Raw genomic sequence first — 118,672 nt, 5'->3', positions numbered from 1 at the left:
TGTTGGTGGCATTCAACTGACAGGGTACAGTTGCACAAAATGTTTGGGCATTCTTTGAAAGGCATGTGTTGTTATAAGTTGTTTCCATAATGCTTACCCCATAGCACCAGAAAATGGCACTTTTTATGAACAGCAGAGGGCTTTAAGAGACTGATTCTGCTCAGAAGTGCCTGCACTCCTCCCTGCTGACCTTGTGAGTGCCTCACCAGCCCTTCTCTCCTCCCACCCATCTGGGTCCTTTGTGTTAGCCCCACCCTGGCTATTCAGGCTATCTTTGTTCTCCTGCAATACCTCCCAGGCATCCAGCTCTCAGAACCAACCTAGGTAAGTGAACTAACCTGTGTCCTTCCAGTTCGAACTGAAATTGTGGTTTTGAAACTCCCTTCAAAAATTCCCCCTTTCCTCTAAATGTAGTGTTTTTTTTTTTCTTCAACACTTTACAAAATATTATTCAAAGCCAGTAGGCAGTACATTTTGAATAATCCCATGGATTCATCTGTCCTTTTCTGCTCACCAAATTTGATTCTCTGTTTTTTAGTCTCATCTGTCAAGTGTAAAAAGGAACCAACTTCTATAAAAGATAAGGCCTCAGAGGGGTTATGCTGTGAACATTTCAATTAAGCTTCTTTGGCAGATGTACTTTTCTTTTATCTTGAACAATTAATGTGTCACTCTAGTCCCTGACAATGTAGTCACAGTTCATAAATGAATTCTTAAATGTTGTACTTGGGTGTGTTCATCCTGTGTGACCTACACAGAACTTTTGGGAGGCTTAACATGCTGTATTTTGTGAGTCTGTGATATATATGAACTCTTTATTTTATAAAATTAATATGCTGTACCTTGTTTGGGTAAACTTTTACTGTTTATTGGCTTCTTTCTGTAGCATTTGTAACAAAAGTCCCCCCAGTACATTTTTTTTTGCCACCATCTTTATAAATTTGAAATCAATATTCTTTTTTTTTAATGGAAATTTCCCACCTCCTTCAATGTTTCTTCATTTTGAAAATCAAGTTTAGGGTCCATCAGTAAAATTGAGTTCTAGGATATGTTTATTTTGATTCCCATGTTAAAACACCCTTTAGATAAATGTATATTTTGTAGGTGATATTTTTGTATTGACCTATCAAATAATTTTTAGGAAAAAAGGCTATTCTTGAAATACTGAATTACCATGCACAGATCTCAGGAGTTTTAGCACTCTCCTCACCATGGGTTTTGTAGACACATGTCTCCCTACTATTTTGTGATCAGACTCCATGAACTCTGCTGCGGTGCATTCCGCCCGCACTCTCAGCCTCATAGCTCTTCATGGCTGTCAGAAAGAGATTTCTGTTCACTTTCCTTTGTCCAGTTGCAGAGTTCTCAATGTGCCAAAGTATAGCCACAGGAGGCACTTACTTTTCCAGGGTCTGCAAACCCCATTGTGAGACCAGGTCTCTTAGAGAAATATAAGCAGGTGCCTACATTATGTGATTTTGGGGCATTGTAGGTCCCACTCAACTACCACACCATTTATTCCCTCTTCAGTAGTGTCCTGGGCTGTTCTTTCCATGTGGCAGTAAATATTCCACTGTGTTTTTCGGGTCCCTTCTCCAGAGTGGTTGTGTGAACTGTCTAGGGCACCCATTCTCTCTCAATAAGACATTCTGCTGCAGGTTCCCTCCCTCTTCCCGGGAGGCAGCTTGCTAAAGCAGAGTCCTGGAATTGGCAGCAAGGATACAACATTTCTCTTGTACCCTTTCAAGCTGGAATTACATCCTGATTCTCAACAAATCCTGATTTTCTTCTAAGACTCTCATTTATTTCAGATAGGGTACTTTTATGAGGCATAGCACAAGGCACGAAGGAAGACATAAGGATAACCATTACATGGAGCCTACCACACTATGGACCTGGATCATGCATATACAATTTACCCACAGTAGGAAACACAAAGCAGAATGAAATATAATTATGACAAAATGGAAAAAGAGAAGAGCAATTGAGGGATCTAGAGAGCCTCATGAAAATGGCATTTGACCTGAACCTTGAAATCACACGGTTTCAATACCATAGAAAAGGACACTCTAGGCTGAGACCAAAATGGACAAAGTCCTGAAGTATGACAGAGGGGATATTGGTAGAAGAGCATAGTCCAGGGTAGAGGTGAGGGTTCAGGGTCAAGGGGTCAGAAAGGACACATGAAGCCCATCAAGGGAGACCATGGAAGGCCTTGAAACCAACTATTTTGTTGGCAGAATGTTGGTTCTTTATCATCACTGTGATCCTAGAGATTCAGACTCAGTCAGTAGGACTAGGAATCTGCATTTCCATCAGACAATGGAAATTTTGATTCAGAGGTCCCAGGACCAAAAGACTTTAGACAACATATAGCAGCAGGGAGGTACATTAATAGTTTTGGAGCAGGAAGTGTCACAACCCAACTCAAGTTTCAGACACACAACTTTGCAGTGGGTACAGCATGGATTGCAGGTACAAGAGCATGCAGGTGGAAGGTCTAGGTATTTCTGGGTCTGGGGCACACCCTGGGGACCAAAAAGGTCACAGAGAAGGAGGCACTGGAGCAGTCATGACTCTGAGGTGTGGCAAGAGAGGGAGACACCAGACATACTGAGAACGAGGAACAGGAAATGATGACAAAGGAGTGATATTTAGGTTGGAGGATGTTAATTCTGTCTTGGGAATTTGGGCTTGAGGCACCAGAACGATGTTTGGGCTGATTGTGCTATAAAAAGTGGTTGGAATTCAACTTTGGAAGCTGGTTAGGTAGGGGATAAGGCATATATGGCCTACTGGCAGACAGGGAGATAGCGGAGGACTCGTTAACTATCTTAAACATAGTGGATATTTCAGTTAAGAGCAGGCTTCTCTATTTGCCTGCCCCAAACTTGTAAGGTTGGGGGCAGTGGGAGGTCAGGAGGAACTAGGTTTCCTCTGACCATGGATGCTGATCACTTCCCTCCAAGGAGGTTTCATTCAGTGTGGCTGTGGAGTGGCTCTGGGTGGGAACGACCCAAGGTAACTTCCTTTAAAGGCTGCTGTAGGCTCCTTTGTCCTGGAAGGTAATGCTGCTCTATGCCATGTGTAGTCAGAGCAGACTTGTTGGGAGTTGTGAGGGAAAGAAGGAAAACAGGTGCCAAGTGTGAGCAGGCAAAGGAGGGAAGATGAGGGAGCTTCCTATGATTACTGTGACTTTTAGGAGGATTCTTCTCTCAAACTGTTTTTGAAACATGAAACTTTTCTGCCGTGCCCTGGAATGAGGGTGTCTGGGAGCCAAGCATTTAGTCAGGGACCTGTTTGCATGGTCTAGGTGGACTGTGGGGATCAGTGTTCTGTGATAAACTACAAAGAAGCCGACCTAACACCTGGTCTACAGCTTACTACGTGTAGTTTTTTGTTTTTTATTTTTTTATTTATTTTCCACCGATTCCTCAATCATGCTTCACTACAACCTGATGGAGAAGTGAAGCAGACATTATGATCCCATTTTTAGAGATGGACACATTGAGATATATGTGGTTATTAGAGGTGTCTGATGTCAACAGAAAGAACTGAACAGTGAGGACAGCCCTCAGCCACATTCCTCATTATGAAATGAGCTCAAAATAATTAATATTGAAACAAATGTTCAGCTTCATTAATAACCTCTCTGTCTGGAAAGTTCTTTGCACTTATCTGTGTCTGCTCTCTGCTTTTCATCAGGTGTTTATTCAAAGACCACCAGGCAGGGGAACTCTCCAAGCCAACACTTGCCTAATCCTGCCTAATCTTCCCACGTGGCTCTTCACAATCTACTTCTGTAACTTGACTTTTTAAAAAAAAATTTTTTATTTTAGATTTAACAGAAGAGTTGCAAAAAATAGTACAGAGAGTTCCCATACACCTTTCATCCAGCTTCCCCTTAGGTTAACATTTTATTTATGTATTTATTTACTTGCTTACTAACTTAGTTACTTACCTATTTATATTATGTCAGTTAGCCACTGTATAGTACGCTGTTAGTTTTTGATGTAGCGTTCAATGATTCATCAGCTGCGTATAACAGCTAGTGCTCATCACAACACGTGCCCTTTTGATAACCATCACCTGCCTACCCCATCTCCCCACCTGAAACCCTCTGAAACCCTCAATTTGTTTCCCAGAGTCCAGAGTCTCTTATGGTTCATCTCCCTCTCTGATTTCTCATCCTTCCGTTTTCCCTCCCTTCCCCTATGGTCCTCTGTGCTATTCCTTATGTCCCACATATGAGTGAAAACATATGATTAATGTCTTTCTCTGCTTAACTTATTTCACTTAGCACAATCCTCTCCAGTTCCATCCATGTTGATGCAAATGGTGGGTAGTTATCCTTTCTGATGGTTAAGTTCTATTCCATTATATATATGAACCACATCCTCTTTATCCATTCATCTGTTGAAGAGCATCTTGGTTCCCTTCATAGTTTGGCTATTGTGGACACTGCTTCTATGAACAAGGGGGTAAAGGTGCCCCCTCCCTTGTTTACTACATCTGTACCTTTGGAGTAAACACCTAGTAGTGCAATTGCTGAGTCATAGGGTAGCTATATATATATTTTTTAAATATTTTATTTATTTATTTGACAGAAAGAAATCACAAGTAGATGGAGAGGCAGGCAGAGAGAGAGAGGGAAGCAGGCTCCCTGCTGAGCAGAGAGCCCGATGCAGGCCTCGATCCCAGGACGCTGAGATCATGACCTGCGCCGAAGGCAGCGGCTTAACCCACTGAGCCACCCAGGCGCCCAGGGTAGCTATATTTTTAACATCTTGAGGAAACTCCATACTGTTTTCTTGAGTAGCTCTACCAGCTTCCATTCCCATCAACAGTAAGAGGGTTCCCCTTTCTCTACATCCTCGCCAACATTTGTTGACATTGTTGATGGCTTATCTGAGCTTACTAAAGCGTGAGCCCCATGAAGATAAGGACTTTGATGCCCTTGCTGATTGGCATAGCCAGTGCATAGAACAATTTCCACCCATATTAGGTACTCAATCAGTGTTTTCTGAATAAATAAGCAAATGATCATTAAAAAGAGAAAATTCATACCCATTTAAATGAGATCAAAGACAAACCATATGAGACCCTTGACTCTGAGAAATAAACTGAGGGTTGCAGAAAAGGAGGTGGGTGGGGGAATGGGGTAACTGGGTGATGGGAATTAAAGAGGGCATGAGATATGATGAACATTGTGGTGTTATATTCAACTAATGAATCACTGAATATTATATAAAAGCTAATGATGTACTATACCTTGGTTAATTGAATTTTAAATAATAAATAATAAATGATACTTTATGAAAAAACATCTGTATGGCTGAAATAAACAGTCTTTCTAAAAAGCAACTGAATATTCTTAAAAAATGTTTATCTCAGCAACACATATTAAGATTCACTGACCATGTTGATTTATGTCAAATGCTGTGACAGTATCTCTTGACCTCCACTTTTACTCAATCCCTCAATCTATGCCAGCCCTCCATTTTCTTCCTTCTTACTACTAAGTTCATTTCTTAAACACATCTTTGATGCAAATTACTCCTATTTTCACATATATGTTTTTTTCTGGGTTGCTTGCAATCTGGTTTGAGTTGAAGCTCTTGGCAGGGAAATATAGAACTTCATTGTCAAAATTCGAAGATGATATTCTGAGTTAGGTATTTTGGGGAAATACAAAGATATATTAGAGCATGGTTCCTTTCCTTAATAGATTTTCAGTTGGGAGCTCTAGTTCTTTGGTCTTTGCCTTGGAGAAACTACTTTTATTAAACCACCAATGATATTCTTTGGCAAAATCCAAAGGCCTCATCCCTTTTCTGAGCCTCTGGGCTTCTGAGTTTTGTTGCTTAAACTGACCAGCCCCTATTCTGTGACATCCCACCTAGTTTGGTCTTCAGCAGGAGTCTGCACCCTTAATCATAGCTTTCATAATACTTTGGGCTCTAAGAGAACTTCTTTCCTGCTTCTCAGAATCTCTAGGGCTCATAGCACTCTTGAATCAACCCTGATTATCTGACCAAATACTTCAAAGATGTTTATTGTCATGACACCAATTACTCTCATAACCTTGGGCCCAGTGGCCTATGCTGCCCTCTTCGACCAAAAAAAAGTTATCCTCAAAGTTTGCCTCTAACCTCTACCATACTCCTGTCTCCTATTGATTCAAATACTCTGTCTTTAGCAGGAAAAGGCAGGTTTCTCTGCATCTGGAAATATTTTCTTCACAGCCATAATTCAACAATTCAACCACAGCTTTCTACTTCCTCTTCCTGGAGTAATCCTGTCTGTTCTACTCCCCTTGATAGGCTGTCCCTTTTCTTTACACAAAGTCATATCTTAGAATATGTGTAATACCTATGGACTTTTTTTTTTTTTTTTAAGGTACAGTGATACGTAACTTTTAAAAAAAAATTTATTTTTTATTTTTTCAGTGTTCCAAGATTTTTTTTTTTTTAAGATTTTACTTATTTATTTGACAGACAGAGATCACAAGTAGGCAGAGAGAGGGGGAAGCAGGCTTCCCGCTGAGCAGAGAGCCCGATGCAGGGCTCGATCCCAGAACCCTGGGAACATGACCTGAGCTGAAGGCAGAGGCTTTAACCCACTGAGCCACCCAGGCGCCCATGGTTTTTTTTTTTTTTTTTTTTTTTTTTAAGATTTTATTTTTTTATTTGAGAGAAAGAGACTTGTGGAGACAGAAAGAGACAGAGAGAACAAGAGCAAGGGGAGGGGCAGAAGGAGAGGCAGGCTGTCTGATGAGCAGGGAGCAGGACACAGGGCTCAATCCAGGACTCCAGGATAATGAACTGAACTGAGGGCCGACACTTAACTGACTGAGCTACACAGGTGTGTGGGCATGGTTTTTTAAATTGATTTTTATTTATTTAATTTAAAAACCACTTTATTGAGATATGATCGACATGTAAAAAGCTATACACATTTGATGTATATGACTTGAGTTTGGGGGTAGGTAATACATCTGTGAAAATCATCATCAAGATCAAGGATGTAAATACATGCATCACCTCCCAAAGTTTCCTCTCATTCATTACTATTGTTATTGTTGTTGTTGTTATTGTTATAATTTTGTGATAAGAGCACTTAACATATCGGATGCCTGGGTGGCTCAGTTGGTTAAGTGTCTGCCTTTGGCTAAGTTCATGATCTCGGGGTCCTGGGATCCAGTTCCACATCAGGCTCCTTGCTCAGTGGGCGCCTGCTTCTCTCTCTGCCTGCCCCTCCCTCTGCTTGTGCTCTCTCTGTCTCTCTTACTAATAAATAAAATCTTTTTTAAAAATAGAACATTTGATATAAGATCATCCTCTTGGCAAAGTTTGAGTATGCAGTACAGTACTATTCGCTATAGGCACTATGCTATATAGTGGAACTCTAGAACTTACTCATCCTTCAGGAAACTTTGTATCATTTGACCACCACCTTCTTCTATCCCCCTCCTCCTGGCTCCTGGCAATTTCCATTCTACTTGCTGCTTTTCTCAGTTTGACTATTTAGATTCTAATTATTATTGAGATCATACAGTATTTGTCTTTCTGCATCTGGCCTATCTCAGTCTAATGTCCTCCAGACCCATCCATGCTGTCACAAATGGCAGAATTTCCTTCTTTTTAAAGGCTGAATAATATCCCATTGTATGTATATACCACATTTTCTTTATCCATTCAATATAGGCATGTTTTTAATCTTTGTTTTGTGTATTTCTCTTATAATATCCTTCTTCCATCTAATAAGTTCTAAGGGCAAAAGTTGTGTTTCCTATGTCTTTATTATTTTCCATAGGACTTAAAATAGCACTCTGTACAAAGTGAGCTGCCTGACAGAAAAAATGAGAATTTGGGGAATTTTTCAAATAAATGTTACTTTTTCAACCTGCTATTGAGACAAATAAGATATTTGCATTTGCACTATCTTTTTTTTTTTTAAAAAAGGTTTTATTTATTTATTTGACAGAGAGAGAGAGAGACAGAGATCACAAGCAGGCAGAGAGGCAGGCAGAGGCAGAGAGAGAAGCAGGCTCCCCACTGAGCAAGGAGCCTGATGCGGGGCTTGATCCCAGGACCCTGATCATGACCTGAGCTGAAGGCAGCGGCTTAACCCACTGAGCCACCCAGGCGCCCCATGTTTGCACTATCTTAATGGTCCATCTACACAGGCCAAATTCAGATGCTTTTTCTCTTATACTTCATTTTATCTCCATAGAAACCTCAGAGATACATTTTACTTGACTCTCAACCTTGTCAGATGATAATCCAACTCCACCAGAATAAGATTAAGCATCTCTGTATCCAGCTCTCTTCCCCTTTTGTTTTTCGGACAGCAGATCACCAGAGATGTTTTTTTGATGTTTCCTCAGCCTTTCCTTGTTTTTCATGGCTTTGACACTTTGATGGTGCAAGTGAGTTTGTAGAATTTCTAAAAATTTGGATTTGTCTGAAGTTTTCTCATTATTGATTCTATAGTGATGTGTTTTTGGCAGGGAACCCATGGAAATGCTGCATTCTCCTATGTACATCTTATCAGGGGTTCACCAGCTAACAGATCTCCTTGGTGATGTTTTCTTAAGCACTTCGTTAAGGTGGTTGCAGAGTTTCTTCACTGCAAAGTTACTATTTTTCTCTAACTGATCAATCTCTTTGGGGAAATAGGTTAAGACTGAAAATATCCTGATTCTTCTTAAGCTTAGCCCAGTGATTTTTGTATGCATCGGAGAATCTTGCTTGCAATTATTATTAGGATATTTGTCTATTGGTGATTTTATATTTCCCTTATTTCTTCCATATTTATTAACTTGAATTCTTATGTAAGGAAGAGTTGCTCCTTCTCTGTCATTTATCTATCTACATCACTATAAACCCATGAATATTTATTTTTTCTGTGGATTAGGATACATTATCTCTAATTTATGGATTAGAATCCATTATTTATTGTGAGATTATCCGGTAAACTCAAATTATTCTAACCTTTGCCAATGGGAGATCATTCAAATTGTCTCTTGTTCCTTCCCTTTCTTTTTCAAACACTTCCTATTTTCTGGCCCTGCAAGTCTCAGGTTTATCTGGCACTTTCCTTACTCCAAACCTGGAATCAACCACTTCTTTTATTTAAATTTAATTCCAGTATAGTTAATAGTACAGTGTCATATTAGTTTCAGTAGTACTATATAGTGGTTCAACAATTCCAAACATCACCTGGTAGTCATCACAACAAGGGCACTCCTTAATCCCCAAAACCTACTTAACTTTCCCTCACCTCCTCCCCTCTGGTAACCATCAATTTGTTCTCTACAATTGAGTCTATTTGTTGCTTTGTCTCTTTCTCTTTGTTCCCCTTTGTTGGTTTGTTTTGTTTCTTAAATTCCACCTGTGAGTGAAACCATATGGTATTAGTCTTTCTCTGATTGACTTATTTCACTTAGCGTTATACTCCCTAGCTCCACCCATGTTTTTGCAAATAGTAAGATTTTATTCTTTTTTAATGGCTGAATTATATTCCATTATATATGAGAGTCAACCACTTCTCCACAAAATCCATCTTTACATTTTAAAATCTCTGCTTCCCCATCATAGTTGCATTCTAGTCACCAACTTCTCTTGGAGACTTTGGCCCCAGGAGAGTGGGGACCTTGCTTGTCTGGTCATAGCTATTTTCATACCACCCAAAGCAGCCCCTGACACAGTTTAGGAGCCCACTCTTATCTCCTTTGGGGACTTCTCTTTACTCAGTAGAGAGATCTGGTGGATGGCCATTAAAGAAATCATGGCTTTGAAGCAATTCCAGCTTTTGCTAGCCTGGGGAGCTTGAAACTAGGAATCAAATCTCTATACTCATTTCTCTAAAACCAGTTTTTAATGCAACTGAATTTAGGAGAGCATGTCACTCCATATACTTCAATGCTCTTCTAAGCAGTCAGGAAATAGGAATTTGTTGTTTAAGCAGTCAGGAAATAGGAATATGTTGTAGGACATCTCAGTAACTATTTACTCATTATGCCTGGTATATAATATGCAGTATTGACACAAATTCCAAATAATTCATTGGCATACACTCACCAAATTTATAAGCCAACAGTTGAGAACCAGGCAATGAGCTGCTCATTCAGGTTGTCAAAGATGTACAAGAGTATTTGGAGTAAGGATGACTCCAAATAACAAGGTATGAAGCATTATAGCTGCTTATTGTTGTTAAACTCATCGAAAATAAAGTACTTTAAAATTTATCTCATTGACAAAACATTCTAAATAAATGAATGTTTCAAAAATAAATCGTGAATGTCATAAGATAGGTCAGAACAATCTCTCCATTTGCTATTATTGCATTGTTAAACCAAGGAGTTTCACTGCTTGGATTCATGAAGATTGATGAATTGTGGCATATGACAATGTAAATAATAGTTCTATACACCTTACAATAAGGAGCCAAAGGTTTTGCTATCTTACAGAATTGGTAATTGTCAGTCCTGGCTCCCAACTCACATTGCAATATTGCAAGATAACAACTAGGAAGCTATTTGAGTTTTTGGACTCACCTTTGGGAGCTAAAAGTGAAAAAAAAGGGCAGAGTTGAAAGAGACACCCTTATGTTCAAATCCCAGCTCTGCCCCTTACTAACTGCACTTCCTCAGGCAATCTTTTAACTTTTCAGTCATCTGTGAGATGGTGATAATATCACAGTTCCTTTCTTTAAGTCTTATTCATTAGGCACCTACTATATGTCATGTATGTTAGACCCTAGAGAGATAGAATAATGAGTAGTAGGCAAGAGAGGTGAATTCCTCCTCTCATGGGTCCATATAGAACCATGGACATTTACTTTACTCTATGGATTAGAATCCAATATTATGATTATAATTATTTTTCTTCTCTCAACTCTTGCTGCTTTTGCCACTGGCTTCATCAGGTTGAGTTTTGAGCCCTTTCGGTTTGTCCCCATCCTTTTTTGAGTGCTTTGCTCTTTTCTGACTCCATAGGAGGAGATAAAATGTTAAAAGAGCAATTACAGGGACACCTGGGTGGCTCATTTGGTTAAGCAGCTGCCTTCGGCTCAGGTCATGATCCCAGCGTCCTGGGATCAAGTCCCACATCGGGCTCCTTGCTCGGCAGGGAGCCTGCTTCTCCCTCTGTCTCTGCCTGCCACTCTGTCTGCCTGTGCTCGCTCTCGCTCCCTCTCTCTCTCTGACAAATAAATAAAATCTAAAAAAAAAAAAAAAGAGCAATTACAACAAGACAGCACTACCATGCTTGAGGTGCTTTCACCTAATAGGACTGACTATACTCTAAGCCTGTGGGATAAAGGAAGGGCTAGGGAGCTGGGAATAGTAAGACTGGTGCCTATTCCTGTGTACCATGCACAGGGGAGTGGACAGAGTGTGCAGGGGAACTGAAAGAAAGATGCAGACTGAGTGCTAGTGTGGCATGTGGCAAAAAGACAGCCAAGTGGGGCTAGATGCTGCAAAGGGTGTTGGAAGTCAAGTTAAGGAGCTCAGACATCATTTTAAGGGCAACTGAAGCTTCTAAGCATTTTAAACATGGAAATTTTTAGGATTAAACTAGATTATACCTAAGATAATGTTTTGCATATAAGAAGCATTCAATAAAGGGTGACTATAGCTGCCATCCTGCCGCCATATCCACTGATACTGTTGCTACTATAATTACTGTTGCTGCTACTACTATTACCACTACCACCACCACTGCTACTTCTACTGCTACCACCTCTACTGCTGCTATTCTGCTACAACTATCCCTGCTACTACCACCACCACTGCTACTGCTTTTACTGCTACTACTACTACCACTGGCATTGTTGTTACTATTATTGCTACTTCTGCTTCTGCTGCTGCTGCTATGATATTATTACTTTTATGCCTTTATCCCCATTTGGGAAACTATAACCAAAGGGTTTTTTTTTTTTTAGGATTTATTTTATTTATTTGAGAGAGAGAGAGAGAACAAGCAGGGAGAGGGGCAGAGAAAGAGGTAGGGAATACTCAAGCAAACTCTCACTGAACATGGAGCCTGATGCAGGGCTTGATCCCACAACTCTGAGATTGTGATTTGAGACAAACTTAAGAGTTGGATGCTTAACTCACTGAGCACCCCAGGAGCTCCCAAATTTTTGCTTTTAGTGAAATGTTTGCATATCTGAGAGCCTCCAAATTGGATACTAGCCACTCCATTACCTCCTCTGTTAATTTATAGGAAACTTGTTCAGACTCAATGGATGTAGTATATGAGAGTCTGGGGATTTGAAGGAGCTCCAGTCTGGAGAAAACTGGTCTACACATGAAGTTAGGGCTCCACCTGAATCTTTATTACCTGCTACCATGTTTGTCTTTGGTTCATAAAAAGGTTATTTCAATCCAAATACATTTGCTCCTTTAGTAAGCATGTGTTGAGTATCTACCACATGCCAAGTACTATTCTAGGGGCTGGTATACAGTTAGTACAGGGTAAATCCTGGCACCCTCAGAGCTTACATTGTTAGTGAGCAGAGCATGAAAGGGGTGTCAAAATAATATAATAGAATATCTCTTTTTTAAAATTTATTTTTTATTTATTTTCAGCATAATAGTATTCATTGTTTTTGTACCACACCCAGTGCTCCATGCAATCCGTGCCCTCTCTAATACCCAACACCTGGTTTCCCTAACCTCCCACCCCCCCACCACTTAAAACCCCTCAGATTGTTTTTCAGAGTCCATAGTCTCTCATGGTTCACTTCCCCTTCCAATTTCCCCCAACTCCCTTCTCCTCTCTAACTCCCCATGTCCATCATGCTATTTGTTATGCTCCACAAATAAGTGAAACCATATGATAATTGACTCTCTCTGCTTGACTTATTTCACTCAGCATAATCTCCTCCAGTCCCGTCCATGTTGCTACAAAAGTTGGGTATTCGTCCTTTCTGATGGAGGCATAATACTCCATAGTGTATATCTCTTTTGATTTGTTTTAATGTTGAACTCATCCTTAGCCTAGTGACAATGGTCCCATTTTGGCCACCCAGGTGGACACAATGCTCTCTGTGTCATAACAGGAGGTGGGCCTTCTTGAGGCAAACACTGGTAATGGTAACTTCCTTGGTGATCATCTCAGTGCACTGCAGGGACCTCCTTAAGAGGATTTACAGGTAAAATCTTCTGGTGTTAAGTAGACAGCCCCAGAAAGAACTGTTTGCTAAGAAACTATGAACAAAAGGCAGTAGTAAAAAAGAGCAAGCAAATAGAAGGAGGCAGAGCCAGTTTTCCGAAGTAAAAGCTCTTTGTCAGCTGTCTTTTCAGATTAAAAACATTAGGTACTAAGATGACAAGATCTGACAAGAAATCAACCTGCCACATTTAAGAGTCTCATGAATGGGATTAGTATCTCACAAAAGACTCTAGCACCTTGTATCATGTGAAGACACAATAAAGCCAGGAAGAAGGTTCTCACCAGATATGAAATCTACTGGTGCCTTGATCTTAGGTTTCCTAAATTCCAGAAACATGAGAAATAAATGTTTATTGTTTAAGCCACCAAGTCTGTGGTAGTTGGTTACAGAAACTCAAGTAAATGAATACAATATATTTCCATCCTTTGTCATTAACATTGAACTTCATACTAGATATATATTTTACTCTAAGATATTAGCTAGTGATTTCAATCCTATCCCAGGGGATGAGGAGTGTGAGCTCAAGCTTTTTCTCCCTCGACAGAGATGCATTATGTAAAAGTTTGAAGTACACTGGCTTAGAATCACCCCAGTCTTACACTCATCAAATGTATGATTCATTTGAGAACACTTATGCCAGGCAACATGTTGGAAGCTGGGGGTGCTGAGATGAGTAAGACACCAACCCCAGCCTCAAGGGGCTTTCACACATGCACACACACTGCATAATACAGTGTGACATGTGAAATGCCAGTAAGTTCCTGAAGGATGAAGTTCTGTGGGTGCAACAAAGGATGTGGTGGGGAAGCAGGGAGGGTTCAGGGGATAAGGAGTTAAGTCCTAGAGGAGATGGGGCTTAGATGCCATTCTCTGAGACAGGCTTCTCCGATGAAAATGAAGCAGGCCACCCTGAGGCATGAGTTCACTCAGAATCAAGGAAGATCTAGGATGTACAGCATACTTCAGGGACAGCAACATGTCCCAGGAGGGAAGCTGGCAACCTGCAAGCTATTGACAAGGGCACATGTTTATGGCCACCAGACTCTGTCAAATTGTTCCACACACATCCCATTGCCCAGGGGCCACACAGCCTCTCCTAGGCAGCTGAAGGACTGTAACAAATGCCAGATGAACTTCCCAGAAATTACCTACAGACCTTGTGGTTTCCAAGTGAATCTCACTGTCCTGGGAAGGAGAGTGCCACACATCTCTATGAACATACTGGCTTCATGGGGAGCCACCTAAATTGCAGTTTCTTTCACCTCAGTCCTACCCCTAGACCCTCCCCAGGAGGCCACTACAACTGTGATCTGGACCCCTCCTTCTCTTAACTATTTCTAGCCTTTATGTGTCCATGTGTGAAGAAAAGATTAAAATTTTTGCTTGTTTTTAAAGGTTATAAAAATTATATTCATAACATTTTCTTTTATAGTAAAAAGTAAATATGACAAAATAGTAAATTACCAATTCTTATAGTAAGAACCTGGCTATTTGCTAGATTGTACTTTGTATATTTTACATTTTAAAAATATTTTTATATTTTTATTTATTTTGTAGTTCTTGTAGATCATCTTATTAGATGGCTTAGGATTTTCCAGTAAAGCTCGGGGACCCCAAGTGGCTGACAGCCCTGCTCCTTAGCTCCATTCCATTAAAAGTTCAGAATCCAGACTTTCTTAGCAACTCCTCTGAGACTTTTACATGAGAGCTTAGCAAGGGTGGGGCAAGTGCTCCCTCTGAAGCTGTCAGTATGGTCCTGCCCACAGAGCGCATGTCACAGGGGGCCATGCGGACCTGTACACTACACTGATCTCTTTGGATTCCTGTTGGCCTTTTCCTGGCTCCAGAACAAGGCATGAAATCATGGGGCATTTTTGCCTCACACTTTATAGCACCTTGGCTCCTATGCACTATGTGGCAGGGTCAAAAACATGCCGACGGGGCTGCCACATTCAGTTTGAGTCCTGGCTACACAATTTCTAATTATGTGAGCCTGACCAAATTTCCCAATAGACTGAGAATGGAAATATCAGTGCTAATATGACCCTGAATGACATGAGGCTTATAAAACCCTTGACAAGTTGGTGATACGATCTTCCTCTAGCCGTCATCCTGCTCTCTGTGATGGAGTAAAAAATGAAATAGACCTACTCTCCCTTCAGGACTAATAAAAGTACTTCTTCTTCCTAATGATAGTATTGTATGGGTTAAAAAAAACCCTTGTCAAAATGTTTGTGCTTTTTCAGTGGAGGAGATAGTATATAAATACAAAAGAGCATGTTCTCTCATTTTGAGGTGCAGGAAGCCAGTCTGCCAAGCATTGGATGACTTGACAATATTGCACCATCTACAATTGACGTCACTTTTCCCTCCTGGTTGCACTTCAGGTCATGGTATGTCTCCAAAGTTGGGATAAACATTTCTGGAACACCATTTAAAAAATAATAGTAATTTATAGGGTGCCTGGGTGGCTCAGTTGGTTAAGTGTCTGCCTTCAGTTTGGGTCATGATCCCAGGGTCCTGGGATCCCTCCCTGCATCAGCTCCCTGCTGAACTGGGAGCCCACTTCTCCCTCTCCAGCTCCCTCTGCTTGTGCTTCCTCTCTCTCTCTCTCTCTGTGTGTGTCAAACAAATAAATAAATAAATCTACCTTAAAAATTACAAAAATAAAAATAATAGTAATTGAAATTCTCTTATTTAAAAAATGAGTGTCTCCAAAGAGGACCTAAGAATGAGAAAGATATCACAGAAGTCAGGCTTAAAAAGAGGAGGGAGGTACTGAGGAAAGGGGAACTACTGTCAACATAGAGCTGGGGAAGATGTTTAGGAGTAAAGTTCTAAAAAGCAACCATTTCCTGCTGAACTGAGATTTTCTGGCTCCTAGAGATTTTTTTAGTTTTCCTGGGGGCACAGAGTAGCCCCCAATGGAAGAGCAGTCACATTCTTTTTTTTTTTTTTTTTTTTAAAGATTTTGTTTATTTATTTGACAGACAGATTACATGTAGGCAGAGAGGCAGGCAGAGAGAGAGGAGGAAGCAGGCTCCCTGCTGAGCAGAGAGCCTGATGCGGGGCTCGATCCCAGGGCCCTGAGATCATGACCTGAGCCGAAGGCAGAGGCTTAACCCACTGAGCCACCCAGGCGCCCCAAGCAGTCACATTCTTAAGGGGAATAGTAAGAACAACAAACAACAACTGCTCCTCTCTGAGATTCTGAGAGCTGCATCCATTAATCAGTTCTGGAGAGAGATGAACATAAATAATTCTAAGAACACTTCCCTTCTCCCATCATTGGAAATTAAAATACTTATCTCTAGAATAGCTTTTTTTTTTTTTTTTAAGTTAAATTGGGGGAAGAGGACTTCACTTACATTTCCTATCCTTGAGACAGAGAGAGAGAGAGAGAAGTTAAAGGGAAAGCCACAATCTAGTATTCTACTCTACTGTGTGAAATACAATTTGATCTGGTATTTCTGAAGAGTGTTTAAATACGCAGATCCATGACCCCAGATAACACTTCTGAAAAATAATCTTAAGGAGAAAATCACTCGACTTGTAAAACTATTGTGTGAGGGTGTACAGGCTGTACATACCAGCCCCCTACACTCCCTAACTTCCTTTTGTGGAGATTGACTTTCTTTTTTAAAGATTTTATTTTATTTATTTGAGAGAGAGAAAATCTCTAGGAGACTCTACACTGAGCCGGGAGCCCAACTTGGAGCTTAATCTCATGACCCTGAGATTAGAACTGAGCCAAAACAAAGAGTTGGACTCTTAACCGACTCTACCACCTAGGCCCCGGAAATTGACCTTTCACCTCTCACGAGCAATCATGTTTGTCTTGTTTGCTGAGGTATCCCTGACCTAGAAGACTGAATGATATATAGTAGGTGTTCAGTTAATACTTGTTGAGTAAAATGAAAAACACTGAAAAAATTGGCTGCAATCTCAATGACCAAAAAAAGAGAATCTGTCTTCCTAGATTTAGCACAGTGTAGAAACACATTGATGCAAGCAAGGAGGTCAAACATAAGATCTTGGAATCCTTTCTAGAATGAAGGAGAGCAGCTCAGAGAAATGACTGAGTCTCCAGCTGAGGCAAGAGTCTTTCTGAGCTTCTCTGTAGAATGGAAAACATGCTCATGGGATAGCATGGACTCTTAAGTTCCTAAGTATTCACTGTATTAGTTTTGGTGTCAAACGTTTGCATTAGTGCAAATCTAGTTGTTAGCAGGTTTACCCAGGCTTAAAGAGTTTAGGCTGAAGGAAGCTCTACAAATTTGAGTAATAAGAAATCAAGAGGTTTTGACTTGGCAAAGGTTTGTTTCATGCAGATGGTGCTGGCTTGATTCCTTTCTCAAAAGCATCCTTTGCCCCCTTGTTGGCCACTTGAGATCTTTCTGTCTTGCTCCAACTTCACAATAGGGCTTAAAAAAGAGAGAATATAAATCAAGTAGATTATAGTTATCAATCAGTGTGGGTTTTGTAATGACGATATAGAATTAGACATATTAACAAGAACTGTCACCCTATACTTTTGGGGGTAAAAACATCTGCTGTAAAAAAATATCTCTACTATATCATTTATATAAAACTCTACCATCTATTTATCTATGCATGTACATATCTGTGTACCTGTCTCTCTACCTACCCAGAGAAAGAGAAAGAGAAATGTGCAAGAGATGTTAAGATTGCTTATCTCTAGGTGAAGAAATGAAGAAAATTTTTTACTTTTTTCTTTTATTTCATATACATATATACTATTCAGTAATTAGCATATGTCATTTTTATCTTTAGGAAAAAACTCTACTTGTTTCATTTTCTCCTTTCTTCCATTATGATCCTCTGCCTTGTTTCTCAAATTCCACATTATCATTGAGATCAGATGATAATTTTCTTATTTCGCTTAGCAAACCTCTAGTTTTATTTTAAGAAACACACATTCATGTGCACACACACACACAGACTAAGGTTTATCATATTCTTGAACTTCAAATCCAGGTAGGTCATTTGATCACTCAGTTGAATCATCTGTCTTGGAATGACTGAGCTGGAACACTGCCATGAGAAGTTATATCTTTTTTTTTTTTAACAAACTGTACTTTTTTAGAGCAATTTTAAATCCACAGCAAAATCAAAAGGAAGGTATAGACATTTCCCATATGAAAAAACTTGCTTTCAATCCTGGCTCTACTACCAGCTGTGTGGCTCTAAGCAAATTACTAAACCTCTCACAGGGTAAGTGTCCTTTACTATAATATAACACAGATACATAAAATCTATCTGGCAGTGATGAATAAATGTGTACAGAGTGCTTATGGTAATTCTGAGTAATATGTGTATGTGTGCACACATGTGTGTATGTATGTATTGTATGTTTTATATGTTAACACATATATGCATACATTTGTGCATGTCTCTACAGGCACGTTGTGTGTGCAGCTGTGTGTATACATGTGTGTGCATGTATTATGTGTGCATGTTTTATGTATGTACATGTGTTTGTATATGGATGTATATTGCCTCAGTTTACTTCCACCACATATTTCTGATGTGATTTACTATTAGTGTAAACAGAAGGTGCTAATGAGACTCAGATATTAAAGGGCATTAAAATGTAGAGGAGCTACCAGAAGACTCCCTTCTGCTTCCTCTCTCCTCTCAGCCAGCATACCTACTCCCAGTCGTCCACCTCCTTGCCCTTCCCTGTCCCTGCCTGCATCTGGCAGGACTGAGGTGGAACTGCTCACTGGAACAAAAGAGGGGTCAGTGAGGAGAAGTTGCCCAGGGAAGCTAAGACTCCACTGTTTATTTGTTTAATTCCCAAAGGTACTCTCTGCCAAGTATGGTTTACTGACTCATGTCACATCAGTCTCCTTTTATGTTGTCAAGCTCCAAACAGAGTACTTTGTTTCTAATTCATCATCATACAAAACTCAAAAGACCTAAGAGATAGAATTCCTCCTCTTGGCATCTCAACTACCCTAGAGAAAAAAAAAATCAAGCAGTCAGTGAGTCCCTGGTCTCAGATGAAACAAAATATTTTTATTCTGGCTAATTTCTTCTTATTCCCAAGAGGGGGTTTATGCACCAAATGCTCGTGATAAAAACCCTTTATTTTTGTTTTTTCAGATCTGTTTTCTTTTTATCTCTGCCCCTATGAATCAAGATTAAGAATAACACAGTAGATTCAAAATTCTGGAGCTGAACTGACAAAATATAACTTGAGAGCGTAACATTGGTGGTGATGTCACAAAAATGATGGTGCAATTTGTTGTTAAGTAGACAATGTACTTTATTAAATGCCTTTTAATAATTTAATTATTAATTATTAATTATTAACCTTCCAATAGTTCTTGCAGCTTCATGGGAATTTATGTCGTATAAGCCATCACCACTTGCTTATTTTTTGTTGTTAAATTATCACAAACAGATTGTATTGAGATCTCAACCAGGAAACAAGAATTGTGTACTCTTCTTTTCTTGTTCAGTGCAACCTACCAAATAAGACTTTAGAAGGTTTTAGAGTTTTCCCTAAATGGTAAAATAATAATAATAATAATAATAATAATAATAATCTGTTTCACAAATGAGTTAATATTTTAAACATACATAAAAATTAGACAAACAGAACCCTAATACAAAGACATGTAGTGTACATCAAAGGGAGGGCTTCCATCATGCAACATTTCGTTGTAAACATGTAACCTGATGATAAATGAAAATTCAGTGACGTTTAACTCTAGGATTCTCAATCTCGGCACCACTGACACTGTGGTAATTCTGTGTCATGGGGGCTGCCCTGTGCACTGCAGGCTGCCTAGCAGCATCACTGACCTCTTTCTATCAGGTGCCAGTATCAGCCCCCATTTCAATGGATGACAATCAGAAATGCCTCCAGATAACCCCCAGTTAGCCCAGTGTCAAACCACTGGTCCAATCTACCAATGATTAGCCCTCAACTCCAATAAAGGACAAACCAGGTTATTCAATAAACATGAAAGAAACACTAATACTTGCTATGCCAAAACTGTACGCTAGGTGAAGGAAGCCAGACAAAGAAGACTACATTGTATGATCCCATTTATGTGAAATATATTGCAAAGGCAAATCTACAGAGACAGACCGTAGCTTAGAAGCTGTCATTGTTGTGGGTGAGAATGAGTTAACTGCAAATGGTCATGAAGGATCTTCCTGGGATAACAAAAATGTTCTGAATCTGGATTATGTCTGCACAACTTGGTAGGTGTACTAAAAATCACTGAATTGCATATTTCAGATGGATGAATTTATGGCTTGTAAACTTGATCTCAATAAAGTTGTTCTTTTTTAAATGGAAAAATAGGAGGATAAAATATATTGCAGAAGAAGAGAAAACATGAGGAAAACCCAATTCCATAAATTTCCTTTAACTATGGGAAGTAGTCACCTAAAAACAGAGAGATCAGATTCCCCACATTCTATTAACCTAAATGACCGTTAGAGCAAGCCACAATATTTTGCTGGCCAGACAGCTGCAAAGTCTGTTAGCACCTGATGCAACTCAACGGGCTGTTTAATTAGTTCTGGTGTGTATCTTTCTATGGAAAATAAAGTGTATGCATGGTCACCCATGTTCAACATGGCAAGAAAGAAGACAGGGTGATTATTAGGGGTTTGTCTTACAAGACATTCTATGTTTTCTGTTAGCATATAAAATAATTCACATTCATGATGAAACATGCCTAGTGTGACACGATATATGAAGTGTAGAAAGGTCTGAAATCACCCAGAATCTCCCTGTTGCCCATTCAAATCTCTGCCACAGTAAAACAAACAAACAACCCTCTTCTTTGGTATGCATTAAATGACAGCTGTCGTTGCTATTCAAAGAAATTCTGGGGACTCACTTATTGTAAAAGGACAGCACATGTCTTCTTGGAGAATGTCCAGTTGCTGTTTAAATTATTTACTGTATAAAATATGCATTCTTTGCTTAGAGGTCTAGTCATTTTTAGGGGGTTCATGACTTGTCTGGGGTGTTAGCAAAGGGGGTGGGGGAACCTTCCCTGTCAAGTTAAAAATATTAACTTGGCCAAATATACAACTTTAAGAGAGGCAGCACTTGAAATTTCTAGAATCTTCAGCTTTGATGGAGCTAAGAAAAGAGAGAAATGGGTTAGAATTGGGCCTTCTGGATGGTTATCCCAAGACTTTAATCTGGCAAATTTTTTGCATAAAGGAAGGTATTGACAATAAATTAATCCTCCCCACCCACCCCCCCATTCAGCTAGAAACTATGGGATCATGAAAGGGAAGAGATAATTTCAATAATTTAAATTTCCCCCAAAGGCCACACCACAAAAGATACTTTCTTCTTTTAACAACTCTATGTATGCTATGTTACAGAACATTACAATTCTGAGAAATTCTGTCCCTATGATTCAGGGCTAGTAATAAACTTTGCCCCTATGATTCAGGGCTAGTAAACCAGAGACATCATATTCAACCTGAGCAAGAAGGCAGCCAGGAAGGCCATATGTCCAACCATGATGCTTGCCAACATTTCAAGAAAGGTATTTGAAACAATAAATAATTCTAATTAGGCTAAATTTACAAACTGGAGTCTGAGAGCAGGAAGGATGCTGATCTACCTTACTAAATCCCACCAATTTCCTAGAAAATGTCATGTAGAACATTCTCTTTGATTTTTGCTGATCAGCTATGATAACAGGCACTGAAATATTATCAGGAGAACAGTACTTGCCCCACACATAGTCTGTGAAATGTACAAACAATTTTGCTAAGCAGGATTCAGGTAACAAACACATTTTAAAATTAAGCATCTCCTAAAATATGGAACTAAGGAAAAAGTGAAATTGCTAGAGAAGAACCAAACATTTTTTTTTCACCTGAAATATTACTTTTTTTGTTAATAAATAAATATAAGCATCAAGTAATTTTGAAAAATTTTCTTTCCATGTATTGACAGTTGCCATGCTCCATAATCAGGTAAAAAAACATATTGTTTGGACAAAATAGAATCTTAGTTACCTAAGTGGTATGAGTTAGGTTATTTTCTGAAATATGAAGTTGTCTTTTACTTCCAAAGAACATAATAGTATTCTGCTTTTCAACCTTAGAGTTTTAAACTTATAGAAACCGAAGTGTAGGGGTATTATTTCAATATCTTGACTATGTTTACCTTAGCTAAGAGAGTCAGAGATATATTCACCATTATACTTAATCATTGTTGTTTAAAATATTTACTCATTGTCTCTCAAAATGGTTGCCATAACCACTTTTCAGTTACCCCATTGCTTCTTCTCCTACTCAAACTTTTCTTTGGAAAAAGTTGACTCTTTTCTGTGGAACTCAGAAGTTTTTGGGGGTGTTTCGTTTTTGTTTAGGAAAAGTTTTAGGGCAAGACAATTTTTACCTCTGGACAAGAGGACATTGACTCTATGGTCTTTTTTTTTTTTTAATTAATTTATTTATTTGAGAAGGAGAGAGAGAGAGAGAGAGAGCGAGTGCATGAGTTTGGGGAGGGACAGCGGGAGGAGTGACATTGCTAGAGAAGAACCAAACATTTTTTTGGAGGAGGAGAGAATCCTCAAGCAGACTCTCTGCTGAGCATGGATTCCTAATGTGGGGCTGGATCCCTGGACCCAGATATTGTGACCTGCGCTGAAACCAAGAGTTAGATGCTTAATCGACTGAGCCACCCAGGTGCCCCAACTCTGTGGTCTTAATGGTATATTAATTATAGCTGATGATTTGATATTAAACTGAATAGCTGTCAGTGGTCCAGAATTATATTTCTTAAAAAGTGTAACTACACATTTGATGTCTAACTATAGATGGTGACCAACCCTTCACTCCCCCGCACAGAGTCCCAGGAGTACATGGGTACTCCTTCTGTGTGAGCACCTGCTTCTGACCTGGATCAAATTCCCTGCTGTTTGCTCAGTTCTTGGGCCACACTCCCTCACTCCCACTCCTGTACAGCTTTGGCTTTGCTCCTTGCTTCTTTCCCACACTTTTGTCTTTCTCAGTTCTTCTAGCTTGGTTTTTCTTTGCTTTTCCAGCAGTGCTCCCAGACAGACCCCATCTCTATCTGCTGCCCCTCCTAATCTAGATGTCACCCACTGGCTTGTCCAGACTTCTTCAGTGGATCCTAAAAAACCAGTTCAAATCCATACACCTCAAAGATAAGATCAGATTAAAGTCCTTGAGAAAAGGAATTTTCTTGCATAAATGTATCATGTAGAGACAACATTCCCTCATAGTCTAGTTAACTGTGGCCTCTTTTACTATTCGTTTCTGCTTCGTTAATTCATAAATCAATCCATTGAGAACCAACTATGTCATATGATAAAGTTGCCTCAATCTTTGTTTCTAAATTATTTTGGCAGGTTATCTTTGTGTTTTGCTCAGATGAAGAGCTCGTTGTCCATTGGTTCCAACATGGTGTAGTGCAAAGAGCACTGGACTAAGAGTCAGAACTGAGTTCCATCTAGATCAGGATCTGCTAGTTAGCCCCTAAATATGGATGCTGGTAATCCCATAGGTTTGTTGGGAAAATGAATTAATATACGTGAAGTACTTCCTAGGTGGAAAATACAAAGCATTATAAGATTGACTGAATAAAAGTAATTTTTCTTTTATTTGGGTGGGGGGGGCAAATTTTCATAATCTCAGAAAGAAGCTATTGGACAGAAAATTGAGAGTCTAAACTTTTGCTCAAGAAACCTGAAGAAAAGATGTTGTAAACTGAAACAGACATATATACCTGGATAGTGTTCATGCATAGCACTGTATGAAAGACACTTCAGATCTGAATCTGAAGTCTCCCTGGGGACCCTGCTCATCAATTGCGTTGTTTGATTTTAGCGATGTTACCTCACATCTTTTCTAGAGAGGTGGGATTCCAGTAATAGACACTGTGTATCTCTAAAAAGTTGCTTTAAACAGCCATTTCAACTGGTACCGTGAACTTTGTTCAGAGCTAGTTTCACAGCAAACAATCAGCATCAAACTCTTCTGAGAAATGAGTGTAAATTGTGAGAAAGGCAGTGAATGAAGAAATCCAGGAAACAGAATAAGACTATCAGATAGTAACTGCCTGGATTTGAGTGAAAGGTGACAAGGTCAATGATACTCTAAGAAATATATAGTAATTTAAAAATCAAAGCCACAAGAAGATATGTGAAGCCAGCAAAGTATGGATGGGCTCTGGTTGAGGCTGCAGAAGCAATTCATACAAGGAGACCCTTTCATCTGCACCCAAAGGCAGTCTTCAACACTCTTGAGTAGACATGTAGGCTCAGCTGGGCAGGAGTCTGACCCATTGCTGCACGCACGGTGGGGCTGTCAAAAATTTGGATTCATTGACTTAAACACACAAAAAAGGAAATGAATATGCTAGCTTATTTGTTTAAAATGCAAAATAGCAATAGATTAGGAGGCTGGGTGCGAAGGCCTTGATAATAAGAAATTTTAAGAGACTAAGACTGAATTCTCAAACATTTGAATTTATTATTATTTATTTTTTTTAAGAAAGGCTCAGAAACAAATGATGTCAACATGTAGGGAAAATTTTGAAGCTCCAGGTGCTAAACCAGGTCCTGTCCATTCCACAGAGTGCTCGTATTTCTGCAATTCCCAAAGAGGCAAAGAAGGTCCCAAGTACATTTCTTAAAAATTGGGTTGGTGAGCAGGAAGGACTCAGTGAACAGAGGCGCTTTTTATTCACAGATTGCTGGTCCAGAACATAAGAGATAGCAAGCATGTGGCTCCAAGGAGGCACATTGGCAAGGAAACAGGAGAAAAGTTGCAGGAGTGAAAGCACAGATTTTGGTGCTCTGGAGGTCTGGAGCTGAGAGGGGAGTCAGGGGACTCTTGGCTGCAGCGGAGTCAGGGGATCAGGGGCTGAAGCCATGCTTGCTGGCCCAAAGAGTGTAGCAACCACCTAAATAAAGCAAGGCTACAAAAGGCTCTGACAACAGGCAAGGCTGGGAGGAGCAGAGAAAACTACAGGATCAGTGATTTGAACAAGAGTTCATGGTAGAACAGAACATAAGCACCTACTATGCACCAGGCCCTGTCTTCAAGAAGCTGAAGGTCCATTGGCAGAGGCCTATACTTTATGTTAGAGAAATGGACTTAATGATTTTCAGCACAGGGGAAGGACAAATTTTATGACTCGGGGTCATCAAAACTTGACAAATATTTAAATTAGGTCCCATCAGCAAACATGGGGGTGAGGTGCCTGGGTGGCTCCGGCGGTTAAGTGTCTGCCTTTAGCTCAGGTCATGATCTCAGGGTCCTGGGATAGAGCCCCATCTCAGGCTCCCTGCTTGGCGGGGTGCTAGCTTCTCCTACTGACTCATCCCTCCCTGGGAGGGATGTGCTCATTGTCTTTCAAATAAATCTTTTTTAAAAGATGTGTACTGTGATTTTTGCAATAGAAGAAGTAATCTTAATAAATTATATGTACATGGGATTATTTTATATCTGACTCTATGAAACATATTAAGGGAAGTGGCAATTTAAAGACACACAAATGGGCATTCTTTGACAAAGAGAAAAGGGGAAACTTTAGCCTCCATTAACCTCTTGTGAAATGTAGAATTTCTTATAATGAGCCTCTTAATGGAAGGAATACCCACAGGAGAATAGCACAGGGAAAATAAGACAGCTTTCTCACCCAGTGTCCTCAAAAATAACCACAGTAATCTTTAATTATCTTTGAAGACAGAACACAGAAAAAATCAAAGAAACATGTGAAAAGCTGGAGAATTTTCATTATCTTTTCACTGCTGTCTCTACAAGGAAAATAAAATGGAAACAGTTAGCCAAATCTTAGGTGGTAGGAAATGTGTTAAAAGTAAATTAGAATAAGGAACAGGCTCTGAAAAACAATCTGAGGGTTTTGAAGGGGTGGGGAGTGGGAGGTCGGGGTACCAGGTGGTGGGTATTATAGAGGACACAGATTGCATGGAGCACTGGGTGTGGTGAAAAAATAATGAATACTGTTATGCTGAAAATAAATAAATAAATAAATAAATATGGAAAAAAAAAAAAAAAAGAATAGGGAGCAGGGCACCCACTGACACAGGCTCTTTTGAAATCATACAGATTTTCAGGGCCTCCATTATTGCTTAAGGAGAGAGGACTGATACAGAATGAAGAAAAGTGAAGCACATAAAAATGTGTATTGTTTTTCAAGAAGGACCTTGTGAACTTAGAAGCATACTTGTACATTTGACACCCGATACTCTGTTATAAGTAGTGATCATGGAATGAAAAAAGAATAATAAGGGACATTTTATGCATGCTGTAAAAATGTTCTTTTATTGAATTTTATATTGGTTATCATGTCAATAAATAAAAACAGAAATATCACAGTAAAATGAAAAAGCCATGTATGAATACTTTTTAATTACAATAATGTATATGTTGAAAAATGGGGGAAACATATATACCTAGATGTTGGTCTGTGACATTAATGAGTAATTACAATTTGTTTTTGAGCCTCCTCAAATTTATCGATGACTTCGTCAAAACAGAACTTCTCCTTATGTTAGATTTGTCAATTGATCTTCACTCTTCATGGATCATAGAATACTTGCTTTATTTTAATTTTGAAAAATTGCTTTCGGTGGAGCAACATACATACAAGTAGTTAAGAAAGGTGTTAAACAAAAGGATAAGATTGGGAGAGATGCAAAAAAAGAAGACATTTCACATCAAATTCCATAAATAGCACATCTGTATTTCTTTGGGGCCAATTCTGGTGGTCTTCTAATATGTCTGCAATCAAAAAATTGTAAGGACAAGCAAAAATCCAAGTGGCCACTCAGAATGCCAGACTGAAGGGACTGCATGTAACATCCTTGGGTATGTCAAATCTACTCTGCAAGTGCAGAAATGCAATTATCACAGTTTGGATTCCAGATCTTTCTGAATTTATTGGAAAAGAAAAAACAAACAGAAAACCCCCAAAATAATAGACAAGCTGATTCCCTATATCTCAGTCCCGCCCATTAACTGGGAGTTCTCCACATTTACTTCCATGCAGAACATGCTGTTAATAAAGGATTAATAAAAACATGGACATTTTAAGCTTATGCATACATTGTTTAGACTTGGAACTTAGATCAACAGGGGACCTGGGTGGCTCAGTCAGTTAAGGCTTGGACTCCCAGTTTTGGCTCAGGTCATGATCTCGGGGGTCATAGGATCAAGTCCCAAATCAGGCTCTGTGGTCAGTGGAGAGTCTGCTTGTCCCTTTCCCTCTGCTCCTCCCCCTGTTCTCTCTCTGTCTAAAATAAATAAATAAGATCTTTACAAAAAAGAACTTAGACCAATAAAATAATTTTTTGTGGGGGGGTAGATATATTTTATCACTGGAATGGTTTAAGACTGCTGGATCTGGCTGGTAATAAAAGACAGATTATCTTTTAGTTACTTGTTACTAAAATTTGTTTTTTTCAGGGGTGCCTGGGTGGCTCAGTGGGTTCAAGCCTCTGCCTTCAGCTCAGGTCATGATCTCAGGGTCCTGGGATTGAGCCCTAGATAGGGCTCTCTGCTCAGCAGGGAGCCTGCTTCCCCCTCTTTCTTTGCCTGGCTCTCTGCCTACTTGTGATCTCCGTCTGTCAAATAAACAAATAAATCCTTTAAAAAAATTTGTTTTTTTCAATAAATCTCTGGTGGCTACTGAGGCTGCAATCATTGTGAGGAGGGACATTTGGAATCCCTTAACTCCTGGTGTTGCTTTCATGCTTCCTCGACACCCAGCTCTAATCTGAGAACTGAGGAGAGAGGAATGAGAGAGGAGTGAGAATGGGACAGGAGGACAGAGAGGAGGACAAGGGGAGAAAGGGAGAGGAGGCATGGGGAGGAAACAAGGGGAGAGGGCTTCTAGTTGCCAGAGACACCCAATTGACCAAGCGACATTGGAGGCTCTAACACTGGAGTTTGGGTGTATTCTGGGTAGCCCTGCTGTGTGAGACACTGGGGAGAAGTATCTCTGCAAGGCTGCACTTTAGCACCAGGTGTCCCTGGAGAGTGTCAGGCTGTCTTTCCCTGCAAGCATGGTAAGTGTCGCTGAGCTCTGGCCTCTCAGGGCTCCCTTGCTTGGCAGCTCAGGCCATTCTTCTGGGGCAATCAGTCATGCCTGCCCTTAGGCTCCTCTGGTGGAGAGAAGGTGGGACTATCTTACAGCCTGACAGCCCCACTGGCCCATAAGCCTCCTGCCCTCCTGTCACCAATAATCTTTTGTAACCCTAACTCTGTTTCTGCTTCTGGAGAAAGCAAACCAGCACTGTCTGTCACTACTTCAAGATGGTCATTATCTATGTTGTCTCACTTGGTAGATTCATCTTTGGAGAGGTCCCATGGGGCATCTGGTCCACATGAGCCTGTTTCCCTCCTAACTGCTCTACCTTCCTGCTTCCAGCCCATTCTGATGGGCCCAAATCTATCCAAGGCCCACCCATATCTGCCCACAGTTTACAGTTCAGGACAAGATTAATCATTTTACTTTCCAACCGTCACCTCCCTCATAGTCATCTTCTCTAAGACAGGTCCTGGACTCCAAGTACACTCTGTTCACTCCTGTTTGTGCCTTTGCTTGCATGTCACCCTCTGCCCAGGATGTCCTTCACTCTTCTTCCAAGTTTTCCATCCCCAGCAGGACACTTTCCATGGCCTGCATTCATGATTCTGTGCTCCACATTTGTTCACAGAATATTTGTGAATATACACAAGGCTCTCTCCAGCTCAAAATCTGAAGGCAAGGCTGCCCTGCCTAATTTGTCCTTTCCCTCATGGCACATAGTGCTAACTCTGTAAGCATCTCATGACATAGTTTTCCCAGTGAGCCGCAGGCAATATGGCATGATTGAGGCACTGCAAACTCTCCTCCCTCCTCTTCATGGGCTTCAGGACAGGGGGTAGGGACCTCTCACATGGGCACAATTTGTAGCAGAGGCTCAAATGTCATGGCTGATGGCCTTAATGTTGAGGGTGTCATTTCTCCAGAGAGGCCATAGGAAAGCACAGATCAGCAGGGGCATACTGGCAGACATGGATGCTTCTAAAAGCTTTCTAAAGATGAAAGCAGTGAGTCACAGGCCAAGCTCCAGATAGCATACTTCAGGACAAAGTGTGTAGGAGAACCCAGGCTCCCCACTCAGACCCACTTTTAGTATCAGCTTGTTGACACTTAGATACTTCTTGGAAGCTTGCGGCACTTCCTCCATCCTATCACTGTGTCTCCGCCCTACCCACGGCTGAGCACCAGGGCTGCCTACTGTATGGTAATCACACTGTTCTGTCCCCCATGGACGCAGCATGCAAAATCCTCTGCTGGCCAGCTTCCCATTAGGTACAGGGAGATAGGACAAGAGGATAATAGATGGGAAACTTCTACTCTGCTTCCTCCAAGTCTCCCTTACTTCTTAAAGACCTGCCCTCCTCAGGCACCCCTGCATGGCTCACTTTTTACTTGACTCTAGTAACTCCATTTCTCAGCCCTGGCCCTCAGCCCCAGGGGTTGGAAGGAGGTCCTGTCAGTCTCTGGTTGCTTTGACATCTGCTGTTGCTTTCCACGTCTCTGTCCTTGATGAATGTTTCCATGTGAGTTATTTGACTTAGGTGGCAGCAAATCCCTGAGCTTCTTGAAAAAACTTCACTGAGGTTCCTCTATTTGTATAATGATGGCACATCAAGGACAGAATACCATCTGCTTAAAGTACCAGCACTCTCTTTCCTTTCCCTGTACACACATGGGCCATTCTATGTTCTTGCAAAGGGCCTCCTGGAGCCCTAGGATATCTCAGTACTCTGCCTGCTACTCTAGGCTAAATCAGAAATACTTAGTCAGAGGTATGTGTGGCAGCAATAGTGTACACACAATGGCCAGGCTTTGATGGAAAGAAAAAAGAAATGCCTTTCTCATGTGCCTATTTAACTATACTTACCTATCTTCCACCTTAATCTTCCCACTAGGCCTCTAATCTAACATAAACCCACCTTCAGAAAAAAACTTGAACATGAGTACACATGACTGTTAGCATTTTATTAGCTTAGCCTCCCAGGGGTAGTGACATTTAGGGACACCTGAGCCAGATTCCTTGGATTACAATCCTCACGTGGTCACTTTCTGGCCCTGAGACTGGGTAATGCTCAAGTTCTCTAGAACTTAGTTTCTCCCATAGTAAAATCTATCCCATAAGATTGTTGTCAGAAGAGATTTCAAGAAAAAGTCTCAATGCCAGCTTCTCTCCCACATTAAGTGCTGAATAACTGTTGACCATCAAGAGGCTGATTGTCTTGTAACCTACATGGGAGCTCTTCACAATTAGAAAGGCCTTTCTAGACACATAAAATGCTACCCAGGAAGGCTATGAGGCTGTCTCTGGGCATATCACTGTGCCAAGACACATGGTGTCCTCTAGCTCTGCTCATCTCTTCGACAGAGCTTCTTTACTCTAGTCTTAGAAGAAGTTCCCCACATGAGTGGATTGCCTCCTCTGGGACTTCCCCAAGGTATTCCAGAGAATGGGGATTAAAATGGACCTTAGTCAGGCCTGTCTGGCCTGTGACTATGTTGGCTGCCTGGTCACCAGAGAGACCTTGGCCTCTCATCTCCTCCAACCTACTCTATCAGGACCTGTGCCTTTCTGCTCTTGGAAGGTGGAAGATGATGGGAAGGGGTTCTGGCAAAGCAGAAAATAGGCCTGTCTGCTGTAGGATAGTGAATTATCAAGGCATGAAATGGGCTTTAGCCCACATCTTCAGTACACCTCTGGGATGCACCTGATTTTGGGAGATTCATGAAGGCTTCTGCAAACAGTTGAGAAATGGTCTTCTCCTTTCACACCTTCCTGCCTTTCTCTCTGCCACCACATCAGTGTGGCTTAACACAAACCAAGGAGAATCCAAACATCTGACCCCTGGCACATGACAAACTTCTCTAGGGACTCCCATTCTGAGGAAGCTCGGTGCTACTTGGGTCTCTTGCCTTGAAGGGCACACCCTTTGCAAAGCAGAAGGTGACATTTCTTTAGTGCACATGTAAGGGTTTTTGATTTTTATTTTCCAAAAAGGCTCCATATCAATGCCTTGGGGAAACCCATAGCCAACGAACAAAAGGCAAACCTGCTTACCAGAAAGTATGGTTCCTGTTTGTGCTGGTTTGGCCACTTCTGGTGAAGGGCACAAGAGGCTGAGGGCAAAGCACTTGGTGATCGATCAACAGACTTGAAGGGGAGAGAGGAACCAACACCATGTTGATGGCAATGTTCCATTCATGACATATTTGCTTGTCACTGATATGTATCCTGGAAGACTGAGAAGCTAAACGGAAAGGCCACTGTAATGAGGCCTCCTTGGGTCAAGTTGGGCAAATAGACAAATGGTGTGATCAGCATAAACTACATTATTTCTAGAAGAAATTGTTAACCCCACAAAAATCAAAGTTTTATTTTATTTTTTTACCTCTGGCTCCTATCTAGTTTTCTTAAGTAGGTCTTTGAATAAAGGATGTGCTCAGGTACAATCCCATTCAATATATCTCCTAACCCCACCTCTAACTAGTCAACATCACACTCAGAATGTTGAACTGCCTAGTAATTTCAGTCACCTGCTAAAATAGATCTTTTGACACCAGACTCTAATAAGTGAACTGGAAACTTCAGGAAAATTAACTGCAAATTACTAACTCCTGATCAACAGTTTGCATAGATATCCAGAGCCAAAATAAACCTAAACTTGCAGATGTTCAAATACGGACTGGCAGTTCTTTCCCCTGATGGAAAGAGACACAGGCACAGCACTTGCAACATTTAGTCGGATGCTTATTAGGTGGTTAAGCCTTAGCTGCAAAATAGATACTAATTTTGATTACTAATTTTGGTACTGGATGAACTAATTATGTCCTGTTACTGCAGTGACAGGTCTCAAGATCTAGAGTGGGGATAGGAAAACAAGAGCAAAGTGTCAAGATCTGTCTGCATGATGAAATGTGGCCAGTGCATTACATGCATTCAAGTCCATGACAGTCTCAATGAGCCCAAGGCCTCAGGAGACCCTACTAAATTCTAAGAAGTGAATGATTGATATGCTCAAGCCTCCAGTGACAAGTCAAATGCAGCTTTTTTCCCCCCTCCTTCTTTGCAGTTTCTCTCTTTCTCTGGGCAATAAAAAGGAAAGGGAAGAAGAACTTCCCTCTGAAGTCTTGGTGATTTCTTGTTAAGTACATATATAAGTGTAAGCATGTTGAAAGCACATTCTTAATAAAATTATTAATAACTTAGGGTCAGGATGGGAGGAGTCATCTAGTGTGGGATCACAGGGTTTTGATTTTTAGTGTGTTCCCTATTTTTATGACTAGATACTGGTGTGCAGAGCAGCCCTTCGTGACTAGCTCTAGTTGTGCAATATGGGCTCTGACATTTCCTTGGGTGCCCCAAGTACCTGCCATTTAAGGTACCCGAGCTCAAGTTACCCTTGATGTTGCACACATGACTCCCCTGAAAGCTAAGGATTTCTCTAAAACTAATAAAAACATAAGACACAGGTGTATGTGCACACACACGCAGACACACACACACACACACACACACACACACACGCACACAAATCACCAGATTTTATAAGCTGTCTCTATGCAAGAGGAACACAAAACAGACCCAGAAGTTGGAAGTGAGGTTCCCTGCTGAGGCAGAAACTAGAAAGAATAGGCATCCAATAAATAAGAAAAAAAGCCACTAGTGGGAACCTATCCCCACAGAAAAGCATAAATGCTATTGAAGACACATAAGGATACCCAAGGTTAATGAAGGTGCTCTAGTATTGCAAGGAGCACTGGAACTGTTCCTTGGAACACTGAAAAAAAACAAAATAAAATTTTTTAAAAAATGAAGGTGCTCTCGGGGCGCCTGGGTAGCTCAGTGGGTTGAGCCGCTGCCTTTGGCTCGGGTCATGATCTCAGGGTCCTGGGATCGAGTCCCGCGTCAGGCTCTCCGCTCAGCAGGGAGCCTGCTTCCCTTCCTCTCTCTCTGCCTGCCTCTCCGCCTACTTGTGATTTCTGTCAAATAAATAAATAAAAAATCTTTAAAAAAAAAAAATGAAGGTGCTCTAAAAACGTGATTTAAGTCCAAGATAACCTTGGGCAGAGAGAGTACATAAACTTGATGGTCCACTAGACCCTGGAAAGGTAACCTCAGGGAGCAAAACAGGAGCCTGGTAGAAATACCACTTAAGTATGTTATGGGAATATCAATCTGATTATGGGGCACACCAGATCAGGATTATCCCCCACCTCCTGCCAAGGCTCTTAGCTCCATGTCCATCTCATAAGACAATGCCTAATGATTAATTTGGCTTCCTCCAAAATTCCTGACAATGAAAGAGAGATAGCCTAGTGAATAAAATTGGTTTTCATAAAGCTACTTTTTTTTTTTTATCTTTCACAATAAATTATAAAATTAGACATTTGAGTTCCACATTGTTATGAATCTAGTTCCTGGGAGTCTGTCCTGGGTGCATGGATAAATTTGACCTAATCTGCAAAGCTGGGATGATTGTCCTTGGAGGCCCCATGTCTGGCAGTCCCCTTAAATCTAACCTTGACATTTCAGAGCCCACACACTGACATCAAAGGAAAGGAGGATGTTGACACAAAGGACCATTGTGTTGGAAGCAAGATTCCAGAGTGTAAAGGCCACAAAACCCATAGTCCCCCACATTCAATCCAGTACTGAGCGCATTGGCTTCTCTCTTCCCAAACTCCCTCAAGCCCAAATCTATTTGCCTTTTTTTTTAAAGATTTTATTTATTCGACAGAGAGAAATCACAAGTAGGCAGAGAGACAGAGAGAGAGAGAGAGAGAGAGAGAGAGAGAGAGGAGGAAGCAGGCTCCACGCGGAGCAGAGAGCCTGATGCGGGGCTCGATCCCAGGACCCTGGGATCATGACCCAAGCCAAAGGCAGAGGCTTTAACCCACTGAGCCACCCAGGCACCCCTCTATTTGCCTTCTTGGTCCCTCTTCATCTCCATCACCATGACCCTGTTCAGGGCATCATCTTCCATCACCTGGATGACCATAACAGCTGTCCCGACTGGCCTCCAATATGGACCCTCCATTCTCCACCTACACACCAACCAACCATGGTACTTGCTTGCTCTAGCAAGTTCAGCCAGCCCCCACCTCTACTCATTACATCTGCATAATGGAATGCATGCTTCTTGTGAGGCTCTAAGCTCAGAAATCAGCCCTGTGGGAAGCTGGCAGGGCATGACCTCTGAGCTTGATTAGCTCCAAGGGCTAGTATAAGAAGTAAACCAGTTACTGAATACTAATATATATACAGATACTAAGCAATGGTATCAACCTGGCTGACAGGGCCCTTGCTTGTGTGTACAGTTTTGTCTGTATCACTTACTAACAGTGCCCACTCCTTGGTTCTTGCTTTAGTCACACAGAGTGTCTTAGGGTCATCCCAGTGCACTGTGCTCCCTTATGCCACCATGTTAACACACATGCTGGGTCTCTGCCTGGACTCCCCTTCCTCCCACTATGCCCAACTAATTTTAGCTCTTAAGCTTGAAGTCTCAAATTAGGTATTACTTTTTCCAAGATGCCTTCCCTGAACACTGCCTTCCTCACCCTGAAACTGGAATGGTTTTTCTCTTCCCTTCCCCTGCCACATAGCACCAGGAGCACCTATACTAGTCCTTATGACCCACTCTGTAATTGTCAATTTTCCTAACTGCCAACTCCACTGATGGGGCCACAATCAAACTCCCCAGGGAGAAAGGGGTGTGTGGGGGGTTGGAAGCAACCAAAGAGAGGTTCTGGCTTCACTAGCCATTGTGCTTTGCTGCAGGGGTGCTGGTTCTCCCTTGACCCTCATTAGAGCCTTATAAACTTCTATGTTCAAAGTGCAGGGGCAGCTCAGCTCCTCCCTCTCACTTAACCCACTGATTTTTTTTTTTAAAGATTATTTATTTATTAATTTGAGAGGCAGAGATTACAAGTAGGCAGAGAGGCAGGCAGAGAGAGAGAGGAAGAAGCAGGCTCTCCGCCGAGCAGAGAGCCCGATGCGGGGCTCGATCCCAGGACCCTGGGATCATGACCTGAGCCGAAGGCAGAGGCTTTAACCCACTAAGCCACCCAGGCACCCCTAACCCACTGATTCTTAATCAAAAGATCAAAATTCAAGCAAAGCAGAACTAACATTTTCAGTTTTGGTTGTATTTTTTGGCCTCTTTGAGACGCGAATAAATAAAATAATACCCTCTGTGAGTTTATAAAGCTTTGCAGTGATAGTTTGTAACCCACAGCACACCAGACAATTATTAGAGGATTATTGTTGGTGCCAGATCTGGTCCTATGGCAAGAAGAGGGGGACAGGAAAGGATGTCAGGCTGTGAGGGGGTGGGTGACCCTACTGGACTGAGTCAGAATAAGCATTTTAATGACTGACACTGATCAGTGAATATCATCCCACACCGGCAGGGGCTGCTGCCAGTACAGAGGGTCATCTCCATTCCAGCCCCTTTCCTGTGCCCTTCTCAGGAGCTTCCAGGCATTCAGATACAGAATACAGGTGAAGCCTGCCACCTACAGTTAAAGGGTCCGTGTATATTAGCTGCTGTATCCACCTGCCCTTAGTTCAGGCCCAAATTATCCCTGGAGTCAGAAGTTAAATCTCCTTCTTCTTCCCCTGGATTTAGACAAGGACAATTTAGGAAATGGACTTAAATCGCTCTTCAAGCCAGTCTGTGTTTCTTCAAATTAAAAGCTAAATATGGAATCAGAGTAAACTTCATTCAACAATGTGCAGCCAGTGTTCATGGAGCACCAGGGCTACGCAGCCTTGTGGCAAATGCAGTAATTCCATTAGTGCCACATATTCAGTGCTCATGTGTGGGCAAGAGAAATATGAGTCCAATTTCTGGATTTCTTTCTGTTCACATTGAGGATCAATTTTTCTCTCATGATGAAATTAATTCACTTTTCCTAAGTGCTCTCTGTACTACCTTCTGGAGGAAACTGTGGCCTCTGCCATTAAACCAGCATTACTGCTACAGGAGCAGATTCTGATCCTGCTTCACAACCGTCACTGGCAGAAACACATATAACATCCACACCTCAGCCAAGGAAAAGTGCATTGCACATGAAGTTAAATGCTCGGTTGCCCTTTGTTAACAAAAATGTGTAGCTTTTGGTAAAGTCCACCAAGGAGAACACAAACCATGGGTAGAGCACACACCAAGAAATATTTCCCAAGCTGGGGAATTTAAGAGCACATGAGCAGAGTTTACACAGCACAATTATCATGAGAAGCAATCATGATTACTAAACAGTTACCAAAACAGTGCAGCAGGGCTCTTGAGATTGCTTTATAAACCCCAAAGTTAAGGTTAAAGAAGTTGCTGTAGCAGTGGCTTTAAGGTAAAAAATATTTTCTCTTGCTGAAGAGTATCTTTAGTTCTCAACATATATCATTACACATATATTCAGTTTAAAATGAAAAACAAGTTACATATCACTTCTGGATACTTAAAAATAAACTCTAGGTTGCTTTTCTTTTTGGCAGCACCAGCCTAAACTCTGTGGCTTTGCACTATTTCAGAAACTTCAGATACATTACAGTCTTCTGAGAAAGGCCCAGTACTTCAGAATTCCTGCAGTAGCTGTGGAGAAAGAACATTACTGGCAACAAAAATTAAAACAACATTTCAAGACCTATAGGAATATATTTAGATGTTCATAAATGTACACACATATTTAAGCATTTCAGCTGATATCCTAAATACTTTTTCTGTGACCACAGTTGCATTTCTTTTTGGTTCAAGAAAAAAAAAAAGTACTTAATAGACAAATTGTTTCAGCTGTAGGTAGAAAATTCCATGGCCATGCTTCACTTTCCTGGTATATATCTGGGGCCTTTGTGGGTGAGTAGAATTTCCCTGGTCCCCAAAGCAGCTCATCTGTGACATATGCTTTATATGCATGGGGAAAGCTGCTCTTCTTAGTCAGAGGCTCTGTTGTTGGTGGGATTCAGAGAAAGTGGGCTGCAACATCTTTTTAGGGAGAAGGCAAGTAAACTTTTTCATTCTTGTAATTTTGTGTGCTTAAACAATTTGAGACTGGACCACAAAATTGCTCACAGAATTCCAGGATCCTGTTGCTCCATGCTGCAAACTACAGACGCTCTCCAGCGTCATGTTGGGCTTGGCCTGAATGTAGAATTTTACCCACCAGAAAGCATTACTGGAGCTCAAGTAGAAATTTGAAAAAGCTCAATGATACTGATGCTTTTGCCCTTTGGATTCAAAAGCAATCATGACGCAACATTTCCAACCATGAGCTGGTTATACTAACAAAAATACTTTTTCAAAAAAACATTTAATGAGGTAGCTGAGATCAAATATCAAATCCACAGCATATACGACGGTGCTTAATAAGTGCTTAATAAGTACGCAGGCATTTTAAAATGTATTTTTAAATGCAAACTTGCTATAGTGCCTAATAAATGCTCTTTCTTTCCAATTCCTGAAGATGCATGCAGATGTTGCAAAGACACCCTTGCAGAATTACAACAGCAAGAAAACAAAGAGGTTGAGAGTAAGTGAAGCTGGACAAGAGGAGAATGGAAGAGAGCTCTGGGCATATAGCTTGGGCTGATGTGGTGTGGTTCCCATGGAACTGAAATATAGTCAGTGCCACTGAGAACATACACCGAGAACTCAGGGACAATATGGGCCGAGATGAGGGTCTTGAGGTGGTAGGAATCACAGCCTAGAGCACTTTCATTAAGATTGAGGCAATGTTCAGAGCACAGCCCCACACATCTTTCAGGGCCCCTAGAACTACCCTCAGGAGGGAGTCTGGCCTCCTGCTGCCCTCACCGTGACCACTCTGGGTTCGGTCTGCTCCCAGCCACAGGCTGGTTTAGGCTGAACAGCTTTTAAGATGCTAACCTCAAATGATTTCCATGTGGAGTCTTGGACAAAAGGAAAGGTGGTGACACCAAGCCTGGCAGCATGGATTCTGTGACTGTTCCAGCAATATGAACATTTGGAGTTCACACGTCCACCCACATGGGCACACACGCTCATTTGCCTGCACACAGGCGCATGCATGAGATGGTGCAGGGCAGTCAAGCAGACTCTCCAAACTCAGGCAGGGCAGGAGTAGGCAGGATGAAGGGGCCTGGGGCAGGGCTGGTGGATTCATGGAGAGGAAACCTGGATCCACCTTTGCCACCCTCCCTTTCCTGTCCTCCATGCGGGCAGCCAGCACACCAGGGCACCCAGCAGAAATGCACTGAAGACAAGGGATGGAAAGGTAGGCACCAGATCACTCAGTTACTAGGTCTCCGTCGTATAGTTGCTGTAGGCCAAAGGAGGCAGGGTCTGAAAGCTGCTCCACCGCCTTGTACCAGGCTGGGACTCCACACGCCCTTGCTCTTTATATTTACCCAGAATGTTTTTGGCTTCTTCTGCATCCCGCAAAGGGCTCTCTCCATATTCTTCCTTCAGCCATTGCCGGTACTGGAGAAGTTGAAAACATAACCAAAATGTCACACACACACCCCCCTGCATCTACACAGATTATACCTGTTACTTAATGGTACAGATTTTGTCACATGTAAACAAGGAATACATGGGTATTGGGCAATCATAGGTCTGTGGTTGGCCAGCCAGTGTCAAGCCAGAGAAATAACTGCTTCTTCTAGGTTTTAGCCTGCGGACACGAAAGCAAGCCAAACCAAGAAAATGGCACTTCGCCCAAAGAGAAATAAACAGACGTTAAATATGGGGTCTGAAGATGGTAAAAGACAACATCCCACAGCTGCAGCTGGTGAACAAGGGGCCAGTGATGACTTTAATTGGGGTGCAGGTGGGGCACTCTTGTCCTCTCTGGGCCTTTCAAACTCCAACCTCCATGATCCTAGGTGTGTGCAGAAAGACTGAGGCATCTTCCCAGAGGATGCTGCTCACATCACCGAAGTCCCCTGAGCATGGTTACCTGGTGGACTTCATGCTTCTCGAACTCCTGGAGCTGTCTCTGGAAGCCCAGGTTGGGGTTGGCACAGGATCTCCCCGCACGCACAGTGTGCAGGGCATCCTCCCAGCCAAAGTCGGTGACGGTCATGATGTATGCGATCACCAGAGTCACACTCCTGGAGACGCCGGCCAGGCTGCAAGGGCCAAAAGAACCCACAGGGGCAAGGGGTTTTAGTCCATGAGTCTATCTCTTGATTCATCAAGATCAGGGGATTCTGTGGATCTCATTTTAGAAAGTCTTCCTGCCTCGGACTATGAGTGGACAGCAAGCCAGTATGAAATTACTCAGAAACATAGGCATCAGTGTCTGTGTTAGCCTCGTTTTTTTTTTTTTTTTTTTTTTTTAATTTTTTACAGATTTTTCTACTATCGCTTCTGGCACCAGTTTTATGATTCTCTATGCTCCTGAGCCCTTCTTCAGATAGTCCCCATTTCCTTGGGCAGAAAAAATAACTAACTAAAGCACGTTGAGGGAACTTGAAGGGTCTGGGATCTATGCAATAAATCTATTTACAACCTGCAGCACTTTAGAAGGTTTCATTTTTTTTTTTTTTAGGTCTGGTTTTCTTAGATAAATGAAGGCTAGATCTATAACTGAAAGCCCATTAAATACAGAAGCTCTTATAAAACAGTTTGTATTCTTCTTTAAATAACTGAGCAGAGCACAAGAGTGGGCACATTCCACGTGCTCTGGGATGTGGGGGGTCAATAATGGTTAATTATATCTAGCCGGCTGAGTAAGGGGACCAATTTTAAATGCATATGCAAATTAAGGTGGTCACAGAAGGCTGTGCTGTGTCAGATTTAGAGTGTTCTAGCAACGGTTTAAGATGGGGAAGTTTAGCAAAATTCTCATTTTTAGAAAGGCCTATCTTAGCTTTATATAACCATATGAAGTACAAATTCCTAGAATATCAGGGCTACACATATTCAAATAATGATAATAATAATAATATAACCATTCTTACATAGTGTCTCTTCCTTAAGCTTTTATATCAGAAATACTGAGAGAGCTTTTAAAAAATACATCCTCTTTGGCGGCAAACCTGGAGATTCTAATCACCAGGAGCCACAGAAGCCCAGGGACAGCATTATAGAACTCCCCTCATATGGCTCTAACTGTATCCCCTCAAATTCCTTAAAGCAAATGTAGATGAACATTATAAAATCTACAATTTGTTACATGTCCTACTCTTTTTTAAAGTAAAAAAAAAAAAAAAGTAAATCACACAATCTTAAGAACTGCATAAAACCAGCAAACATTATTTCCCTGCTTTCCTAATACAGATTACAGACCCTTAGAACAGATTAGTTTTCATGAACGGCTCCTCTGGATATCATGCATTGGATCTCTTCTGTCATAACAGAACTGTCACCAACTTCAGCAGCAACCCAGCCCATGAGACATCACTTTACATTTCCAAAGAGCTTTCACTAAAATAGCAACTTCTCTGGGGAAACTCAAAAGACTGTTAAGCTTTTTTTTTTTTTTTTTAAAGATTTTATTTATTTATCAGAGAGAGAGGTGGGGAGAGAGTAAGCACAGGCAGACGGAGTGGCAGGCAGAGGCAGAGGGAGAGGCAGGCTCCCTGCTGAGCAAGGAGCCCGACGTGGGACTCGATCCCAGGACGCTGGGATCATGACCTGAGCCGAAGGCAGCTGCTTAACCAACTGAGCCACCCAGGCGTCCCTAGCTTTTTTTTTTTTTTTCTTTTTTAAATCTATTTCACAACAGAATATTGTCTTTTAAAATATCTGAGTATAATTGACATATGTTACATACTTTCAGGTGTACAACATAGTGATTCTATAAGTTTACATTATGTCGTGCTCACCATAATTGTAGCTGCCATCCAACCCTGTTAGACCATTTACTGTATTCCCTACTCCTTTATTCCTATGACTTGTTCATTCCATAACTGGAAGCCTACATCTCCCACTACCCTTCACCCATTTTGCCCATCCTCTTTCCCCTTCCCCTCTGGCAACTATCAGTTTGTTCCCTGTACTTTTAGGTCTGGTTCTGCCTTTTGATTTTTTTTTATGTGTTTTGTTTTTTAGATTCCACATATAAGTGAAATCACATGGTATTTGCTTTCTCTGATGTATTTCACTTAGCATAATACCTCTCAGTCTAGCCATGTTGCTGTGTTGCTGTAAATGGCAAGATCTCTCTCTTTTTCTTTAATGGCTGAGCAATATTCAATATGGAGTCTGACTCAATATAGAGAGGAAACATGCTCAGCCTGCACTTTGATAAACAGCAGAGTTCTGGCTCCAGAATATTGGCTCCTGGTTCCTTTGACATAACAGTTATGTGATGTGTATGAGTACTAGCAGTAATGAATATTTCATAATGCATATTTTCAATTCATTAAATTGTACACCTGAAAGTAATGCCAACTATATTTCACTTAAAAATAAAACAAATAGGGGCACCTGGGTGGCTCAGTGGGTTAAGCCACTGCCTTCAGCTCAGGTCATGATCTCAGGGTCCTGGGATCAAGCCCCGCATCGGGCTCTCTGCTCAGCGGAGGGCCTGCTTCCCCCTCTCTCTCTGCCTGCCTCTCTGCTTACTTGTGATCTCTCTCTCTCAAATAAATAAATGAAATCTTAAAAAAAAAATTAAAAAATAAAAATTAAAAAAAAAAGTAAAATATGAGAGCTAACATCCACTGAGAGCCTACCACATGCCAGGCACAGTGCTAAGAACTTTGTGTGCATTGTCCTTGGGTTGTGTGTATTATAACATTTTCTTTGCAATGTGTATGTACTCATTTATATGTATTTGTATCTATACAAAGTGTAGCTGAATGCAGGTGGAGAGCTGTATATAAACTGTTTGATTCTAAGAGTCTATTCAGATCTTTTCAAAGCAAAGTACGAAGCTAAACACATATAAAAGCCCCCATCTGTAAAAGGAAAAGAAATGGTCATTCTGGTATTACACTCATGCAGTGCTAAACACGTGCTAAATACGTGATCAAAACTCTCCAGAAAGAAACAGTGTTTTGAAAGAGCACTGAGGGATGATCCCACAAAATCTGTACCCTCCATAGGAGGCTATTCCAAGGGAATAATGGACATGGGCTAGAAAAGAGGTTCCTGTCCAGTAGCCTTGACAGACCCAACAGAAATCCTAACTGTGGAAATGAAAATCCTAAGTGAAAATGAAAAAAAAAAATTATAGCGTTCTCTTTCATCAAAAACAAATGAAGACTAACAGATGACCCCTGATGGCAGGGGTCAGATAGAGTGTGTATTTAAGATTCAGAGAGCAGACAGAACTATTAGGAGATGAAATAACTAATCTAAACACACAGAAAAACCACTGAGAGAAATCAGGCTGAGCAGAAACAACAAGCTATGATTAGGCAGAGGCATACATACCAGTGTACAAGACAGCCCTCACCCCTGAGGCGGCACTCATGAATGAATTTAATACTTTCTTTGAAATGTCTTGTCCTGTGGGGGGAGAAAAAAGAGAGAAGTGACATCTCTCTACTTTACTCAACATATGATGAAAAGAAAAATCCACCTGAGGTTTCTTGAAAAGGTCTCAGAGTCCCATAGCTTCAAAACCATGGTCACACTGTCTGGGGCTGGAGCTGCCTCAGCTTTAGAATCTGTCACACACAATGCTGGGACCTGGGGAGGGCTGCCCATCTTCTGGGATTTTCAGAATTTCTTTGCAAGGAATCCCTGAAACACAGAGTTGCCACTGACTGGTATGTGTGGGGGGTGGTTTCTGCCTAGCCCAGGGGTTGGTTGGAGCCACTGAATGTTCAAGAGCATACTAGTGACCCCACACTGATGATCTACACACCAGCTGTGCACATTCAATAACATCCAGGTGAAGAAGGTGCCTGTATGCTGCAGGCTCCCCAGTGCTAAGAGGTAGTTTACTTTTGATGATCTGAAAAACCTAATAATACCCTCCCATATTGGTCTCCCTTGACTTTGTTACATCCTGTCAGCATGTTGTCAGAGGGCTGTAGGAAAAGGGAAAATAGAGCTCCAATCCCTGCTCCGCCACTTACTGGCTGTGTGACCTTGGGAGAGTCACTTAGTTTCCCTTAACTTCAGTTATAAAGTGGAAATAATGTCTTACAGTGTTGAACAAGGTGATATATGTCAATATACTTTGCAAACTCTGAAGTCCTTTATGACAATGAAACCATGATCCTTACTTCTTCTGACCCTTAGCTTTTTTAACACCCTTTCTCCTGAATGCATGTACCAGCATCATTTAGAGCATGTTCTGGACTGACTGGTGGGTTAATTATAAACACTCCAAAGCACCTACAGAGTACATGCTTTTGGAGGTCTTCTACCTTTGATTAACTTACAGAGCAGCAAAAGACCTAAAGTTGCTCATGGAATAAATCCATCCTCTTTTTAAACACCAACTGAGTACTATTTACTGGACACTGCAAAGCTGCAGGAGGTTCATGGAAGACTGAAAATTAGTTTCCAACCACACAAGCTAGGTCTATTGTTTCATGAAGGATAATAGGACAAATGAATGTAATAATGAGAAATTCAGGTATGGCATAACAAACTCAGCCAGGTATTAAATACAGAAGAAACTTAGCAACCTAAGTAGAGGTGTCCAGCTAGATTAAGATGGAGGGCCAAAGCAGGAAACTATAAATGTGCATGCATACACATACATATTCCATAACCAGCCATAAGGCATGATCAAAAGTCCTAGGGAATCGAACCCAAGGACTCCAGACTCTTACTTAAAATCTTTAACTATGAGAACATTGCAAGACACACTTCCGCTAACTTTCCCAGGCACAAATGCTCCCAGACATACACTTATAAAATGACTCCAGGCATTGCAACTATACTCACACATGCTGGCTTGCTCTAAAACAGGCAAGAAAAGATTCCTGCTGTAATTCCTGAAAACTGAAATGTCAGTACTGAAAGAGATCTCAGAAAGGATTGTAAGGCAGAAGGCTGGAAGCCGGGCAGTGAAGCTGAATGCACCAGAGGGGTGAAGGGATGGGGCTACTGTGATGTGACTGGAAGAAGCCTGGCCCACTGGAGGCAGGAGAGAAGGCTCAGTGCTGTTAGAGCTTGTCTCTCAAGCAAAAATAGTCTGCAGTGAAGCCTTCCAATTTTTAAGTATTGAAACTGTGGCAGACATCTTGAGTTGTGCTGATTTCGTTTGGGGCAGCAAAGTTTGTCAGGATAGTCCCCCTTCCCTCTGATTCCAGCCACGGAGAAGAAAAGAAAAGGTTGTGGGCTGGGGACTTCTGGAAAAGTTTTCTCTTCCTAATGAAAGTTATCTATCTCTGCCTCAGTTTTCCTGCTAGGAAACTGGAAGTAAGCGTCATGCTTATAGCTGTATCAGCTGCCCTGTAACCACAGATGATAAGCCGCTGGGGTGGAGAGGCAGCAGGATGCAAAGGGAGACCTCAGGGTACTGATGCCCAGGCCTGGGAGCACCCACCACCAGGTTTCTTAGTCAAGGCTTAAAGTAAATTTCTCTGTAACTTAAAACATCATCACCCTGCTCCTTTAGTCAAAGACAATCTACCTGATAATAACAACCAATTCAACAGTTTTAAAAACACTGAGCTAGGTGGCAGCTGAGTGGCCCAGTTGGTTAAGCTTCCGACTCTTGATCTCAGCTCAGGTGTTGATCTCAGGGTTGTGAGTTCAGTTCCCACATTGGACTTCACATCTCAGTGTGGAGCCTACTAACAAAATAAAAAAATAAATAAATAAAAGAAAGTAAAAACATTGAGCCAACTCATCTGGCCTAGGGGTGGCTACAGGCTGCCCATCTGCCATCTGCTTCATGGTTTACACAATGCAGCCTGTCCTCCTCTGTTGGTCACTGTACACAGCAGACATGCCAGAGGGTAGGGTGGGTCTGACTGCAGATCCCAGTACCAGGACAGGCTGCCCAGAAATCAGAGCTCATCCCTGACTTCAGTCTAGCAGTGGCCTAGAGGGTATACATTTGTCCACAAGGTTGGCCATGCTCGGGGAGCCAAAGGTTCTGAGAGTCCTCTCCATGCCTGCTTATACTCATGCCTGTCCTTTATGGGTCTCTTTCTAGTTGAGCAGAGCTGCATCTGAGACAAGACGGGTAGGGAAGAACACAGCAAAGAGAAGAGGAAAAACAAATCTCGAAATGAATGACAACTGCCTGAGTAGTGAGCAAACCACAGACTGCTCCAGAACACAGTGCAAAGGCCCGAGTGACGTGAAAGTTACCAGGGCCCTTGAAGTGAGTAGGACTTCGTGTTTTAGGGGAACATGGTCAGTGCTGTGGAGCTCACCAAGATCGTGCAAAGTGATAACAAACGAATCCCTTTACTGAAACCTGAGAGTGGTAACAACTACTTCTATCTGGATTTTATTCCTGCATGTACCAAACCACATGCACGATGAAACCCAGGTCTTAAATACTGTGGGGTGTATCTGGGTTCAAAAGTCAGTCTTTCCTGTCCTTTCTCAGGATAAGACCGTGGGGTGGGAGTGGGGTCAGTAGGGCAACATGCAAACCTGCCAGAGCCTAGAGAGTGTGTGTGAAAGAGCTAAAGGGCCAAGGAAGTCATGAGGAGGTGCCCCCACCTCCTTTCCAGCCCTTTCTTCTTTCAGTTCTAACCGTACCAACCTTAAGTCTAGGACAAACCTACAGATGGCTCCTGCCCACCACCATGTTGGGGCAAGGGCTGTGGAACCCCAGGGCAGACATCTGTGAGAGGACAGGTCACAGCCCAGCTCAGGAGTGTAAATTATGCCACTGAAGAGATGGCTCAAAGCCCCACCACAAAACTTGACTCATAAACACAGTTGGGCATGAGGCCACACCAAGCAGACATTCCTAGAAGTGCTTTTTCCAAGTAAAGCCAGGAGGCAGCACATTTACTACTGCTTTGGTGTGTTGCAGGGAGTGGGGGTTATTTCCAGGGAAGCTGATGACATAAACTCTAGCGCTGGTCACTAAACTCCCTCCTCCACACAGGAAATACCCGCGACTCTGGCTCTTGTTGCCCAATTCTCTGATGTGAAGCAGAAGCACACATCTTAAGCACCATCCCACCACAGGCTGTTACAATGAACATAGGTTCCCTATTCTTGCTCTTCATTTTGTTTCTCTTCATTTTGTACCCTCACTTCCATAAAAAGACATGTGTATAAGTTCTGTTGGAGGAAAGCCAGTGGGGCTCATCCACCTATATATGTCACAAACTTACCTCATAGTGCTTGCTGCTGCCAGCAATCTGAAAAGAACACCTTGGGTAGGGCAGAGGGCACTTCAGAGGAGAACCATCCTCTGTGGGGGCTCAGCAAACTCAGCCCTGCAGTTGCCACTGTCCCTCTTTCTCAGTTTTTTCTGGCTGTCCTCCTCTTGAAGAGCCTCCTCCCTCTCTCTGTCTGGAGGCCAAGAGACAGGACCAGCCAGGTTTCCCTGACCTTCGGAGATGCACAAAACAGATGGTGGATGGAATCTAGCAAAACTACACCCCATGATGCTCATTTTTTGAGGCTGACAACTAGTTCTTATTCCAAGACTACGAGATACAGAGGCTGTGAGATCACAGACAGCCTGTGACAGCCCACAGGCAGACTATGGGATCAGAGACAGACTTCTCCTGCTGAGGACTCTGCTTATCTGAGCAGTAGCCCAAGGGATCTGGTCATGTATCTTGAATGGTAGCTGGGCTTACTCCAAAGCCAGCAGTATCAGAGCAGGCTGTACTGAGAGCGAAAGCCATGGAGACTCAGGACACTTCTCCTTCCCACATACATACACATGTGTGTATTTATGTGTACACAGAAGCATATATGTGCATGTATGTTGTATATGAAAGCAAAGGAGGAGAAAACAAGAAAGATAAGCACTCTTTATTTTTTTCCTCCTGAAAAAAGAATGCTTAAAAAAAAAAGCAAAAAAGCAAAAAACAAGCGGGTAGAAAGTTCTGAGTGAGTGAGCCTGTGCTCTGGAAGGTGGGCTCAGATCAGAAAGCTGTTTCTCCTAGGGCAGGATCAGCGCAGGCCCCCAGGCTCTGTGTGGGCCCAGCTGGAACACAGTAAAGCTTTCACGCCACCCAGAAGAAAGCAGGAAGGAACATTCTACAGTAGTACATGGCAGAGCTGCTCTATCGGCACACAGCTTTGAACACACACAAACTACTCATATTTATATCAATGATTTCCCAAATTTCATATTAAACACTGTTTTTAATTGGGGGAATTAAAACACACATGTGGTATGATCATGCTTTTCATTTTGTCACATAAAGTCATTTTGAAAACAAAACAAAACCCTCTTTACCACCTATTATAATGTCATTTCACAAAGAGTAGTTGAACACTAGAAAAACAAGGAGGATATAGTTTAAGACTAAAAAATAGTTGGGGCACCTGGGTGGCTCAGTGGGTTATGAGCCACTGTCTTCAGCTCGGGTCATGATCTCAGGGTCCTGGGATCAAGCCCCATCGGGCTCTCTGCTCAGCGGGGAGCCTGCTTCCTCCTCTCTCTCTGCCTGCCTCTCTGTCTACTTGTGATCTCTATCTGTCAAATAAATAAACAAAATCTTTAATAAAAAAAAGGAAGACTAAAAAATAGTTAAATTCAAAAAGTCAAGTCTTATGGAAAACTCAATATGACTTTTCTGAGCATTTCTCATTTCTATGGGCTGTAAAGTCCTCAGGAGTCACGGATGAGCATGTGTGTGTGTGCACACGGATGCTCAGGTAAGTATGAATCTATCTGGAAATAGGACCACCACAGCACTCCAAGGGCCCACATCACTTTGATCTTTCAAAGTTGCTTTTTAATAATTAAAACAAAAACAACTGTAAATGAGTGAAAGAGAGAACTGGATGTACAGAAGACATCAGCTAAACTAAACACATACACAAAAAGATAAGGAGGTAGAATAAGGCAAGGAAGTTTTACTGATACTTTAAATATAAGCTTACTGTATTGCTAATACCTCTTCTCCCCACAAAAACCTCAAAAAATTTAGAGACCTGCTCAATACTCAAACCACTGAATGTCACAAAGTCTCTATTGTAATGATGCAATGCTACCAACTCCACAGCACAGATCAAACTTTCCTGGACTTCAAGAAGATTAAAAAAGATTTTAAAAAAAGTAATTATTCCCTTAACAATGTCTAAATACAAAATACCAATTTAATAAATATTAATATAAGAATGAGTAGTTCTTTATCCATTCATAAATTAGTTATTTATTCATTAATTAAAGAAGTATTAATGTATTTTGAGAGTGAATTACAGTAATTCCCTCTCAAGTAGTTCACTCTCAAGTAGTTCACTCTCAAAATACATTAATAGTTCAGTAATTCACTCTCAAAATACATTAATACTTCTTTCTTGGATAGACAGCAAATATAATCATATTTTTAGAAATGCTTAGAGTTCATAAAAAACACTTTCACTTATCTACCTTATACTACAAAAATTGTGTTAGATAGGTATTTTACAGATGAGAGAAATGAGGCTAAAAATGACCTGCATAAGAAACTACAGAGAGAAAGCAAAAGCAACTATTTCTCAAAGTCTGAGAAATTCTAGCCACATGGGCCAGAGAACATGTGGCCTGTGCATTTGATATAAACTCAAGGATGCCTCTAATTGTGACAAATCATGCAAAACACACCAACCTGGGTCTGTGGGGTTATAATGACTATGAGAACTTGAACTTTCACATTTCCTGACTTTGAAAGGCAAGGTGGTTGGGGGAACTGGGCTAAGATTTTAATGTGCTAATGTTATCTCTACCAGGTTTCTGCGTTTTTAAGTTCCTGGAAGATCAGAGGGGGAGTTTATGAGGATTAAAGCCATGACAGAAAAATGACCTTTCTGGGCAGTTTACAGCCACTGAATGCCAAGTGAAGCAGTTAGTTTCAAAAGGTCACAAACCTCTTACTAAGCATAATTGGCAAGAAGAATTCCTGTTGGTATAAGCATCTATGGGGAGAGACTTAGGATATTATATTAAATATATATTATATATATTAATTTATATCCGAAGTGAGAAATAATTTTATAAATTTGTAAGTACAGGGATACAGTTTTTTAAAATTTATTTTGTCATTAAATATAAGAATTCTCAGGTATTTGTAATTGAAAATGGCTAGACTAATGAACTACTAGTTCTACTCATCTGAGTTACCCAGGACATATTTTCCAAATGACAGACATGATTTCTCCTGTTTTTGTTAACCAGAGCATTAATATTATTTATCTCCTGACCACCTACATTGGTTAATGGTACAGAAAATAAAGGTTCACATTAGCCTATATGTTCCTAATATTTGCGGAGTAATTACTTCAGGCTACCTGCAGTGAGGTGGGTCATATAAACAGAATCAAGTGTTCCGCTGGCCATGGTCTAATTATATCATGAAAGCATGCTCACTGATAAAAGGCACATTATGCTTTCAATAAAATATTTGTAACAAGAAAAGAGAAACTCAAGCTATTTCATAGGCTGTCTCTTAACATACAAAATATACTCATATTCCAAACTTAACTCCACAATTTCCATGTAACTTCAGTAGAGCAAGAAGTATTTATAGAATCATGGACATCAATGTGCCCAAATCCTTATTTAATGCATAGGATTTGCTATTACTAATGGATTAAAACTAAAAGTTTCCCCAAAGAATCACATGAGTGCTTATGAACATAACTCCCAACAAGAGAGTGCCAGCTTTTCTGCCTTTCGATGAGTTATGGTCTGGACTTTATTTTCCAACTGAAACAGAGGTTGTACTGCTATAGGACTTCACTCATAATAGCAGCAGTGGCACATTCTCCTCAAGTTCTCTCTGTCATTAGCTTTACACTTGGGTGCTATAATAACTACCTATTGGAATCCTACACTACACTTTCACCAAGATGTGAGGAAAGGGCTAAAAAGGGAAATCATTCATCTTAACAAGACCTCTGCACATATTTAGGATGGGAGAGAACAAATTCAAATCTTACGGGCTAGTCCTCTGGACCCAAGGTGATGGTGTTTGGGCTGGTTTTGCCAGATCTGAAGTGACCCATGAGACACTGCAACTCAGAGAAATATTTTCTGTCACTCTGGCCTTTCCATGTAAAGAAATCTTTCAAATATTCCACTGAAGTGGGCCTCCTGAGCACCAAAGCTTGTTATTTCAACTATCTTCTTTTGTAACTCTCAAGATATATTTATACACCCTGAAGACAGTAAAAGTATACTCTGATTTTCAAAAGTGCTTAGAGTTCATAGATATGTGATCTGTCTTCAAAAATCCTGAAGGCAGGAATTTTTCAAATGAGGGAACTGAAGCTCAGATGGGTTTAAATGACTTGTCAAGGTAGATGCAACTAGTTTTAAAGTTAAGATATCTAACATCAAGGTCTACTGCTTACTTGTTTATATAATGTAGGGCTGCTCAATGCTCAATTTTCATTTCATACATCAGCCATTGTCCTGGACATCAAGCACAGTGCTTGGCTCCTAGCAAAGCTGAAAAGTCCTGGGGGCAATCGAGTACAGGTGGCTACCTTCTCTGACAACAAATGCCCAGAATGTGTTACAATCTGGTTCCTCCGAAGAGTCATTGCCAATCAGGTATTGATAAGTTCACAGTACGTTAGAATCTCAGTTTGAGATAAGAGCAAAGCAACTGTTCTAAAAATAGCCACCAAAACATGGGCAGAAGATTGCTGTGGTCTCCAAAGAAAGGCAGTGGCTCACTTCCTTCCGTATACACCATGCCCTTCCAACCACTTCTGTTTCTTGACACGACTAGTAACCAAGGAAGTTCTCTGGTGCTGCTTCTCCTAGACATAGGTTGCTACAGTTTTCCTAGTGATCCTAGTAAAATCTTTCCTCCATCATCCTCGATTTTAAAGATTGGCTTTTTCTGTGAAATACAGAGTTAGTGTGAATACAAGTCTTGCATAGAATGTTATCTGTGCCTGTTTTCCAATCTACCTTTCCTGGTCTAACTATATACCACCTGTCTCCTATCCTACCCACCTGCTTTCCCACATCTTTCCCCACAGCAATCGATCTGACTCTGGCAACGTTTTTTGTTTTTTCTTCCCCCCAAACAGGTAGATCTCTCAAAATTATTGTATAATCTGTGAAAAATCTGCTGTCCAGCAATAAAAATCAAGATTGGCTGATGTTTCAGTGTTCAATAGCTTTTAGAGATGTGAGACAATTGAGATACTAAACAGAAGATTATGTGGTATGTAATTCCATTGTGCAGGATTTGTAAGCAATAGAGTTTATGAATCATGAAGGATGAATCCTGATTGGTCTGCAGACTCCCAAATTTACAAACACCACCTTAGTTTACAACTTTCCTAATAAAATGCGGTAATGTATATTACTAGCAGGGTTGTTGTATGTGACATGCAATGTAAGCATGAGGCCAGCCTGAGAAGCAGAGGCTGGTGTCTACCAGATACACTGAATGGCTCAGTACTTCAATTCTGCTCCAGTCCCTCAGCCTGCAAGGTTCAAATCCATGCTTCAGTAAAACTTAACTCCATATCGTGGTCTTTCTAGGTCACTTTTAGACACCCAAACAGCGTGAATGTTTAAAGCTGTGATTGCTGTGGGTCTCCAAAGACCTGTCCCCCATTCTGCTGAAGCCTAACCACAACCTAATTATTGTCACCTTTCCTTTTTTACTCTTTAATTTGGCTCCTAGAAAATTTAAAATTACCTGCATGGCTTACATTTGTGGTTCATAGTCTATTTCTACTGGATGGTGCTGTCTTAGGCAAAACCCATTAGCTTCTTTAAACCTTTGCTTCTAGAGAGAGGATAAACATGCTAAAAGTTGGTTTGAGGCATCGTTTCTAAAAATGAGCCTCTTCTTGTAGACATCCCATCAGTCAGTGTTGTATAGTTGAAGGACTGGCAAACAGTGTACCTCCTGCTACAGCTCTAACTTCATAGCACAGACCTCTATGCTTGGCATCAAGAGTCCCATGGCTCTGATGACGTCACGGCACTTAACTTACTTGACTTTACTGGTCTTTATTCATTTTTAATATCTCCAAAAATATAGGAAAAAACCACTTACAGGTTCTGAGATGGTGAATCCGCTGCTGGAATGCACAGGTATTTAACCCCCTGTAGAATAATAAAAATATAATAAAAAGATGATACTTAGTGTAGAATACTAGTTAAAGGAACTGTTTACTCAGATCAAAAAATAAAAAGTAAAAAGGAGAAGTTTTCCCCTCATCCTTTGTTGCCAAGGAACCAGAGGAAACTTTTTAATTAAGGTTCCTGGTTATTTCCTTGACCGTGCATACGAATATTCATGCTCTGGCTTGCAAACAGTTTGTAGGCTTAGATAAGGTTTATCAAAAAAGTGAAATAATTGAGTGCTTTCCAGTAAGTGTCAACATTTCAAAACTATCATTTCAGATGCTTGTTTATATATCCAACATTTAAAAAAAATCTATTTAAGATCCCAAGTGACCAAAAAGGAAGCACTTTAAGTAAAATCCTTAACATGATGACTAAATTATAATGTTACATTACAGAGTATTCTACATCAAATTTTAGTAATTGGAAAATTATAGTTTCCCTGATGCATTGCTGGGAATTTACACATTCAAAATATCTTGATTTATTTTTTTAATAAATTTTTAAATTTATTTTTTATTTATTTATTTGTTAGAGAGAGAGAGAGAGACAAATCACAGCAGGGGGAGTGGCAGGCAGAGCAGGCAGAGGAAGAAGCAGGCTCCTTGCAAGGAATGCAGTGTGGGACTTGATCCCAGGACCTTGGGGTCATGACCTGAACTGATGGCATATGCTTAATGATTGAGCCACCGAGGCATCTCTATTTTTTTTTTTTTTTAAGATTTTATTTATTTATTTGACAGAGAGAGATCACAGTAGGAGAGAGGAAGGGAAGAGATCACAGAGAGAGAGGAAGGGAAGCAGGCCCCCTGCTGAGCAGAGAGCCCAATGTGGGACTCGATCCCAGGACCCTGAGATCATGACCTGAGCCCAAGGCAGCGGCTTAACCCACTGAGCCACCCAGGCACCCCAGAGGCATCTCTATTTTGATTTTGCTTGTTTTTCAAAAGAGTAAAAGTTTGTGTACCAAACTTTTAGAATGGTCTAATTTGAAAACCAAAAAATGAACTTCATATAGGTCTCCATAAAAATCTATAAAAAATGTCCGTGTAAATTCATGCTATAAAAAGCCATGCTAAATTTTTTTTAAAGATTTTTATTTATTTATTTGACAGAGATCACAAGTAGACAGAGAGGCAGGCAGAGAGAGAGGAAGGGAAGCAGGCTCCCCGCCGAGCAGAGAGCCTGATGTGGGACTCGATCCCAGAACCCTGAGATCATGACCTGAGCCGAAGGCAGCGGCTTAATCCACTGAGCCACCCAGGCGCCCCAGCCATGCTAAATTTAAGTTTTATTAAAAACCTGGCTGGTTGGAGCACCTGAATGGCTCAGTCAGTTAAGTGTCTGACTTCTCAGGTCATGGTCTCAGGGTCCTCAGATTGAACCCCACATTGGGCTCCCTGGTCTGCAGGGAGGAGTCTAGCTGTCTCTCTGCCCCTCCCCCTGCTCATGCTCTATCTCAAATAAATACATTAACTAATTAATTAGATAATTAATTAAATATATTTTTTAAAAACCTGGTTGTTTCTTCTTCAGAGGGATTTATAGTTCCAGAGGTCTTCAATGTCATGTAAAAAACAAAATCTAGAAATCTCAGCAATCTTTGCCAAACAATATGGTTCTGTGAGAACTTAGAGGAACCATTTTTAAACCCTTCCTCCTTTGATAGCCTAATCTCATAGGATCTTGCCACCATGTCATGAAAAATAAGTAGGGGAAGAAACACATCAAACACTAAAAAAGTAACTAAGCTAAGAGAGTTAATGAAGGAGAAACATATAGAAATATATAGACTACCACAAGTACCTCAGCAAATAAAGTCATAAAATAACTTGTCTTTTAGAATTATTTGAATTTTTTGCAGTTGATTATTAAAATTTTATTGCTAATTCATATGAGGCATTTCTGTGGTATATTTACTAATGTAGTCTAGTAAGGAACATCCAAATTTGTGGCTGCCCCAAACTCTTCTAGACCTCCACACGTTGATACTTCAAGACATTGTGAATTCTATTTTCCAATACAGAATCCATGTAAGCTACATTTCTCAATCTCCTTTGCTATTAGGGTGTAGACTCAGGACCTGGTTTCATCATATGACACACCTACTTGAGGTGGATTTGGAAACAGGACATGGGACAAGTCAGATGGGTAAAGAGCACCTGCTTGGCAGGTGCAGGTGGCAGTAGAAGCAGGTGGTTCTGGGGGCAGACGTGGCAGCAGATCTCACCAGTTGTGTGATGTGGTCTGAGTGTTGTTCCTTTAACTTCAGCTGAAAGTCTGTTTCTCCAGCTCTTCTGAGAACACAAGATCTCAACTATCTCTTAAAAAACACCTTCCTGCTTAAACCAGTTCAGCGTGCAATCAGCTGTCTCTCACTAAGACCTAACAGATAAAATTCCCCTCTGGGTCTCCTAGTATTAGGAGAGGTCAGAAAAAAATTTTTTTTCCTGCTTAATTCATATACACATACATTTTTTTTTTTTTTAGCTCTGAGTCAATCATTATATCTTCCAACAAACTCTTGAAGATGAGTTTTACTATTGCTTCTCCATGTGAGAATACTTTACATGAGACCTAACAGGTTTGAACATGTCGAGGGTAAAGTTTAAGGATAAGCTGCTGGACTATGTTCTTCCCACATTCAACCTTCACTTTGTCATCCCTAATTGCCTCCTTCTGTCTGTCCTCATTTATTCCTGGACACTGGGCTCTGTTGGAAATAACAAAGCAGTTGTCTGAAGTTCTAAAGCACCTCCAAACCCAGAGAGATATTAAAGCAGTGATTTAAAAGGAAAGAAAATGGAAAAGGAAATGATACTGTAAAAAAAAAAAAAAGTAATTTCACTACTTCCCTTCATCAGGGCCAAGCATGCTTATTGGTATAGATACACATACTGATCATTTCATAAATCTGTCACTGGAATGACTCATTTACTTTTTTTCTTTTACTTTTAAGTGAGAGTTGGCCATGGATCAGGTCCAGAAGCTTATGAAATTCTTTCCTCCCACACACTTCCTCTAATTCAGACCAGAACTTCCAGAGGGATGGGAAGGAGTCTCAGGTTTCCACCCTCCTTACCACTGTGACTGTCACCTGGGTAACTTCAATCAATCAAAAATGCTGAGGTGGATCCCCTCCAACATAGGATAAAAATGCTTGCCTGTCACACATGCTGATGGACAGCCACTTAATCCTAACAGAATCTAAAATCACCCCAGGCTATACAATGAGAGGAAAGAAAAAAAAAAAGAAGGAAAGGAAGATAATGGGCCAGAAGAGGAGGCTAAATAGCTCTCAGCTTATTAAGAGCATTCACCATAAATTCCAATGGCAGTGTGATTGGAAAGCACCTCACTTCCTTCAGGTGTTCCCTGAGTGGGGTCCCATTCCCCTTTTTGGTGCCTGATGAGAAAAAGAAAAGGCTGCTGGCCCCATATGGCAGGAGTAAAATGCAGGAAGATAGCAAAGGGTATCCCTCCCTTCATGCCCACAGATTGATGAGGAGGCAACTTTCAGCCATGCTGGGCCCCTCACCCTCACTAGCTGGGATGGGCATGTGGCAGCTACAGCTTCCCATCTGTGAAGCTTTTAAGGAGGAACAAAGTAGCTCTCAGCCACAAGTTTGGGGATCCCCTACTGTTAAGGAAGGACAGAGAAAATAGAAAACATAAGATCATGTTCTCTCAAAAGCAGAACAACAAGAACCTTCCTTGCCACATGGTAAACACTAAATATCTGTTGAACAAGGTGAAAACCAATTAACATGAAGATCACACTACAGGAATAGTACACAGGAAGAAAACTATCATAAAGTGCCCATGCCTGGGGACCATAAAAATAAGAGAGCTGAACTTTCAGCCATGACATAGGAAGGGCACACTGCAGGCACATGCTCCAGACACCAGCCTCCTGCCTGTCCATACCACCAGAACTTGGTTAAGAATCAGCTCACCGTGATCTACAATAAGAAGGGAACAAACTATGCAAATACAGTAAAGAAAGGAGTCAAAACTGTCAAAGAGGTTCAGCTGCTCACAGCCCAAGAACATCTATTTATCTTGGCTTAGTCATTAACAAAGCACGAAAAGTATCTTTCTTGCAGGCCACAGACTGCAGAACATACAGTACCTGAAAAAAGTCTTCAGATGCCTGCACATGTTTACAATTCATGGCAGTTAATTACTAATTCAGAAAGCAGCAAGAGTGCTGACAGCATTAAGGAACTCAATGCTACAAGGTGGAGAGACTTAAAATTGTCCTAGTATTAATGGAATCCCCCCAAAAAATCATTCTCTCATATTGAGGTTTGTAGAGACAGAGATATGGGGCAGGATGTGTTTAGCTAAATTATGGAAAACATGACAAATGAAGCAAAAAAGTAACAGATCTTATTCTAAAATAAAATTCTAGAACAATCTGAAAAACTCATAAGTAATAAAAATAACAGAGGGGAGGTGAATGTGGGGATGAGTGAAATAGGTAAAGGGGATTAAGAGCACATTTATCATGATAAGCACTGAGTAATGTACAGAATCCTTGAATCACTATATTGTAAGGCTGAAACTAATACAACACTGTACGTTAACTATACGGAAATAAAAAAAAATAACAGCAATGTTTCCATTCCTACAGGATTTGCTATGTGATATTTGCTCCTACATATTACCTCTTAAACTAATACAACAATAACAACAACAACAACATTAAAACTAAAATTATCTTCTTTGAAAGAAAATTATTAAATAGATAAGAATTTAGTACTTTTCATGATGTTCCAAAACAGTGATTGGTGGAAAGCCAATTAATATTAAACTTCATGGAGCTAGTAAGTGTCAAGTTACAGATTTTCAATTTAGGCAGCTAGCCGAAGAATACAAAAACCAGTTTAGCTAAGGGAAAGGGCTCAGTCTATGCTTTAAGACTGTCTTGATTTCTAGGAGGGACAAAGAATGAGCAGATAATTTCTTCTGACTACATGGCATTTTGAATGGCCTATAACATCCTGAGAATGCTATTAATACTGATAAGGTGAGGACCAGAAGGAAGAAAAGACAAAGAATTAAGAAAAAGCCTCATATTTACACTGAACACATATACACTGAATATTCATAATAACAGGGAACACATCAGTTAGTATTACATAGTGTGGAAAGACATTAGGAAAATACCAGAAAGAAGTTAGATTTCAATGGGATCATCCAAAGAAAGTTTTGGGGGTGAAGTTTTTAGGTTAGGTTTTGAAAGAGACAACAAATATCAATTGATTGAAAAGAAAGAAAGTATTTCAGAGATTGTTCTTGCACAAAGTTTAAGGCTTTCTAAGTCCTTATTCTCAAAAGTTCTAATATTTTTCTGTTTTCTGTTTCAACAAGCATAGTAACCACCAAAAGTAAGGTTTTTGCCTTTCTTTGGGGCTGAAACTAAAGATTACACTTAAAACGATACATCGTCAAGTACTTGAGAAACAGGGGCAAGATTCTGATTTCAGGACTAGTAAAAAGATCAAACTCTCGCTTGTTTCAAGTACAATTTCTAAAATTCACTGTTCTTTTCTTTCTGAAACATAAGTAAGAGGCTTCTGGAGAAGCTATCTGACATTCTACTTTTCTAAAGAAAAGAAAGATCAAGGCCTTCAGAATCGGTTTTCTCTCTCTCAGGAAAACTAATAAAATTAGTTTCTGCAAGGACTTATTCACAACCTAAGAGGAAACAGGAGTAGGAGATAGAGTTACTAAGAGGCCAGAATCAAGAAATCCATGTGATGGAAAAATTATTTTAGCTGCTAATAAAAGTGACTTGATCTTGGATCTTGGTTTCTCATCTTATCCCATCCAAATACCAATAGCAATATGGGTGTACAAAGGAGGAGTCTTCTGAAAGAGATGACATTTTTTTCTTTGACAGTCACATTTATGAGTTAACAGAGTGGCACGCTGAAGTGGGCTCTGCAATTCCTACACATGGAAATCTATTAACACTGATAATCTAATGCCCATTAATGAAGTAAGCAAAGTAAGCTGGGGACTCCACTTAGACCTAATTCCCAAATTATCCAAAAATCTGACTCCAAAAAAGAAACAAAATTAAAAAAGAATTAAGTTTGATCAGAAGCAAGACCACAGTTTATACACCACTATAAAAAACAAAAGTCTCTCCCACTTGAGACAATCACTCTGTACTTTTTATCGTAGTAAAATATACATCACATAAAATTTACCATTTTAACCATTATTAAATACACAGCTCAGTGGCATCATGTATATTCACATCCTAATCACCACCACTCATCTCTAGAACTTTTTCATCTTCCCAGATGGAAACTCCGAGCCCATTAAACACTAAATCCCATTAACCCTTCTCCCCATCCCCTGTAACCCCCAATTCTACTTTCTATCTCTATGAATTTGACTACTTCTATACTTTTTTTTTGACAGAGATCACAAGTAGGCAGAGAGGCAGGCAGAGAGAGATAGGGGGGAAAGGAGGCTCCCTGCTGAGCAGAGAGCCCAATGCTGGGCTCGATCCCAGGACCCTGGGATCATGACCTGAACTGAAGGCAGAAGCTTTAATCCACTGAGCCACCCAGACACCCCACTTCTGCATTTTTATATAAACCTAAAGGCAGGTAATCTGAAAAAATTAGTCTAGCCACACTCCTGAAGGTCATAGACCAAGAGATGGCAACTGCTGACTTGAAACTGCTCAGATGTACCTGTAAGGTTTGACAGCCTTACATTTCATGGGGTATCTTACTCCAGACAAAGCACAGAAAGATCTCCACCTAGGCTATGTATATGGATGCCATGTACATGGATGCCAAAGCTGGTACCTGGCCCATGGAGTTTGATCATTATTTCTCCTCAATTTAAGAACTTTCACATAGCCAGTAACATTCTTTAAAGGGAAAAAGTAGAATATAGAATTATATCTGTAGAAAGAATACCTCTGGAAAAACTTTGTATGTCTGTGGACTAAGAACTGGAAGCAGGCATAAAAGCAAAAAACAAAATACAAAAACAGGGCGCCTGGGTGGCTCAGTTGTTAAGCATCTGCTTTCAGCTGAGGTCATGATCCTGAGGTCCTGGGGTTGCGTCCTGGGTCAGGCTCCCTCTCCAAGGGAAATCTGCTTCTTCTGTCCCTCATCCCACCCATTCTCTCAAACTCTCTCTCTCTCTCAAATAAATAAGATCTAAACAAAACAAAACAAAACAAAACCAGGTAAGGTCTAGGGGGTAAGACTCTTGATAATCTCCCTTTTTGTTTGTACCATAATAGAAATCTCATAGGAATTATTGTAGAAAATCACCACAGAAGATAAATACAGTCCTTGAATTGTGCTACATAACACATGTTCTGAGTCTAGGCTCTAAATTGAAGATGCATTTTCTTCAGGCACCCATTTGCCACTGATTCTTCCTGCACCAGCTAAATTTAGGAAACACTACTACAAATAACAACTTCCAAGAACTCTGTGGTACTTGATGGGGTGGGGAGGGGTGGGAAGGTCAGAGTGGAGAGACAAGATTTAGCCTTTGGTTTGATTTTGTGAGAAAAAATGCAAATGAGAAACCTCCAACACCTGTTGGCTTCTTTCAGGTTAGTCAAAAAAGGACATACATTTGACTTGTCAGATCAACAGATGAGGACCCAAATGCTTATTTTTGCTCAAGTTATTTCAATGAAAGGTTAAAGTAGGCATGGTCCGCACACTGAATTTCCTTGAGCCAGCATGGGTGGGTTATGGGAAGGAGGTGAGGGAGATTCACGTCAGCTCCAACCTACCACTGCAAGCCCTCTTCTGTGATTTCAGTTGTGTCTGGCACCGCTGATGTATTCAGTGTGACTCATGAAAACAGGGCCAGTTTCAGCAGTCTCTCCAAACCAAGTAATTCTACAACATTACTTAATGAATGTTAATGATAAATGACCATACCAAAAAAATCACCATGATTGAAAACTGATGCTTGGAAATCAGGAGAAATCAGCAGTAGCTACTTCAGAATCACAAGCTACCACTTGTTAAAGATATAAAGGTAAATTTGCCTCAGCTGCTAAAACATATCAGTGGATCCATCCTGTCTGCAAAGTAAAGATTCTCTTCAAAATCCTTCAGCACTTGTCTACAACTCACCTCCCAAGCTCACCTCCACCAGCTCACCAAACTCCAGGTACCTGGCTGCCTGAGAATCTCTTCAAATGTTCTGTACTTTCCTGCCCAAGCCTCCCCAGGGTCCCTTCTTCTCCTCCGTGTTTGTTTCCTCTGGAATACCCTTCTCTTTCAGGACTCCTCCCAGGGGCACTCCCTTAGTGGAACCACACCTGATGTAACCCACCAGCCCTACCCACAGAGTTTTCCCTGACATCATCTCCCTCCATCTCAGGCTGGCTCCGGCTCCCTGTTCTAAATGCCCTGACACCACCCCACATAGCTGGCACACAGACTCTTGGAAGATGCCAGCATGGTTGGCAAAAAGCCCATGTTTACTGGGACACAGTCACACCTGTTCATCTATGTATTGTCTAGCGTTCCTTTCATGTACAGGAGAGAGCAGTGTACTGTCACAGGAAACTTAGGATCCACAAAGCTCAAAATATTTACTATCTGTCCCTTGATTTAAAAAAAAAAAGGGCGCTTGGGTCGCTCAGTGGATTAAAGCCTCTGCCTTCAGCTCAGGTCATGATCCCAGGGTCCTGGGATTGAGACCCACATTGGGCTCTCTGTTCAATGGGGAGCCTGCTTCTCCCTCTGTCTGCCTGCCTCTATGCTTATTTTTGTCTATTTCCCAAACATAATGAGGGGGGGCATCTTCCTCTCTCTGTTTTAAGGATTGGCTGGTCAACATTCCACAGACTTCCTTTGGGGGCTTTCATTCCTTTGCTTTCATTCCACTGCTTTCATTGCTTTGAAAGGGCAGCACTTCACCAAATCTTCCCTCCCCCACTGCTGCCATTGAAAGCAATCTTACGGTCTATTTTTATTTTGACAGCTGCATCCTCTTGCACTGGGCATAGAAGGAAGTCCCAGGCCACCTTCATTAGAGCCTGAGTAGGACTCACAAGGAATGAGTGAGCACTGACTACCAAGGAGGCCAGAGATCCTTCCCTCACTGGGGTCTTTAGGACCTCAAGATGACTGGTTGAGGCTCTTCAACCACAATTCCACCACACATGCAGGAGCAGCAGCAGCAGCAAGAGAGGTTTCCATGAGAAAAGGTGGCTAGCCTCAGTTTAAAGGAACACTTAAAAAACCCAAATACTTGGAAATGTTATTTTGACTTTGTTAGCTACAAGATCATTTTTGTTCTTTAGGGCATAGTATCAAAGCATTCTATAATGCAGTTTAAATTAATCATTTACAGTAGATTTGGAATTGCTGTCTGCTTGGGTGCAGTGGGGCTGGTCTCCTTGACAAGGTATTTCATTAATTTAACATAAGGTAAAGTCATTTTGGACCAGTTCCACCATTGTTAAGCCCCAACTGCTTTAAAAACCAGTACACTCTGAAACGATCTCTGTACTATTGTGCTTAGGAATAGTTTCCATGACCAGAAGGCTCACTTCAAGGTCTGGCCTCAGCTATGTTTGTCTGAGATGCCTTCTCCATGATCACACAATATCAGAAAAACTATCTCTTTGCAACCATTTAAAGGATAAAAGGACAATCCAAAGGCAGCTTTCCCACATGTTCTCTTCCTTCTTTGGCAGCTGGCTGTGCTTTTCACCAAGGGAATCTTATGAATTATCTCCCTTTAATTGGGGAAAAATCTGAGAAGCAAACAAGCATGTCCATATTGGTCCTCAAGAGAAGGAGGCTCTAATTCAGATTTTAGGTGCATCTACTTCTTTTCCCTCACTAGTGCTATATGCAGATATGGCTCGACTAGCTCAAACTTTGACCATGCATTTCGTTTGTTTTCCATTAGAAAAGCAGATTAGAGGGCACCTGGGTGGCTCAGTGGGTTAAGCCGCTGCCTTGGGCTCAGGTCATGATCTCAGGGTCCTGGGATTGAGTCCCGCATCGGGCTCTCTGCTCAGCAGGGAGCCTGCTTCCTCCTCTCTCTCTCTCTCTGCCTGCCTCTCTGCCTTCTTGTAATCTCTGTCTGTCAAATAAATAAATAAAATCTTAAAAAAAAAAAAAGAAAAGCAGATTAGAGCTAGTTGAAAATGCCACCGCTCAGTACTGAATGTTGAAACTCAACATCTGTACTAATTGTGGTGATAACTGAAAGGAGAAATAATTTCTCAATTCAAACCCAGGGCTTGACAGCATCCTCTGCCCCAGGACACACACAAAGGTCTGCAAAACATGTCAGGAGTCAGACCACAGAGAGGGGGAAACACTTCAAAGAGCAGTACAGGCACGACGTGTCCACTTAGCCTGTGCTGAGATGATGACACTAGCTACGTGCCACTGCTTTAGTCTCGGGCTTTTAAAGTCAGTTTGGATCACTTCCCTTGCAGCTGTGGCAGGCACAAGGTCCACCTGCAATGCCTACCAGCAATGAAGTATTAGGAGCACCTGAAAATGGCAAATTTGCTTAAACCAGTCTTCAGTAAACCAAGCTACATTTAAATCATTCTTTTTCTTTTTTTAAATCTTTTTTTTTTTTAAGTTTTTTTTTTTTTTTAATTTATTTGACAGACAGATCACAAGTAGGCAGAGAGGCAGGCAGAGAGAGGAGGAGGAGGCAGGCTCCCTGCCGAGCTGAGCTGAAGGCAGAGGCCTCAACCACTGAGCCACCCAGGCGCCCCAAATCATTCTTTTTCTTATGGCTAAAAACAACAGCACCTACAGAGCCATTGTACCCTGCTTTAGGTCTTAACCAACCAACTAACCAACCACATATAACTTATTCCAACTCTGACTGCAGACTCAAAGGCCCTTCACCTAAGAAGCCTGAAACTGTTCAGTCCTCTTGGGCTACATGTCCTCTGCCACTACCATCATGATGCTCAGATTTCCCATGGTCTGCCAGCCACAGGCTGTGCTGTCCTAACCTGCAACTACAAACATATTTCCCTTGGGATACTGACTTTGGTTGTTTCTTCCAAACTAAACTGGTCTTTACTTTTAAACTCCTTAGCAAAACTAGGCCCCTATTAAAGCTGTCCAGATTTTGCTGCTATGTCACTCTCCCCCTTCCAGTGCTCGTGGCACTGGAAGGGTGCCATGTTAAGGGTCGACGGCCAAAGAATGGCCAAACTGCATTGTATCTGCACCAGAGCTCCTTCTCTCCAGCCCTTCTGGTGCCCTGGGGTGCCCCTAAAGGGATTTCTGTGCCTGTCTCTTCTGAACACTGAGCCCCATATTACTTCTCTTTGTATTTTATTCCCAATCCTCACTACAAGGTAAGTAAATGTCTGCTGAATCTGAAGGAATACCTCCTAATTTAGCCAAAAAGAGAACTGAATATGGCCCCACCCTTACCCCACCACGCTGACCACCTTCTCCACTCTATAATCAGCCAACTTCCACACATCTTCTATGGCTCCAGGGCTTATTTCCCCCTTCCTGACCAGCCCGGAAGGGCTGCTCCTACTCAACACATATCTTTCCACTGAACCAAACTATACTAGTCCTACAAGGCTGCCTAAACAACCCTCTTTACAAATTCTTCCCCAAATTCTCCAGTATATTAACCTAAAGATCTTGTATAAATGGACAGAGTTTTACCCTGTGCTTTAGCATTTATGGGCAATTTATGTAGTTGTGTCAATGCCTACTATCACTCCAGCTAAAGCACAGAGGGGAGACCATGTGCTACATGCTTTTTCTGAAGTCCTGGTTTGGAGATAACCAGGAGATCTTGCCACTGGTATATTTCCCATTGAGGAAAAGGAAGGATGCAAACAAGGCAAGTCCACTTCAGAAACACAGCCCTCAGCACACAATGTGCTCAGGACTTGATTGCATGGGGAGTCAGGACAAGATGGACAAGACAGGGCACTCTGCAGGAAATATTAAAAAACAAAACTGGGACTTGAGTTAGAGAGACTTTTAGCAGGAGTGTATTGTAAAAGTCCAGTTTTGTGGAGAGGCTGGTCAGTAAGTTTGAGCACTAAAGAGAAGGTCCACACCTGAAATGCATGGTACTCTAGAAAGCCCGAGAAAAGAAAGATTAACATAGATCTCTTTCAATTAGAGACAAAAAAAAAAAACACTGTTTCCTCTCTAGAATCAATGAGGTACTAGAATATTTCCAGTCCCATTTAGTCCATTCATGCTGGAATTCTGGTTTTAGAATTCCATTTGCAAGTGAGCTTGTCACAGAAGGGTCAGCAGCCAGATGGAGCTGTATTATGCACTTGACTGCCCACACACATGGAACTCAGATACAGCTTGATTCAAGAAAGAGTGATTACTAGACAGTTTTCGATACCTACCATAATCATTTCTATTTGAGTCATTTCTATTTAAGTCTGGGGTTGGCTTCAAACAAATTTACCTCAACACATGAAAGCTGCTGCAAGTCTTTGGTATGGTAGGTACCACTGATACTTGGGTGGCATCAAAGAGACTTTCTTAGAGAGGTGAAAACAACCGGGGTTCACTGGAAATAGTTGTCAATCTGAAAACCATGGCCAAACAATGATTTGTTTTCAAAGGTCCTGGACCTCTATAGTGTGATTTTTTTGCAATGCCAGTAAAATAACAAAAATCATCCACATTGGATACAATGGCCAATTCAAACAGGAAACCTTGCCCAATGCTTCAAGTTGCATCACTAGGGAATCTGTGAATCTTTAAGAAAGGACATAAACTCATTTAAGTAAAACAATCAAGTAGAAGATAACTGATACCAAAAATAAAATCTATACAGTTGAAAGGTTTTTCTTGGGCTATCTTCTCCCTTTTAAGATTAAGATGATTGAAATGAATGGTTTATACCCCCTGATCAATGACGACAAGGATGCAACTTGCCTAATGTCAAACATGCACATATGAATGCATAGGGAAAACTGTTATCACAGAACCCATTCTGGCCAAACTTGAACAACCAAATGCAATCTACTAGTCACTACTACAGACACCAAGAGTATGGCCACCCACCTGCCTACCTTCCTTCCCTACCTCCCTTCATTCAAAGAGAAATTATGAAGATACTTCTATTGTGAAAAATAAATAAAAATAAAGACAAAAGTGAAACTTATCCTTCCTACCCTCTTCTCCCATCCTATTCCACTTTACCATTCTGAGCAATCTAGTATGGTCCTTCTAGACCCTTAGCTGTTCATTTACATGCATATATATATGTACCCACAGAAATATATAACTAATATTTAGTTTTACATAAATGAGATCATATTATGAATATTATTCTACAACTTGCTTCTTTTGCTTAACAATTACCTTTTCCCTGTGCATACATATAAACCTTACTCTTCTTTTTGAATTGCTGCAGAGTATTTCTTAATATGGATGTATCATAATTGAACATTACCCTTCTGCTGAATGTGTGGGTTGGCTCCAATTTTTTGCCATTACAAACACAGCTGCACTGAACATCATTGCCCATACCTCTGTGGGTATAGGATGAAACATGTGGCTTTCATCAGTTATCTCTCCTCTTAGGGGAAATACTCTATGGGAAATGTGGCCTATAGCTCCTGTGATTTGAAGGTCACGAGTAGGGTGGGCCCCTGGGTCCCAGGAGCTGAGGACTGACATGGGCTGCATGCAGAGCTGGGGGTGATACCATGCAAGTCTCCTGTGTGGCTGCCAAAGGAGGACCACAGGCAATGAGGATCTTCCTCCTGAACCAGAACACAAGCCCATGTACCTTGAGTGTTCTCCCAGCTTTTCATGATCTGCCTATAAACTCCTTAAAATCTGAAACAATGCCTCAACCAACTCTGCCTCCACTTCAAGCCTGCTGCCTTGGCTGTGACAAACCTTTTAACTTTTCATTCACTGTGTTTTAGATATACTTTCCTCCTTGTACGACCAAGCTTCTAATGCAAACCAAAGGTAGCTGAAGGATCCTTAAGAAGTCAATCAGAAAGTCATAGAAGTGTCACAGGGGATTCTTGTTTCTAACTTAGCAAGAGGTTAATTCTGAACTAGAGTCCACAAGAGCTCCATAAAACAGTACATTCTCATTTGCTAACACTCACTGACATGGGAGAAATGGAACAAACAACCCACATAAGTGAGGTCGTATTGCATTAACCAGATCCTCTGGCTTCACTTATTACTCATGGTTAATAAATCATTCTTGGTACAGCTCTTTTTTCACACTCCTTAATGAGCCACAAATGACCAAAGATATGATTTCTCACTTTGGTATGGAGCTGAAAATGCATGTGGCTCTCAGTTCATCAGTAAACATCTGCAGAGGGGCCCCTGTGTGCCAGGCCCAGGTTGAGTGCTGGGGAAGACCAAAGAAATCTCAATGTGGCACCTGCCTGCAGTGAGCCTGAGGCCAGTTGAGGACCTTGGACACAGGCAGTGAAGAACTAGTTCATCAAACAGTGGTTAAATGGCCATTTAATACACTATAGAAGCTGTCAGAGTGTATACAATTCATAATCCAGTTAAGAGTACAAACTATAGCTTCTCTATAAAATATTATAGAGAAAAGGGAAGAAGTCCTGAGGTTGGAGGGTATACTGGAAGTGTCCTTCTCAGAAGAAGGAAAGTTGGGGCTGAGCTGTGAAGAAGGGCAGGGCTTAGGGAGGCAACTGGGTAGAAGAAAGAACACACAAAAGCATAGTTTCTTAAACTTGAAATGCCATTTAGCACCTTGGTTCTAGTTTGCTTTACACTTGGGAAACCAGCTAAACTTTTAAGGTAGTGAAATGGGTTGGGTCACCAGGCAGACATACAGCAGATGACCAAGGTCTGTCAAGGAGGCTCTCAGTCCCCCAGTGCTGCTGTCCAAGTAGAATGAACATAACACCATGGTGAGAATTTTCTCATAAATAAGTGGCTAATGAAGACAGCAGTGTAGACATGTAAATAACAAGAAGTATTAGAACCAGAAGACATGACCAACTATAAAAAAAACTAACAAAATTAAATTGTGAGCTAGGGCACCTCAAAAAAAATGTCTTTCATGTTAAAGGAAATACAAAATAGAACCATCAAGAATATGTGCCTTCTACAGCAACATCTTTTTCTTTGGGAAAAAAAAAAAAACAAACTTTGGTGGTTCAAAGTATAAAAGTCAAAACTTAAAATGGAAAAAATATATAGCCAAGGTGAACTCAAGTTCAAAACCTACCTGGTAAACATACAATACCCTGGTTTGAATAGATGCATATAAACTACTGTTTTTTCTATTTAATCCTAAAATATACAACATTTAAAAATTTAAATTATTTGGAGAATTAGTCCAGCAAAGGAATAAGAATACTTTTTAAAGCATATTTGTTGATAGCAAAAAATAGTTTTGTTTCCTGCAGGTGCTCTGGTTAAATACACAGAATGAAAAATGAAACAAATTCTGAAATTTTTACATTAGAAAGATAGAGTTTTGTTTCTTTTTTCAGGGGAAGGGAGAAATCTTTCATTGCTCAATATTACTTCCTCAGCACCTATAAACAATATGGGGTTCCTGATATGAAAAAGCACCATCGTTGTGACAGCAATTTTTATCACCCTACAAATCTGGAGCAATCAGTAGGCACTGAAGACACACTCACAAATAAGGAAATACCCCAGCAAAAGCAAACAACTCCCCAAACCAAGTCTTAAACATAGAAAGAGACAGAGGTTTTTTTCCCCTTAAATATTTTAATTACAGTTCTAGACTTAATTCCAATGTGAAATTAAGAAGTATGCAATTAATTTTTCCACCTGGTCCTGTCACTTGTTGGAGGTGATACGAGCAAGTCATCAGGTCTGATTATGCTATGAAGGAACTAGGACAATGCTATCTGCCTTGCTGGGCTCTCAGAGTTCTTAGAAGATTAAAAGAGATTGGTGTGACTGTCATGGATTCAGAGCTCTACCAGAAGTCATATCTTGGCACGACCAGCTTTCTCCTCGTTGGAATGCCACTGACCAGATTTTTCAAATTCCCAGTCATTTCCAAAAACCCAGTCAAACGTCTCCAAATTCATGTGGCAGAGGAAGGACCTTGTTCTCTGAGCTTCCATAGCCTCTGTTCCTACTTGACCCCTAGCACTGAGGGCCTATCCTAAGCCAGAGCTCTTCCTTCACTGGACTTATTAGTCGTATTTATAAAATATCCACAATATATATCTTGTTTATACTCTAAGGGCTTCACTGGGGCAAATGTTGGTATTGATTCACTTCTGTTGTCTCCAGCATCTGTTCCAGGGCCTGGCATGTAGCAAGAACTCAATTGCTCAGTTAATCAATCACTCTTTGTCTTCAAAGGAAAGAACTGTCTGGACAAGAGGCTTGATAGTGTGAGGATGGCATTCACAACAAATAAAACGAAACAAAAATTTTGTTAATTAATAATAATGAAGAATAAAATTCTGTGCTGGTACGAGTATGGGAAAACAGTAACTTTCATACACTGCCAATAAGGGCACAAAGCCAATGTGGCAATATTTATTAATACTACTTGCAGATTCACAAGCATCAGTCATGCAAGGAGAGGACCAAGACAGTAAGGCACTCTGGGAGAATCTCTGGCCTGGGAAAGAAGACTCAGGTTCCTACCAAGCCACCCAGACCAACTATGGAATTATAGGCAAGTCCCTTCATGTCTCTGAGCTTCAACTTCTTTGTCTACACAGTGATAAAATCAAGGTAAGTGATTCTTGTGAATCTGTTCAGCTGGGATGTCTAAGTCAAACATAGAGCAGTAGGCATGGAAAGGGAGTCAGAGCTCTTCAGAATCTTAGATTTTAGTTAAGGGCTGACTCAAATGAATATAAAGGCCCCTAAGTTTCTACTGTTCCTAAAAATCTTCATTTTGGAAGATCTACTCTTCAGATACTCTTTTGCAGAAACAGGAATTGGGGCCTTGGACCTCCTTCTCTTGGCTCACCACCTTGCCCCCTGTCTCATCCACTGGGAAGCACCAAAGATCACCTGGCTTCACTAGATGACCCGAGGTGAGGTGAGGCCCTGCCACTGCAAAGGCCTGAGAATAGCACCTTCTATTCTTTCACTGCTTTCCTCCTATAGGGTTGCTAGAAAGGATACAAAACCCTGCTAACACTATGTTGGGAAACCTGTCTAAAAAGTACCCGAATAATAGAGAATCACATCTAATCTAAGTGAAATCAACCAAGTCACGAGTTCTTTTAAAGTCCTTCCCAAAGTAAAATCAATAAATGCATACTAAAGATGAACTGAGCATGTTCATGAAGCTTTTCACAGCAAGTGCACTTTATAGTATCACCATTGGTCAGTGCAACAGATTACAAATCATTACAGCCACAGAGGATGTAACAGGCACAACAACTGTGCAATCTTCCATTCTACAAATACTAGGCTCTCACAACGATCTATACTATGCTAATCTATACAGCCTCATTTGGTAATAAGATCAGATTTGGCGCCTTTTCCTTGACCACAGTTGCCTTAGTTTACTAGTTATATAAGCACCCCTCTTAAAAAGTGCTCATCCTAGAGTCTCACCCTGGACTCTAAGGGATAGCAGATCCCTTTCCTGAGTCCTTCTTAATCTGAATGTTCACGACTGTATTCAGCAGAACGTAGTCCCATGGGATGTTAATAGGTAGTGTGTTACATAAGCAGACACACACACAAACTGGTTCCCTATTTAGAGTGACAAATGTGTGTCCTCAGTGCAGAACTTGGAAGACTGTATTCTGTCAATAAATCTGTGAATCCTCCGGAGGAGCCTATGGTGTGCTAAATTCCCTAAACTTCTTTATATTTTTGAAAAGCATCATATCCCAGGCATACTGTTCAACTATCTATCCTTTTAGAATCTTCACGAAGCCCTTGACCTATGACCTCTGCTCTAGAAACCACATTGCACAATATGACTGCCCCTTCTCATTTAGCCTCTATCAGAATAAGAGCATACCTAATGACTGCAAAAGCCTTTGATACTTGATACTAAGCACCCAGTGCTTTTAAACCCCTTCAGATATTTGCTGGAAATGAACCAATGAAGTACCTACAGTGCAGTGACCAATATACAGCTACCTGACAGCAGGGCTTGGAGAACTCCTGCATGGAATTAGTAGCACTAAAACCCTTCAATTTTAAACAATAACAACGCTGCCATTCCCACCTGGCCCCAGGCTAGTGCTGCCCAGAGTACCCATTCAATAAACCCATTCAATAAACATGCATGGAGCTTTGAAGATCTTGGAACATGAAGGAGGTCCTAGCATCCCTTATCCTTTCACCTTTTATTAGGGCTTCTTATCAGGTTGGGGTTCAGCTTATTGCAGTTGCCTGGCTCTAAACACAATCTGTCTTCTCACCATCATCCCTGCTTTACTTCCTCCCAGAGCTGCTCAAGAATAAAATCCATCCCTCAATTCACTACCAACTCCGAACATTTTCCCTGACTCATCTCAGGTTGGGTGAGATCATGACATGGCTCAGTCCACCAGGCATCTGCCTTCAGCTCAGGTCGTGGTCCTACAGTCCTGGGAGACCCGTGTCGGGCTCCCTGCCCAGTTGAGAGCCTGCTTCTCCCTCTGCCTGCTCTTTCCCCTGCTTGTGCTTTTCTCTCTCTCTCTCTCTCTCCCTCTATCTCAAATAAATAAATAAAATCTTAAAAAAAATTAAGATAGAAGAGTGCCTTTATGAATAGGCAGAGGAGTAAACAACATTCTGAAACTTCGGAGATCGGGGCAAAGCTCTTCTATCCCAGTACCTTATGTGAGCACATGAGTTCAAATAACTTTCAGTACCTGAGTTTTCCCTACTTCTGCAATCTGAGAGGTACTATTTTAATTTTTTAATAAGAATGTATTCATTAATTATTTGTGAACTTAAAAATGAACAAAATGAGAGGGGCAACATTAACCTATGTTATGCTATAAAACAATGGTCTCTTAATGAATATGAAATCACAGGAAAGTACTTATAATTAAGCTGAGGTAATAATAGAACTCAAAGACTACAACAGAATGTTGCTAAGTAACAAATAGCATGGAGGACATGGGGAGTTAGAGAGGAGAAGGGAGTTGGGGGAAATTGGAAGGGGAGCTGAACCATGAGAGACTATGGACTCTGAAAAACAATCTGAGGGTTTTGAAGGGGCGGGGGGTTGGGAGGTTGGGGTACCAGGTGGTGGGTATTAGAGAGGGCACTGCTTGCATGGAGCACTGGGTGTGGTGCAAAAAGAATGAATACTGTTATGCTAAAAATAAAAAATAAATTTAAAAAAAAAGCTGTCTCTGAAGGAAAGGCATGGTTTCTCTTTTTTTTCCAAAGCAGAATTTGTCCTTATAGACTGAAATATGAGAGAATAAAAAGGAATACTGAGGAGGGAAATGCAGTTTTCCCACAGCTCTGAGGTTCTTATACAAACAGTATCTCTTTTTATGGGGTCACAGTCCCACCTATTTTACTTTCTAGGCCTTTGTTTCCCACATGTAACCTGGAGGAGGTTGGACAAATAAACACTAATTTCTAAAACCTGAAAGTCTTGCATCTAAACAGAAGTTACAATGTGAACAAATTTAAGGCCCATGTTCACACATGCCAATGTGTTCCATTAAATGAAACATGAAGTAGTGAGGCAGGCCTGGAGGGTGAGGGTGGGAAGGACATCTATGTAATTTATTAAAATAAAGGAAACCTCAAGTCTCATCTTGTGATTTAAAGAGGAAGTCAATCATGACCATTTTGCATTTAACTTATTATCTTGGCCATAGCTTGGCTATATTTTAAATATAAACTATTGTTAATGGAGATGAAGAAACAGAGTAGCCATTTTCAAAGAAACTGTTAATCTGGAAAGAAATGATGTGCTGTTGTTCCTGTTTCCAACAAAATCATTCTGCCACACAAATTATAGCACCATAAAAAACAACAACAACAACAAAAAACAGAGCCGAAACAACAGAAGGAAGTATGGGTACACAGATCTGGAGAAGTGAACGGAGGTTTCTTCACCACCTATGGCTCTCTGGTACTATTAACATTTAATAGAATCACTTATTAATCCATGTTCCCATTTCTTTTACAATAACTGAAAGCTGGCAACTCTAATAGATAAAATGAAAAGTATACTATCTGCTCTTGCATAATATGAATTTAAATGAAAACAGCTTGAACTAGGATTATTTCTTCTAGAACCAGTCACACCTCCCCTCCAAAAACCCCACCCTAAAACAGAAGAACACATATGCATCCCAACCACACGTGTGTTATTTTCTTAAAAAAAGTAATTTGGGCTCTGTCGAGGCTAATAAACAGAAATAGATCACTCCTGGCCAACAGTTCAAACCGTTCATTAGCATAAAATTGAAGATACAAAAATGTTTTTGGAATTAGTGTACAGGCAGACACACCCTGTTTACTTGAAAACTTAAACCTTAACAACAGCTTCTACACAGATAGCCTCTGTATCAGAAGCCCTGGAACTCTCCAATGACAATTTAGCTTCTATTGTTTTTTGTCTTTAAGTGCAAATGGTACATAATTGAGCTTCAATAGAAAAGAAAAAAACAAGAAATGAGGAACCTGAATTCTTTTGGATTCTAAAACCAGGGATAATATTGAAGGGAATGCAAATAAGTTTTAAACATCTTTAAAATCCAGAAGTAAATGCAGCATCAGCTTATTCTTTAGCATTTTGCCAAGAAAGCAAAACTAGCAATGTAGCAAGAGAATAATCAGAGAAAGAATACACTCTTCCACCATGCCACAGACAGGGCACAGACACAAAATTATGGCCTGGAAACAAAATTAATATGGCCACAGCTACACAGCATTAATAGGGGCACACTGATGTCAGAGAGAACATGGTTGCCTTTGTTAATGTTTTACGCACTCCTAGGGAATACAAAGACACATGCACATAGCTCTCCCTTACCTCCAACAGAGGCCTGGCACTATCATGGACAGACAGAATATGTGTCACCTTGTTCTTGCTCAGTTGCTCTGCATCTCTGGCGTCTGTCATAAAGAAAGAAGATGATCATTTTATTCTTCACTGCAATTGAATTATTTACAATGTTTAGCTAGGAAAAAATAAAAAATGCCTTGCATATTTTTTTTTTTACCTTGCATATTTCTTTCTTGAAACTTCAAAACTGACCATACCCAGAAAAACCTAGACCTAGGGAATTTCAGACTATTGCTTTAATGTATTACGCAGATAACTAAATTTCTTTCTGATTGTCAGATTCTTTGGATATAAAGTGGTCCACTTAAAACTTGAAATGCATTTAGATTAATAAACATTATAATCATGATTGTTGCTCTTTTTTTTAATTTTTTATTTTTATAAACATATATTTTTATCCCCAGGGGTACAGGTCTGTGAATCACCAGGTTTACACACTTCACAGCACTCACCAAAGCACATACCCTCCCCAATGTCCATAATCCCACCCCCTTCTCCCAAACCCCCTTCCCCCAGCAACCCTCAGTTTGTTTTGTGAGATTAAGAGTCACTTATAGTTTGTCTCCCTCCCAAGCCCATCTTGTTTCATTGATTCTTCTCCTACCCACTTGAGCCCCCATGTTGCATCACCACTTCCTCATATCAGGGAGATCATATGATAGTTGTCTTTCTCTGCTTGACTTATTTCGCTAAGCATGATACGCTCTAGTTCCATCCATGTTGTCGCAAATGGCAAGATTTTATTTCTTTTGATGGCTGCATAGTATTCCATTGTGTATATATACCACATCTTCTTGATCCATTCATCTGTTGATGGACATCTAGGTTCTTTCCATAGTTTGGCTATTGTGGACATTGCTGCTATAAACATTCGGGTGCACATGCCCCTTTGGATCACTACGTTTGTATCTTTAGGGTAAATACCCAATAGTGCACAAACGACATATCAGATAAAGGACTAGTGTCCAGAATCTATAAAGAACTTAGCAAACTCAACACCCAAAGAACAAATAATCCAATCAAGAAATGGGCAGAGGACATGAACAGACATTTCTGCAAAGAAGACATCCAGATGGCCAACAGACACATGAAAAAGTGCTCCATATCACTCGGCATCAGGGAAATACAAATCAAAACCACAATGAGATATCACCTCACACCAGTCAGAATGGCTAAAATAAACAAGTCAGGAAATGACAGATGCTGGCGAGGATGCAGAGAAAGGGGAACCCTCCTACACTGCTGGGAATGCAAGCTGGTGCAGCCACTCTGGAAAACAGCATGGAGGTTCCTCAAAATGTTGAAAATAGAACTGCCCTATGACCCAGCAATTGATTGTTGCTCTTTAAAGAAAGTTAACCTATAAAGTCATTTTGTAGTTGTCATTTGTTATTAATGATCAATAATTTAAGTTAAAAATCACATACAAAAGACCCACTTACTATCCACCCTCATGTCAAAGGCAGGGATGGGCTTAAACGCAGATTAGACTGTGGTTTATGACATCAATGATTCACTTCAAGGTAAAAATAAAAATGGAACATTTTCTGGAAATCCCAAACAGAATAAGTTATCAGTTAGCTATTTAATTATCTGCATATAAAACTATATTTATATTCCCTTCTAGTGCTCCTACCTAATGCTGCATGAGAAAGACTGAATAAGTATCCTCAACTTGAAACACTTCTGTTAATCTACAAAACAGGAGTCCAGCAAGAAAACGCTCCCTGCATGCCCTTGTCCTAATCTGGGACAAACTTTTTTAAATGATACAGGGTAAAATAGACTGAGTGAAATATTTATTTATCATGTTTCTAGAGAATATTAATGACATGGGAAAATGCTTAGGATATAATGTTAAGCAAGGTGTAAAAGCATGAATCAAACTATAAATACAGTATGAACTCAATTTGTAAAAACATAATGAAGACACACACACATACAGAGGAAAAACTGCTATAGGGAATTAGCTCCAATAGTGATAATCTTAAAAAGATGGAATTACAAGAGCTTTAGAAATTTTTAAATATATATATATACATATATATATATATGTATATATATGTAACACAAGAGGTTCTGAAAGTTTAACATGCCTGTGAACTAAGTTGAAGCCCCAACTTAGTTCAAGATCTATGGCAAGGTTGAGGAATCTGCAGTTGTTGTTTTTTTTTTAAAAAATATTGTTTATTTGTTTATTTATTTACTTAGGAAGGAGGAGAGAAAGATAAGCAGACTCTCTGCTGAGCACAGAGCCAGATGATCCTTGGCTAGATCTCATGACCCTAAGAGGAATCTATAGTTTTGAGAAGCTTTGATGATCATCCAGAGACTGAAAAACTTTCCTTAATGTTCTGCAATAAACATGTACCACTTTAAATTCAGAAAAAAAAGTCTTTAAAAGTAATATTAAGGGGCGCCTGGGTGGCTCAGTGGGTTAAGCCGCTGCCTTCGGCTCAGGTCATGATCTCAGGGTCCTGGGATCGAGTCCCACATCGGGCTCTCTGCTCAGCAGGGAGCCTGCTTCCTCCTCTCTTTCTCTGCCTGCCTCTCTTCCTACCTGTGATCTCTCTCTGTCAAATAAATAAATAAAATCTTTCAAAAAAAATAATTTAAAAAAAAAGTAATATTAAAATGTTGGTTTTAAGACTTTCTTCAAAGTTCCAACCATCCCAAGCTTTAAATTGGGATGTGCTTAGCAGCCATCGACATGACACATATAGGCCTCAGTTCCAAACACTGCCCAGCCCCTCTGCCCCACAACTACCACAAGTTTTAGCATCAGCAAGTTTGAACTGAACAGGAACAAGAATCATTTAGGATCCCACTGGCAGCCAGCTTCCACATTCTCACCGAAAGGCAGTTTTCCCAATTCCCATCAGTATGTATGTTTTAGCCAAGTGGAGAAGCAAGATCAAGCTGGAGCTTTCAGTGTTCACAGCGGAGCACAGACGAGCCATAGAAGCAAATGGTTCAAGGAAGAGCAGCAAGTCGAGGGCTCCAAAGCAGTCTCCTGACACTCCAGGGCAGAATCTTCTGGATTCTGACCCTGCCCAAGATTTGAATTTTAAAGAGCTGTTTAAAGAGGGACTCCTGGGGCGCTGGGTGGCTCAGTCGGTTAAGCCTCTGCCTTTGGCTCACGTCATTATCCCACAGTCCTGGGATCAAGCCCCACATCGGGCTCTCTATTTGGCAGGGAGCCTGCTTCCTCCTCTCTCTCTCTGCCTGCGTCTATGCCTACTTGTGATCTCTCTCAAATAAATAAATAAAATCTATAAATAAATAAATAAATAAATAGGGACTCCTGGGTGACTCAGTCGGTTAAGTGTCTGCCTTCTGCTCAGTCATGATCCCGGGGTCCTGAGATTGAGTCCAGCACTGGACTCCTTGTTCAGTGGGGAGACTCTTCTCCCTCTGCTCTGCCACTTCCCCTGCTTATGCTCCCTCTCTCACAAATAAATAAATAAAATCTTTAAAAAATAAAAAGATCTGGGGGGCACCTGGGTGGCTTACTGGGTTAAGCCTCTGACTTTGGCTTGGGTCGTGATCCCAGGGTCCTGGGATTGAGCCCCCCATCAGGCTCTCTGCTCGACAGGGAGCCTGCTTCCCCCTTTCTCTCTGCCTGCCTCTTTGCCTACCTGTGATCTCTCTCTCTTTGTCAAATAAATAAATAAAATTTAAAAAATAGATCTGTTTTAAATATACTTTTTCCTTTTTTATAAACAGCTTTGAGATAATTTACATACCATAAATTCAGCCTTTTAAAGTGTATGATTCAACTTTTTTTAGTATATTCAGAGTTGTTTAACCATCACTGCACTCGAACTTTAAAACATTTTCAGCACCTCATAAATATCCTTTTATAACACAGATTAAAACAAAAAAAGTGGTTTGGTAATAAAAGTATACATTTTTGAATATGGAATGAGATCATATATGAGACAACAGACTGTAGGGTTCCAAAGAAAACAGAAGCAACTCTTGGATAATGTTCCTTTTGCTCTATGGTCCTTTCTATTTTATCACAGTGCTGTGTGTACTGATACGCCACTCTGGGATTACCTTTTCCCATAAGCATAATATCTAACTACTTGAGCATATATATAAAGCACTTCATCAACATTTTGGGATGATTCCATTGGACTTCTTATTCTTTAGGACTACAAATTGTTGACAGTTCTGGATGACTGCCTATAACCACCAGCACTAAGGTAACAAGCTGTGAATGCAGCTGTAAGACATGGGGTTACCAGCTTACTTACATGCATGTGACAAGCCTGGAGGTTTCACACCAGCTCTCTTCATGCACAAAATCAAAGGGGTGGAACTTAGTCCTTTGCTGCTCAAACCAGGGTCTGCCAAGCAGTATCATGGCATTACCCAGGAGCCTACTGGAAATGCAGACTCCCAGAGCCCCTACATATCTATATGATCAGAACCCACATTTAAAAAAAAGAACCCCAGAAGACTATGTGCACTGTACACATAGAGCTCTGGAGGGCCTTCAGGGCATGAACTATGACTGGGTGCCAATGGTACCCCTTCCCCACCATGGCATTTTGATGCCACTTCTAAGTCAAAAAACAACTCACAGCCTCTTGCAATTACCAATGCAATATTACTAATGTAACACTATTAACAAACCAACAGGAAGATTATAAATTAGAATTCACATGGAAAAAATCTAGAAGAATATACACTGGCCATGGTTATATTGGGATGTCAGTTTGGGGAAGTTTTCACTCTATTTAACATATTTCTATCACATTTGGATTTTTAAAATTTTCATTTTATTTTAACTGATGAGCCTACATTCCTTTCATAACCAGGAAAAGAAAAATTAAAAAAAAAAACACTATAAAACTCAACTGAATTACACTAAATATTCAACTCCTTCATTGGTAAAACAGCTAACTGTACTCTTTTCTCTTTCTACCAACATTTCCTCTGGCCCCTGGACTCCTGCCCTCTCTTGCTGCCTGCCTCTGTCTACTCTCCTAAGGCCTCACGTGCCCTTTAGAAGAAGCAAATGTTATTTTTATACAGTGGGAGCAATGAAATAGAAACACCTACCTGAACTTTCTCCTTTGCTGTGACATGTTCCCTCCGTGCAAGACCCCATCCATCACTGATAGGACCTTGCTAAGGGAGCAAGTGGATTCCTGGAAGATGCTGTCTTCAAAAGGCAAAGGGGCAGCCACATGCTTCCTTAGGAAGGGGAATTAGTGCTCTAGATCTTATTCTGATGCAGAAGATGTACAGGGGTAACCAGTGCTAAGATGTGTGAAATGCCAGAGTGGCCATGGCAAATACGCTAGTCCAACAAAGTCAAGCAGAACTGTCTCTAAACAAAATTAACAGAAATGTATTTGAAGAAACACTAGAAAATAGTGCCATCAATATAAGCACTCTGAAAAAACAGATATTTGGAAGGAAAGAACTTCTTTGGTAATGCCTTTCCAATATCACAGCACCTGTTACACTGATTTGTGAACTCAAAAGCATGATCATGCAGGATGAGAGAGGGAGGAAAGAGGAGAAGGAAGGTCTCTATTTTAAAAGGACCTAATTCTCTCTGTTCTGACCCTGAACCCCAAGCCATGTTCTGAGTCTTTTCTCAAACAACTTTTGCTTCCCAAATTGAGAATCTGCTCAGTGGTAGGTAAATGATTCTGATCTGTTTTTCAATTATGCTTGATCCTACTGTGAAATTAATGAATCCTAGAGTTACCAATTATTGTTCATAACTATAGCTTCTAGAATTGTAAATTAGCTGTTAGTGTGTTCAACCTTTAGGTGGGTATATTTCCAACCTGGGATAGGGGCCAAAATGGGCAGCTCCTACCTGTTTCCTTCTGTACCAAATATGGGCTCTGATATTTATTGGTGCCAACCTTGGACAAATTTTTCTATGCCTCATTCTTACCTTTAATGTGGGAAAATGGTAAGAGTACCATCTTAAAGGGCTAATATTAGGCCTTAGCACCATCTTAAAGGGCTAATACTGGAAATACTAAATGAAATAAAACACTTACAATAGTGCTTGGCTCACGTATAGTAAATGTTATCATTGTCATCATTAATATTATTATCATTGGGACCAGATTAAGTCTCAAGGCTGTAGTATGGGCTTCAATCCCCATCACCTCTGCATGTTTCCAAATATGTGCTTACTACAAAGACATCTGAATTCTAGCTCTTGTTCCACCACCTAATGTTCACCATTCACCATGCAGTTCTCTTAGGCAGACTACCAGAGATCAGTGTTCAGTAGTTCACCAGGTCAGCCTTAACAACTGGGGAACCACCACAGGGAACCATGACCATTGTCACTGGCAGACAGAACAAAAGCTCTGAGACCTCAAACATGTCTCTATGTATATAACCAGTACACACACATGGTGTGAGATTTGTTTCTCACATTTCTAGAATTTGTGGACATCTTCAATGAGGGCTTCTTCCATCAGCTCACATCCATTTTGGGATCTGCCAAGTTATGAAGCAGCAGATAACTGATCCCTCTTGGTCTGGGATGGAGCTGCTCTTCAAGCTTCCACTCCCACCTTCCCTTCTGGCTTCTGGGCAGAGCCAGCTGCAAGTTAAGGCACCTCAACTGAGAGACTCATCAAAGACTAGACTCCAGAACCTGAGCTGGTTTGTGAGTTTTTCTCTAGGTGGAAGAATCACCAGGACCTGGTGTTGGAAAGTGCTTTGTGATTCATTGCAAGTTAAAAAAAAAAAAAAAAAAAAAGGAATTTGCATAGTGACATGTAAAGGATCCCCACTGGAAGGAAGGAAGGCAGGGAGGGAGAGAAGAGAGGCAAAAGAGGAGAAGGAGAGAGAGAGGTGGGGGAGGGAAGGAAGGAGACAGAACTGGAGACTACTCAATGATTGGATTGAGACCATATCCACTAGAATCAAGGCCTTGGTAGCAGTGCCAGTCCACACCATACAAAAATGAAGATCTCTCGGAAAGTTAAAAAAAATCCATTAATTTTTCTTTATACATTTTTGTACTGGTTATTGTGTTGCAATAGGCACATATTGTTTGTAATTGAAAAAGAAAAGAAAATTATTAAATGAGACATCGTGTTAAAGCACATATGACAGCTAGATTCACTTTCCAGGAGCAGTCATGATCCTTTCACCTCAGTCTTCCATACTTGCTAGCTAATGATGATCAGCACCTACTGCATACCCAGTATGGCATGGGCACTGCGAGAATCTAGCTCTCTTCCACAACAGCCTAAAGTAGGTGTGTGGTTTCTAGTTCACAGACAGAGAGGGTGAGAGGGTGAGGAGAGCCAGACACTGGTTGACCAGTCATGGGCTAGACACTGAACTGTGTGCACTGGCTACACTGTCTGGTTCATCCTCACCACAGCCCCTCTCATGTCCACGCTGTTACCCTGTCTGAGGGTAACATATGGCTCATGGACAGTGGTGGATAACCAGATAACCAGATTCCAAGATTCTGCCTCATAGCTTCTCTTCACAGTAAGACCTGCTCCCCTGTTCTGTTCTGCTCTTTCTGACTCCGAACCACAGAAAACCAAAATGTATATCCACATCATACTCCCAGCACATTGCAACAACTTTCTGGAATGAATGAGTTAATTCACAGGCAACTCTATGGAGAGCAATGCTTCTTTCCAGCTTCTTGTCAATTCACTACACTATTATTCCTTTGCTTTAAATAAGCCTTCCACCTGGTTAGTGGTTAATAAATGTTTGGTGAATTGATGAGTGAATAAAACATGGCCAGATATGTCAGAATAACTGAAGATGACCAAAAAAAAAAAAAAACCCAAAAAACAACAACAACAAAAAAAATTAAGCATCTGAACAAGAAGAGGTATGAGATAGTGTAGCCCTCTCGAACAGGTAAAACGCACAGCAAGAATCCAGAAACTATGAAGGATTCCCATGTCATTGAATACTTTCAAAATAGCTATTGATTTTTTAAACTTATTTTTTTCTCACCATAGCACATACCCTCCCCAATGAAGACAGATATAGATTTTATTTATCTTTATTTTTTATTTTTAGATAGGTATAGATTTTAGTACAAAGAGATTTAAAATGTGCCTTAAAATTGTGCACATGACTTTCTAGAAGAAAGTAGCCCTCAGGGAGATTCAAATTAAAACCACATTGAGATATCACCTTACACCAGTTAGAATGGCCAAAATTAACAAAACAGGAAACAACATGTGTTGGAGAGGATGTGGAGAAAGGGGAACCCTCTTACACTGTTGGTGGGAATGCAAGTTGGTGCAGGCTTTTTGGAGAACAGTGTGGAGATTCCTCAAGAAATTAAAAATAGAACTTCCCTATGACCCTGCCATTGCACTCCAGGGTATTTACCCCAAAGATACAGATGTCGTGAAAAGAAAGGCCATCTGTACCCCAATGTTTATAGCAGCAATGGCCACGGTTGCCAAACTGTGGAAAGAACCAAGATGCCCTTCAACGGACGACTGGATAAGGAAGATGTGGTCCATATACACTATGGAGTATTATGCCTCCATCAGAAAGGATGAATACCCAACTTTTGTAGCAACATGGATGGGACCGGAAGAGATTATGCTGAGTGAAATAAGTCAAGCAGAGAGAGTCAATTATCATATGGTTTCACTTATTTGTGGAGCATAACAAATATCATGGAGGACAAGGGGTGTTAGAGAGGAGAAGGGAGTTGGGGTAAATTGGAAGGGGAGGTGAATCATGACAGACTATGGACTCTGAAAAACAATCTGAGGGGTTTGAAGTGGTGGGGGTGTGGGAGGTTGGGGTACCAGGTGTTGGGTATTATAGAGGGCACGGATTGCATGGAGCACTGGGTGTGGTGAAAAAATAATGAATACTGTTTTTCTGAAAATAAATAAATTGAAAAAATTTTTTAAAAAAAGAAAGTAACCTACTATGAATAAGGATAAAACTCTCATAAACTGTTGGTAGAAGTACTGAATTTGGGTGGCATACATTAAAATTTTTTATTTGTAATCACTTTCATGTAGCAATTATATTTCTAAGAATTTATCATAAACTCTGTTCTCAAACATAAAGACATTCTCCTGTCTTCATTAAAGCAGTTAATAACTCCCTACAAAACCCCAAAAGATAGTTGCTCCTTAATGGAGTCCAGAGCTACTGCCTACCTACCACAAAGCACTTGTTGCTTTTTCAGAACTATAAAGCTTACTAATTTAGGAACTCTAGTACTATTTTTAAAATGTTCTAGCAGCAATTAGCAGCTGTCAGCTCCCTATGCTCAATTCTCTCTGAGGCCAATTAACAGAACTAGGAGCAAAAGGCAGTTAGGGGAAGAGAGGAGGAGGAAATAAACATTGTCCAGGGGCATTTTTGTTAATCAACGTGTATAGAACCTGAAATTTTCTGGGTTGTTCCTATGTATGTCTTATTAGTTTCTCATACTCTATTTTAGCACAATTTACTTTACAAAGGTGTCCCTTTATTGAGGGTTCTGAGAAGTAAACAGCATGCTATAGTATTTTTTTTTTTTTTTTTTACCAGTTCAGAATTGTTTGGGGGAAGAAAACCTGACACAGAGCCACAGGAAAATAGATATACAGTGGTGGGATCTCAAAGTTGAATGATTTGTAGATACAGTCATCTGACTATGAAAGATGCTCCTTTATGCATATTTTTAGTAATTATCTAAATGGTTAATTTACTATGACATTAAAGTAATTTAAAATATATTGGGAAAAAAGAGACTGTTTTTAGTCAGTTTGAACCTGAACTCAATTTTAAGGAGCTACCTGCAAACAGACAGAGTGTGTTCTTTCTTGTTCTAGGAGGGAGGAATTTCAGATGCTTATGAGGATGGTTGGCTGTGACCAGCCTTGCAGCCTTACAAGTTTCCTAAGTCTATCACATCCTGTTAAGTATACACACCTCCATTAGTTGAGAGGTTAGGCACAAGTATAAGGGCCCAGCAAGAGGCATGGACAAAAGTGGTGGCTATGTCCAGATTAGACTTTGCATAAACTGAGTCAATACCTTGACTCAAATCATGCTTGATTCCACCCTTGGTGGAAGTAGTGCAAAATGTCCATCAGCAGATGAAGGGGGGGGAATATATATATATATATATATATATATATATATATATATCATTAAAGAGGAAAAACATTCTGACACACACTACCATATGAAACAACTTTATGATCAGTGAAATCAGCCAATGCAAGACCATTCATGTGAAGTACCTAAGCAGTCAAATCCACAGAAACAGAAAATGGAATGGTGTTTCTAGGGACCGGGGGAAAGGGAATAGTGTTTAATGGGCACAGAGTTTCAGTTTGGAATGACAAAAGAGTTCTGGAGATGGATGGTTGCACAGCAATGTGAATGTACTTAATGCTACCTGAAGTGTACACTTAAAAATGGCATAAATGACACATTTTATATTATGCATGTTTTACCACAGTAATAAGAAAAGACAACTCACCTTTGAAGTTGCCAATGTATAGGCCAGGCAGGATCTACAAAAGACACAGATCAGATATTAGTGTAATAGACCTGAAACTGACAGTGTTTTGTACACAGAGGTTGGGCCCTCAACAGAGCAGTGGGAGGACATCCCAGGCCTGCTGCCTGCCACACTCACTTCTCAGCACCTTCCCAGATAGCTAACAGGACCCAGTGTCCTTGTCTCCAGGGCTTTGGCCTGCCCATGGCCACTAGGAAGCCTGCTTAAATAGCATGTGAATGGTTGCACATTGGTGCCCATGAGCTCATGGGACTTTGAAGACCAGAATTCCCCCAAAAGATGTACATGTAAGCCCTTCAGTGCTCCTTGGCATTCTGAGAGTCAAGTCCCAGACCCAAGGGCCTCCAGCCCTCCACATCTCCTGCCTACCCTTCCCCTTTGACTCCACCTTTTCTCACATCAGCATCCACCACTTAACCCACAACTCCAGCAAACCTCCCTTTGCTGAGGCCTTTATGCATGTTGTTCCCATGTCCAGTAGCTATGTTCCTACTCTCTTCTCAACCTTTAGGTCCTAGATCTGACTCACACCCTGAAGAGGCCTGTCCTGAGCCCAGGCTCTGAGATAGACCCTGGCTTCAGCACCCACAGTCCTCAGTACTCCCCTTGCAGAGATCTGTCACAGGGGTATTGCTAGGTGAAGCTCTGTCTCCTCTGCTACAATGGAAAGCTGTTTGGACAACAAACACATCCTGTCACTTGCTGCTGTATACCTAGCTCCTGACCCAGGGCTTTGCTCATGATTATTATTCAATAAAGAATTACTAAATGAATGAATGAACTGCCCAAATGCACAAGTTAATAAGAACATACAATTTACTTCAAAATGTCTACTTTTCCTGAGGCAGTGGTTCTCAAGAAATTCCGTCAGAATCACCAGAAGCTGTTAAAAATTCAGATTTCTGGGGAGCTCAGGTGGCTCAGTGGGTTAAAGCCTGTGCCTTTAGCTCAGGTGATCCCAAGGTCCTGGGATCAAGCCCCACATCGGGCTCTCTGCTCAGTAGGGAGCCTACTTCCCCTCCCCTCTCTCTGCCTGCCTCTCTGCCTACTTGTAATCTCTGTCTGTCAAATAAATAAATAAAGTCTTTAAAAAAAAATTCAGATTTCTGGGGCACCTGGGTGGCTCAGTGGGTTAAACCTCTGCCTTCGGCTCAGGTCATGGTCTCAGGGTCCTGGAATCGAGTCCCACATTGGGCTCTCTGCTCAGCGGGGAGCCTGCCTCCCTCTCTCTCTCTCCTGCTGCTCTGCCTACTTGTAATCTCTCTCTCTCTCTCTGTCAAATAAATAAATAAAATCTTAAAAAAAAATCAGATTTCTGAACAAGCCCTAGCCCCAGCTCCCAATAGAATGATTTAGTTAGATCTGAGACAAGAACAAGGCGCTGGGTTTTTCACAAGCAATGCCCCCTGCTTTGCAAAATACAAAGCTAATTCTTGTCCTACCACTAATTTGTATGACAGGTCTTAAATTCAAATACAGACACTGCTTTGGAAGTTATATCACCTGACATGATTTCCAAGTGCATAGAGCATACTGCCACTGCAGACCTCCGGTGCCCTGGTGACACCCACCTGTCAGCACTACCATCCCACATCCCCACTCAGCTTCATTTGCTTCACACTCCCTATTTTTTATTCACTTCCACCAAGAAAGCTGAAAGCAGCATGTTGTAACATTTTTCACGTGTGCAGACTTCTTAGAGCATCTTCCTGACAAACAGCTTCTGTGCTAAAAATTCATGGCATCTGTGCAAGTCACCATGGGGGAATGCACTGTGGCACTGTCCAGGCAGTCTGATGGAGCTCAGTAATACTAGGTCTAGGGCTAGCTTCTGTGCTGGGTTGGGAAGGTTGCCAAGCCGTGGGACAACAGAATATAGTGACCAAAAGGGAACACTTGTGAGAAGGAAAAGAGACTCTGTTAATAATTACAGTTGACCCTTGAACAATGAGGGGTGAGACATCAACTCCCCACATAAGCTGAGAATCCATGAATAACTTCTGACTTCCCAAAAACTTAACTACTAATCACCTACTGTTGACTGGGAGTCTTAGCAATAAACAGCCTATTAATGCACATTTTGCATATTATATGTATTACATACTATATTCTTACAATAATATAAGCTAAAGGAAAGTAAATATTGTTAAGAAAATAACAAGGAAAAGGAAATATATTTATGGTATTGTAAAAAAGTCCTTGAGTAAGCGGACCTGCCGCGTAGTTCAAACCTGTGTTGTTCAAGGGTCAACTGTCCTCTTGGAAAACAGGCAAGGCCCAGAAGTGAGCCAGGTCATGGATGTGTGTGATCACCCTGGCTCACGGAATACTCAGGGAGGCAAAATTACTTTGGAGTGCCCCATGTGACTGAGAAGTCAGTTATATCCCATAACTGAAGTCATAGCACTGAGGCAGGCTGGTTTAGCTCTGTAACTAGGAACGTGTGAAACAGTATCTCAGAGGAAAACACCAGCATCCACTGCCAAGGAGCAAAAACATTTGACAGGTCTTCCTTGAAACAGAATCAGTCTTTGAGATCCTTCTGTGAGGAAGGGTGGAATAAATACTGTATTATTCCTGTTTTAAAATTAAAAAACAATACAAGGCCATCTTGGAGATGGATCAAACTGATATTCTCTGGCAGCTCTTGGCTGCATAGACTATGCTTTTTCATGGGTAATCTCCCATTCTCCAGGGTCTCTCCTGTCTTTATTAGGAGGCGACATTATATACTAAAGGGCATAGTCATCACATAGCTCTCTTAGCTGACAGTAACAGCAACTTTTTCCTTAAGCAAACTTTAGTCAGGCTCCTTTGAGCCTTCTTCTTGACTAGGCCTCACCCTGCCAATTTTAGCAAAGGGGACCTGCCAATTTTAGCAAAGAATCCTGCTAAGCCAGTTTATCAAGAATCCTCCCAATCTTGATATCCAATCAAGCTCATCTTCCTCTAGCCTTGATATTTAATCAAATTCTTTTCAATAATTTTCCATCTTTCCCTCACCTTGCCTGTTGGCTATAAGTCCCCACTTTCTCCTACTGCATTGAGTCGAATTCTCTCACTTGCAATAGTATCTCTACCTATTGCACTAGCCTCAAATAAAGGCTTCCTTGCCATTTTTAGTAAGAATAATTTTTTCCTTTATAATACTGACCACAAATAGCTCTAGATTCATAAAACTGACAGTTATAATGAACCATAACATGAGCATGTATATTTGTCCCAAATCACAGAATGTACAATAGTAGATGAATGGTTTACTGATTCTCACATGTGGACTTTATGCTGGACACTCAGGATACAGGTGTGATGGGGAGAGATAGGGCCCTGCCAGAGGCATACTACTTCCCTTGTGGAGCTTCTTGCCTAGGGAAGGAGGAGGTGACCTGACCACTCTGGGATCCCCAAGGATTTTCAGGAGGAAGGAGCACTTAGGGGACATGCAGTTCAAGAGCAGTGGGTCAGGAGAGAGGGAGGAACAGGCAGGGGAGCAATGGAAACCACCAGTGTAGAGAAAGGCAGCTAATCTCTACCAGGAGAGAGCATGAGGGAGGCAGAGACACAGCAGAGAAGAACAGGACCAGGCTGTGGACCAGGCTGCATTCAGCAGCCACAGGCAACCATAGAAGGCCTTCAGGGCTCTAAAGTACCACTAAGATGATTAAGATGTGTGGGGCCATTAGAAAGATTTTTTTTTTATGATTTCTTTAAGTAACATTTTTTTAAATTTATTTTTTATTTATTTTCAGCATAACAGTATTCATTATTTTTGTACTACACCCAGTACTCCATGCAATCTCTGCCCTCTATTATACCTACCACCTAGTAACCCAACCTCCCACCCCCCTCCCACTTCAAACCTCTCAGATTGTTTTTCAGAGTCCATAGTCTCTCATGGTTCACCTCCCATTCCAATTTCCCCCAACTCCCTTCTCCTCTCTAACACCCCTTGTCCTCCAAGCTATTTGTTATGCTCCACAAATAAGTGAAACCATATGATAATTGACTCTCTCTGCTTGACTTATTTGACTCAGCGTAATCTCTTCCGGTCCCGTCCATGTTGCTACAAAAGTTGGGTATTCATCCTTTCTGATGGAGGCATAATACTCCATAGTGTATATGGACCACATCTTCCTTATCCATTCGTCCGCTGAAGGGCATCTTAGTTCTCTCCACAGTTTGGCGACCGTGGCCATTGCTGCTATAAACATTGGGGTACAGATGGCCCTTCTTTTCACGACATCTGTATCTTTGGGGTTAAATACCCAGTAGTGCAATGGCAGGGTCATAGGGAAGTTCTATTTTTAATTTCTTGAGGAATCTCCACACTGTTCTCCAAAAAGGCTGCACCAACTTGCATTCCCACCAACAGTGGAAGAGGGTTCCCCTTTCTCCACATCCCCTCCAATACATGTTGTTTCCTGTCTTGCTAATTTTGGCCATTCTAACTGGTGTAAGGTGATATCTCAATGTGGTTTTAATTTGAATCTCCCTGATGGCTAGTGATGATGAACATCTTTTCATGTGTCTGATGGCCATTTGTATGTCTTCACTGAAGTGTCCGTTCATATCTTCTGCCCATTTTTTGATATGATTATCTGTTTTGTGTGTGTTGAGTTTGAGGAGTTCTTTATAGATCCTGGATATCAGCCTTTTGTCTGTACTGTCATTTGCAAATATCTTCTCCCATTCCGTGGGTGGCCTCTTTGTTTTCTTGACTGTTTCCTTTGCTGTGCAGAAGCTTTTGATTTGATGAAGTCCCAAAAGTTTATTTTCACTTTTGTTTCCTTTGCCTTGGGAGACAAATCTTGAAAGAAGTTGCTGTGGCTGATATTGAAGAGGTTACTGCCTATGTTCTCCTCTAGAATTCTAATGGATTCGTATCTCATGCTGAGGTCTTTTATCCATTTTGAGTTTATCTTTGTGTACGGTGTAAGAGAATGGTTGAGTTTCATTCTTCTACATATAGCTGTCCAGTTTTCCCAGCACCATTTATTGAAGAGACTGTCTTTTTTCCACTGTACATTTTTTCCTGTTTTGTCAAAGATTATTTGCCCATAGAGTTGAGGGTACATATCTGGGCTCTCTACTCTGTTCCACTGGTCTATGTGTCTCTTTTTATGCCAGTACCATGCTGTCTTGGTGATCACACCTTTGTAGTAAAGCTTGAAATCAGGTAGCGTGATGCCCCAGTTTTATTTTTAAAGGGACTATCCACCAAGATGATCTAACAATTGTAAATATCTATGCCCCCAATATGGGAGCAGCCAATTACATAAGAAAACTGTTAACCAAGATATAGAGTTATATTGATATGATTACATTAATAGTAGGAGATCTTTAACACGCCTCTCTCAGAAATAGACAAATCATCGAAGCAGAAAATCAATAAAGAAACAAGAGCATGGGACCAGATGGACCTCATAGATATATACAGAACATTCCACCCTAAAACAACAGAATACTCATTCTTCTCAAGTGCACATGGAACCTTCTCAAGAATAGACCACATACTGGGTCACAAATCACGACTCAACTGATACCAAAAGACTGAGATTATTCCCTGCATATTCTCAGATCACAATGCTTTGAGACTGGAGCTCGATCACAAGGAAAAGTTCAGAAGGAACTCAAACACCTGGAAGCTAAAGACCACCTTGCTTAAGAATGCTTGAATAAACCAGGAGATCAAAGAAGAACTGAAACAATTCATGGAAACCAATGTGAATGAAGACACTTCAGTCCAAAACCTATGGGATACAGCAAAGGCAGTCCTAAGGGGGAAATACATAGCCATCCAAGCCTCTCTCAAAAAAATTGAAAAACCCAGAACACAGCAGCTGTCTCTACACCTTAAAGAACTGGAGAATCAACAACAAATCAAACCAACTCCACACATAGGAAGGGAAATCATCAAGATTAGAGCTGAGATCAAGGAGGCAGAAACCAGAGATACAGTAGAACGTATCAATGAAACTAGAAGCTGGTTTTTTGAAAGAATCAATAAAATCGATAAACCATTGGCCACACTAATCCAAAAGGAAAGAGAGAAAGCCCAAATTCCTAAAATTATGAATGAAAAGGGAGAGATCACAACTAACACCAAGGAAGTAGAAACAATCATCAGAAGTTATTATCAACAGTTACATGCCAATAAGCAAGCAACCTAGATGAAATGGATGCATTCCTGGAAAACTATAAACTCCCAAAACTGAACCAGGAAGAAATTGACAACCTGAATAGACCGATATCTAGAAACAAGATTGAAGCAGTGATCAAAAACCTCCTAAAAAACAAGAGCCCAGGACCTGACGGATTCCCTGGGGAATTCTACCAAACTTTCAAAGAAGAAATAACACCTATTCTCCCAAAACTGTTTCAAAAACAGCATTACCCTGATCCCCAAACCAGGCAAAGACCCTACCAAAAAGAATTTCAGACCAATATCACTGATGAATATGGATGCTAAGATTCTCAACAAGATCCTAGCAAACAGGATCCAACAGTACATTAAAAAGATTATCCACCATGACCAGGTGGGATTCACCCCTGGGCATCAAGGATGGTTCAACATTCGCAAATCAATCAATGTGATAGAACAAATTAATATGAGAGGAGAGAAGAACCACATGGTCCTCTCAATTGATGCAGAAAAAAGCATTTGACAAAATCCAGCATCCGTTCCTGATTAAAATGCTTCAAAGTATAGGGATAGAGGGAACATTCCTGAACTTCATAAAATCTATCTATGAAAAACCCACAGCAAATATCATCCTCAATGGGAAAAAGCCTGCAGCCTTCCCATTGAGATCAGGAACACGACAAGGATGCCCACTCTCACCACTCTTGTTCAACATAGTATTAGAAGTCCTAGCAACAGCAATCAAAACAAAGAGAAATAAAAGGTATCCAAATTGGCAATGAAGAAGTCAAACTCTCTCTCTTCGCAGATGACATGATACTTTATATGGAAAACCCAAAAGACTCCACCCCCAAACTACCAGAACTCATACAGCAATTCAGCAACGTGGCAGGATACAAAGTCAACGTACAGAAATCAGTGGCTTTCTTATACCCTAACAATGAAAATACAGAAAGGGAAATTAGAGAATCGATTCCATTTACTATAGCACCAAGAACCATAAGATACTTGGGAATAAACCTAACCAAAGAGGTGAAGGATCTGTCTTCAAGGAACAACAGAACATCCATGAAAGAAATTGAAGAAGACACAAAAAGATGGAAGACCATTCCATGCTCCTGGACTGGAAGAATAAACATTGTTAAAATGTCTGTACTGCCTAGAGCAATCTATACTTTTAATGCCATTCCGATCAAACGTCCACCGGTATTCTTCAAAGAGCTGGAGCATATAATCCAAAAATTTGTATGGAATCAGAAGATATTTTCATATATTTTTATTTAATATATCTTGGAAATGTCATGATAATAATAGAGGAAAGGTAAAGTTGTGTATGCGGTCAATGTCTTCATTATCATATTACCTCCATAAGGGGAACACTGGGGGCTGGTGGGGAGGGTCCAAGAAGGGCCATTTCTGTCTTTATCTTTGAACTTTTCTATATGGTTTTGATGTTCTAATTGTGTGCAAGCTTTACTTCAATTTACTTTTTTCCTTTTTAAGTCAAGAGGGGTTATTTAGGGAAAAGATTATGGCCCAGTTTTGCTTTTCTTTTTTGTACTTCTACTGTGTTCTCTACCAAAATAAACTAATACACTTCATATTATTTTTTAAATAAAATAAAGCAAGGACATGAGATTAGATCACCTCTGTGCCCTGCTGCTCTAGAGCCATAGTTTTATGATTACTAAATCCATCCTTTAGAGGCCAACTCCAGTCAGGTTTCTACTCCCTGCACTGCTATCTAAAACATAACATTATCTTTCCATTCCCATTATCAATTCCTCAAGTCTCCTGATGATGTCACCTTCTCCCAGTCCCCTAAAATGAAAATCTGGACCCCATTCCCACCATAGCACTCTCCTCCATACTCCCTCGTGCCTCTCTCTGATCCGTGAGTTACAAAGTCCTAGCACAGTCCTGGCTGCTTTCCCACAGTCAGAGCATGAGCTCATACATGGGCTAGAGCAGTATCCACTGAACTAGCTTCTCTGTCCCATCAAATTAATTTTGTAAGGTCATATTCTCACTGGGTCATTTTCTAGATAATGTTTAGTAGCAAACCCTTTCCAAAGAAAATGAAAGCCAAAACTGAAATTCAACTGAAAATTTCAATTTGGCTTCCACATGATGGCTCCAACTTACCCCTGAAGGATTTCCCCCATTTCTCTCCAATTTGCAGCCAAACCAAGTAACCTCCAGTTTCCCAATACCTTTACTAGTCCTACTTTGCAATATCACACTTCTTTGCTCTCAATATTCTCTTTAAACAGAGAAGTCATCCCCACTATTTGGGGTCCCTCATCCCCCTTGGCTATACTAAAAAATTATAAACCCTATAATAGACAATTATTTCACTGGTTTTCTAGCCTCTGAAGCCCTTTCCTATGTCTGAGGAATTTCCCCGCAATTTAGAGTCTTGGTAGGAAGCAGAGCCCAGCTCTTACTACAGAAGCTGCCAATACCAGATGACTGACTGCTTGCATTTGCCTTTGCTGCTGTGACATGGAAATGTGACAAATGTGCAACAGCTGCTCCAGACCAGAATCCAGAGATAACCCATGATATTTTCTCCCCCAACAGGGGCAGTAGGGCTGGTAGCACATCTAGAACCCAAAATAGCATCAGCAGTATCTTGGAGCAGCCCCAGAAATGCTCTCACCAGAACAGTTCTAGGATCTGCTTCTGGCAAGTTAGCCTTAATCTAGTTCTCCCAACTTCCTGGCCATCCTACCTATTGTTTTGTGTTTTTTTATGGCTAACATATTTTTTAATAATAATTATTTTTATTAACATACATTGTATTATTAGCCCCAGGGGTACAGGTCTGTGAATTGTCAGGCTTAAACATTTCACAACACTCACCATAGCACATATCCTCCCCAATGTCCATAAGCCAACCTTCGTCTCCCTACCCCTCCTTTCTCCAGCAACCCTCAGATTGTTTTGTGAGATTAAGAGTCTCTTATGGTTTGTCTCCCTCCCGAACCTATCTTGTTTCATATTTTCCTTCCCTACCCCCAAGCCTCCCACCCTGCCTCTCAAATTCCTCATATAAGAGAGATCATATGATAATTTTGTCTTTCTCTGACTGACTTATTTCACTCAGCATAATACCCTCTAGTTCCATCCACATCATTGCAAATGGCAAGCTTATGACGGCTGCATAATATTCCATTGAATATGTATACCACATCTCTTTTATTGATTCATCTGTTGATGGACATCTAGGTTCTTCCCATAGTTTGGCTATTGTGGACATTGCTGCTATACACATTTGGGTGCACGTGCCCCTTCGGATCACTACATTTGTATCTTTACGGTAAATACCCAGTAGTGCGATTGCTGGGTCAAGCATCCTACCTATGGTACCCAAAGCAGCCACATTTGGATTTTGTTGCTTACAAACACTGACCCTGGTATAGGCCTTTCAACCCAGTAAAAATGCATAAATGCAAATGAGCTGTACAGACCTTCAGACAAGTCACAGACTAGCAAAGTCCTACCCACCTTGTAAGCAGCAGCCCCACTGGCACTCCACAAAAGAGTCAGAGATCACTCCAACAGGAGATTCCTCCCCCCGCCTTTACTCAACCTCATTAAGCACTTCACCACTCCTCAATAGCTCCCCAATTTGTCTGCTCCTCTTGAAACTTCGGTGCAGTACCTTTGTTCAGTTTCTTAGTACCTCCCCTCTGACTTGTAACAGCCTCCTAAAGATCTCTCTACCTTTGGATAGATCCCTTCAAAGGAATCCTCAACCAGACTCCAAGTGCAAAACTAACTATGTAACTCTTCAGATTAAAACCTTCTTAGGGTTCCAAGTAGCTGTCACCATAGAAACTAAATCAGGTACCTCAGCAATTGAGACCTTCAGGTACTGAGGTTGCTATGCCTGCAACCTCAGCCCCATGCCTAGTTCTTTCCTTAAACTTCCCTACACCTGAAGTAACCATTCAAAGATGCAGGCGAGACCCCCAATTCTAGCATCCAGGTTTTAAAGGAAACAACCCAATTTTCAACTGCTATCAACTACATTAAAAAACCCCCCACAAAACCTTAAATATTTTGATAGACAAAACACATCTGCATGCTGACTATAGCCCATGGACATCAAGTTTATGACTTCTATCTGCTGCTTGCATCAGATATGATGTATTGTATGTTCTCTCTAAACTTGGATGGTTCTCCCTTGATTCCTAGTTACTCAAGTAAATGTTTCTTCAGTGAATAGATGAACAAAAAGAGAATGTAAATAAGGTAGGAGGAAGTAAAGCAAGGAAAGGAGACATGGAAAACAATGAGTAAAGCCTAAGAAATCAAACCTTGTCCCTGTTCTGCCCTGGACAGATCTCCACAGGGGTCAGTGATGGTCACAGCAGCAGCACAGGGACCAGTGCTGGATGAGAGCAGCATCCCAAAAGGAGGCCAGGTCAGAGTGATGGCAAAGACTAAGGCTTAATCTTACCAAAATCAAAGAGCCAACTTACTAAAAATCAGTTAAGATGCACATTTCGTATGCATTTAAAATTTATTTTTTAAAAAGATTTATTTATTTATTCCTTTGTCAGAGAGGGAGAGAGAAAGAGCATAAGCAGGGGGATCAACAGGCAGAGCAGGCAGAGGGAGAAGCAGGCTCCCCACTGAGCAAGCCATCCCAGGACCCTGGGATCAGGTCCCAAGCCAGAGGCAGAGGCTTAACCGACTGAGATGTCCCTAAAATTTTTTTCTTTTTTCTTTTCCAAGTCTTTATCTAAACTCCAGTTATTTAACATACAGTGTAATATTAGTTTTAGGTGTAGAATTCGGTGATTTATCACTTATATACAACACTTGGTGCTCATCCTTATTCTCCATCAACCATCTAACCCAAGCCCCACTCCCCTCCCCTCCAGCAACCTTCAGTTTGTTCTCTGGTTTGTCTCTTTTCTGCCCCTCCCCCAAATTCATCTGTTTTATTTCTTAAATTCCACATATGCAAAAAGAAGACAGAGCTATGTCAGTAAACCTTAAACTCCATTTTCAAGACCACAAGAATAAACTAGTGTTTCGAGGGCCAGAAACAGAAAGTGAGTGGCTCAATTCCACTTTCTGTAGTTTCTTCCATACAAAATTACAAAATAAGAGAAAGGAAGACTAACCACTGGCACAGTGCGAAATTACATTTTTTTGTTTTCAAGAAGAATAGAAACCCCATGAATATTTAAACTTCTACTCTAGTCAGCTTCATAATTTAAACTTGAAACAAAAAATTTGACCTCTCCCAATTTTGACCTATCCACTTCCCTGGCATGATTGTTGCTGGTAATCCTTAAGTACAGAGAAAGAGAAAATGAAATGAAACAATTTTCCAGCAGAAAGATAGCTTATAGAGACCATGGAAGAGCAGAGTGTTCATCTGGGACAAGTGGATGAACAGTCAGTCAATTCATGAATTCTGAACTTAAGCCAGAAGCAAGAACACAAGAAAAGTGAAATCATTGCCACCTGGGAGGAAAGATCAAAGAAAGAAGTTTGTATATGCAGTTTGGATATGTTTGAGAATGTTCTATGACTCTAGGATAACCACCACCAGATTGGTCCTAATTGTCTTGGGCCTCAGAAATAATTTTTATTCCCTCTGTAGAAGATGGTTCTTCCTTCGTTGTTCACCTGGGTGGTACCTTGTCCTTTAAGTCTCCCATAAGATGACAGCTCTTAAGGAAGTCTCTCACGACCATTAAATTTCCTGACACCCTCCATCACAACCCCTTGTTATTTTCTTCATCATATTCATCAGTACTTAAAATTATATTTCCTACTTTTTTGATTGACCTTGAAGCAGGGGGTTTGTCTATTGTCTTCCCTGCTCTATCTCAAGAGCCTGCCACAGAATCCAGCACATAAAGAGATAATAAAAGGCAATGAAAGATGCTCTCTAGCACTCTGCTAGTCAAAAAAAGATTCTTTTGTTCTGATAAAAGACTGTGTAGAGATAGGAAATGAAGGCAGACTCCTGCAGAAATTCTTTGAAACCATGCTAAAGATTCTCCATGTTTAATGGCTCCCCTTGATCAATATCCTTCACACCCACACTATACTAACACTGTCTATACAGAAGTGCATAAAATCAAATCCTTCACCACAAAAAAGCACTTATGAACAAAACAATACTGCTTCTAAGGGCAATAAATATTTTGAGTTTATTTCTTAAACAGTTCTCTTAGTGCTTCAAGATACCATGCAATCTAAGACCACCACCCAAACAGATTTAAGAGATAAAATTCAGATAAAATCAGGCCGCAGGACAAGGCTATTGGGAGTGGGATAATCTTAATTCTTCCTAGAAACCTTTCTGGGTTTCAAAGCCAGGAATGAGAGGGAGAACTTTGGTGGATTCTGTGAAGGGTTAAATGTCACAGACTTTCTTAATGCCATTTGGCCATGGGTTTAACCAGTTTGCATTTGCAAAAGGATAAATCTGAGAATACTCTTGGAGCACCTGGGTGGCTCAGTCAGTTGAGCATCCAACTCTTTATTTCACCTGAGGTCGTGATCTCAGGGTCATTGGTTGCTCTCTGCACTCAGCACAGAGGCTGCTTAAGTTTCTGTCCCTTTCCCTCTACCCCCGACCTTCTGCTTGTGCTCTTAAAAAAAAAAAAAAAGAAAGAAAGAAAGAAAAAAAGAAAGAAAAAAGAATCTGAGAATAATTTTGTATGCACTTAGAATAAAGCCTTAAGCATTTGCTCCTTCAACATAAAATAAAACTCTAATTTTGAAAAGAGAAAATATCCAGAAGGTAGTATAGGGGACAGGAGACAGAGTACCAGCATACAGCAGTCTGTCTACACTGCTGCGTACATGGTGTGCTTATCTCCCACAGAAGGACTCCTCTGTAAGCTGCCTGGAGCTGGGTGACAGGGTCTTCCTGTCTTTCACATTCATTTCCCAGTACAGGCTCTAGCACAGTGCCTTGACAATAGCAGGTGCTCAACAGTATAATCTGATGACTAGGTGGATGGACAAATGAATAAATTATGAAGGTGGCCAAGTAAGGTGCTGTCACATGGTAACAGCACAAAGATGTCTAACCTTCTAGCCCCTCACCATATGAAAACAGAGCTTCTCAACCTTTAAGGCCCTATTCACTCTTTTTTTTTTTTTTTGCCTTCCTCTTTCATTTTTATTTTTTAAAAATTTTTTTATAAACATATAATCCTATCCTTTTGATAATGATCCAGTTCTAGATTACCCAGACCTTCTCCTCTGAAGGGAGAAGCCTAGGCCAATGGCTCTCAATGGGGGACAATTCTGCCCTCTGGCTTATACCTTCGAATTCCTGGAGATATTATTTTTGGTTGTCACAATGGGGGAAGAGTGCAACTGGTACCTAGTGGGGAGAGGCCTGGAATGTTACTAAACCTCCTACAATGCAAAAGACAACCCCTACAACAAAGACTGACCCAGCCCAAGGTGTGGGAGGGATGGGGTGGCTAGATGATGGACATTTGGGAGGGTATGTACTATGGTGAGTGGTGTGAATTGTGTAAAACTGATGAATCACAGACCTATATACCTGAAATAAATAATATGTTAATTTAAAAAAAAAAGACTGATCCAGCCCAAAATGTTAATAGTGCAGAGGTTGAGGAACCCTCATAGGAGAGGCATATTTATATCTTTGATCTTTTCCTCTTGAACTAAACTTTCTCCACTCTACTCTCTACTGCCTTATCTTCCTAAGGAGAACAGAGCTATCCTTAACTAGTATCATTACTATAATCATTAATGGGACAAATTAACTCACACTAATAGCAGTGCACATTTGCACTTCCCAGGTTGCAAGAATGTCTTTTAAAAAATTCTCATTTGCTTCTCTCAAGAATTTGGGAAGTATCATCATATTCATTTTTGAGCAAATGACACTAGATAAGCTAACCATCGTTTCTACGAGTTGAAAGAGGTAAAGAAACTGAAGCTCAGGGACATTAAGTTACTTGTTAAAGATCACATGCATAAAGCAGCAGACTGTTAAAGACACCCCAAATCAGGCTTTGTGATAACCCTGGCCCCTCTTGCTTTCACTGCAGTGGACTTCTCATGGGACGGTGGTGGCCCAATGGATATATAATGTAAGCCATATATATATAATTTAAAATTTTCTAGTAGCCACATAAAAAGTAAAAAGAAACAGATGAAGTCAATTTTAATATATTTTATTTAAGTGAAATATATTTAGAATATTTATAATATACAAATATAAACATATTTCTGCAATCAACATACAGAATTATTCATAGAATGGTTTAAAAGTTTTTGTACCAACTCTTCCAAGTCTGGTGTGTATTTTATACTTAAATCACATCTCACTTGCAATTAGCCACATTTTAGTTACTCAATAGCCCTATGACTAATGGCTACTGTTTTGCACAACACAGGTTGCGTGTGTGTGTGTGTGTGTGTGTGTGTGTGTGTGTGTGTGTGTGTAGGGAAAAGAGAAAAGGAAGAGAGACATGGGGAGGTGTAGAAGTTCCTGTGGGTTAAGACAGACAACTTGAGGAGAGTGGGGTAAGTAGATGATGAGTGCGATTTTAGGTGGCATTCAATCTAGGTCAAGGATCTGCTGGAGTAAAAATGTTTAAGCTGAGACCAGAAGAAACTGCTCAAAGTTACAGGAATAATGGCAAAGTACATTGCTAGAATCTAGAAATTAAAAGCCTTAGCTAGAATTTGTTCATGTATGTCTTAAACTAGGCTTCATATTTTCCCCATCTGTAAAAGCAAGTTGATTTGCAGAATCAATGCTAACCATAGAAATGCTTTTCTAAGACCATTTACAAATAAAAACATACAATGCCCTTGGAACGAAAAGCATGATTTGCAAGATCTGTGTCATAAGGTTATTGGGATAAGATTTCTTTCCCATCTCACAGAAGCTGGTCATCCTTAACAAAAGAAAATTTAGGAACTAAACAACAGATTTTTCTTCTGACTGCTTAAAGTATAGCAGTTTTTACGTACATTTCACGTCCTCATGGAGGACGTTCTCACCATACATTACAGTCTCCTGTGTGGCAAAACGTCAGGTCTACCTCAGTGAGGCAGACACAGCTTGTTACATAGGCAATGTAAGGCCAGAGGAAAGAGGCTTCTGTGTTCTAGCCTATCAAAGATGATGAGGAAGTAGAAAAAGAGAAAACAGCAGTTATGATCTATTATTTTTTAAGCCTCATATCATGTGTCTATAGCTTATAAAATCTAAGCCTCACTATAACCATGGTAAGTCAATGTTTCTTACCCTTTGTGCAGATTGGGAAATGGACCCTCAGAGAAATTAAATAACATGACTGAGTTCCTAATGCTAGGTTTGAAACTTAGTTCCTGTTGATTGTGAAGAGAGTGGAAATCTTTCCTTTGTGCTAGGATGGCAGTTCATCCCAAATGAATTCTAAAGACTTTGAAAAGTAACCCGAAAAAGCTCCCCAGAGTTCTAAATTAATTGCAAACTAGAAAAAGCCACCTTCTCTTTTCTTTCATGATTGACATTCATAGAGAGGAGAGAAAGGCAGGCAACTAAAATAATCTTTGATTACTTTTTGTGCAATTCCCAAGTAGACCCTCTGAATTGGCCAAAAATGTAATCATTAATGAGTTTATGGTGTGTTAGGCCCTATTTTGAGACTTCAACACACAGAGTAACTCATCTGATCTTCACCATAACCCCATGAAGTCGGTGCTGTTATTTTCATTCCCATTTTACAAATGAGGTGCACAGAGGTTAAGTGACCTGCCCAAAGTCACCCAGCTGGTTAAGTGCAGAGCCTGGACTCAAAGCCAGGTGGTCTGGCTCATAGACATAATGCAGAGTGCCTCATTATGCTGCTAAAGATCAACTTAGTAAATGTCTCTAGTGGGATGAGATTTAAACTAAACAGCCTGTTGCGTGCAAATATCGTGTTTCTGTGGAGTCTCTGAAAACTCCCAGTTGACTCAAAGTTCTCTCAAGGCTCTGAACCTGCTACTCTTTTGGGTGAGGGCTTATCACGGAAACTCCTATCCTCGTTGTCATCTTATTAGTCTTAAGTATTATAATACCCCATGAGAAACAAAAATCTAATCTCTCTAGTCAAGCATTTTATTAGAGAAATCTGCCCCAAATCCTTCTCCATGTGCATTTTTTAAAAGATTTTATTCATTTATTTGCCAGAGAGAGAGAGAGAGACTGAGATTGAGAGGAAGAAGCAGACGCCCCACTAAGCAGGAAGCTCCATGCAGGACTCTATCCCAGGATCCTGAGATCCAGGCCTGAGCTGACACTTAATTAACTGAGGCACCCAGGCACTCCCTCTATGTCATGTTTTTATCTTGATCAACCTGAGTCAATGATCTAATTTTGGGCTGAAGGAAGCATTACCATTCTAGGCAGGATGTGAGGACCCTCTGGATCCAATAACTTAACCTCCCATTGACTGCCAGGGTTGGTGCACTTCATCTGGAACCCAGCAGCCCAGGCTGATGGCTTCTTCTTTCCTTGCTGCTCTGTGTCCTTCAAAAGGCATCCTGCCTGGTGAAAATCTAGCTGTCCCTCGATTTCAAAGGAAACCTAGCTTGTGACAGTGGGAAGCAAATACTTCAGTTGGTTCAACCTCAAGACTGTGTCATTTTACCCTCAGCCCTTTCAACTAGCACAGCAGCTGGCTAATAGTAGGGACACAATAAATATTTGTTAAATTAATCACCTCTCTAAACCTATTCTGTTTCTGCATCTCTGCATTAGATATAGTGGCTCTATTTACAATATAAGATGATTATGATAATAGCAGCAAGAAATTCATTACTTTCTTTGAAAGGTAAAAATCACGATATGAATATGAATGACTTTTGCTGAAAAGCCTTAATTTTGAAACTTAATCAATCATTCACATCCTTAAGTATGTTATTTGAATTATAATATAAAAATACTACAAATTAAATGCTAAAAGCGGCGCAGAATGAACAAGTAAAAAAAAAAACCGAAGAAAAAAAACAAAGGAAAACCAAGGTATGACTACAAGCCCACCAACTTGTGGAAGCACCTTTATTGTTCTGTAGAAGAACAAGCAGAAGGTTCATGGTGCTGATGGATTTCAATTTTAATGGGGACAGAATGCAAGTATTTATCCAAGAGAAATAATGTGTTTCCAATCTTGGTCACTGCCCACCCCACCCCAAGAAAAAGCCCCACACAAGGAATACAATTCTGGTTACCATAAAGTCTCAGATATGCAGGCCCAAATCACACAGTTCTTCCATAAACTGGGTCTGCAGAACACAAAAAACATGATGTGGGCAGGTGAAGAAGTTAATTGGGTACCCAGGATTACCTGTGGAATGCACTTTCTTCCCAACCTTAACTTCTAACACTCCCCAAGGCACTTCACACTCTAGCTGAAAGATCTAAACTACTGCCGACCCTAGTGCAGAGATGAAAGAGAAAAGAAAAGAAAGAACAGGGAGGAAAGGAAGAAAGCAAGCAAGCCAGCCAGCCAGTCACATGGTTATATCCACCAGCCAACCAGTCACATGGTTATATCCACCAAATACGAAAACTGATTCTATATGGATGTATGTGAGCGAATTAGAATGGGGACAGACAAGCTCTAGGCCGGAAACTAAGCTCTGATCCAGGACCACTTAAAGACCTGTGGAGAGGTACTTGCCTTTGCTGAGGGCTTTTAAAGTTTTGTATCTCATTTAAACCAACAGTACCATATCACAAAATCCTTAACCCCTGGTGGACATGAAGGCACATCCCAGGCAGCTCTAAACTGCAAGAGCTAATTCTTGTATCTTCCACTGTCAGAAAGGACACAGGCTATCTCACAATTTAGGAAGGGGGTTCTAGAGAAACTGAAGAGCCAACAGTGGGGGCCAGAACAGAGACAAAAAGAAGACAGTAACATGGATTTTGTATAAGGAAAAATCAGCACAAGCAGCCAGCCAACAGGTTGCCCTTGTTACAGAAGCCATATAATCCAGGATAAATTAGCTCTGAATCTGTGTTCTCAACAACCCCCACCCTTGCCAGGTAACACCTCAGGACTTAGGTCTCTGCCAACTTCTCTGACCACACGAAGAAAAAAAAATGTGGGAGAAAGAGGAAATTAAATAATATAAGACACTTATCTACTCCAGTTTACTAATAATGTGGGTGGTGACGCTTCAAAAGCTGAGTTTGGGAGTTAAGGGGAGGAGAGAAAAAGAAACCACAATCCCTCTGAGCTCAGCCGAGGTCTCCGCAGAACAAGTGTCAACGCTTTTAAAGGGCACGGCTTGTTCTCAGTTGCAAAGCACACCGGCTGGCAGGGTAGGCGCTGGGGACTGCTTACCCGGAAGCCCTCAGGACGCCCGTGGCGGGAGGGGGGGGCACTCCAAAGACATTGACATCACAAGCACCAAGCCAGGCGCGCTGCCCCTCCTTCGCGAAGAGGGGGCACCCGTTGAGGGCTCTCCTTGCCCTGCAAACACCAGCCTGGGGGAAGCCTGAAAAGTGGAAGCAAAACCAGCACAAATAAAAGAAAGACACATTACCTTGTTCATCCCATTCCCCATGGTGGCTGAATGCGAACTCTAGCACCCTTGGAAATGAGGTCGCAGGCTCACTAATGGCATGTTACAACAGGAGGGAGGAGCAGGTGGAGCGGGCGGGGGAGGAGGCCCTGGGGAGTAATTTCGTGCTCGCAGTATAAACAACAACAACAACAATCAGGGACATCCAGGCCACTCGGCTTGCTCCAGGTAGCTGGCCTGGATGGAAGAGCTTTCCGCTTGTCCGCCCCGGACTTCCCGGCCGAGCAAAGCAGAGAACTGGCGCTCTTGCCGGGAAATGGTCTCGCTTTGGCACTGCACGCCCCGTGAGCGCCCAATCAACCCTCCCCGGCGGCTCCCTGGGACTTGTAGTCAAGCTCCCGGGCGCAGCGACCGCTCGCCCCGCCCTGCGCAGCCCACAGCTTCCCGGCTGCCAGAGCCTGATCCCAACGCGCACGCGCAGCGCGAGCGCCGGGAGCAGCTGCGATGATCCGTTGGAGAAGACTTACGGGCGGGGGCGGAGCCTGGTGGCCGCGCAGGCGCCTCCCCAACCTGGCCTCAGTACGTTGCCTAGCAACCCCCCCCATCAGGGTCACCAAAACTCCCGCAGACCTTTTCCCCTGGGGCGACTGGGGAGACCTGTTACCAGTAGTCACCACCTTCCTTGACTGCCTCGGTGAATCAGGTGCTAATCAGAGCCTCGGTCTTCGCAGCTCCCCTTCTTCGGGTTTCTGAGGGTGACAGTTTTAGGCCAGGGTTGGGGGATTCCTATGGCCCTGCCCCACCCACGAAGACCGAGAAGACTCACCCGGTGGGGAAAGGTGGACTCAGTGACTCATCTCTGGGATGACCTAACCTCCCTACTGTGGGGGAGCAGATGGCCAGATCTCCGACCTCATACTGTGTCATAAGACGTCTAGTAGGTGCCGTCTTCAGATATAAACTGGCTGTAGTAGGTGGCTTAGCTGTGTTGATAGACTTGCTTCTGGAAAGCCCCTGTCCTTGTTAAACAGCATAATGTCTGCATTATAATTGTGTCTACAGTAGAATACTTTCCAAGTGACAATACTGTCACTTCTACTAAGCAGCTTTCTTCTCTGGGGACGGAATCCTTGAGGTAGGGGTTTCTCAGTGTTATTTTTATTTCGTTAGCATGCTCTGTACAAAATAGGTGCCCAATGTTAAATGAACATATCTTATCAATCTAATATGGCTGGGCTCACCCCTGATGACCTCATTTCAGCTGCTCCTTCTTGCTCAACAAGTTAACAGCCACATTGACTTTCCTTGTGCCTCTTGAACCTGCCAGGCTGGATCGTGCACTCTGTATGGGCTGTGCTCTCCATTCAGACCTAGCCCTTTGCAAAGCTGGATCTTTCTTTGAGGTCTCAGCCCAAATGTCACCTCCTCAAAGAGGCTTTTCCCTACCACCCAATTTAAAGCAGATTCTTAAGTCACAGTTAAGTTATCCTGTATTTTTTCTTCCTGGTATTTAACCTAATTGGACATTATCATATATGTTTGCTTACATTTTATCTGTCTCACTAAAAAGCAGCCTTCTGATGTAAAGGACCTTACCCATCTCATTCATTCCCAAAGCCACATGGTCTGGGATAGTACCTGGCATGAAATAGGGGTTCAGTATATACTTGCTGAATAAATTAATGAATTCTGGAGGACTGATACCATCAATTAGATTCTGAAGGATGCTGACATTTTGTAAAGAACTTCCAGATTCCATCTGAGTCATATCTCTCCTTGGACTCAATATATTTTCTGGGCAGTAGCAGGGACCAGAACCTCACATGTAGGAAGCCCCCACTCAGTGTTCACCCAAATTGTCTCCCATAGGTTGGTTGGAATCCAGATCTGCCCTCTTGCTTATGGAGTGTTTCTTCTCTACCACCTTTACTTTCTCTTCTCTTCCTCACCTTCCAGACACCTGGACAGCATATCTCCTATCCCTCTGCTCCTCACCATCACTATTTTTTTTACTGCCTTCATGCTTATAGATAACACAAGGTGGTTAGTAGACTGCCTGTGGGAGTCTGTCTGGGGAATCCCAAGACCAACCTTTGTTCCTGAATCTCATAGTGATCTTTGGAAAGATGATCAACTTTTCTTTTTTTTTTTTAATTTTTTATTTTTTAGAAACATAATATTTTTATCCCCAGGGGTACAGGTCTGTGAATCACCAGGTTTACACACTTCACAGCACTCACCAAAGCACATACCCTCCCCAATGTCCATAACCCCACCCCCCTTCTCCCAAACCCCCTCCCCCCAGCAACCCTCAGTTTGTTCTGTGAGATTAAGAGTCACTTATGGTTTGTCTCCCTCCCAATCCTATCTTGTTTCATTGATTCTTCTCCTATCTACTTAAGCCCCCATGTTGCATCACCACTTCCTCATATCAGGGAGATCATATGATAGTTGTCTTTCTCTGCTTGACTTATTTCGCTAAGCATGATACGCTCTAGTTCCATCCATGTTGTCGCAAATGGCAAGATTTCATTTCTTTTGATGACTGCATAGTATTCCATTGTGTATATATACCACATCTTCTTGATCCATTCATCTGTTGATGGACATCTAGGTTCTTTCCATAGTTTGGCTATTGTGGACATTGCTGCTATAAACATTTGGGTGTACGTGCCCCTTTGGATCACTACGTTTGTATATTTAGGGTAAATACCCAGTAGTGCAATTGCTGGCCACCGCAAATATCATTCTCAATGGAGAAAAACTGAAAGCTTTTCCACTAAGGTCAGGAACACGGCAGGGATGATCAACTTTTCTGAACCTGTTTTTTTTCCCCCTCCTCATTTTAGAGAGCACTGGACTTCAAAATTTTGAAGATCCTATTCAGCAATCAATGAACTACTTTTTCCCCTCCACTTCACTTTTGCTGTTGTTGTTTCCAGTAGACAGATGAACTTTCAAGAACATAACCAGTTCATAAGTTGGTACTTTCCAATAAATGGCAGACCCATATGAATTTTTTTTTGTAATCCATTTGGAACATTTCCGTTCTCTTACTCATTTCTAATAACCACTTACTGTTGTATTTAGTGAGCAATAACTGAACTTTAAGGTAGTAGTGTGCAAAAGTCCACAAGCAGAAGCTCAACAATTCAAGTCAGCCAGATTATGAGGGGTAGTACTGATAATTTCAGAGAATTGAGATAAACATCTGACCTAATGAAAAGGAGCTACTTAATCTTCCTTGGCCTTTTGAACATTCTGTAATGCAGAGTTTCTCAAACTCAGTATTGCTGATATTTGGGGCTGATTTTATTTATTTATTTATTTATTTATTTATTTATTTGTTTATTTATCTTTTGCTTGTGGGGTTGTCCTGTGCATTGTAGGATATTTAGGAGTATCCCTGGTCTCTATTACTATATGTTACTAGCATCCCTATAGTGTCATGACAATCAGAAATATCTCCAGTCTTTGGAGAGCAAAACACATTTCCTGCCATTATCATCTGAATGATAGGGCCACATAGATATCGTCTTTCAGACATGAAATCTCTTTCTTTCTGAAACTCTTTCCTTCTTTCTTTCTCTTGAAAAATTTATACTAATAGATGTTAGTCTATTCTTTAGTCTATTCTTAGTCTATTCTATAACTAAGAATGTTAGTCTTCCACAGAATTCTTAGGCCATGCTGTCATAAGAACAAACTAAGAACAGGAAGTTAAAATGAAGAGCTTAATATAACTAAAGCATGACTGAAAGTAAAGGAAGCTAATGAATTATGGAAAGAAGAAGAAAGATGGAGTCTAGAACTACCTAAGCAAAAGCACAAAACATTTTCTTTATTTCTTCAGAACTGCCCAGAAAGAGGTCACCCAGTTGACTGAGGCCATGCAGAGAAGCCTGATCATAAGAATGGGCTTCTCAATGACTTCAGCCTTTCAAAAACCACCAGTTTCCAGACCTCCAAGCAGTCTTCTGATTATGACCTGGGTGTCTTCCTTCCCCTTAAGAGGTTTGGAGAGCTCAGATCTCAGAGCACAGCCATCTAGTGAGGTCAGAGAAGAGCAGTAAAAGGGATGGTTACATAGGTAGGTAAGCAGGGTAGAGAAAGAGGGTCAGAGAATCTGTGGGTAGGTAAATGGAGAGATACTAGCAGACGTAATTAGGAGTCAATAAAATCTGCTATGTGTAGAGTTTCTGGGAGTGTTGGAAGAGGTAAGGCCAGTGTTGGAGGAATGGGGTTATCAAGAAGTTTACAAAGTGGACCCCTAGGCAAAAGGGGAAATAACAGCCCTTATTCCTAAAAATCAGGTAGAGACACTGTTGCCAGGCTATGGGCTATAACATGGATGCATGCTTATTTTGAGTATACCTAGCTTTCAAAATTGTAGGCTTCATGAGGACAGGAACCAGGTGTTATCCCTCTTTATACCCACCACCTACAATAGTTCCTAGTATATGGGGAAATTTTCTCATGTTTTTTGATTAAGAGAGAAAACACAACTGGGAGGTTGTTGCATTTGTCCAGATGTGAGGTTCACTAATAATTCATTTTTTTATATACTACTCTATCATCACCTCACCTACCTGTTTCTCCTTTTGTAGAGCAATTTTTATGTGAGATGTCTCTTTGATCTAAGGATGACCAAAGTCCTATTGTCCTTTGTTTTTGAAAGTGATGTAGTGCATACTGGTGTAATGGTGGTGGGCGGGGAGAGTCCTTGCACATAGTGCTTTCATGCATTGCTGTACTCTTGTACTCTGCCACTTGAGTTGCTATCATAGCTGTAGCTGGCAGAGCCCAACACTGTCTATAGTTCTGCCCTTGATATCATGGTTTTCTTTGAGCTTTGGTTAAGAAACCATTCCTGGTTTATGAACATCCATGTTGCTGGTTGGCTATGGTTATTTTTCTTGTCTGGAATGGTTTTCCTTGACCTCTGTACTTCCCTATCTCTGTCAAGAAAGGTCTACCTGAGACAACAAATGGTTCTTTTAAGAATTTCCATTTTGGGGGGCCTGGGTGGCTCAGTGGGTTAAGCCTCTGCCTTCGGCTCAGGTCGTGATCTCAGGGTACTGGGATCGAGCCCCTCATCGGGCTCTCTGCTTGGCCTTCTCTCTCTGTCTGCCTCTCTGCCTACTTGTGATCTCTCTCTCTCTCTGTCAAATAAATAAAATCTTAAAAAAAAAAGACTTTCCATCGTTTAAAAAATAAACAACAACAACAATAACAGTAACAAAAACCCCACAATTTTACAAGGTTGATGATCCCAGCCCAAAACTACTAAGATTTGAACCACTAATATCTTTTTAGATTCAGTATAATAATTGTCTTTTTTTTAAAGATTTTATTTATTATTTGACAGAGAGAGACATAGTGAGAGAGGGAACACAGCAGGGGGAGTGGGAGAGGGAAAAGCAGGCTCCCTGCCGAGCAGGGAGCCTGATGCGGGGCTCAATCCTGGGACCCTGGGATCATGACCTGAGCTGAAGGCAAACACTTAATGACTGAGCCACCCAAGTGCCCTACAATAATTGTCTTTTTAATCTGCCTGACAGTACTGATATAAGATATGGCTTGGGCCTTGCTTTCTTACCCTAACTCACTTGGGTATGAAGAGATACACCAGTTACCTTCTATGTAGTACTATATTGCTGACCTCTAAATTTTCATAAAGCCCTATTCAAAGTGACCATATGGCCTTTTATCTAGTTGGAAGTGGGATGGCCTCTAAGTGTCCCTGGTCAGAGGATCACATCTATCTGCATTTATGACATCTGCATGGCCAGTCACCCTCTTAAAGGCACACTTCTGCTTCTTCATATGCCTTCAAGGGCCTGGGGCCACCCAGAAGTGAAGATAGAAAGGAAGATGTCAAGGGAAGCTACAGCTCTGAAGAATGATTCGTCAAGAGTAGCTCTCCTCAGCAAATATAACATTTATCTGCTAAATGTTACTTTAAGGTTTTTCTCTAGTAAAGAGCTTTGTGTTGGTTAGTTTTATTTGTTTGTTTGTTTCACCCTTTTTTGTGTGTGAGACAGAAATAGAACTAGGTCTGAAGATTCTTCAAAAGTTTGGGTAGGGGGCTGGAGAGAGGAGGGGGTTTCCTCAAAGAATGGAATGTCCCAAGAGAAATTTCACTTGTCATGAGAGGGGAAGTCCATTTCATATGACATAATGGTGTCATTATTTAACACTCTGTTGGATTTTACATTTGTTAATATTTATCATTATTTTGATTAGTCACTCATCATTAAAACCCTGTGAATTATGAGAAAACCATCATACATAAAGAGGGCTTGGGCTAGACTACAGACCAGCATCTTCTATCCTATCCACACCAAGGTGCTTGTATTTCCCCAATAAAAACTTGTTCTGGAGGAGACTACCTTCTCCTTTGCCCCCTAAACTCCACTCACTCCCCAACCCAGCCAAGACCTCAGCTACAGCCACATTGTGTTACTCAAAGACCAGCACCCTTCAAGCACTGGTAGTCTTGTACTTTTCACCATCTCGTTCACACCTGTGTGCCTTGTCCATGCAGAGCTTCAACTTCAGGTCTGTGTAAATGACTAAAGCAAGAATAACAGCTGTAGAGAAATTCAAGCTGTTGCAGCATGGGGTACATTCAGTTCAAAGGAATTTCAAAGCCCTAAGAAAGGGCAAGATAGTCTAAGGCAAAGCTTCCCCTACTTCATTGATACATAACTTGCATACCAAACAGACTAGAACAGTGTCTCAATCTAAAAGCATTTATATTTGCCTTTAAAATGACATCAGTGTCTCCTCTATTCTGCTCCGAATACAAAGGAGTGCTCTATCTCTCTTGTAATCAAAGGGTCCATGAAGGTGCTTTTTCCCTATCAAAGGCATAGTTTGTCTTGAAAGTGATATGAAATCTATCTCTACAGCTAGAAAACCTTGTGATTTTTAAATGGCAGTTCCTCCTCTTGCTTGTCAAGGTTTTTGTGGGCAATAACAGAGGAGCAAGCACAATAGATGGGTAGCAAGATAATTAGATAAATGATATATAAGGCAGTGTGATATGTGGCTATTTTCAATGCATGCTCACTGCAATGCTTTTTAAGATATGTACAATTTAAAATGAACCTTTGCGTTTAAAATCTCACGACTTTTGTTGTAGTCACAACAACCAAACAAGTGGAGCAGGAAGCTCTCTGCATTGTAATTATTTTATTCAAACCATGATATGAAGCTTCTTTTTTTGGTATAAAGGTATGGTTTGTGGGTTTTTCTTTTCTTGAATAATAGCAAATCTAGAGATTTATAATCAGTGTAAGTGTTGAATCTGATTGCCAGATTTACAGAGCTGTCTGTTTTAGGACTGCAGAGGTGAAATATGCAATCAAGTGGTTGCAGAACTACTTTGAAACAGACCATGTTCACTTCCAGTTATTAAGTATAATAGTTCCACAGAGTTAAGATAATAATCTCTTAACCCTCTTTACCTATTTCCTAAAGAAATATGTGGTTTTTGTTTGCATCAGTCTCTTTCTGTTCTTCTTAACTTTGTTTCTAAAATATTTAATGATCACATAAAAAGAGGGAAGAGTCTGGTTCTCTAAGTAGGCATAAGCATCGATCATGTGGGGTGACCAACTTGTCCCAGTTTTCCCAGGATTTTCCTGGTTTTATGACTGAAAGTCTTGTGTCCCAGGAAGCCCTTTAGTCCTGAGCAACACAGGTTAGTTAGTTACCCTACAGGTATGCTGTATTTTGGGGAAATATGAATTCATTTGAAATGAGAACAAATACTTAATTTTCATTTAAGCATCTTCTTCTTTATTTAAAAATAGATCTATGTGTTTAATGTTAAAAAGGAACAGTTGCCTTCCATTACTGGGCAGAGCCAGGCAGTTCATAGCTCTGAAAACTGCACACTAAGCAAGAACTGGGCTCTCCTAAAGGGTTGTAATGGGCAACTGATACTTTCTAGAAGGAAATATTGACTGAAGAAAAGTCAATGTAAGTATTTCTCCCTAGAGAAAAATACATTTTGATCTTTCCCAAAACAAGTCAAAAGTTGTCTTAGGGCAGGCGCTCCTGCCCCGCCAGCGGACGGTTTCCAACGGCGGCGGGACGTTCCCTGGAAGGAGCCACGGGGTTGCGAAGAAGTCCACCCAGAAGGTGCTGGACCCCGAGAAGGACGGGCTGATGCGCCTGAAGCACCTGCAGGCGCTGCTGGGTCATATCGATGAAATCATTGCCCAACCTGTTTTGTGAAGCTGAGGAAGATGAATGCTGTGGAGCTGGGAATTCAGAGATGAAACAGGATCGTTGGTGGAGGCAGGCAGCAGCAGGAACTGGAGAAGCAGAGGCCTGATGCTGGGGTCCTGACCAGATGCGATGGCGAGATGATAGGAATAGGTATGGTGGGCAAGCAGGAGCCATGTACTGGAAATGGTACCCTGCCCATTGGGCACCACTGTGTGTGGTGATGGGAGCAGTGAGACATAGGACTGGACATGTCCCCAAGCTCAACCCTTCTTCAAAGGGAGCCTTTTATCACACCCTGCTCCAGTCCTGTTTGAAGGTTTCTTAATCTGACGAGGGACATAGACTTCTTCCACGACAAAGGGTGATGATAGTGGTGTGGTGACACCTGTCTCCGAGGAACTTCTCATCCCTCTATCGTGAGCCACTGTGACAGGTGAGCCACAGTCTGGAGTCAGTCGCCAAGAAGGGGTTCGAATGCCTCAAGGACACTGGGAGCAACCTCCAAGAGGGACCAGTCTGTCATTGCCATGCTGAGCTGAATTCAGCACAAGTAGAGGGAGAGGATGAAGAAGAAGCAGTATCTGCACTGAGCAGGGAGCCAGATGCAGGGCTGGATCCCAGGACCCTGGACAGATGCTGCACTGAGGGAGCAACCCAGGCACCCTGTGAGAGTTCTTAGACCTAGGATGCAGATGTGTGGAGGGCCATGGCTGACTTGGATGCAGTTGGCATCATTTCATGGCACATGGAATACACAATCTTGCTTCCTGTCTTGATAACGACATCTTGGTTTTCATGCTGTCTTAGAACAAGTAGAACTTGACTTACATGTAAGATCTGAAGGAGTCAAGCTGTTTCTTCTGTGGCTTCAAGCACTTCAGACAAACTGTGCAGAAGAGCAGGTGCTGGTTTTTGCTTGCCTCGTGCCTGGTTTCCCAGCAATCATGTTGTCCAGAGGGACCTGTATGGTGGAGACACTCATCAGTCCTAGCCCTGGTGTGGCAGATGGTGAGGAATGTTTTAGCCAGCCTTACAGGTTGAAATGACTCTGGAAGTTCTCTTGAGGGATCCCTCAGCTTGTCATGATCCTGAATAGAACTCTTTATTTCATAGGTGGGTTTGGAGGAGGAATTATTCCCTGCTCTTGTTCACAGTAATGTCTTACAGACATTAGAATAGAAAGAATCAGAGCCTTTTTTATATGCAATGAGGACGGGAGACATTTACTGAAGTGGTGGAAACAGGAATGGAAGGGAGGACGCAGATGTTGGAAACAGCAGGAAGTGGAGACACATCATGTATCCGGAGTGTTTTCTTGGCTGTGAATGAAATTTAAATCTGCCATCCAAAACCACTGTTTATTGTCCTCATTATGATTGTTTCACGAGTGGACATTCATCTGCTCACCCAGCTGTGTATTTTCATGCTGCATTCATGGGAAGACAGTAGCTGCTTCCTGGGAAAGTCATGGCAACCATCTGTGTCCCATGAGTTTTTAAGGAACTTGCCAGTTAGGGCCATTGATTGATTAATGCACATCACTTTATTGCCCAAAGACAGGTATTTGATCCTTAGGCTGACCAAAGCAGAATTTGGCAGAGAGAATAGTTTAGAAGGAGAGGTGGCTTCATGGGACTTTGTACCATATTTCCAACCCCTTGATGCTCACTGGCCTGGAGTGTAGTGTGAGCAGGTTCCAAAGGAGGGGCAGATGTATTTTAATGAAGGCCATTTTTTTAAAAATCCTTTGAACGTTGGTGAAAGATCTCCTTTTTTTCCCCACTCTGGAGCAAAGACATATCCACAAGAAATCACTCCACTCTTGCTGGCCATATCAGGGGAAAGGATCGCTGAGGACCAAACATGCTTTTTCCTTCAAGTACTATTGAACTGTATGGTTATTCAGGTAAAAGCAAAATCATTGATTATTCAGGAATGGTCTTCCTTTTGATGGGAAAGAGGAAACATTGCTTATTTTCTCCCAGCTCATCCATATTTTGTATGTTTGTTTGTTTGTTGAGTTGACTCTTTATGATATTTCACTAGAACTTGAATATGTGCTATATCACATCAGCAAAGACCTGGCATACATAATATTTTGTGTGAGAGTGTATGTCAAGGAAACATTTCAGTTCTCTCATCTGCTTTCATATTACCATATTTACACAGAACACTTCACTTCTAACACTGTGGCTGAGGCTGTGGATTTTTCCCTCACCAGGCAACTCTGCAACACCAGCTGGGTGTCCTGTAGTTTCACTCAGCTTTGACATTGTCTGCCTTGATATGGCATCTGATCCCACAGGTTAAGGGCTCAGTCCCGTGAGACTGTTCCATCACATTCAGGTGCCACTCACAAGTAGGAGGGGCCCAGGTTACCCACAACTTCTCTACAACTTGGCTACAAATCAGAGATTCCTTCAACTCCTCCTCCGGTTCAACTGAGTGGCTCACAGAACTCTGGGAAACATTTGTTTTCATTTACAATTTATGAAAGGTATGATAAAGGATACAGATGAACAGTCAGATGCAGACACACAAAGGGCACAGTCTGGGAGGGTCCCAAGCACAGGAATGTCTATTCCTGTGGAGCTGGGTTTCATCTCCCTCCTGGTACCTGGATATGTAGTTACCTGGAAGTTTCCTGAAACCCCTGCTATGAGGATTTTTATGGAGGCTTCCTTACATAGATGTGCTCTGCTTTCAGCCCCCTCCCCTCTCTGGGGGAATGTAGGGGTTGGGGTAGGGGTGCCGAAGATTCTAAATTCTAATCATGGTGTGGTCTTCCTGGTGATGTGTCCTCACTGACGAGCCATCTGGGAGCCCACCCAGAGTTGTGTTATTAGAACAAAATATTAAACTCAAAATGGACGAAAGACCTCAATGTGATATAGGAATTCTTGCCAGTTTTCTTAAGGGGATTCTTTCTCTCTGCTATCCCTCAAGATTCTGTCCTTGCCTCCCTTCCTGATTGCACTGTCCTATTGGGCAATCTTGCCTATTGGGCAGGTGGAATGGACCAGTAGGGTCAAAATGCACAGCTTCTAGAAGACAAAGGGATACTCCAGTCTGCTCTCAGGACTTTGGAGTCTTTGTGTTTTTGGTGCTGACGAAAGGAAATGAGAGAGGAGAGCAGACAAGAAAGAATGCTAAGTCATTAGAGAGAACTGGTGGGATAAAATACAGGCATGATGAGTAGAATGAGTTTAAAAACATGATATCATTGGGTGATTTTTTTTTAATACTCAGTAAGAATATTTTTAACAAAGCGAACTATTTAGTTTTGAAGTATTCATTCTTATCATCATTTGAGTTTTAAGATAGGATTACATTACATGATTGTCAACATTACTTGTCACCATAACTTTTTTTTAAATTTCAGATAGGAATTTTAATAAGATAGCATTTTATTTCAGTAGACATTTAAGTTAAAATTTAAATGTACATGTGTTCTTTCCCACATATTATCCAAAGGCTACAAATTAGAGTGGAAGAATAAGTAGAATCAAGATACTTGTTTTAAAGTTCTTTTTACATTGTTTTGAAAATGTTATCTTCCTCATTTATTTCCATCATTTACCATGTTAACAAAACCTACAAACCTGTACTTGGTAAGTACTGATTGGGCTGGGTATAGAGGATGTCCACAGGGAAGCTGTCCGTTCTCTTTCAAAGTGACCTTTGTTTATTTTTAAGCAAAATAGTCACTTTATTCTTATATTTAATGGTAACTTTATTGTAAGAGGTTTAAAGTTTCCTAATAAATGATTTTACTTATTTGTACAAACTAAAAAAAAAAAAGTTGTCTTAGGTTCCATTTGAATATTTTCCTAGAAACTATCTCATAAATGAATCATCTTCTTCCACTTCCTAAATCCCCTCATTGCCTATCACCCCTTAGTCCAGTTACTGGTCTCCAGGTGACATGGTCTTGGATGTTCTTGTACACGTTCTCCATCTCCAAGCACTGAGGAGTCTTATTTATTCAACCAACATTTATTGAAAACCTATATTCTAGGCATTGTGCCAGAAGCCAAGGATGCAGAAATATAAAAAAACTGGCCCATTCTAAACTCACATTTATCTATTAAGTCTTTGGGAAAGGTCTCATACATAAATAATTTCCATGTACTGTGGTATACTTTGAATTTGCAAAATTTGCTTTGAGAACTTAGAGAAAGGCACTCATGGAACTGTCTTAATTGGCTCTTATTCCCTTATTTCTGGCATGCAAGTTCTTCTGCTTCTTCTTCTTCTTTTTTTTTTTTTACTATGTTATGTTAGTCACCATACAGTACATCATTAGTTTCTGATGTAGTGTTCCATGATTCATTGTTTGCATATAACACCCAGTGCTCTATGCAATATGTGCCATCACTGGGCTAACCCAAAACCCTCAGTTTCCCAGAGTTCATAATCTCTCATGATTCATCTCTCCCTCTGATTCTCTCCTCCCCTTCAATTTTTCCCTTCCTTCTTCTAATGTCCTCTATGCTATTCCTTACGTTCCACAAATAAGTGAAACCATATGATAATTATCTTCTTCTGTTTGACTTATTTCACTCACCATACTCTCCTCCAGTCCTACACATGTTGATGTAAAAGTTGGATATTCATCCTTTCTGATGGCTGAGTAATATTTCATTATATATATGGACCACATCTTCTTTATACATTTGTTGAAGGGCATCTCTGCTCTTTCCACAGTTTGGCTATTGTGGACATTGCTGCTATGAACATTGCGGTGCATGTGGCCCTTCTTTTCACTACATCTATATCTTTGGGGTAAATACCCAGTAGTTCAATTGCTGGGTCATAGATTAGCTCTATTTTTAACTTTTTTGAGGAACCTCTACACTGTTTTCCAAAGTGGCTATACCAACTTACATTCCCACCAACAGTGTAAGAGGGTTCCCCTTTCTCCACAACCTCTCCAACATTTGTAGCTTCTTGCCTTGCCTGTTTTTGCCATTCTAACTGGTATTACGGTGATATTTCAAGGTGGTTTTGATTTGAATTTCCCTGATGACTAATGATGATGAACAGCCACTTGTAAGTTTTCTTTGAAGAAGTGTCTGTTCATGTCTTCTGCCCATTTTGTGACTGGATTATTTTTTGGACATTCAGTTTGAGAAGGTCTTTATAGGTCTTGGATACTAGCACTTTATCAGAAATGTCATTTGAAAAGATCTTCTCCTATTCCATGGGTTGTCTCTTAGTTTTGTTGACTGTTTCCTTTGCAGTACAGGAGCTTTTTATCTTGATCAAAGCCCAGAAGTTCATTTTCACTATTGTTTCTCTTGCCTTTGGAGATGTGTCTTTTTTTTAAAAAAAAAGATTTTATTTATCTATTTGACAGACAGAGATCACAAGTTTACAGAGATCACAAGTTTGCAGAGAGGCAGGCAGAGAGAGAGAGGGGGAATCAGGCTCCCCACAGAGCAGAAAGCCCGATGCGGGGCTCGATCCCAGGACTCTAGGATCATGACCCAAGCTGAAGGCAGAGGCTTTAACCCACTGAGCCACCCAGGTGCCCCTGGAGACATGTCTTAAAAGAAGTTTCTGTGGCTGATGAAGAGGTTACCGCCTATGTTCTCCTCTAGAATTTTGATGGAATACTGTGTGACATTTCATATATTTTGAGTCTATCTTTGTGTATTGTGCAAGAGAATGCAAGTTCTTTATAAACATATATACTCACATGTGTTTCAAGCACAATGATTTTGGTTATTTAGAGCTAGGAATATAAGATTGCCTGTCTTAATGCCATATTTTGAATCTCTTGGTTCATAAAGTGTAATTTCTAAAAGTGTGGTGATATAGGGAGTGATGCATGTGACTTATGTCTATAATAAGGACAGTGCCAGAATATGTTCTTGCTTAGAAGTCAAACTGATTCTCGGTTGTCAAAACTGATCCAAATTTTCTCACAGGTACCATCTTCAAGGGAAGACTGGACTTCAGAGAATTTGCAAATAAGTAAAAGATATATATATATATATATGTGTATATATATATATATATATATATATATGTATATGAAATATTTAACCTTGTGAAGTGAAACCTGTTCTTCTATACTTCGTGAGGAAAACCTGGCATCAAGAGATAGACGGTTGATAGTGAGCTTAATAAGCAAATCATATTTGGCTTATATTAAAGAAAATCAAATTATAAAACTCAAAGTACCTTTGACTAGCGTCGGATTCTAGTCTAAGGTATTTGGCTACTAAGGCACCAAAACGTTAAGTGATTTTCCTAGGACCACACAGATAAGCAATAGCAGAAATTATTTGCTGTTTCACGTTTCCATCTCATTAACCAGGCCCCTTCTCTGGGATTCCCTACCTTCCCACCACCTGGAAACTAGGTAAATCCATGACACAACTTAAAGCCTTCAGGACTTTAAACCCTTCTGCTAATTCAAGCTGCTTTTATAATTTTTATAATACCCATGATATAGTGATACTGTGAACATCCATACCTCAAAGGCTTGTTAAGATTCCAGCTGAAAACAAAGGGGGTAACAGCTGCGTCATGTGGAGGAAAGCATGTGAGCAATAGCACAAAGGTTGGCAGCTGGAAAGTGGGTGGTAGATATTGGCATATAGGAGAATGAGAAATTGAAGGTAGGTTAAGGTGTGTGGTTGTATTGAATGCTACATCTCTCTGAGAATCATTTATTAGGAAGATTAACCTGTTATTAATACTGAAGGTGGAACAGCAAGATCCACTAGAAATCTGTTTCCATAGCCTAGAGATGTTGTATTAGGGTTCTATAAAATAATACTGGAAAGAGAGTGATGGCGGGATTGGGAGGAAGTGAGTCATTAGTCAGTAATTAACTGTACAACAAATTTTTAGCATGTACTATACAACAGATACCAGGCTAAGCCCTAAACATACAAAAATGAAAAGGCCTGGTTTTTACCTCAAAGAAATTTTCAGTTCCATAGGATACATGGATAAGGAGTCAGGGAGTTGCCATATAATGTGCGGCACATTGGAAGTAGGAGAGAGAAGTTGATAAGGGTATCCACAGAGTAGGTGCTAGAACACTATCTCAGCAGGAAATAGTATCCAATCAGATTGAACAGTCAGATTGTTCAAGTAACTGAAATGAAGATTTTCTTAGTGAAAGGTGTGTCAAGGTTAACAGAACCCAAGATAACTGCTGAGGCTGCAGGAGACTAAGGTAGTGGGAAGCTGTTGTCATCCCTAGGTCTGGATCATGGAGAGGAAGACTATACTGCTTGGAGCCTACTAGAAGTTGGAGCCATGGTAGTGGGCCACCTGATTGGAGCTGTAGTTAAGGAGGGTTATGAGCTGAATTGTGCTCTCCAAACTTCATATATTAATGCCCTAACCCTCAGTACCTCATCATATGACTATATTTGGAAATTGGGTCTTTACAGAGGTGATTAAGGTAAAATAAGGTCATCTGGGTGGCCCTAATCTGAGTGCTGTCCTTATAAGAAGAGAAGATTAGGACACACACACAGAAGACCTTGTAAGGACACAGGAAGAAGGTGGCCATCTACAAGCCAAGTAGAGAGACCTCACAAAGGACTAACCCTGCTGCCACCTTGGTCTTGGACTTTTAGCCTCCAGTAATATAAAAGAGAGAAAACCTCATTGAAAGATGGCTCTCAGTCCACCTAAAAGTCCCTTCTGAAAACTGTGTGGTTACACTGTTGTTCAAATAATGTTCCTAATGTAATAAAGATAAGGTACTATGCTCTTTTTTTTAATTACAATAGAAAAACCTATGCTCTTGTAAAGCCAAATAGAAAGGTCTTCAATACACACACTTAAAATTCTATTTCATTGTATATTAATTAAGATTTCAATT

The 118,672-nt window shown here is 41.0% G+C and overlaps 1 protein-coding gene across 7 annotated transcripts; it reads right to left on the bottom strand.

Annotated features, from left to right (window-relative positions):
• Nucleotides 1–27,779: 27,779 nt before the first annotated feature.
• On the bottom strand, nt 27,780–103,004 carry DUSP22 (dual specificity phosphatase 22). Of its 7 annotated transcripts, none has more exons than XM_032340924.1 (8): nt 102,601–103,003; nt 83,868–83,901; nt 73,358–73,440; nt 52,332–52,381; nt 42,643–42,717; nt 39,215–39,386; nt 38,664–38,736; nt 27,780–27,818 (listed from the first exon to the last, which is right to left on the bottom strand). In XM_032340924.1, the coding sequence occupies exons 1-8, from the start codon at nt 102,619–102,621 to the stop codon at nt 27,802–27,804; spliced, it is 525 nt and encodes a 174-aa protein (XP_032196815.1). In that variant the 5' UTR covers nt 102,622–103,003; the 3' UTR covers nt 27,780–27,801. The 7 variants fall into 7 exon arrangements, with proteins under 7 accessions (XP_032196815.1, XP_032196812.1, XP_032196814.1 ...); XM_032340921.1 differs by lacking the exon at nt 27,780–27,818 and adding an exon at nt 27,825–33,057 and having other exon boundaries at nt 102,601–103,004; XM_032340923.1 differs by lacking the exon at nt 27,780–27,818 and adding an exon at nt 33,225–33,263.
• Between the last annotated feature and the right edge of the window lie 15,668 nt (nt 103,005–118,672).

Source organism: Mustela erminea, chromosome 4 (genome assembly GCF_009829155.1).
Source record: "Mustela erminea isolate mMusErm1 chromosome 4, mMusErm1.Pri, whole genome shotgun sequence".
Lineage (NCBI taxonomy): Eukaryota > Metazoa > Chordata > Mammalia > Carnivora > Mustelidae > Mustela > Mustela erminea.
This window is presented reverse-complemented; position numbering and strand designations above follow the sequence as displayed.

Excerpts from the sequence above, each read along its gene's own strand:
- DUSP22 (XM_032340919.1), bottom strand. The coding sequence starts at position 102,621 with ATGGGGAATGGGATGAACAAG. Across the intron at positions 83,902-102,600 it reads TGGGGAATGGGATGAACAAG|ATCCTGCCTGGCCTATACAT; the intron begins GTAATGTGTCTT and ends TGTCTTTTGTAG. Across the intron at positions 39,387-42,642 it reads GAGGGCTGTCTTGTACACTG|CCTGGCCGGCGTCTCCAGGA; the intron begins GTATGTATGCCT and ends TGGCCCTTGCAG.